Raw genomic sequence first — 144,179 nt, 5'->3', positions numbered from 1 at the left:
ACCTCTCAATGCAAGTGAATATCATAAATCACATCACACGTGTTACGATCCCTGCCTCCCGGCAACGGAGGAGGCAGAAGTAGGCGTAGCCCCTATCCAATCAGTTCACCTATTAGTTTTCCCATTCACCACCACACCCCCGTCTCATCCTACTTAAACACCTGTCCTTCCCTACCTCGTTGCTCAGTATTGGGTTTTTCCCTTCGAGCTTCCCGGTTGCGTTACTCCTACTTCTACCCTGTGTTCGTCTTGGCTTTCGGTTTGCGGCTTTTCCCTTTGGACTTCGGCTTTTCGGATCTCGGTTTGGCTTGGTTACTTTCGCTCTGTTTCGGATCACTGGCTACCCCTGGATTATCGGATTGCTCTACTGACTACGACTTCGGATCACGCTTCGGCTTCGGTACTCGTTCCCTTTCGGATATCTGGCTTCCCCTGGACTCTCGGCTCGTTTCTACGATTACGGCTTGCTTTCGGATTACGGCTTAGCTTTGTTCGCTCCTGCAAGTGGGTTCACTCACTGGTTCGGTCCCTCGTACCGAATCCCTAACAGAATACTGAGCCATTTAACATGGACCCAGCGGAGCAAGAGGAGATTCGCTCGGCTCTGGATCAGCACGGACAAGCCTTACTCCAGCTCCAGGCTTCTGTCCAACAGATCTCTGCGCACCTGTCTGCAATGCCGCCCATCGGCGATCAAGGAAGCAACGCTGGAGCTGCCGCTTCGGCTCCGCCCCCGCCAGCTGCTACACCTGCCCCTCGGCCTCTTCCACTAACTCCACCTGACAGGTTTGACGGCAACCCTACTAGATGTCGGGGCTTCTTAGCACAGTGTGCGCTGGTTTTCAGGCTCCATCCGGAAACTTTTTTTTCTCCTCAGGACAAGATCGCCTTCATAGTTTCACTGCTAACCGGCCGCGCTTTGGAATGGGCTACTGCTCTGCTTGATTGCGGGGCTCCTGAAATTCAGGATTATGATCTCTTTTTAGGAAAATTTAAGGGTTTTTTTTGTCATCCCGTAGTTGGTCAAGACTCTGCCTTCCGCCTCTCCTTCATCCACCAGGGCTGCCGGTCTGTACAAGACTATGCTATAGATTTTCAAGTAGCAGCAGCGGAGACTCACTGGAACGACGAGGTCCTTATTTTTCTTTTCCGTCAAGGACTCAGTGAAGAAATAAAGGACTGTCTGGTAAATATGCCGCAATGGGGCAGTACCTTGGAGGAAGTAATTTCACAAGTGTTGGAATTGGATATCAGAATTCGTCAAAGAAGTGCTGAAAGATCTCGGACCCCAATATTAAAGGCTCCTCGGCTATCTCCTATCAGATCTTTCGACTCAGATCAACCCATGGAAGTAGCCCGCACCCAGTTAACCCCTGAAGAACGAGAGAGGCGCCAACGAGAGGGTCGCTGCATGTACTGTGGGAAATTAGGACACTTTAAAGCGGCCTGCCCTGCCTCATACTCATCCTTGAGGCACAGCTCACCTTCAAGTTCCTACGGTGAGTGAGATTTCTCAATCCCCTCAGTTTTCCTCTGGATTTTTTATTCGTTCTACACTATTCTGGGGTAATGAAAGGAGACCTCTTCTAGCTTTTATAGACTCAGGGGCGGCAGGAAACTTTATTGATGCCTCCATCGCTCGAACTTGGAAATTACCCTTGACCCCGGTGACTACACCACTTCGTGTTCAATCGATCGACGGCTCCCCCGTATCTCCAGGACTTATTAGATGGCAAACTGAAATTATAAGCTTGCAGATTGGCGCCACCCATGTGGAAGACATCTGGTTTTATCTCCTTGAGACCCCAACACATCCTATGGTGTTAGGCTTTCCTTGGCTACAACAGCATGACCCTAACATTTCTTGGTCCCGAAAAGAAATTTTAGCTTGGGGACCCAGATGTATTAAAGATTGCTGTCGTCTACCAGTACGAATTGCACTCACGGCGACGTCCCCTTCAGGGGTTCCTACCATACCCCCTCAATATTCCGATCTACAGGAAGCCTTTAATGAGCAGGAGGCCTTGGCCCTCCCACCTCATCGACCTTATGATTGTGCCATTGAACTTTTGCCAGGTACTATCCCTCCTAAAGGTCGTATTTTTCCGCTCTCCAATTCTGAGTCTGAGGCCCTGAAAGTCTACATACAGGATTCTCTGAAGGCTGGACTTATACGTCCATCCACTTCACCAGCATGTGCCAGTTTTTTTTTCGTGGAAAAGAAGGATGGTGGGCTTCGTCCCTGCATCGACTATCGTGGCCTCAATGAGATCACAATCAAGAATCGGTACCCTTTGCCTCTAATTCCAGCAGCACTTGAGTCGGTGCCTGGAGCCAAAGTCTTCACCAAACTGGATTTACGAGGGGCCTATAATCTAATCCGCATTCGGGAAGGGGACGAGTGGAAGACGGCTTTCATGACAACCCATGGACATTACGAATATTTGGTCATGCCCTTTGGTTTGGTTAATGCCCCAGCGGTGTTTCAGTCTTTTATTAATGACATCTTTTGTGATCTCCTACAAAGATTTGTCTTGGTCTATCTAGATGACATTCTAATTTTTTCTGATTCCTTCCAGGATCATGTTCTCCATGTCAGAGAAGTACTCTCCCGGCTCATCAAGAATAAACTATATGTCAAACTGGAGAAGTGTACCTTCCATGCTTCGAGGATTCATTTTTTAGGTTACGTCATCTCTCCAGAGGGTGTGGAAATGGATTCGAGTAAAGTCTCGGCGATTACTGATTGGCCCACACCCAAGAACCTCAAACACATTCAACGATTTCTCGGCTTTGCTAATTTTTACAGGAAGTTTATTCGAAACTTCAGCTCGGTGGTCACTCCCATAACCTCCTTGACCCGTAAAGGACCAAGACAAGGCAAATGGACCCCTCAAGTCGAAGAAGCATTTCAGTGTCTGAAATACCTGTTCACAACAGCCCCCATCCTAAAACACCCTGATCCGACTTTGCCTTTTGTAGTCGAAGTGGATGCTTCTGGCCATGGTGTGGGGGCTGTTCTCTCTCAACGTCATGGAGAAAAACAGATTCTTCATCCCTGTGCCTTCTTCTCTAAGAAGTTATCCCCTGCCCAAATGAACTATGACGTGGGTAACCGTGAGCTCTTGGCCATTAAGCTGGCATTGGAGGAATGGAGGCACTGGTTAGAGGGTGCTCATCACCCTTTTTTGATTTACACAGATCACAAAAACCTGGAGTACCTGCAGTCGGCCAAACGTCTTTGTCCTCGCCAGGCTAGGTGGTCCCTTTTTTTTTCCAGGTTTAATTTCTTGATCACCTACACTCCAGGTTCTAAGAACGTCAAAGCAGACGCCCTCTCACGGATCCATGACCCCCCTGAGGCCGAATTGATTCCAGAACCCATCATTCCATCTGGTAAGTTCCTGGCTGCGGTAAGATGGGACATTGAGGTGATTGTCCGACGAGCCTTGGTTGGGCAGACGGTACCTCCTCAGTGTCCTCAGGACAAGTTATTTGTCTCTCATCCCGTCCGATCGGCAGTTTTACAATGGGGTCATGACTCCCGCTTCGCTGGACACCCTGGAGTCCACCGTACCTTGGATTTCATCTCCAGAGACTTCTGGTGGCCAACTATGGCTAAGGATATCAAGGAGTATGTCCAGGCCTGCTCTATCTGTTCCCAAATGAAGTCTTCCCGGATGAGGGCAGCGGGCCTACTTCAACCCTTACCCATCCCGGATCATCCTTGGACCCACCTCTCAGTAGATTTTGTTACTGACCTTCCACCCAGCCATGGACACACGACTATTATGGTAGTGGTAGACCGTTTCTCCAAATCTGTTCATTTTATTCCCCTACCATCTTTACCTACAGCTCGAGAACTAGCAGAATTGTTTGTACAGCATATCTTCCGACTGCATGGCATCCCTAAGGATATTGTTTCAGATAGGGGCCCTCAGTTTGTCTCCCGATTTTGGAGGGCCTTCTGTAAGTCACTGGGCGCTTCAGTCTCACTAACCTCAGCTTACCACCCTCAGGCCAACGGTCAGACAGAACGCATGAATCAGGAACTGCTGACCTATTTATGGACTTATATCTCCTCTACCCATGATAATTGGGTGTCCTTGCTCCCATGGGCAGAGTATGCACACAACTCATTGTATACTACATCTACTGGCATGTCTCCCTTTAAGTGTGCCTTAGGTTATCAGCCTCCTCTGATCCCTGACTCCCACCCCAACACAGAGGTACCTTCGGTTCAGGACTACATCTCTAACCTGAAGACCTTCTGGAGGAAGGCCACAGCCACCCTTCTTCGCACCTCAGCTCAGCAGAAGAAGGTAAGTGATTGGCGCCGTTGGATCCCACCCAGACTTCGACGTGGTCAGTTTGTTTGGTTATCTACTCGTAACCTTCCTCTTAGGCAACCTTCTGGCAAGCTTGCTCCCAGGTACATTGGTCCTTTTCGTGTCCTCGCCCAGATTACCCCAGTAACTTACCGGCTGGCCTTGCCTCCTACCCTTCTGATCCACCCTACTTTCCATGTTTCCCTCCTTAAACCCTTTCACAGATCCACCCTGTCTAAACCGCAACAAAAACCCCCACCGCCTCGAGTAATTGATGGACTCCCTGCTTACACGGTAAATAAAATCCTGGATTCCCGATGGTCTCGTGGATCCCTGCAATATTTCGTCGATTGGGAAGGCTACGGTCCGGAGGAGCGCTCATGGGTTTCGGAGAAGGATATTCTGGACCCCCAACCTCTTCCACCTTAACTTCCCGGATCGTCCCGTTAGGGCGTCAGGAGCCGCCCGTAGAGGGGGGGGTAATGTTACGATCCCTGCCTCCCGGCAACGGAGGAGGCAGAAGTAGGCGTAGCCCCTATCCAATCAGTTCACCTATTAGTTTTCCCATTCACCCCCACACCCCCGTCTCATCCTACTTAAATACCTTTCCTTCCCTACCTCGTTGCTCAGTATTGGTTTTTCCTTTCGAGCTTCCCGGTTGCGTTACTCCTACTTCTACCCTGTGTTCGTCTTGGCTTTCGGTTTGCGGCTTTTCCCTTTGGACTTCGGCTTTTCGGATCTCGGTTTGGCTTGGTTACTTTCGCTCTGTTTCGGATCACTGGCTACCCCTGGATTATCGGATTGCTCTACTGACTACGACTTCGGATCACGCTTCGGCTTCGGTACTCGTTCCCTTTCGGATATCTGGCTTCCCCTGGACTCTCGGCTCGTTTCTACGATTACGGCTTGCTTTCGGATTACGGCTTGGCTTTGTTCGCTCCTGCAAGTGGGTTCACTCACTGGTTCGGTCCCTCGTACCGAATCCCTAACAACAGGTAAAAGTTTTAGCTATGTAAATCTATGTAAATGAACAGACATACAGATATGTTAAGGTGACTATAATGTCATTAATTTTAGCTCTCAGCTAATTAATCAATTTACAATTCTAAATGTATTTAATTGTTTTTAATGTAATGTAGACTTAAAGCAGTGAATAAAATAATGACATAGTGGGTTAATTTACCATTTTCTGAGGTACTAGTTAATATTTGACTCGACGGGACACTGAAACAGTACTGAATTGGAATTATATTGGAATTATATCGGAATTATATCGCCAGTAGCTATATCACTCTGCAACTCACAACTGGCAGCCCACTGAAGCTCAGCAGGTGTGAGCCTGGTCAGTACCTGGATGGGAGACCTCCTGGGAAAAACTAAGGTTGCTGCTGGAACAGGTGTTAGTGGGGCCAGCAGGGGGTGCTCACCCTGTGGTCAATGTGGGTCCTAATGCCCCAGTATGCCCCCCTAATGCCCATCCTTTGGATGAGATGTAAAATCAAGGTCCTGATTCTCTGTGGTCATTACTCGAAAAGAGTAGGGGTGTAACCCTGGCGTCCTGGCCAAATTTCCCATTGACCTTACCAATCATGGCCTCCTAATAATCCCCCTCTATGAATTGGCTTCATTACTCTTCTCTCCTCCCCACTGATAGCTGATGTGTGGTGAGCGTTCTGGTGCACTGTAGCTGCTGTTGCATCATCCAGGTGGGTGCTGCACATTGGTGGTGGTGGAGGGGAGTCCCCATTACTTGTAAAGCGCTTTGAGTGGAGTGTCCAGAAAAGTGCTATATAAGTGTTATTATTATATTCTGCAAGCATTCTCACTGTTCCTTCTTTATGTAAATATGGGTTAGCGCAATGCTTAAAAAAGAAAAACCTTTCTGGAATTTCATAAGGGAGAACAAACACATCAGGACCCCAGATACTACTTCTCTACTTCAACAAAGAATCAGTCTTCACAAAATGAGGCCCTGTTTCCAAAAACGTGGAGTGCTTTAAATGGAGATACTGTACATCTCTGAATCCCCAGCAAAAAACCGAAGACCGCTGATGATATTTCCCTCCCAGAAGATCCAACGCTACATGTTTTCAGTTACACAATGCTCATGTGGCTTCTGTACAGCCCAGTACTGCTTGGAGTCTGCGATCAGTGGCAATAAAATCAGAACAAGATGCAGAAGGCAGTTTCCTTATCCCTCAACAGGAGGAAACCAATACTGAGGACCAGACAAGGCGATTTTGCAGTGCTGGGAAAACATACTAAACTGACCCAGGGTCTTCAAAAGAAGATGCACATCGCAGGCAACTGCTCCAGGATCCTCAAATTACATGTAAATTTAAAAGGTAAAAATGAACCCTATTTATATTAAACTTCATGATATGTTATGCATTTTAGACATGATGAAAGTTTAACACAGCAATAAAACTGCAAAGTGTGCCCCTTATCATAACTTGCCCAATGTGTGACAAGGGAAGTAGTTTTATCAGGAACATAATAAAGTACAGAGGTAGTGTAGTGCATTCAGTATAGTCATGTTGAGAAACATTCCTTTGCATTTGCTGTGGGGTACTTTAAAGCTCCAGATGTCAAATCTATTTCATTTCTGCTGCTGAGAGGAGGCTTGACAGAACAATAGGGAGTATTGTTTGCTCTTACTTGGAAAAGCAGAGACTTAAGTCCCTTTTTGTAATTTTGTTAATGGAAGTTTTAATTAAGGATTGAAAGGAATAAACATGCACTTAAGATCATGGACAAAGATGCTTTGCAAAACAGTATCACTTCAGACCAATCATATTGTGTGTACCAAAAATATGGGTCAAGATACTGCAGTAAAACAAAATTAAAGAAATCACTTGCAGATTCTGTTTTTTCCAGAACAATAACACATATCATTTTCCATAAATAATATGACAAAAATGACTTTATAAGGAGAGTTAATGCAGCCAGGATAAATAACTGAACAAACTTCATGTCCATACTATTGAAAGATTCCCTAAAAGGTCCTAAAAGAAAATCTATTTTAATAGGTGCTTAAAACCAGGGCATCTATATAATATATATTTCTTATATTCCATCAATATCATCTATAAACCATTAAACCATGTAATGCCTTTTACAAATTTAGGTAAAAAGTTAATTTCATGAGTAAATGTCTTTTTCCTCAACTGCATGTTCAGCATGAAGATTTTCTTTGGAAGTGCAAGTGAGGAGCTGTATCCGCATGTGAGGTTAATACCACACTTAAATGTACTGTATGAAGAAAAGTGCTATGCATTTGCATAGCCATACATCACACTGTGAGACGCGCTGAAGTAACTCTCACATCTGTCATAGCAGTCCTTAATGTACCTGTGGTCAAAGTTCACATGAGTGATTTATGCGAGAAACAAGGAAAGATTTAACGTCTATAATGTAATGTACATCTAAAAATGAAAGGCTGTCTTTTAGGCTACAGACGCTGGACCAGAAATTCAGTGGCCCAAATCTAGTGTAGAGCTCTGTGGTTGTACCTTTCAGCAAAGTATATGATTGAAATTGTATGAAAGGGCACTATCCAGGTCATCACTGTAAATGAGAAATTGTTCTCAATTGACTTATCTTTTTAATAAAGGATTAAAAAAAGAAGCCTGAAAGATTCACAATCGGTTCCCACACCAGCCTGGCGTAATATCAAGTAAAGTTAAAGAATTCTATTTATCCTGGTCTTTTAAAGTCTGCTATCCCACCCACACTCTCGTGCTTCAAAGATCTTAATAAGAGGCAAATCATTTGCAAACTCTCTTAACTCCATTAAAAACAAAGCCCTGTGACTGGACCAATCTCTCCTTGACACTATTTCAAGTCTGATCATTTCCAGTACCAGCTAAGAAAAACACTTTGCATAAACTGTTAAACAGAAACGTGGTCTTGTATTTCGACTTGAATCAGAGATGATGGAACTTGCAAGAGTCTGAAAAGAAGTAGACTAAAGTCATTAATTTATGTATACTTCTGCCTTCATTGCACTCTTATTTTAAAAGCCTCAGAATGTGGCTGATTTTCATGGGACTGCTTTTAAACTGAAACATCATGGTTTTGTAAAGTAATATCTGCAGTTGAATGTAATTAAAATAAACCCCATCAGCAGTTTGCCTTTTCCCCATTGTTTATATTCTAAAAAGAAGTATCTTAATATAATCTGTGGCTTTACATGGAGTGTACGAGTCTTGGTCAACACAAAGGATTTTTGTAAGGGGGTTTTCAGTGTATTAAGATAATTTATTTTCCCTGTCTTCTCAGCTTTATGTTTTGAATATTTATGCAACAGAATGGGAGAGTGTTGATGGAAAGAGATTTAATTAAGAAAAGAGCTTTGGGTGTTGTATGAAAATAGTGAGTTATTGCCAATTAGCTTTAATAGCATTTGAAGACCCCTATAAACCTTTAGTACCATGAATACTCATGATTGTGATGATATTTGTGATAGTGTACATAGCGGATGACATTATTGATCACAACATAGGACAGATGTTAAGTGTAAGTTACCAATATATTCTTAATGAAATGTGTAGAAGAGAAAAGTCATGCACACAAAAATCTTTCTTTTGCCATAGGTTTTTAATATGTAAATTAACAAAAATAAGATATTGAATGGGCGGACTATGCTCTTTTTCCATTGAAAAAACACAGAACCAGAATGTTTAAAAGCCAAATTATTACTGAATTAGGTAAGTTTTAGCATCTGCAATCTCAAAGATGAAAATGGTGAAATATTCCACCCATAACAGAATTAGCATATTGTAGCAGGCTGGCTGCCCTGTACTTTACGTTGCTGCTTTAAGTGGTGCAGGCAATAGGACAAGAATTCTTCATGCCCAGTTATGATTGCAGGGGATTCTGTGCTGTAGGAGGTGTCATCCTTTGGACTTTAAATCAAGATTGCATAGCACTCTTTAAAGAGCAGTGGAGTTAATCTCAGTGTCCTGGCTAAATTCCATTCTAGGCCTGTATAATCTGGCCCCCAAAAACAAACAAACAAACAAACAAACAAACAAACAAACACATTGAATTGTAATTCAATTGGTGAAACCTTTTCTCTTTCTTTTACCTGATCTACTATGTGGTGGGGCTACTGGTGCATAGTAATGGTAGCACATCACTCAGATGGGTATAGCTCTTCAGTGGTTGTATCCCATGTCCTTCTCAAATATTTCTTGTCCAACTGTATGAACATGGTAAAACATCATATTGATATGTCAGATTACATAAAACATACTCCTTTGGAATGCAGGGTTCATCTAACTATTTAAACTCCTTATAACAAACTCCTTTTTGAGGAAGCTGCCTATTTCTGGTAAGGTTTATGGAAACCCAGAGCCTATCCTGCTGTCCTGGAAGATTAGGAGCAAGACAGGACCGCACCTTGGATAGGAGGCCAGTTCAGCAAAGGATACACACGCAGTGACACAAATTCATACACACAAAAAAAAAACAGAGATCCCAATTAACCTGGCCCGCCAGTCTGGCAAAACATCACAACATGCTTGATAAAAATTAAGTTATAGTTTGTGTTCTCAGTGTGTTTGTCTAGGTTTTTGTTTTTGTTTTTTTGTTTCCCCTGAATGAGTAGTCATGAGAACTAAACCATTTAAAAAAGTAAAGTTTTTATTTGATCATTTAAGGTTTTTTTTAGCATCCTTTGGCGGGCTGCCCCAGAGACTCGTCATTCAGCAGGCTTATTCCAGAGGATGGTGCTGGAACACCTGTAGGGAGCAGCTGGATTTCATCCTCAGAAGGATTTTTAGTAGCATCAATGATCGATGTCCTGCGCTACTGTATAACTCAGCAAATATAGTCATGAATGTACTGTACAGTATTTTCAATTTCACAAGTTAATAAATTAACTCATACACTGGTGTGTAAACATCATTGATATCCTAGACACAATCAGAAAAAAATGACTCAGATCCTCTGCTATTGTTTTCTACTATAATTACAACCTATCTGTTATTAATACACACATTTAAGTTTTGATGAGAAAAACCAAAAATGTCATGGAATTGTGTTTCTACATAAAGAATCAAAAATTGAGTGAAAAGAATTGCAAGTGAAAACTGCACAATATGCAAAGCTAAATACAAAGACAAATAAAATGCTGAGTATATGTACTATATATAAAAACAATGTTTCCTTCACAACTTTTTCCAAATGAATTAGTTTTTAATAAATGTCAAGTACATTTAAAATGTAATGAGACAAAACTAAATGTTTATAAAGTTATTTTGACATATTAATAACAACAACAACAACAACAATAATAATAATAATAATAATACATTCTTACACTTCTATAGTGTTTTTCTGGACACTCCATTCAAAGCGCTTTACAGGTAATGGGGATCCCCTCCACCACCACCAATGTGCAGCCCCACCTGGATGATGTGACAGCAGCCATAGTGCGCCAGAACGCTCACCACACACCAGCTATCAGTGGGGAGAAGAGCAGAGTGACGAAGCCAATGTTTACTGTATGTGTTTCTCATTTTTAAATGTTAGAATTCCCTTGTGTGTTCTGTGTTCTATCATTAGTAAAAGTTTTCTTTTTAATTACATACTATAGCATACTTGTATTACACTTAACAATGGCAACAGCTTGTTAAATTTAGACATCAGAATATTTTACATGCATGCAGTCAATAAAGCGAGAAGGATGTATTTGAATTACCTCAGAAATATATTACATATACTTACCGTGTGCAGTTTTCTTTAAAGCTTGTGAAACAGAAACAAAGTCTCCTTAGTAATCTACTTAACGGATTGCTCTACTGAGCTGTGAAACTTCTAAATTAATATCCTTGCAGATGTACCATACCACAGTAATGAATTGCATCACAGAAGAATGAAAGAATATTTCTGCTCCTCTTGTCATCTAATAACTCATTTTGACACCACTAAAAAAACATTAATGTTCAATTAAAAAAAATGCATTTCATTTCAGAAATATTTATTTCTCAGCAAGAGCAGGACAACACATTTGCGGCATCTGCAGCACAGGGCTTGAAAACACGTTTTCAACATCTAATGTTAATTATTTAGTAATTACCGAGGCAAGGCTACTCCATGAATAATAATTTCAGGTCAGCTTTTTTGCAGCAACCTATGCAACTGAAAATAATTTTCATTTACAAGAGTACAGATTATTTTTGGGCCATAATAATCAGTTAATATTCCTTTCCATGTAGGTTTTCCTTTTGTGCTTCCATGTTAAAAAGAAAATATCATGCAATATCACCAGTATGATTAATTATTAAAAAATACATTCTCAAAAAGATTTTCAAATTGTTAAAATAAATAGGTACTGTATGTACTGTACAGTGTTTTTGTATGACATACTGTATCAGATGGTATTAAGCTACTTCTGGAAGAAAGAAGGCATGAGATAGTTTGAATATGCAACATATTAAAAAAAGCAGACAAAACACAGCTAGAGAATTATAGACAAATTAGCCTTACATCAATTTCTTTTAAACATATGGACTTATCTAAGTGATCTAAGTGAAAACTGCATTCTAGAAATAATGCCTGACAAATCTACAAGATTACTTTAAATTAGTAACTAACTTCACATTCATAAAATTATACAATGTGTCCATATTGCTCCTTTAAAACATCATTATAGATTTAGTACTTACTTAATAAAATCATCAGCAGGATAAACAATGTGACACCCATGTAATACCGACACATTAAAAGTGGGAAAAGTACTGACAAGTGCCAACTAACCAATAAAAGTCTGTACTGTATACATCTGACAACAAACCTGAGAATAGAAGTGTCCTGAGGTAGTGGCTTGTGAAATTCAAATATGTTAAAAAGGCAAAGAAAGTCAACATTCTACACTTAATAACTTATTCTAAGAAAGAAGCTCATGGAAAACACAAAAACATCTGTAAAAGAGAGAATTTAGTCCATGCAGGGATGATCACAACTGGACATTTTCACACAATTTGAAGAATGAAAGTGAAATTAACATTTAAATCAAGTTTCCATAATTATATTTGTTCACTGTAGCTGCTTTCGTTTTCATGTTTTGTATGGCATACACAGGTAGATAAAAGTATGCCATACACAGTCCAAAAAAGGTGTTTGAAGAAATTGGGACCTTAAAGAACATTACACCAGAACTTTACACCAGGAACATGATTGCTACATAATAAAGAAGCACAGCTGTTTTTCAGTTACGTTATTGTGTCATGCCGAAAACAATTGAATTGGTGTATTTTTCAACCATATACTGAAGTCAATGTTACTGTATGTAGAAAATCAGACTTGTAGAAAAAAAGTCTGAAAAAAATGTAGAAAAAAGAGTATTTCAATAAGAAAACAGTATTAGGTTGCGAATGAATAAAGTTAAGAAAAGGAAGCTGCGTCTGCATACAGTTGCTGTGAAAGAACAAGAAGAGAATAATTCCATAATTTGTTTAGAAAAGTGCCCCAAAATCTGAAAAGAAAGGAAACTTAAAGAAATATCATAACTGTTTTCATAAACAAATAATGGATACGAATAAGGAATTACAGAATTACAGAAATATGCCTGTGACTCTAATATTTCATAACTATATTTGGTATGATTCACACATACAATTTGGGGATCACCTCTGCAATTAAAATGGAAACTACAGAACAGTTTCAATTATTTATTGTTGGTAAAAGTGTTAATAATTTTCAAAATAAGTACTGTGTGACACTTTTGATGAAGAGTAAACAAAGGCAGTAATCTCCAGTAACAATTAAGGACTACATCAGTAAAATGATCAATATTAAGGAAAATATAAAATGTAACAATGTACAGTAACTGCCAAATCAATAGTGGATGGATAGATTGTGAAAAAACTCTATAACTGAAAGCAACAGAAGTGTATAATCTTCAATAAACATTGATAATAAGCTTATTCCAGAATGTAATCCCATTGATTTGTGTAATGATCCAAGAAAATAGCATGTTTTTGCAAACATACAAATTGCTCAGATTTGTCAACTCTATTTTTTACTCCATCCATTTCAAAGATTTAAGATTTAATGTTGTTTTGTCTGTTGAGCTAATGTTTTCATCTTCTTTCATTACCTAATAAAATAAAATACTTAAAAATAATTTGAATAAGAATGATTTGATTTTTTTTTCAGACAACAGCTGTAAATTATCTCAATTAAGATCATTTGTACAGACGTTACCATTAACTTGGTAGCTAGGTAAGGCAAAGCATGGTCACTATAGGGATGGCAGGCTTTCAAGGAAAAACAATTTTCTGCTATAAGCGGTGTTGGTGGACAAGTTGGTGGTACACTTCCCTTTGAACCAGAATTTCTGATCCTATTTCCATGGTCCTATGGTCACCAAGAACGCTGGGGGTGGTGCCCTTTTGGATGAGATTTTAAACTGAGGCCCTAACCACCTGGTCAATAAAGAGTAGGGATGTTAACTGTGGTGTCCTGGTTATGTTCCCCTCAAACTGTTCCACCTAAAAATGCTCCCCAATCCAATCAGTGGAGCAATTTCAGACTTCACTACTTGATCTGCCGGGAAGAGGGGCTTCACAGAAAGAATTTTAATTAAGGAAAGTGCATCGGACTCCTTTGGGATCAAATGAAAATTGTTCCCAGATTTTACTGCAATACGTCACTGACACAACAACACATATATACGATATATTAAATTAAACATTGACAGTATGTTAGATATTTGATCAAACAAATGTTAGTGAAAAAATATTTCATCCAACACCAACAGGTAAGTACATCACCAGCAGCCATATACTGTAACCCTTCAACTCACAACTGGCAACTCATCTGGTAATAAAATCTGGTATAAAATCTACATCGGTTTGCAGGCAATGGTGATGCAGTATTTGTACTAGCTAGCAGTCATATCACCCTGCAACTCACAACTGGTAGCTGACTGAAGCTCAGCAGGTGTGAGCCTGGTCAGTACCTGGATGGGAGACCTCCTGGGAAAAACTATGGTTGCTGCTGGAAGAGGTGTTAGTGGACCAGCAGGGGGCTCTCACCCTGTAGTCTGTGTGGGTTCTAATGCCCCAGTATAGTGACAGGGACACTATACTGTAAAAGGGGTGCCGTCCTTTGGATCAGACGTAAAACTGACGTCCTGACTCTCTGTGGTCATTAAAAATCCCTGGTTGTTTTTCAACAAAAGAGAAGAGGTGTTACCCCAGTAACCTGTCCAAATTTCCCATTAGACTCCTATCTATAAACTGACTTCATCACTCTGATCTCCTCCCCACCGATAGCTGGTGTGTGGTGAGTATACTGGTGCACTATGGCTGCCGTTGCATCATCCAGGTGGGGCTACACATTGGTGGTGGTGGAGGGGAGTCCCCATTACCTGTAAAGCATCTGTGTTTGCTGTCTGTGTTTAAAGGCATGAAGCTCACATTGCTTATGTGATGATTATTTCTTTGTGCTGATGTACCAGTACCGACGTTGGTGGATTAGTGTGGAAGTTTTCTTAGTTCTTAATTGCGTATTTTTAGCAATAAATCAATAAAATATTTTTCTTGACCTCTGTTTAAGAGTACTTTACCACCACATGTTCTCTTTCATTCTTTGTCTTATATCATACAATGGAGCAATAGGAGTGAAATCAAACTGCCACTGGAGAATTATTGTGGAATATTTTGTTTTGAGGGAGTTACATTACTGGGTAAAATTCTAGCAAACTGAACAATATATTTTTGTCTTTCCAAAATACTTTCCTTGTTCCTCTTCTCTGTAATCAAATTTCCTTTGACTGCAGTCAGGGGAGGTCAAAATCATGACTGAGGTAACAGACTGTTAATATTGTAGGATTTTATGTGAATCATGCTGTTTTCCAGAAATAAAACTTTAAAGGGGTAATTGAAGATAATTACTTCTTGAGGAGCACCTCTGAAATAAGAGATGGAGGAAATGCAGGGCCATAGATTTCCAATATTTAATTTTTTACAACAAAGCAGAAAGTAATATACTATACAGTATTTGACCTTTACATTTACATTACACTGTCTATTATTATCAAACAACTTCAGGTTTTTACACCAGCACACACTGATCCATTTACCAATATTCAATATGTAAAAATAATCTAAGTAAAATTTAAAATAAATGGTAAAGTATATAAGTTATTTTATGTTTATTTTCCTTACTCATGTAGTCCTTTAACAAACTTAAGATTTTGGCCTCTTAAGTTGGTTGATTATTTGATTACTGTAATACAGTAAATGCATTGGAATGGCATATTACCATGGCTACTTTTAACCCCAACATTAAAGGTTACTTACTTGCATTTAATCCATATATTTTCAAACCACTTTATTCAATACAGGGTAGCAGGGGAGCAGAAGTCTATACTGGCAAGCAACGGGCACAAGGCAGGGTGCACCCTGGATGGGATTCTAGTCCATCGAAGGACCCACACTGACACACAAACACAGACACACACAGACTCACACCAAGGCCCGTTCTCAGAAGCCAATTAACTTACCAGTACGTCTTTGGACTGTGGGAAGAAACCTAAACACCCAGAGGAAACCCATGTGAACACAGGGAGAATGTGCAACATGTAGACAGCACCACAAGCCCAGAATTGAACCCAGGGCCCCAGTGTTGTCACAAATCGCACACGGGCATGTAAGCGCTCCCACATTCCCACGAGCTCTTCTCTCCCTAAACGTCCACGCACCAATCTACTCAGCACTATTTAAACCCACACTAGTCTTCCCTTCCTCGCTCACGATTGAGGTCTCCTCCCTGAGCTGTGTATTCGTACGTTTCCTACCCTGCTTTACTTGTTAGACCCCCAGAATTCTGACTCAACGCCTTCCTTCGACTACGTCTTCGCCTCCCGATTTGGTACTTACAGTACGAACTCTCGACTCCTTCCCGGATTTTGGACCCCTGCTCTTGTACTCGACCACGTCTTCGCCTACCGAATCAACTTCTAACCTTTGGATTTGCATTGGATCCCTATCTACCGAGGTCCGGCTTTACCGGACAAGTGCTGTGAGGCAGCAATGGTAACCACTACAAAAGACTGGACAGTCCAAGCAACTTTGAGTGGTGGTGCCTGAATGGTCAGCTTCGCTTAAAGCCTCCATTTGTTGGCTGCGTGGCAATACCCAAGTGCCAATCCAACAGAAGGCAAAAGCCTGAAATGTGCTACAGAGTTTGAAACACTCTTTTCTTTTGGGCATGCTGAGAATGGTCTAACACAGTCTTGTTATGAAGAAGGGTGGAAGGAACCCAAGCAGGATCACTTCAGGGAGACATTCACTGCAAAAATCTGCAACGGAAGACGAGATCTCAAAAACACCAGGAGGTAGTCTCTTTTTGCAGGCATACAGTAGGTTCATTGTCAAAATGGATTAATTTGACACCTTTGTCACTGCTTATCATGCTGATACCCCATATGTAAATGCAGTATATCAAGGGTACTGGGAAAAGCACTGAGAACAAGAAAAATATGAGACTCATTAAATTTTTGTCATACAAAATATGACAGCTTGAGTCACAGATGCATCTTTCTTTACTTCACCTTAAACCACATCCAGGTACTAAAGCATTGTGACAGCCTAGTTTCTAGCAGAGGATTGCTTAGGTTCTATTTTGTGGTAATGAAACCAAATGATTTCATTAGAATTATAAGGAAGAGCTGTTTAAGATAACCCAACATGATTTTATTTAATCACATTGCTCAGCAGGACCCGCAAACCCATATTGTATCTTACATCTTACAGTAGATACTTCTGATATGAAAATCTGAATATTTAAAAATGGGCATTCAAGATGTTCAACAGAAAGGGAATACTACTATACTTTTTTAACAATTAGTCAGTAGACTGAATGTCTGCATTTTCAAGCCAGAACATTGCCTACTCCTGTTTTTAGAATGGGTGTGCATTAGTGGTTTGAGAAGTGCTTTTGCTAAAGAAGTGGTATCTGAACATTCATGATTTGGTAAAGAAATAACTTCACAATTAACACCAAGACCCAGTTCTTCTTTGGCTATTCCAAATGACTGATCTTCATCATTCACCTTATTGTCTGTTTCCCATTTCAGCCTTTAGGAAAACTGGTGAATTCATGGCTTTACCAACCCCAGATAATTGATACATACAGTATTTTAGGCCAAGTATATACAGTATGTTAATTTCCTTAGATATACAGTACGGCAACTATTTCATGCAAACAGATGAAAGCTTGTGTTACCGTGTATATAATAATTTAGGTTTATGAGAGCTATTCTATACAATGAAAGAAATACAAAATAACTATCTATTCTTTAGAATTTATTGCTTTATAAAGCATAGAAATCTCATTTTAATAACCAACTCAAAATGTCTGTGGTTCAAAAAGAAAATGATCATTTCTTTTAAAATAAATACCTTGAAAATAAAATTGGAAAATTCCTGCCAGTCTGTTTTGCTCAGCTTTGGTTTAAGAGACCTGGAAATCACACAGCTGTACACCTGGAGACATGCATTAACAAGCCATCAGCCTCTGTCTCCACTGTATGTCCAGAATGCTGGCAAAAAAACAGCAGGATTCTGCTTCCAACCAACTCTGGCACCACTTGTCCCTGCCATCTACAGTATATCATAGTCTGGTTTCATACTGGAAGCATCCAGGCAATAAAACTGCTTTGGCTCTCTGGTCAGGATGAGCCACTTGGAAGCAATCCTATCCTGTAAAGGACTGTAGACCAGATCTGCCCTGTGGTAAAAATAGATCTAAGTTAATTAATTGCAATTATTTGTGACTAGTTTTATTTAGTGGGTGCTGAAATGTTTCTTTAATTAAATTATTTGCATGCTTTAGGTAACTGATTTACTAATATGACAATGCCATTTCTCAGTATATGGTCTCCACAATACCCAGCAATATTTTCCAAAATGGGACCCCATATTCAATTCTGCTTTTATGCCTCCTGCATAAAAGCTGAATTATTGCTCTTAGCTACACTGTTAGAAGAGGAGAGCCTGGTGTTTGTATTAATTAATAAAAAAAAATTGTCTAAGATATAAAATTATTCATTTCAATTTATTATTATATACATCATACAGTATATACAAGTGTTGCAAAAGAGTTGCACATCCTAAATAATTTAAATGGAAAGAGTTCAGTAATGAGAACTAACAGAATGACAGAAAGAATGTTATTGACTTCTGTGTGGTGAAGAGAATGTTTTATAATAGAGACTGGCTTTATAATAGAGCTTTATAATAGAGGCTCTCCAGTTCTGTGGCATAGGATAATTTTGTCAGCCTCTTGATACAGTAATCCACAAACTTTGGCAGTGTTTCTAATGCACTGGAGATGTTCAACAGAGGCCACGGTAACCCAAAATTAATCAGAGCAATAGTGTTTTCCTCCCAGAAATGGAAGTAATCTGGGCAGCTACTGTGGTGATGCGTTGTGACCTCCTAACTGGTACTTTAACATGAATGAGAGATCATTCATAAAGCCAGTTCTGGACATTTCAGTGTAGCACACTTGGAAAAGGAGACAGTCATGAAAAGTAAGTGCAGATGGATTGAGGCCTGAGAGCAGTGTGGCCAAATTTTTACACAAGTCTTTGGAGATGTACAGAACACACTCAAGTCTTGTTGTGGATGCTGAGTCACTGAGGAAATAGGAGACATTCTTTAAAGGGGTTTAGTGGTCTTTAAGTTGCCGGCATTTGAGCAAGATAAGAAAAATGGCCTCAGCTCCTCTCTTTGTGGCTTATTGTACTCTCATGTTCTCATGCAAACAATCAGAAATTGGCTAAAGAAACTTGGATTTGATACGATACGGCTGAGTTGTTTCCCAGTCTCCTGGCTCTGTTTTTCCTCCAGCGTGGTTAGAATTTACACAGTGAGCAGGCTCACAGGGAATTGCTAAAGATTGTAATTCAAGTTCAAGTTAGCAGAAAAAAAGGCTTACAATTTTGCAGAGAACATATCCAGATTTTATCCTCTGGAGTTAACAATAAAATTAACCCTTAACATGTAGCTTTAAATATTCAGCCCACTACTGCAAACATTATACAGAATGTCACTCTCTAGGAACACTACAATATCTGTGCCACTGTACCCAAATGCTTTTATTAAATTGTACAAGTTTATTTTACAGAGCACATTAGTACTGAGGCAAACGCACTTCACAACGAAAGATATTTTTCTATGAATGACTTAAGGAGTCACAGCTAGAGCTAGAAAACAATAGCAATTGACAACCATTAAAATTTTGCTCGGATATACATTTTCACTGGGAAGCCTCTGTCTACCTTAAGCTCTTACATATGGATTTTCCTGATGATCAAACTGATTGAGCACACTAACAGTTGTATTCATACATTTATTTTGCACTTTTCAGCTCTATAGACCTGGCCTCCCCCCTGCCACATGTCCAACTGAGCCAGAATTAGGTTGTAGCTTAGTGGTCTGGAGAGGACATTATTCTCAACTGAACAGTACCACATATTGTATTCTATAGGGCAAGATAAACTGGAAGTGGTTGTGTAGAGATTTTTACATCTTTGCTCTGAAAGTGAAATATTTAACAAGCAATACACTAATCATACATGCACAGATAAATCAGAGAATAAAAACATTGCTTAATTAGCCCTAACAGATAAAAAACATTTTGTAGAAGTGTTTGAGCGCCAAGTATTTATACTGATTGTTTGAGAATCTACAGTATTTTCTCACACATACATTTTGTTCTGAAATCTTGTATAAACAATCCCTCTAAGCTTTTCTGTGCTCCTCTATAATAGTCCAAGTTTAAACTGGAACCATACTGTATATGAACTCGTTCCATAATTCTTTTTTAAATCACAGTTTGACGTCAGAAACAATTTCCTATTTTCTTTTCAGAGATTACATCATTTGATAAATATTTGGCATTTGTACTGAGAAAAGGGTGACCTCAGTTTGCTATGGGCACTTGATGTACTGAGTATTTCAAGATTAGCCTATGTGAATTGCTTGGTAATGCAAGCACTTGACTTAATTTCTATATACTAATACAGCTTCATACAATCTCAATATGTGATACTTCTGATAAGTTGCATTTCTTACATTTTCAGTATTATCCCTTAGGGTTTTGGGCTATAAGCATGCTATGCCTTTTTAAGAGAACCCAGTTGTACCAACCTAATGTATAGAATTATACTGGACGTTCAGATACGTACTTCAAATCAGTAGGCATAGCAAGGTTAATTGATGAATCCTGTGTTTCCTAGAAAACAAAAAGCTTAATCTTGAGTTAAAGCCAAGACTGAACTGTATGTGCTGCAAATACAATCATGTAGATTTAAACATTGATAGGCAGATCATATTTGAGCCACAACAGCTCAACAGGCAGCTATTTAATTCTGGTTTCAAGGTGTTTTAAACAAACAGAGCACACGAGTTCCCCCTTGAATGGAGACACTGGAGCAATCAAGGTAATTCAGTCAGGGAACAGCATCAGTGTCAGCAACAGGGAACCCACAACTTAACAGTTCCAGGAACCTGCAGGCTATGTAGGTACTGTGCTGCCTGCATTGCAAAATGGTGCAATAATGCAACATTTCTGCATAGCAAAAAAGCAAAAACAAACTCAAGTATGTTCTAATTTAAAGGTAAGAATCTAGACATAAAGTACAATATCATTTTTTATCAATATGGATAGAACGTGAAGGATGGGGCTGAAAGCCAATGACCTTATCCTAAAGAAACAGATTCTGTTAAATGTAACTCTTTCAAAGTCACAGTGGCATCCCTCCCCAGCTGCTCAGTCTGGAGGGACAGCCTGATCTAGACAATGTCTGGATTCCTTCCACTTCTTAAAGATTGACCTCACCATGTTCAAAGAGATACAAAGGGTCTTTGAAATGTTTTTTACCCCTTTCCTGATCTCCTGATCTGTGCCTTCATACAACTTTATCATTTTGACAGCTACTTGGTCTTCACTGTTGAATCTTTGCCAGAAATTCACTACCTTACTCAGGGAACTTATAGAAATAGATGGATTTATTCTAAAATCATAAGAACCTTAATTGATTTAATTAATTACCTCAATTTTGGTTTGCTACAGCAAAGAGTGGAAATATGCAATCATGACTTTTCCATTTTTCTTTCATACTAAGTATCTGTTTAGTTCAATATTTTTGTTTTTTTGCTTTGAATTTGTGGAGTAGATATTAGTTGCTACTTCAAAGTGTAATGGCTGCAAACACAAGAGCAGCAAACTGTGGAAATTGTGCAAATATCTGAATTGTTTTTAAAACACTGTATATGCTTTAAAAACATCCCCCAAGAATTAACAGATTGTGTTTTCCATTTCATTTTATAATAATAATAATAATAATAATAATAATAATTGCTTACACTTATATAGCGCTTTTTCTGGACACTCCACTCAAAGCGCTTTACAGGTAATGGGGACTCCCCTCCACCACCACCAATGTGCAGCATCCACCTGGATGATACTATATAGTATGATGATACAATGATACTGGATGATTTTACTAATGGAAGAAGGATGAAAAGGTAACACAGATCAGATACCGAATGCTTGAATTATCTGTGTGCATAAGTTTTGTAGCAGGTACCTCCTTACATTTATTAAATACATTTGTTTTCTTTCTGTTTCTATTTAAAGATGTAACAGGTTGGAGATATAGTTCTTTACAATGCTATTTCACGCAGTTAAAGTCAATTATGCAAACCTACACTGCTAATAAAGGATATGATTTTTGTAACTTTTTGTTTCCTTCCGTGGAAACTTTGTTACTCACTTTAATTGGCAAAGACCTTAGTCTTACTAACAGAAAACAATATCCCTTTTAGAAAATATATATAAAACTAAAAATGCTGTTGTGAGGAAGTGATTTCATAAAACAAATGAAATCCTAAAATTCTGCAGCTGCAAGTCCTGGGATCAAATGACTCAGTATTCCTAAGACATCCACCTCTCCTGCGTTTGGCTACAATCTGCCATGTCTATTTTTAGCTGATGAAATCTGTTGGTGTTAAAGTTAAAGGTGTTCATCCATCATGACATCATAAGTTTGGCTTCACTGGTAATACTGTACATACTGATAAAGTGAATAAAATCTCATACAAAATAGGTTAATTCTCTATGCATACAGTATATCAATATATCCATAGAGCAGAAAGCCACTTATCCTGTTAAGGGTAACCCAGAATCCATCTTGAAACTGTAGAGTCCAAGGCAGTATTACACTCTGGACAGCATACTTGTCACACCCTCTGCAGCCAGAGGGCGCTTCTTCTCTGTCATGTCTCATTTCCGGTTCTCTGCTGTCCTTCCGGTGTTTCTCTCTCTCTGGGGCTATATATTTCCAGGTCTTTGAGTCTGCCTTTGCTCAGCATTGACTTCGGATGTCCTGAAACCAGCCTAGCACCAGGTCGCCCCATGTCCGCTACCTGAGGGCATAGGTTTCTATACGGCATTCCCTGAACAGCTGAGTTCGGGCTAACCCCCCCGTAGTCTCGCCGCTATGCATAGGGTCTATTTGCTCTCCTGTCATTCCATGGTTCGTCCTTTCCGACATCCGTGACAATACTAGTCCATTTCAGAACACAAACATACAAGTACAGAGGGGCACCATGCTACATACTCATTTCTTCAGAGGTCTGGGAGCAAGCTGTACAGTAGCACTTGTCGAATCTGGGAATATGAAACTCCTCTTGGAATTTTGCCCTGAAGCTCTTACACATGGATTTTCTAGAGCTATGAGGCAGAAGTGCTAACCATTATGTTACCATACCACCCATTCTGGATGAAAGCACTACATTAAAAAACTTCAGTTAAGACTTTTGGTCCTGTCACAATGTCCATTCGCTAGCAGCATAGTAGACAAAACGTTTCCATTGCAAACTTCATATTGCTCATGTTTTAACATGAATGATATACACTGTACGTGTGGCTTGGTTAGCATTAAAGTTGTGGGGGTGCTAAATACACTTATGGCACAATTCTAATAAAAAAAAACACAACTTTGCCCAAAAACCAACAATGTATCAATTAAATACCTCTGCTACAAAACGTCAAAGAATACCCTCATATTATTATGTTTCTGGTATAGTGTGCTAGCACTAACATTTCCTGCTTTTCCATCCGTACCTAAAACAGCAGCACTGAAGTAAATCTCTCCAAAAGGCGTAATGATTTGGCTAAAGATGCCCCTGCTGAATAATTATGCGTATGAAGCTGTATCTTGGAATAAATGTGTTCTAATTATTGACTGTGGGGCAAATGCGGCCTAGTTTAGGAAGAAATACACGTCATTGCTAACAAATTCCATATGTCCAGAATGTGGTACTGTGTTTTTAGTTGCCGCTTGGTTTTAGTATGGAGTAACATCTGGGTTTTATTTATTGCTTATATTTATTCCTTGTTCTGTTCCCTGGTATTTTTAAGATTAAGTATTTTGGTTGCATGTCTAAATGTACACATACTGTAAGTATTCAAGAACTGAATAAAAATGTGTGTACACGTACATGTGGCTTTTCATACCACACAGAGGGCGCTGCTTGTTGCTAAGCAACACTTGCTGCAGGCAGGCCTCATTTCCAATAGATTGGAAAAAGTAGTAAATAGCAACATTATATCATTATCAGTGATCCTAGTTTTTCAAAATATTAAATTTTTCCTAGAAAACATGGAATTCCATGTTCTTCCACATTTAAAATAAGAACTGAGGTTAAACTAAACTAGTAATTATTATAGTCAGATGGGTGAAAATTAATGCTACTGTTTTGTTGCAAAATTGGATGTACTGTAAATGCATTTATACAAGCAACACTGGATTAAAACACATACTGTTGCAGTTGTAGACATTTTGAGTGGACTATACATTATGGCAATAGTGCAGTGAATTAAACAGTGACTACAAAAGACTTATAAAAACAACAAAGCAGAAGCACACAACTGTCTTGTAAAGATTGGCAAGAACTACACTTGTCTCATGCTCTCTTCTCTCACCTCTTAGGGACTTACCTCTGACGAACAATCCCTGTAAGCCTCTATCCACCTTTTCCTTCCTTCATTCTTAACCCCCTGACACCCTGCATCCTCTATCTTATCTGGAAGTTTTGTCTCATTTTTCTCCTCCAAAATCTCTGACATCTGCAAGTTCAGCAAAATTCTCAGCCATTACTCACAGGCCTGCTCATCCCCTACCTCCTTATACTTCTTCCTCTGGTTCTTCCTCATTCTGTACTTTCACAAACCAGTCAAACTGCCATCTCTGCTCCTTGCTCCAGGGCTGTAAACCTACTGTGAACCACCCAGGACCCTCTCTCTGCTCTTATCTCTTCTATGCTGGGGCTCCTGATCATCTTCCCTATGTTTTCTCTCTCCTTAACACTATTAAACTGCCATTTCCTTCTGCTGTTAAACATGCTGGCATTATACTTCTCCTACAGAAACGCACTTGATCTCTTTGTAGCTCTCTTTGTAGACATTCTGGCAAACTCTGCCCTTTAACTCCAACTTAATCCGATTCCTGCTTCTCCTCTCGTCTTTTCTTTTCCTTGCTGTTCTCCTGCTGCCCCACTGGCTCCCTATTGTTGTGCGCATCAAATTCAAAATCTGTGTTCTCTGGTTCTCAAACCACTGTGCTTCTGCCTTTCTTCACTCTTTCCTCTGTCCCTCCACTTTCCATTCTTCCTCTTCTGCCAGACTATCTCTACCCTTGTGCCTCCAGTGACGGTTCATTGTCAACATGTGCTACTCTGGAGTTTTTAATTCTCACTTTTGTATTATACTGTATTTTGTTTTAAATTTAATATATTTGAATGGCACTGTTTTCAAAACTCATGTCATGTATTTATCTGGCTTTTTCAGTTTCTTGTGATCTGTTTTTTTTTACCATACTTCCCTATGCATTACTATGGTTTTACCTTGATTTGCATATGCTTTCCGGTTTGTGTTATGATGAAAAGATTTTATGTTATTAAGCACCAGCATGGAATAGAAAGTCACGATTAATTTTGTCAGAATTAAATTGAGCTCTCGGGATATAGCCCTACACATGTTATCGCTTAGGTAAGATGAGAGAGTAATGTTTTTGGGGACAACAAAATACATTTATCCCTTTCCTGGCACTCTGTGTTCTTGTTCATTTAACAGACATTTCCTTCCTGCATGCAGGCTTCTGAGACCATTTTTTTTTAACTAGTAGAGTGTTAAGTTTTCTTCAGTTCCTTTTTAGAAGGAGAAAATAAACACAGAAAAAAAAACTAACTTAAAGCCTCTTATAGCTATTCAGCAGTAGGGCCTAGTGCTAGAAGCAGTCTTATAACAGTAGGACCTTGTATATTTTTAACTGAGCCCACATAACTGTAAGGTCACTTTTGTTTTAAGAACATATGCCAGTGATCTTGTACATTTCAAACTGTTTTTCAATACAAAATAATTTGGAGCTATATTATTATAGATCTTTGCTATTCTTTTTCATACTGTAGTTTCTGCCAAGACAGTGAGAAGCAGAAACCAGAATTACAGACATTATTTAAATAACTCACAGAAAACCAAATAATTGATGCACAATTACTTATGGCAACCATAGTAAAATGTCTTATACAAAAAGAATGGAAAACACCTAGAAAAGTAACAATTTAGAAATATATTTTTCTTCGAACTTAAATTTACAATACTTCAAAATGAAGGGTGGAACATTTAAATGGATTTTATTATGTGGTTAAGCATGTATCGTTTAAGTTTAAATATACTTTGTATTGCTTAAAGCAAAGTGCCCTATATAATGAGACATTTGGACGTATGTTTGCACAATACCTTTTATACACTACATGTTTTTTCCTGCCGATGTTTGTATCGAACACTTGAATCATGGTGAAAAACCACTAAGAAAATTGCCTCAATAAATATGCACAATCAATTAATTTCTTATGGCAGGATTTTCCAGTCTTGCAAGAACATTTTATGCTACGGTTCATATGCTATGCACTTAATCATTCTAAGTGTTCTAAAGCAACTCAGATTAATCATGGACACAACCCTCATCAAGAGTTAGTATTGATCTACAGTTGAATAAGTTATTCTTAAGTCCCCAGAGATTTTCTCCAATGCCTGGTCAGAAACTCACATATACAGTACTGTGCTTCTTTCTCTATAGCTGTGTACACTAAATATCTTTATTAAAAACTAAGTGTTATTCTTGTTTTAATGTCAAGCAATTTCTGTGTGTTCAGAATCTTATCATGAATGATAAGTAAAACAGAATACACATTTTAGTTTAGGGTAATTCCATGTATACAGTACATGTGATCATATTAGAACTAAACTACATTATACTGTACTTTGTGTTGAACATTGATTTCAAATGACCAAAAAGTATCAGGAAACTTTAACTTTAAATACTTTTCAGAGTGTAAAAGTCAGTATTTAGTTGTGTAATCCTGAAACAATACCTACATGAAGACTGTGACTTATTGAGCTTACCAAACTGCAATCATTTTGTGCAGATACTTTGAGTTCTTGCCTTTTCTTGGGCTGCTCTGACATTTTCTTCAGCATAATCAATTGGAACTGAATCTAAGTCTAAAGACTTATACTTTGCCAGTCTAAGATTTTTCCTCTTTTTTACTCCTGATGAACTCTTTGGTTGCTCCGGCTGTACGTTTTGGGATTTTGTCATGCTGCAAGAATGAAAGGGTTTTCTTTTGCCTAAGATGAAAACATGTTTCTGTTAAAACATCCAATAAGAATTTATTTCTAGTTACATCCTCAAGTGAGCAAGATCCAGAGGTGGCCATGCATGACATTTATAACCACCATGCTTCACAGATGAGGTTCTTCTCTTTGTAGCAACTGGAGTTCCTGTCTTTCTCCGCACTTCAGCCTTTCCATTAGTTTGGTAAATGGTGAAATAGGTCTCATCTGGTCAGGACTTTTTGTTACAAAATGCTCTTAACTCATTTTGTATTTTTGAAAATATTCTGAAGTGTGGTAAAGGCAATGTCATGACCTAGGCCAGCATGATCAAGTTGCAGAGGAGTGGGTATAATACGTACAGAGACTCAGGCACTCTTTTATCACAAGCACAATTATAGATGAAGAAAAATGTTGGGAACGTTTGATATATGTATACAGTATCTCATCAAAATTGAATCAGCCCAACAGCAAATCATGTGCAGAGACAACAGAGCTTTTGAAGACACACTTTCACCCAGTGTTGTTATGTATTACATAATGTACATTTTCATGACTACTCCCAGTCCATTAGACATGAACAATTTTCTACAGTCTTCAAGTGTGATGATGCATTACGATCCTAAACCAAGAACATTCCAGACAAGCCACTGTCTATGTCTCCAAAACTATGAAATGTGTTATTCCCAAATAAAGAGAGAAGGTCCCTCTGTTGTGTTTGTCATTAGAATAGAATACGATATTGGGATTTAACATCCTCACCTTGTGATTATGTGATTATGCTATATTCATGTTCCACCTGGGATCTGACATTGCCAATGCAGATGCACAAAGACATTACTACCCAGCACAGCTGTAAAAGTTCCAGTGCTTTCTGGTTTAGAAATGTTACTGAACTTCCTGGACTTGTACCCTGTGTGTGCCAAGGTTTAGACAGGTAAAAACTCACTCCCGTCTAAATTTAAAGGCTTCACGTTGCAGTAGAGTTTTGTCAGATGATTGCCTTCCTTTTTTACCACAGGAGCACAGAGCCAAGATGGATTTTAATTGTCCAGAGGTTTAATTCCACCCAAACGTCAAGAGACAATACTCGTGGAGTTAGTTAGTAGCACATTGTTATATCTGGTGGTGTAGTACCTTGAAAATAAACCTTTCCATAGCTGTCATATTTTATTGTTCTTTCTAGCCCTCTGTTGATCTTCTTATGTCTGTTTCACTTGATTGTCTCCTTGCTGTGGGAAGAGTTTTAGAATTATTTTCAATACCTCTTTCCCCAGCCAAGCTCCTGCCTTTTCTTCCTGAATAATATTTTCAGGATATGCTCTTTCCTAAGAACCTGGTCTCCTCTGCATACAGTATGTGCTTATATTTTCATTTTTCTTATCTTCATTAATAACAAATATCCCTAGCCGTGTTGAATTATGCCATGTGATGGATTCAAAGTGTTCTGCATTCTGCACAGGATGACTAGAAGTCTGCCTTAGTGAGATTGATCTGGACTACGGCAAAGGCATCAAACAAATGAGTGCAACACTTCATGATAGCATCACTCACAAATCTGCCCCCGCGGGTCTGTAAAGATATTGTAAGATACTGGAGGTCTCAGCAAAGGGGATTGGACCCTATGCGGTGCTTAGTACAAGATGTTTGAGAGAGAGATATTAAGGGGAGAGCGGAAGCCGGGTTTACTTAGCCAAGTCAAGTAGCTGATATTTGTGGTCAAGAGGAAGCATGGGTCTAGTAGCCAGGATATCTCAAGACGAAGCTTTTCTCAGGCGAAGAAGGTTAGCTTTGTGAGGATTAACTCAATACTGAGCGAGGAGGAGCAGGTGAGGAGCCCTTAAGTAGTGGGTTGCCTGGAGGTGCGGTGCAGGACGAGGGGCGTGGTTGAGTTATTAGGATGTGTGTCGGCGTTCATGGGAAGTAGCAGGGGCTTGTGTCTGATTAGTGGAGGCTGTGACAGATATCACTCTTGGCAATCTTGTCTTCTTGGCCCTATGTGTTATTTAAGTGTGAAGAAGAAGTAGGTGCAATGGTGGTCCAAAACTATATGCATATTAGGAGGTCAGCCAAAAAATCAACCACAGTCAGTAGAAAAAGCATAAGGAAGAAAGTAAAGAGAGTAGAAAGGGAGTATGAACTGGATTTTTACCTGAGCAGCCAAAGGTCAAAGATAGGGCGGAGTATTTAGAACTTGCTTCTCCTTTCAGGATCTGTGCGACCCACAATGAATGCAGCACTTTAACTTCAACAGACAGCTAATCATACACATCTGATAACTTCTTTACATTACTTTGGAAGGATACATGTAGATAGCACACTATTTCTTTGTGGCACTAAGTCTAGAGTGCAAATAACATTTAAGCCACAAGCTTGTTCCCATATACTGTGGGTTGTACTGCAGGTATGAGCCAGTCAACTGTATTATGTGAGTGCACAATGTAGCAGCTTTAGGTAAAAGTGATCAGGGGAATTACATTTTTCTGTCTCTCAGGAGCTGCAACAAAAGACAAAACAGGATTTGCTTGGCAGATATTAGTTTTCTAGTGCTCTGGGGCACATATTGAACATGTGCAGCTACATGCAACTCAACAAGAATTGAAGGTGACCTTCATTACTACATTATTCTGTAATGTGCAAGCAATATGTGATGCCATCTATTTGCTTTTTCAGATTTACAGGTGCTCTCAAAGGGAATGTTGAATCCTTATTGGTTCTAACCTTATTCCCCTACTGAGTTGTATCTAGCTTGATTTGATTTGATGTGTGTTTTCTGATCTCTTGTTTCTTAATAATATTATCATGCACAATGTCAGTTGTTTGCGAATGTTGCCCACTTGTGCTTTTGTGAGAGCTCCTATCCAAAAGAGGAGCTAAAAAGGGACCCTTTGTGTCTTTGCATTTCCCATACAATACACAGGCAAGAACAACAACAACAATAATACTAATAATAATAATAAAAATAATAATAATTCCTTATGCTTATATAGCTCTATGAACCTCTAGTGCTTCACTAAAACCACTTTACAGGTAATGTGCAGCTCCAACCTGGATGATGCAACAGCAGCCATAGTGCGCCAGTATGCTCCCCACACACCAGCTGTGAGTGGGCAGGAGAACAGGGTGATGAAGCCAGTTTATAGGTGGGGATTATTAGGAGGCCATGACTGGAAAAAGGCCAAAGGTAAACTCCCTTGGATTTTTAATGACCACAGAGAGTCAGGACCTCAGTTTTACATCACATCCAAAAGGAGGCACTTTTTTTTACAGTATAGTGTTTCCATCACTATACTGGGCCTTTAGGACCCACACAGACCACAGGGTGAGCACCCCCTGCTGGGTCCACTAACACCTCTTCCAGTAGCAACCATAGTTTTTCCCAGAAGGTCTCCCATCCAGGTACTAACCAGGCTCACACCAGCTGAGCTTCAGTTGGCTCCCAGTTGTGAGTTGGCGGTGATATGGCGGCTGGCAAGTCAGTTATCCCAGCAACTCGCCATGGACTACAGGTACTCTAGCCATGCAACAGCTTGTACCAGACATTGGATATTCAGGCAGAAGCAGCAGTGAGCACAGAAAAGTCAATCAGGGTAGTCACTCTGATAGGGGGCAGTGTTAAAATATACTTATCAGATTAAAAATTCAACTGCTGAATATGACAAAGAAATAAAATAAGTGTATTATACCAGCATACATTAGACAATAAGAAATTAATAGACTAATAAGAAAATTAGCAAAATTGAAAGAATGGCTGAGTTGCAGGAGCCAGGGTGCCTTGTGTCCTCTCAAGAATTGTTAATTGTTTTAGATAGCTCAGCTTGCTGTATAAATTTGACTATCAGTTTGGCACATGTTCCATTTACTTCAATAACATGCCACTCCACAGGCCCCAGTGTATTTTGCCACTGGAACTCTTTCTTTCGTCAATCCCTCTTGTACAGAATGGAATTAAAGTATTCTTGTGCACTGTTGCTAAGTATTGAACAAAACATTTACATTTTTAAGCAAAAACACCTCAAGACCAGAAGATGCAAAAATATTGATCTGAAACTGTTACAAAGTAAGCCATGCTTAACTGCATAAGTGAGAATTATTGATTTACTGTATATTATGAAGTCATTTGTCTGATAACAATTTACATGAATTGCTGAGATCCAGCATTATTTCACTGTAGCTATAGATTCTCTCTTATAAAGAACACAGACTAATATAGTGACAATTTTTTAAAACATTGCTTGCTGTTAGAAATCTCATTGACAAAGCAGATTGATTCAACAGTGTTTTGCATTGCTTTTGGAAACTGCAACTTAAAATGCTGTAATGCCACCCAAGGCAAAAATGCCTTTAAATAATAATAATAATAATAATAATAATAATAATAACAACAATAATAATAATAATAATATAATTCAAAGAAACTACATAAATGTAAACTTCAGATTTATAGGTATTCTATTGTTCTATTGTTCTATATACAGGCTATGATAGGTGACTGTCTCCCTAACAATCTGTTACCATTCCACCATCTGGCCAACAGAGGGCACCCCAAGCTCTGGTTCCTGCTCCAGCTGCGCAGGAGAGGCGCAGACCAAGCAGACATGCAGTCATCTATAGCCAATCCCTGATTGCCCAGTATACAGTACCTAGGCCTCCACACCTCCCTCCTCAGACCTATATAAACTCTGCTGTCTGAGTTGAAACTGCTCTGTATTGTTTACCTCTGTGTTGAGTTCCAGATCCCAATTCTTGAGTTTTTTTCCCTGTTTTATTTTCCTCCTTATCCTGATTCCTTTACATGATAGCTTACTCCTTGTCTTTGTTCTTGTTATTTCTTACATTACTGCTTCTTTGGTTTCCCCTGTACAGTATATTGTTCCCTGCTTCTGGTGTTCGGTTTATCCTCCCAGGATCACTTACCTGGTTTTGGACTTTGGCGTGTTTCAAGACTTTGTTTGTGGATTGTGTTTTATTGTTCTCATTTGGGTTGGAAGTTTGACTGTTGAACACACACAGGACCCACTCTTTGTTATTCTGAAATATCACTGAGCACCAATATGGACCCCACAGAAACCACCTAAATCCAGGGAGTGCTAGCTCAGCACTTGCTCTTCTTGACTCAGCTCCAGACCAATATCTACCAACTCTCTGATCACCTATCCTAGTTAGCAGTAACCAACTGTGCACCTCAAGTTCCTCAGCCACCCACACCTCCTTCAGCTGCACACAGATCACCACCTCTAATTACTCCAGAGAGGTTTGATGCCACCCCGTCCAAATGTCATAGTGTTTTGCCTCAGTGTTCACTGGTTTTGAACCATGCTAATTATCCTACACTTCAAGAGAAGATTGCTTTCATTATCACCCCATTATCCAGACAAGCCCTTGAGTGGGCTACTGTGCTGTTTAGAGAGGTCTCCAACTTTGAAGTCTTTCAGGAACATATCTAGACGGTATTTTATAACTCAGTCCTTGGTCAAGATGCATACTATCGAGTTTCCCACCCTGACGGCAGAGGCTGCATAGACTGATGAAGCATTCGTTTCCATTTTAGCTCCCAGAAGACATAAAGGACCACTTATTAGTACACCCATTGAAAGGAACATCCTTTGAGGAGGTCACAAATCTCAGCAAAGTCGATAATGGGATCCGAGAATGACGCAATGAATGTACCCGGAGATCTCTCCCCCACCTACAGTATCTCTTCTGGGAGGCTGAACGAATCATCTTCTTCATCCTCTGAACAACCTATGCAACTTGTATACACACACTATCTGCTGGGGAAAAGAAGATAGAGAAGATAGGGCTGTTTACTGTACTGTGGTGTCCTGGGCCACTTTTGTGATAAATGACCAAATAGGTTGAAAAGACACAAGCTAAAAAGAACAGAACAGTGGTACCCCTTTTCCCAATGACTCCACTGAGGATCTCTTTGTTCTCTCCACCATATCATGGAATAAGCAAAACCTTCCTCTTGCTTTCAGTTCCAGCAAATTCATAGACTCCACACTAGCACATACCTGGGACATCTCTTTGCTGCTTGTAGACCCTCCTCTATGTGTTCAAGCTTTAGACAGGCCCCTATTGCTTCTGGCTTTGTTAACTGGTGTACTGCTCTACTCATCATTCTTGGCGCCACCCATATGGAAAATATACGTTTACTTCTGTTGGACACCCCTTTCCATCCCATTTTTACTAGGTTTCCCATGGCTGAGTCAGTGTGATCCACACATTTCTTGGGCTCGAGGAGAGTTACTTGCTTGGGGTCCCCAATACTTTTCTTCCTCTTGTCATCTACCATTGAAATTTGTCAGACTTCTCTTCAACAAACCATTATCCCATAGATTCCATCACAATATTCAGATTTAGCAGAAGCTTTCAATGAACAGGAAGCCTTAACTCTGCCTCCCCATTGGTCGTATGATTGCGCTATTGATCTCCTAACCGGAACTTTCCAAGGGTTGGGTTTACCCACTCTCCCAACCATAAACTGTAGCTATGGAACAATACATCTTTCAAAGCTGGAACAATCCAACCATCTACTTCTTCTGCATAATCACCTTTTTTTCATGGGAAAAAAGATGGAGGTCTTTGTATTGAATTGATTACCAAGGACTAAATGAAATCATCACCAAGAATCACTATCCCCTCCCATTGATCCCAGCTGCCTTAGAGTATAGAGCAACTATATTTACCAAACTGGATCTCAGGGGTGCTAACAACTTGATCCGTATTCGTGAAGGTGATGAATGGAAGACAGCTTTCATGACTACCCATAGCCACTATGAAAACTTCATGATGCCCTTTGGTCTAGCCAATGCTTCAGGTGTTTTTCAAGCTTTTGTTAATGACATCTTTAAGGATATGATTCAGAGTTTTGTGCTGGTTTATCTGGATGATACATTGATTTCCTCATCTTCTCTTCAGGAATATATCTACTATGTTTGACAGGTCCTTCAACACCTCTTAGAACACCATCTGTGTGCTAAACTAGAGACACACCTCACCATCACAATGTCTTCCTGATCATTTGTTATTCCCCATCTCAGTTTGAACCCCAGTTCACCAGTGAGAACAGGATTCGCATTTCTCCAGTTGCCCTGAAGTGCACTATACTTTTGAGTTGTTCTCCTGGGATTTTTGGTGACCCACCATGAAAGAAGAAGTCACTGATTATATGCTAGCCTGTAAAACATGCGCTAGGATCAAGTCACCTTGACAGAGATCAGATGGTCCACTCCAACCCCTGTCAGTACCTGAATGCCCCTGGTCCCACATATCAGCTGATTTTATTACAGACTTGCCTGAAATTCAAGGCAACACCATGATTATAGTCATATTTCAAAATTTTTCTAAGGTTGTGCATTTCATTTCTTTGCCTGGTTTACCCACCACTCAAGAAATCGCTCAAGTTTTTGCCGACTATGATCCCCAAAGACGTGAATTCAGATTTAGATTATGGAAGACTTTCTGCACCTCCTTGGGAGCTACAGCCTCTTTGAATTTTGCTGATCATCATCAGTCCAACAGGCAAGTGGAACAATGTAACCAAGACCTTCAGACTTACCTATGGGCCTAGATTTCTTCTACTTTTGACCACAGAATACACCCATAACACCCTGACTTCTTCATCCATAGGCATGTTACCCTTCGAATGTTTCTTGGACTATCAGCCACCATTCTTCCATGGTTCTGGACTTAAGCCTGTTTCCAGACTGTTTTTATTGTCATTTAAACTTCTTTGGATCTCACTCCCTGTTATCCTGAGCTGTCAAGACAGCTATTACAGAATCTAAAGACAACGGGTAACACCTAGCTAGTGTCAACATTTCCACTACCCAGAGCTTCAGACGAAAGGATATTTACTTAGTTTTGCTGGGTGTGAGAAATACTAATCAAAAGAAAATTCTGGCTTAATGTTAATGTAGTTCTTGGTAAATTATTAAGAATGTCAAAAGTGTAGGATAAAAACACACAGAGATCAGGTCCAGGATAGAATAGAGAGAAGTGAGGAGACAGGAGGGCAATACATAAAGCATGTGCCAGGTGAGAGGTCCTTGTTCAGATCATCCATAAAGACCTGACTGGAGCTAAGTAAATACATATTTGAACCTTGCTAAGAGAGCTTGCTATCCTGTTTTTTTAGGGAACTCTGATTTCCTGAGTGATGAATAGGGAGATAGGTTCTTCCCATTTATTTTTTTCCATCTGGGTTTGCAGACAGAGACAGATTTAACTAAAGTTTTTATTCTATTTACTTTCAAAGGCAGCTATATCTTTGAAGGCATTATGAGTTTGAATGCTCGGTTAATACTCTGGGGTTTTTGTGGGGGGTTAGGAAGTTAGGCCTCTGGAATGCCATGTCTGTAAATGTGTACATAGGGTATGTTTATGTTGTATGTAGTTTAGTGTGTCACTGTCACTGTAAATGAATAAACTGTTAATAAAATGTTAAGTGTGCCTGAATTATTATTATTTTCAGCAAAGCTTTTGCTCAGAGAACAAAGAATTCACATGCCTCTTACTACTGTATATCAGGTACTTGGGTATATTCTTGACAAAATCCTTACGAGTCGGGGTTCATGAGTATTTAATTTATTTAGCAATTCATCCGCTTGGTCAATTTCCTGCTTTTTCTCCATTTTCATAACCCCACTCCACTTTGTAACATTGGAAATGACATGGCAGACCATTTTTAAAATGGAAAACAGTAATGCCAGTGAAAGAACAAAGCACCACCTTCTGCATGTTTAACTTAAAATGTTTGTGGAAAATAATTTAAAGAAAAAAGACTATGTCAAGCTAATGCTTTTAAGCACAGTTTACGCCAGGAAGGCACAGTAAATATATTTTAATACAAATAATTTTTTAATGGAAAACCGTATTAATTTCAGACAAGGGAAGGTAGAATAAATATCTGTACATATTTTGTTGCTTTTCTGCCTTTTGCATTTTGAAAAAAAAATGGTTATTTTTGAAAATGTGATTATATATATATACTGTACAGTATCAGCATTTAAAGTGAAACATGGTACTGAGATTCAGTGGAATCATACACTGGTGCCAAGGAAATATTCCCTCATCTCTGAAACTGAGTTTTGTGGAGCATTAATAGACACTTCCGGACATAAAGAATGAGATAAACACAGCATGACCATTTGGGACTGCACCTAAAAAAAATCTTCCTTTTCTTCAAATTCGTATCCATAATCTCCTTAATTGTAGGCTGACAGAAACCTTAACCTCTTACAAAACATTTTTAAATACAGCATAAACAAGGAGAGAGGAGGGAAAACACCAACAACCAAAAATGTAATTTATGTTTCCGAAATTATGCAGGAAAGACTGTTTGCAATTGTCTCTCTCAGCAATATATTCATAACCATGGCAACTGATTGCTATGATCAAGCTTGAGCTTTCTGCATGTTATTTATTAAACTTGATATATTTTCCCTGTCTTTCAGTAAGGCCTCTTGATTGGAACAGTGGAAACAGTGTAATTAAATAAAATAAAATAAATGTGAAAAACACAATTAATTTCTGTCATATATTTTGTTTTCTTTTTTCTTTATATATCTTTAAGTTTGGTGCTTTAAGAAATGTATGTTTAAATTTGGTCATAAGACGCTTAAAGCATGCCTTATATGAAGATCATATAAAGAAGAATTATTTTTTGTTTATCATGATCAATAATGATCAATACTGTAATAGTCTATTTGATTATAAAATGTTATGTATTTCTAATATATTATTCATGATGAAATGTATACATACAAATAAAAAATTCAGTGGTTTAGGCAACACTAGGCTAATTCCTTGTGGTTTTTGTATCACTTGGCAAAAAAAATATCTTTGTTTTCTAAAATGTTAAAATAAAAGATATCTTATGTCAATCTAAAATCATTTATAAAAAAAATTAGAATTCATTCACTTCCAGCAATAGATCATTTTTTTTACATTTTGCTTTTCCAACTATTGTGTGATAGAAATCTTGAAATTGAATTGAATTAATTAGACTTTTCTGAAATATATTTGACAATTCTGGCAATTTTGCATAATGTGACACTCTATAATAATCTATTTTCTTCCAAATTAGGGATTTGATTTCTAGAATGTATTACTAACTACTGCATGCTTTGAACCACACATTATCAACAGCAGATAACAAAAGAATGACTGTTACCATTTACGATCTTTAGGAGGCTTAACGTCTTCTGCTGTTGCTAAGCAATGGCAAAATTGGATGCAAACCTGATTTATAGTTCTCAGAGAAAAAAAAGTCTTCCGTTTTCATTATAATACTAATCTATACTAATGATATAAGTAAACAAAGATCTTATAGTAATAGAATTTCAATAGAATTCTATAATGTCAATTCTAGAATTTAAATGTTAGTCATTCCTGACACCATCTTGAAAAACATGCAATTGATCAAAATTAAATCACAGATACTCCCCATAGCATAGAAATATTGAGTGAAGTTACATGGCTTCTTTAATATTTAGTGAACAATATGATTGCTAAGAAATAACACAATATCTTAAAAGCAGGGATTTTTAAACAAAGCCTCGGCACGTTTTCAAGAAATGGCTGGATGAGATTAGCTGCTACCTAACCAATGGGCTAGAGAACCTCAATGGAATGCCTGAAACATACACCTATTCTCATCAAAAAGGTAAGATCACACCCCAGATTTACTTTAAACTCTAGAAGGACTTTTAAAGACAAAGCCGTCAGCTGTTAGTCTGTGTTCAAAACAAACACAGTTTAATACAATGCAATGTTACAGATTTGGACTGGTGGGTTTTAAAGGACAAAATAGTGTTTTTTTCCTTCAGAAAGAATAATTTTCCTAACCCAAAGAATCGTAGAAATCTGGAATAGGCTGCACAGCCCTATGGCCCTATGGAGCCAAAGAGGTGAATATTGTCAGCAATGCTGGATTCCCTCTTGCTCTAATATTAAACCACTTCTGCGGTCTTTGCTCTCTCCTGCTATATATTTTTCTAATATGCCTTTTTTACTAAATCTTTTTCTGACCAGGCCTGCAATCTACCATATTCATCACAGGGGCTGACCAATAAGCCCCCTTCTCCAGACTCAAATTAAGGAAACATCTGGTAGTTTCCCCCTGATTGGGAGCAGTTTATCTCTTCAGATAGCCCTGATCTGTAAGGGCTGTCTGTAGATTTTATTTCCCTTTCTTTAGGTAGTTGGGATTATAACCAGTGCCAGAGCATGTTTTGTACATGTTAATGCACATCTGATCAAAGCTTCTATTATTCTTATTGTTTTTGGTTATCCTCACTTATTCATTCATCCAGGTGGGGCTGCACATTGGTGGTGGTGGTGGAGGAGAGTCCCCATTACCTATAAAGCGCTTTGAGTGGAGTGTCCAGAAAAGCGCTATATAAGTGTAAGCAATTATTATATTTCTTATTAATTATTATTCTTCTGTTGCCTTAAATGAAGGGGTCTGCTGCTGCCACTTCACAGCAGCTCCACAGCTGCCACAGAAACCTTTCCAGTCATATCCTAAAGACACTAGGCTTTTTAAATGCACAGTGATTGTGATAGAAGTGGATTTCCAACAGCCAAACAAGCTGATCTGTTGGTGTACTCTTGCTGTGAAGTGCTTTTCCACTGAGAAAAGAGATAGTTGCTGAATAGACATTTTTTCTTCTTTATCTCACTGGAACTGCTTTTTTATGGAAAGGGAAAAAAGTTTTCTGTTATCATAAGTAATTTTTGTAACATTAGTACAATCGTGCTATAACACTGTACTATATACAGTGTGAGTTAATGTACCTTAACACTTCTGCTTATCCTCTGTGTCCCCTTGTATTACTGTAGATTGATTTTGTTAAGGACCAGATTAGATAAATCTTCTAGGAAACATTCTTGTCGGAATCTTTTTGATACTGCATTCTATAGAAAGTATTTTGGCACGTTATAAAGCAATCAATGATACTGTAATTTCTGACTGCAGAAATCTAGAATTTAATCATCTGCTGTAAAGTTATGAAACCCCTATGAATTTAAGTCATGCAATCACTGCTTAACCCCACATGTTAAAGAAAACAAGATGTTAAACAAATAAGAGAGTATAGAGAAAACAAAGAAAAAAGCAATACCATTCTTTGTTTATCTGACATGGACAGTCCGAAGCAATGTCTCTCTAAAATAAATCTCAAATCTATATGTTTAAGCCCACACTTTAGAAAATACAGTATGTTGATATTTATTACTGTAAATGCTCAGTGCATTTCATTCTTTTTTCCTTTTACTTTTTAGGAATTTCAACATAGTTTGAAAGCTACTTAACTCTTCAGGAGTCTTGTTTTTATTACTTGCTAAAATAATAAAGATCAGTACTGAGGCCAGAATAATCCATAGAAACAAACAGTTTAAGAAATTAATGAGTCCATTTTATGTATAACATACTTAGGAGGAGTGTGTTTATGACTCCCAGATTATGACAGTAATAAAATGTTTCACTTTTTATAGGATTATACAACGCCATTAGGGTTACAGTTGCTGTATTTGTGTTTTTAAAAAGGCAGTATAAGGACTTCTCAACAAATCAAAACACAAGTGGTCCATAGAGATGTTAATTACCACTCAAATGAGCAGAAGAGAATATCACTTTAAAAAATGTCAGGACTTGAATTAAAGCCAAAATAAAGGGAAGCATTTCCTTAATTCAGGGTGTAATTATCAATTAAAAATAGGTTGTCATACTGTTTAGTGCTTCCTTATCCGAGGTCGTACTGTATGTGTTTTAACTATGCGGGGCATAGTGGAGTTAGCCAGAAATATCTGGGGCCTCAGACACTGTTGTTTAATTTGATGTATTATGCTTTCATAGGTCAGTCTACATCTGGTTTGCATTCAGTTCAATAAATCACTCTAGTGTCACTCTTAAGAGCTATTTAATCCAGCTTGCCGCGTAATGTTGTTTATAAATGCAAAATCCAGTATGATGTAATGTGAACTGATCTTTTGGAAAGTAAGCAGACTGTTAAATCCATATGTATACAACAGAACTGCCTTCAAGGGGCAGTGGTGTAGAATAATGGCTAGTTTGCTGTTGCATCCAGACCAGAGGGGCCAGGGCTCAGATTCCAGGTGGAGTGATTTTGTTTGACTCTTCATCAAGATAGCTCATTTAAAGTACTCCACTGAATGGCCTGCTGTGTTAATGGGTACTCTCCTAGTCATTTTTGTAAATGAGAATCTGTTCTCAATTGACATATCAGGTTAAAAAAAGGATTTAAATCTCATTTACTCCAATACAATTTATTTTAGTTTGAAACTGTTAACAAAAAACGCATTAGTAGCTGGAGGGAAAGAGTACTGAAAGAAGTCCAATGTGTCAATTCAGTACTTTAATTTGTTTCTCTTAAATTATTTTTTTACACTTTCTACATTTCTACTACTATCACTGAAAATTCCAGCAATATAATTTAAAAAAATAAATTGTAATTAATTCTTCACATTATTGTTGTTCATACACAGAGCATTATAATGCACAGCATAGAGTTTTATGACTGCAGGCATATGCAAAAACATTTTAAACGATTAAAGTGAGAAAGAAAGAAAGAAAGAAAGCCCTCCAGGCTGAATTCTACTGGTGTTTGTGCAGGCCTGTGCTCAAATACAACAAATAGAATGGGACTCAATGAAAAGTAAAACAGCAAAACAATGTTAAAATTAATTGTCCATGCTTTCTTTCATTTTTAAGCTAAAACAATTGAAGCAATATGGCTAACCCTGCTGGCTAGGAAGCTTTTTAATATTAACAAGTAGTTTTTGTTGTGTTGTGGTAAAAATATATGTAGAGCAGCCAAAAATGCTATGAAATAACCACTTGCACCACAGCAAGGTTATTCCACTGATGAATTTACAGTATATCTGTAAGTGTATACACGTCTACTTAGCGTTATATCTGAAAGTATTTAATAAGCATGTTATATTTGGAAGCATTATACCATCTATCCTGTGCCATTTCAAATTAATTGACCAAAATCTTTGTGCACAAGAAGATATTAGTAGATGGACAGTGATGTGTCTTTCCAGGTACTCAAAATTCTATTGCCACTTGAGCACACTATTGGAAAAAAAACATGCAATCCATCAGGGAAGATCCTGTTAAAAAAGACCGCTCCAAACAAGAAGCCCTGTAGTATCTATGCCTGAGTTTCAATTACTATCTAAACAAATAAACCATACCCACACAAACACCATGTCCAGCAACAGAGACAACTGGGAGAATTCACTAACATGTTGTGTGCATTATGTAGTGGCATTAGTAACAATAATAGCCACAGTTATAGCTTGGGCTGTAAATGAAGTTATTAAGTCTAGAAGGGGGAGAGTATGAGGAAATATGCTCCAAATGTCTATTCTGAAAAGCATTGACTGCATCTGCCCAATGGATGATCTTATACTCGTAGCAAAATAAGAACACTAGAGTGCATCTTCAAGTTACAAGGAAATGTACTGTATTTACCACTTAGGAGGGGGGACATTTTGGCACAAAGTGTAATGGGTGTTTGGAACAATCTTGGAACCATCACAAAACAGTGGGGTGAGATCCTTTGGTCAAGAAGGTACTAAGATAAGTAAATCACAGTATGAATGGCTTCTGCTCATGACAAGAAATGCCAGACTTTTAAAGTTAGTGATAGATTCTTCATCAATTTTTTTTTTATTTCAGTGGAAATGTATACTTATATGTAACAAAATTCTGTTTTGGCAGTATTTGCTGTCCATGTGTTAAGAAGAAACTTAATCTCTAAATTCGGTGGCAGAAGTCAGGGATCAAGATTCTTAAAAGAGAAATGGCTTTTATTACTCACAGCCTTTCAAAAGTAATTGGCAGTATCTGTAATGTTATTGGTATAAAATAATATTCCATTGCTGGATCTTACCAAGCAGTTTTCAAAGTAAAAGTATTATATCAGTAAACAGAAATCTGTAGACATACTGGAGCAACCTTTTAGCTTGTTGAAAGATTTTGTACAAAATCATTATTTTTCTTGTTTTGAGTAAATAAGAAGTGGCATAAGCCAACACTATACAGCAATTGTAATTTAAAGTAATAAACCTCTTACCTTGTCAGGAAGGAAAATATCTTTTACAAAGCCTGTCAACATTTTAAAAAGTAGTACCACTTCTACATGACTAGCTGCCCCAACAACACGGAACTACATGGTTAATCCTGTGCATTGAAGACTGTATTTTTGCGAACCTATCATTCAATTAACTAAAGCACTGGAACTACAGTGTGTGACTGAGAGGCACAGGCGTCCAGGATGATATACAGTTCCACCTTGTGCACTGTTCTTCCAGGATAGGATTTTGCTTGCTGTGACCTTTATCAGGAATAAACTGCATATCTGGAAAAGGGCTTTAGCTCATTTTACCTCCATCATAACGTATTTGATTGCATATTTATTGTGCAAACCAAGCAGCTTTGATTCTGTTTACAGCGGCTCAGGTTTTCAGTCATGATGCATATGTCAATGCTGTAAACTCAACATTGGCAGAAATCCTAGCCTGGCTGCTGACAGATGAATCTCTCTTGAAGTGTTATTTGTGGGACAGCAAAGCAGAGCTTAGCACCACTGTTGTAACTAGTGAAAGCAAATCATTACAATCCTGGTGCATCTACATATTTGTTCTGCATATGTACATCAAAGGGAGGATGAAAGGACAATGGACTTATCAGTTCATTAAAGAGTAATTTAAAGCATGCTTCATGAATAGAGTCAAGCTTGCAAATATTACAAACTCAGGCTCTTTGAACTTACCATTTAGACTGATCATTCCTCAGCATGTCATATCAGTATATTGCCTCTTGTTCCCTGAAAAAGGTACTTGGTCTTTGATTTACATGATTTGTATTGATTGTTTATACTGCTTTGAACTGTAGCATTTAAAAATGGTTAAGGTTGAGGTACTGTATATGAATAAATACTTCACTTTAGGAAAATAGAATGGGATTTATGTCTACAGAGAAACATAGTAAAGTAATATAATTACTTTACTAGTAAATAAATAATAGCAAGCATAGTAAATATAGTAAACATAGTAAATAATATCATTATTTAATAGTTCCTTGCCAAAGTATTCAGACCCTTCTTCTGGTGTTCCATTATGTGAAATTACAGAATGCTGTATACACATTTTTAAAAATTTTTAAACTTTTTAAAAACAGTATTCAGACTCCAGAACGCAAGATTTGGTTTAAGCACCTTTGGCAGCAATTACAGTCAAAGGTGTTCTTAGGTTAGTCTCTACAAACTTTGCATAATTTTTGGTCTTTTTTTTTTGGCAGATTTGCTCAAGCTTTTTTAAGTTTCTTCGGGATTGCTTTAGAATACAAGTCATGATGCTGACAGGACCGCGCAAGGACATTCACTATCTTATTCTTAAACCACTCCAAGCTTTGGCCTTGTGCTCACCTGATGAAAGGTGAAATTCTTATCGGTCTTATGACTAAAGCAAGTTTTCCTCTAAGATTCTCAAGTACTTTGCTCCATCTGAGTTAACATCAATCTTGACAAGCTGATGAGAAGTTTAACCATGTACCTCCACCATCACATTTGACATTAAGGATGGTGTTGACTGAGTGATGCAGTATGTTGGATTTGCATCAGATGTAATGCTTTGCATATAGAATAAAAAGAAACTGCATTTTATTTTCTGACTACAAAAAAATATCACGTTTGCATAATTTACAGTAGGTGCTTTGTTGAATTCTGGAGACAGACTCTCTCTGTGCTCCACTCACCAAAGGGAGAATAACTGACCAAAGAGAATTGGAAGGTGCCTGCATTCTCCACCATACAGTATGTGAGAGCCTTTTGGGCATTCTGTAATAGCATCTTTAAAATACTGTAGGTGGATCCAGAACAAAAGATAATTGTACACAACTGCAAAGTTAAAAAAACACCAACGCTCTTTATTTGTAGTGCCATGAACAAAATAAACATAAACCAAACACTAAACAAATTGCTAGGCTCCTTTTGAGTTCCTGCTAAACTTCTTTACATACTGTAGTTCCCTATAATCATAGCTAAGCTGCTTACTGGCTTTAAAACAAACAATTCACACAGTTCTTCCCTGAGACCCTTTTCAAACCTTCCAAAACTTCACAACTCACAGTTCAGTTTCACTAAAACCCAAAGATTCCTTCAGTCTTTGACCAATTGCTGTCCCTCTGGTAAGTGGAGCAAACATCATTCTAGCTGACTAACACAGGAATCTTTTGCTTCCTGATTTCTAAACAGTCGCCTGACTAATTGTCTTCCAGCAAGTGGTCAGGTGACTGAGAGCAGTAGCTCATTCTTCCAGAGGTTTCTGGGAAATGTGGTTCCAGTGGGGCTGTGCTTTTACAGCACTGACACAATGACTTGTACTATACAGTAAATTGATTTGAGTGATGTAACCCAATGCCAAATTTCATGCAATTTGCTTGGAATACTCATCATTTATCAATGTTTGTATAGTTAATATTATAGTTTAAGTTAGTGCAGTCAAAAAAAACTCGTCTAAAAAGCAGTGATGAAGGCTAATTTAAAACATTTCAAAGCACTTAACACTGATAGTTTCAAAGTCTGAATTTAGATTTTGGCATATATAGTAGCTTGATGTTTCATTTTTACAATTACTTTGAAATTGAATGACTAAAATAATCTGTTGAACAAAACACTGAAATATTATGTGATTTGGCAATCAAAGAAATTATCAAGTTTGCCTTGTTATGTGAGTTAATATTGTTGTATTTTGGAGGGAAGATATCTGCTGGATTGTTGTCCAGGGACCAAGTAATTTCTCATGCCTTTCTGCCAAAGCTGAGTACCACAAATACTTCACTTTCAGTAAGATAATACTGCAGAAATATTTTCCTTCTGCTCCATGAAATAAGTCCAGTTTAACTACAATTTATAAATCCAAATGTTGTTTCAATTCAAAGGATTTATCTGTAGAACTTCCAAAGTGGCCAATTACAGTATGAAACCTAAATCTACTTCAAATGCACGTGGACTAGAAACATTCCATAAACCAAATCCTGGATGATTGTAAATTGTATTTATTCATTTGTTTTTAACTCTGAAATACTCTTCACAAGGTTAAAAAAAAACCTAAACACCATTTTCAAAAATATTGGGAGCTGTCGGTATTCCTTTTGAGTTTTAGCATGCAAATATTAAATGCAAAGCTGGGTTCCATTTATGTGTCTTAAGAACTGATCAAACAGAAAGGTAGTATATCTAGTTTTTAAAATTGTATTAAAAGGTCTGGCAGAAGCATTGGTATCACAAAATACTCTTTCACATGTGTTTTTAAGAGGAGTGAGGAATCTTTGTGGTCTTTAAGCAGGAATCCTGGTCCACTGCCATGTTTAAAACAAGCTGAACTAGATTTTCTCATCTTTCTCTCCATATTACACAGCTGTCTTCTTCTGCAATGCATATAATTCCTTTAGCAATTGTTTTCGCATAACTCAAAATCGCTAAATATGTAACTTAGAAAGTAGTATTAAGGAATGGAAATACGTATAATATTTGCATTTACATAGAAATGAAAATCACAAATATTTTTTCCAGTACTAGGAACATGCCCCACAAGGCCCAATCAATGCTTAACTTGATGCATGTTAAGTTAGCACAAGACAAATTATAATGGCCATTCAGTCCATCTAGACTTATTTATTCAAAGATCTCATCTAGCTATTTCTTGAAAGAAGCCAGGATAAATGTTATAACAACATGTCTGGCTAGCTTGTTCTGTAGCCTATAATCAGAAAGAAGAACAACATATGTAGCTCCCTGGCCTTCTGTATGACTTTAAGAGTTACTTTCCCTACACACCCAGTTTGTTCACTTTAATTCCACTGGTATAGGCTTCTCAACATTCCAATGACTTCACAGTGTTCATTAGGAGACTGGTTCAGTTCAGGGTAGCTCCTCACCTTTGGAATACTGTAACCATATAAAAAAGCATCCAATAAAAACCAAATATTTAAATCTCGCCTTGAGTCTTAATCTATTTCTATCTTTAATTTCACATGTATAAATGGTTTTATTTAACATTAACAGTTTACTGTAGTTTTTTAGTAGGGTCTGAACATCGTGACTAGCCAAATTCACATATTACCTAACCCACCCCTATACCATTGTATAATGTACTACAACATATAGTATGTGTAATCTAAAATTAATCTGAAAGGATCTAGACTAGGATGATGTGGTGGCACAATAGTTAACACTGCTGCCTTACAGCACCTCTGGGTGCTCTGGTTTCCCACTGTCCAAAGACAAACTGGTAGGTTAATTAGCTTCTGGGAAAATTGGCCCTGGTGTGAGGTTGTGCATGTGTTTGTGTCTCTGTGTACCCTGTGATGGACTGGTGTCCCGTCTAAGGTGTATTGTGTCTTGCACCTGTTGCTTGCTGGGGTAAACTATGGCTGCCCCACGACCCCCTATTATATAAAGTAGTTCGAAAGAAGATGGATGGATCTAGACTTGTATTTATTTAAAAAAAAATGGTAGTTGGGAATGTGGGATCAGGGGAATACTAATGTTATACTTTACATTAGTAGTTTTTGCAATTATGTATGTAAAAAAAAATAAAAAAAGTTTTATCTGTCATCTTCATATGGTGTTGAGGAGGCCACTCATCCTATCTTACGGCAGTATTTTGGTTGCTTAGTTTCCCAATAATTCCTTCAACTCAGTATTTGGAAGACTTCATAATGTCAATTATGACAATGCACTTTGGGGCTTTTCTCTAGGTTTCAACACTCTCTGCATAAAAATTTGCCTACTGTGTTTATTTTATCCAAGTTTTTAAACTTGATGAACATTTGTGTTCCCTGGTCCTTGAGTTGCTCTTGATCTTGAAGATATCACCTGAACTGGCTTGGCCAGCAACTTTCAGGATTTTGCTACTTGGGCATCTGAATATAGTCCTCATGTACTTTTCCTTTTCCAGGATATTTAAGGTCTCTTCTCTTTACTGAAAAAGGATGACATTCTCTTCAGACTAAGACATCTTGTCTGGGTGCTTTCCTTTGTGCTGCCTATAGAGTAGCGCTATTATTTTGTAACTAAACCAAAGCTGAGCACACAATTACTGTCAGGTTTCAACTGAATTGTTATACAACCTTAATTTTAATTCACATCATTCGAATTCTGCAGTTTAAACTTCAAATCCAAGCATTTTGTTGCTCTTTCTTTGCTGCTTCCCCACACTATCAGGAATGTGATGAGTCAAAGTGAACTCCTACATCTTTCTCATACATTCCTTCTGCTAGTTTGATACCACCCATTTAACATTCTTTCTTGCTGCCTGCATATACAGTAACACCTTTCACTTATGCATGGATGTGAAATGAAATTTCGTAGATGTCTGTCCAAATGTATATAGTACAGTATATTGTCTGAATGCTGTTGTGGTGCTTATGCACCTATGCACCTGAAACTATGATTATAACTCCACTTTCTTTTCTGTCTTCAGCATACATGACATGTTTATAAACCAAAGTCTAGATTATCAAAAGACATTAGGAAATGTCCAGCATACAGTATATTAGTGTTCTTATTTTGTGTTCTGGACTGAGAGCACAACTACTGAGATGATTGTATCTGAACCTGTCTATTTTTTCTCCTCAACTCATTTCCTCCACTGTTTGGGTAAGAGGTTTGGGGTTTGAGTAAAGGTTTGGGCTGAACTTAATTTTTTTTTTAAAATAGACCACCAATAGAGTTATCAACATTTCTCTATGGCTGCAGTGCAAACTCGAATTCAGAATAGTATTTCAAGAAACATCAGTGATGTGTAAATAAGCAACAACTGTGATAGGATTGCTGAATTGAACTCCCATCTCCTCTGAGTGCACGTCCAAAAAACCTAGGGAAAATCTGCCAAAAGACCAGTCCTCTGATGCCCTTGAGAAACCGATGTGACTCTGTTCAGATCTAATGCTCTAATCTCCAGCATTTGAATTGTATCAATCTGTTTTATCTGAGTCACTGCATATACTGTACTGTACTGTGGTCAAACCCCAGGTAACAGCTGCCATCTAGACACTTTGAATGTTCAAATAAGTGTCAATCAGTGTCACATTCACCAAAAGACTAGGCATTTCAAGTGCGCATTCCTATTCAGGAGAATTTTAATAATTTCCCAATAATTCCTTCAACCCAGTATTTAACAGACTCCACAAATGCACTTTGGGGATTTGCTCTAGGCTTCAACGACACTCTGCACAAATATTTGCCTACTGTTTTTTTTTTGTCCAAGAGTGTTTTTGAACTTGATGAACACCTATGTTCCCCAGTCTTTGTATTTGTTCCTTTTACATTGCATCCAGATATCAACTGCAGATTCCACAGTACCTCTTATTTTTCCAGACAACTTTAGAATTATTGAAATAGTACTTTTAGGCATGCCACGTGTCAGGGGTGGCCAGCCTTGCTCCTGGAAAACTGCAGTCCCTCAGGTATTATACAGTAGGACACCCTTTAATCGTTAATCTGAAAAATAATGTTTTGATTCATTGGGTAAGTGGACTGCTTTTATGTAGTCAGGAATGGCCAGCTATGTAACTTCTGTAAATGTTTATCTTTTAACAATTGGTACAAAGATACCAAAATATTTATCTATGTCTGTGACCCAGTATACCTTACTCTTATCTGAACAATAATCCCCATAACCCTCAAAATCCTATAGAACAGAACTCACTGTATATGAATGTTGAGCTATTGAGTGTCTTACAGAAGAAGAGCTTACTTACTGTAGCTTAGATCCTAATAAAAAATGAAACAACACATTAATAGACATAGAACCATATTTTCACCACTTTCATTTACCTTACTGCTAATCAAAATAGTACTTAGTAGTTTTACAGTGGTGCATATTTGTACCTCTTAAAAAATGTATATAGGACTACAAATATTATAAAGTTATAAACCTATTTTCATCCTTTCCAATTCCAATTTTCCATTTTACGTAGCCAAACAACAAAAATTAAAATGTTGTACTCACAACCACATTTTATAATTTTTCTATAAAATCACTTTAATAATTTTATAAAATTATTTTTTATTTAAAATAAATTATTTGTATTTATAAAATATCACATTTTAATTTTTTATTGATAAAATATCACTTTAATAATTTCCTTGGTGTCATATGTAACCACATTTTTTTCAGAGGGGGAGGGAGGTACTGGCACCTTACTGATAAATTAGAGAAAAGGCAAAAACTGAAACAAATGTGCTGTAAGCATTTGAAATAAAATATAGCTGTGGGACTGGGGTATGTCTTTCAACTGTGGCACCCAGAGAAAACCCACGCAAACACGAGGTAAACATACAGTACAAAGTACACGCAGGTACTGTACCACTCCAGGAGTTCAAAGCAGATTCTGAGCGCTGCGAGACAGCAATGCCTTTCACGTTTCCATTCTTTACTATTACAAGACTTTAGACATTTCAATAGTTTATCTCTTCTAATCAAACTTCTTTAATTAACCCAGGTGCTTAAGATCACTTAAGATCACTGAAAATTAAGGATTAACTGCAGCATATGGGATGATAAAAAAAATGCCAGTGATCACTGGTGTAGTGGATTCTTAAAAAAAACTTAGAAAGCTTTGAGGTCAGTAGCAGGGATGTCCAGTCCTGGTCCTGGAGGGCAAGTGTATCTGTAGGTTTTCTACATCTGTAGGACCAGCACATAAAGAACTGGGAGTAGCTATTAAATGAAATAGCTCCAATAAAACCAATAATGGCCTTATTTACAGCACATTGTTAAAAGCTGAGTGGGGATGCAAACCTACAGATATACAGGACTTCCAGAACCAGGATTGGACAAGCTTGGGTTCTGCTTATGAACATTGCATTAATCGATTACATATTACACAGCATATGCATTTACTGTTAGGTAGGGTCTGGCAAAAAAGGATTAGTTTAATAAAAAAAAAACGTTAAATCGCTACTACCTAAACCAATTAGTTTTAAAGATTCGTCTGGCTGTTGAAATAAGAACTCGGCCCCTTTAAAACAAATTGGGACTAATCATTTTTGGTTTGTAGGGAAGACCGGCTTCAATAGCACGCGCAATTGCATATAGGGCTTCTAAATTAAAAGACGGAAAACTGTGGCATGCAATATACAGTAAAAATATACAAGTTCTTTAACATATTTTAGTATCACGTTGATATTTAATAAAACGATCAAGACTCATTTGAAAGCGTTTCCCCTTTGTCCTCATAAATCTTAGGAGCAGATCCTGACGGTACAGATTGAATTAGTCCTCCGCAATTTGAGAGATAGCAGCACAGAAGTAGACAACGTAGTGTTTTGTAAGCGCATCGTATTGCTTCTGTGCGTTATAATCACAAGGTTAATAAGGTAAGCCAATATACCCAGTTTATATCATTTAATATTTTGCAAAAACACAATGCCACGAGTACATCACGCTCGACATTGATAAAATTAGCTTATGAGATCATATTCACTCTTGCTTTTGTTGAATGTTGCTGTTTGCCATAGAGAAGTGGTTTAATGAGAATTGTAGCAGCACTCATTTCATTTAAAAAAAAAGTTTATTTGATTCCGAATTTGTCAGATTGGCATTTTCTTGCATGATCTGTTACTGGGTTTCCATAGAACATATTCCCTACTATCAACCTCACAATTTTTATTTTTTAAAATTTATTATAAGTGGATGTTAATTTTTAATGACAAAATGTTAAATACGGTTGTAATCTACGTTGTAACACGCTCTACCGCACACACCGAATTTCTGTAATGTATTGTGCCTACTTTGCTACATGTAGCATCGAGCTGATAACGATAGGTTGCTATATTTGTAAATTATTGTTTTGAGTAGCAAATGCCAACTGTTATTTCAGACGAAGATAGAAATTCGGTCTTAACTGAGGGTGGTTCTTCAAAGTCGAATCAATGTGGCATAAAGCTAACAATGCAAGGAAGTTTGGTTTAGTGTTCCTGTCAGCAGTATTTCGCGGTCTGTGTTGTAAATGGCTTAGCCTCATCTCTGAAAACGTACTGTAGATGTTCTGGCAGGGCAGACGAGCTAAGCGATAATTTTCGGTAAAAGAGAGAAGACAAGCAAATTTAGGTGAAGACGGTTATTATTAAAAAAAGTCTGAGAGATGACATCCGTTATGAAAAATCAAATTTACTTTTTATAAAAGGCGTTAAATCTTGAATCTAAACGTTCTTGAAATTATGAATGTAGTGTTTTTTTAGGACTTTCCTTTCTAAATAGTTAACTGGTACTGTGTAGGTAATCTATTAAGAACAGTTAGAAATGAGAGGAGTCCATTCGGTTCATCTAGCCCCTTTAGTAATTACTGTAGTAGCTAATTGGCCCAAGGATGTTTCTTGAAAAAAACTGGTTCCTGAAGTCCTCTGCACTGACATTGCTGAATAGCTTGTTGCTTACTCCCACAACCCTTTGCATAAAGAAGTGCCTGCAGTTCTTGTTTTTAAATGTGCTTCCGCATAGCTTTTACTTTTCTCCTCTGGGTCACGTTTCAGTGTTCATTCTGAGGAAGTCCACTGTGTTGACTATGTCAGTGGTTTTGAGAATTTTGAATGTTGTGAAGTCCCTTTGTTCAAGACTAAAAGGTTCAGTTCTTTTAACCTTAGTATAAGAAATTTCTTTTAGTCCTGGGATGTATCTGGTTGTTCTCTGACTGATTCCAGAATAGCAAAATCTTGATGCAACATGGCGACCAAAATTGTACACAATATTCTAAAACGTCTGCTATAATCTAGTGCATTGTGTGCAGTTTTAATGTTGATTTACATTAGGATGAGCAGTGAACCTAGTATAGATCCCTGATATACTCCGTTAATTACATTTCCCATTCATTCCTAATCTAAATCTGAATTAATTTTCTCCAAATGCCTGTTGTCTGACACTTTATCTTTTATGAGTAACTTTCAGAAGCCTCTGACCATGTAAATAAAATGTATTGTAAGCTCTTTGAGTTTTTAGAACTGTTGTTACGTGATGCAAGAGCTCTTAACAGGTAGTTAAGCAAGACCTAAGTTTTGTAAGTCAGTGTTGGCTATTTCCTAGGATATTATTTTTATTTAGGTGATCCTCTGGTTTAGTATTGTTTCCATAACCCTGGATGTAATGGATGCTGGACTTATTGGTCTACAATTACTTGGTGCAATTTTGTTACCATTATTATGGGTGGCCACTATGTTAGTAATTCTCCAGTCTGTGAGTATTACCCCTGTCTTATTGATGATATCACATGCAATGCATTTTATGCACTGGACCTTATGATCTTGGGCCATTAAGTGATGTAATTTCACTTTTTGGGGTCACTCAAGGTTACTGCACAGCTGCAGTGACCAGGCCAGGCTGGGCCCCTTACTGAAAACAGGACCGAACTGGTTTGTTCAGAATCATGTACCTGGTATCACTAATTGAGGAGTGGGAAGGTGTGTTTGCAGAGAAGAACCATGACCAACTGAGAGTCATCTAATATACAGAACTTGAAACACTCTTCTTCTGCTATGATGAGGGTTTCATGTAAGAAATGTGGTGAAGTAAAGCTTCAAATACGGAATATGTCACATTAAGCCACTATGAGCTAGAGATCTAGGATAAAAGAAAGATAAAGCTAATTATGCATTTTACTCCTTATTTGAGTTGTATGTTTGGAAGGTAACAGGCGTTCAAAGAGCTTTGGGTTTTGAGGATATACACTGGCATTCAACTACTGTACATCTATCCCTGTGGCGCACAGACATGGTAAAAATGTTTGAAATTACTTGGGGGAAAAAATGTCAGAGCAACATTACAATGTTAATTTAACAAGAGGTCAAAATAAATGTGCTTAATTAATTTGGCACCAGATGACAAATTGTACTCATTTTGGCAGTTGTGTACATGTTGACTAATTTATTTTTTCCTTCACATTTCCTGGTAAAAAACAATGTATATTATAATCTCGCTTTCATGGAGTAAATTATTGGAGTGATATAATGGGTCCCTTTCTTTTGTCAGTGATGCTGAACTAGGACACCTTTCCTTCTGGGAGATTAATCTGTTGACATTATTGGCAAAGCTCTCAGACTTCAGCCATTCCTTATTTCTCAATCTTGGCTCACTGTGTGTAGATGTTATACTGTAGCAATGACCTGAAAAAATAGTGAAAGACCATTTCATATTCTGGGACTAACATTGGCAAGTAGAATATCTGATTGCTTTAAGAAAAATGAAATCTTTTTAGAAATATGTGCTGGTTAGTGAGGTAGAGTTATCAACACTACAGTGTGTGCTAGCATTTGTCCAGTTCTGAACTTTTTAGGAAAGACTTTCTAGACGAGAGTCATTAAAGCATTGTGAGTTTAATAATTACAAACCCAACCAACAGGTGTTTATTTTAAACCTAATTGGTCCAAGAGTCATTGCTGGGGCCCTGGATTCAGTTTCAGACCTCGTGTGTTATCTGCGTGGAGTTTGTATGTTCTTTCTGTGCTCACATGGGTTTCCTCCTGGTGCTCCGGTTTCCTCCCACACTCCAAAGGCATCCTTGAAGGCTCCACAGCCAAAATGTTGTGTCTCTTTTCTCTTCCTTTCAGCATGGAATAAACCTAAAGCTGTGCCTTTGCAGTCCACACATGCTGATGCAGCTACTGTACCTGCTCGAAATCCTTGAAGGTAAACAGCTCCTGGGAAAATTGGCCCTGGTGTGAGTGTGTGTATGTCTGTGTGCCCATGGATGGACTGTGTCTCATCCAGGTTGTATCCTGGATAGGCTCTGGCTCCCTCACACCCTGGATTAGATGAAGCAATTAGAAAATGGACTGATATATAGCTGGCCCAAGAGTACAATAAAGTCCTGTTGGCTTTCTGAGACGGCACCCTTTGATTTTTCACAATGACAGAGCCAGAAAAAAATGAATTGTGGTTGAAATCATAATTATGGAGATTTCTATGTAGTAAAAGCTGTTTGTACAGTGAATATGAGTTAACCACAGGTTGACTTGCCTGTCTGTTGAGCAGACACTTTGGCCAGACATGACAGAAATGCATTGCCAGAATTTTTACACAGCAAATACTGTTAAAACTATGAACATGAATAAAACAGGAGAGTTCTTGCATTTTTATGAAGCGGGACATTTTTAAATTTGTCATGAATAAGACTAGATCTTGTGATACTGAAATGATTTGAAGAAGCTCGAGATAAGTCTCACTCAAATACTGTGTGAAACTGTGTTGTACACTGCCTGTTTTAATTAAATGGCTTTATCAACAGTAAAGTAGATGGCATACATGCAAATTGAAAGAAATAACTAATTCATCTGATTATACAAGGATTCACTGCACAAGAAACAAAATCTTTGTTAAGCTTAACATTGATACAGGATTCAGTACAAAGACTGATTTGTTTGATCAGATATAACTTAATTAAAGGGAAAAGTAAGTCTAAGAAAATCCCTGCATTTTTTACATTCTTAGGATATGAGAAGCCGAAACACATGGCAAAGCATGATTGTAATTAAAAGCGGTTAAATAAATTTAGTTTATGCTAGCCATTCATTCAGTAGCAGTATCTGAATCAGTTTCATGCAATTATACGAGTGAAAGGCTTTCAAGAAAGTGGTGAGCTTCAGTCCTTTACACCATACTGAAAAGTAGTCTGATCAGAACGTGTTGTCCTTTGCGTTAATTAACTACTTGATATACTGTACCTGACATCACAACAGTATGGAAGCAGCAAAAGATTTCAGTGCCATTTGCTTATTAGAATCTTTTACAATGGACAAAGTCATATTTAAGGTAAATACTACAAAGGTCTTTAATTCCAAAAATATAAGGCCTTCCTAGAGAAAGGCATTGTTGTGATTTTAAGTGATGTTTTTCAACATTCATTTTTGTGCAACATTTTTAAGTACTCAAGCCAGTGATAGTGCTCCCTGGTATGCTATTATTTGACTGAAGGATTGAAAAAAAGAAGAATTAAGTTGTAAGGATGAAAATCGCCTTCTAGCTTAGAGGAAAAAATGCAATTATTACTATTTCCCTACTTCTTTTCTTTTTTGGGGTTGCTTGACGGGCCTGAATTGTAGATTTGAGAATGCTATCATTTTTATTGCCTAGAATCCTTGTGAATGAGGAAATCAGTTCCAGATGTAGCAATTAAAGTTGCTGGCATGTTCCACAGGCAGTGTTTTAGACGAGCTTCGTATCCCTTGGCAGAAGTGATCCAGCTAGATCAGTGACTCTTAGTCCTTTTCCTGAGGGACTGCCATGTGGTTGTGCTTCTCCTCAGTTCTTGAGCACAGGTCTGTTTTTAATCCTTCTTTCAGCTCTTGCAAAGTTTTATTGGGATTGTAATTGGCATATCAACGCTGTGCCCGTTCCTGGGTTTCAGAACAACCTTAACTCAAGCTAAAAGTTAACCCACAGAAGAAAATAAATTTTAATTGCAGGAGCGTCTTATATTGATCATTTCCACCTGTGTCCTTTCATCATGAATTCATTGCCTGTTATGAGCTTTTTAGTTGGAAATAAGGGAGCAAATACACACCGTAACTAGCAAGCTGAGGTGAGACTCTGTTAAGTTCTTTGTGATGAGGTTATTAGTTGGAACTAATACACTTTAGGGTATTATTACTGTGTGCATGGTTAATTGAACACCAGTGATTAAGGGCCGAGTTGGAATAAAAACCAGCTGACATGATTTTCCCTCGGAATCAGAATTGAGAACTACTGTTTCAGGTGGTGTGTAATACCATGCTCTCCTCACAGTGCTTCTTATTTTTCGTCATTTTGAGCTGTTAAATGCAGTAAGTGCTGCAGTGGGAAAGGTGTGTCACCCATAACTGTCACCAGAAAGTTAACATCTTTGTGGGTCAGGCTTGTGAGGGTAGAAAGCAGAGCTATTTCTCTGCAACTCTGCTGCTTTAAATGCAAAATCTCACAAAAAAGAGCATACTGTCAGCATCAGCTTACTTGATGCGTTGTTGTCTTTCTGTGAATATTAATTATCTGACATTCTAATCAGTAGCCCCAGTTCGTCTTCTCTACATCACGGATAGATATGTCATGTACCTACTGTACGTCATTGACTCTATTTTTTTTCCAATACTGGCTCCATATGTTGGATTCTTGCACAGAGTGGCATTTAAATAGTGGAAATTGTAGCCTGTACCTACTTCAGCACCCTCTGTGTGTGCGGTAAGACATTACACAAATTTAATACAGCTTAAAGATAGTATTACATTAAATGTGGTATTGCAATTATTCTAGTGCTTCTACCTTCTGTCTTGCAGATCTTGGGTCATGGGTTGAGCTCTGGACTGGGCCACCTTTGATGTGGAGTTTGCGTGCTTTGGCTGTGTTTGGTTGGGTGTTTGCTGGATACTCCGGTGTCCTCTGTCCTTACATGGTGACATGCTGACCAAGAAAAGTGGTGTCTCGAAATGGTCTGGCTTCTGTGACAGACAGAGGTTTGCCTTGAACTTAACAGTCGTTAGTGATTGCACCCATCCATCTTTATCAGGCAATTCTGGTTTTCTGTACAGAAGCTTAGCACAATTGTACAATAAAACTGTGTGTTGCAGCAGAGCAATTGAATAACAATAAACACTGAAAATAAAACTGTTTATCCTGGCCAGAGTGAAAAGACATTCTTCAGCCATTCCCAAGGTTTCAGGTTTTGTTTTCTGTACTAAATCGGACAGTAATTGACATATTAATAGCTAATAACATGGGGGGGGTATCCAAACTTGCCCTTAATATTTTTAAAAACTCTGGTAAACTAGAAGTGAATGAGCCTCAGGATATATTGTAAGAAAGATTACAAACACAGAGGTGTATCAAAATGGGCCATGTGGCTCATGTTTAGGATTTGATATATCTTCCCTTAGATACTTCTTTACTTGTTTTTTTAACTGTACTGTTTTTGTACTGTAATTTTTAGATGACACAATTACAGTATGTATCACTGTCAGTGCTTGTAACTTTCAAAGCACAGGGTGCTGCAGTGCCTTTTAATTTTTGAAGAACAGTCTTGTTAAAATCAAATAACTTGAGCATGTACAGCAGTAACAATTTTTATATTTACATTGCGAGATTCCACTTAAAACCTTCCATGATCTGAATGATTAATGGCGATGTAAAAGAGTTTGTTTTATTTCAAGAGGGATTGCCAGGCATACAGTTTTTTTTTTCTTGTGAAAGCCGGGGGAGGGGTATCACTGGTTGTGCATGTCAGATTTTAGTTTCAGCCCTCTCTTGCCGTCATTGGATTTAAAGTAGAACAGCAAGCTGGTATTATAAAGCAGTTTGGCACAGCAGGGCAGTGGATAATTATGAGGAAAACCATTCCTATAGGGATAATACTCTGAATGTCCCCTGTCCCTCAGGGCTGTGAATGTCAACACCAATCTCTTTAGGGACAGGAGATCTAGAACTAATACAAGCAAAGCAGAAGGTCAGCTCTGTGCATTCTTTGCACATATTTCACAAGTTGACATTGTTTTTTGTATTGACAAACTTATTAAAATATTCCTACATTTTAAAAAGTACTTAAAGTACAACCTGTTGAGCTAAAGTAATTCGGTTTCTTATCCTGTTCTTTTCCTCTGTTTTTAGAAGATTGTAAGAGTATAATAGGGTTGACCTTTACAGTATATTGCAGATTTTCTTGAAGTGACGCCTTATCAGAATCTAATGATGCCTTTTTTGTTACAGAAAATTGCTATGAATTACTGTGATACCTTTTTTATGTAGTCATTTTTAGCATTAGTTAAAAAGGGTTGAGGGGAAGTTTAGTGTATAACAGGTCAGCCAGTTTCAGTCAGTGCTGTCATACCTAGTTTATCTGGGTTACACTCAGTATAAACTCTGGGGGAACTTTTATTTCTGGTAATGTTTTCACACAGCAAAATGAACCTCAGATCTCCTACACATTATTTCTACAACCCCCCTGAGCGGGACTCCTTGATTTACGTTTGGAAAACTGCATTGTAACAGCAGTTATGGTCTTCGCATGTAGTGTCAAGACGTGAACAGTAGTGAGTTTGTAAAAGGAAAAAAGGCTTGACAGCTGGGTTTATTCTGTAAGGATTTGCATGAGTTTTACAGAATGCATTTTTCCATCTACAAACAGACATTAGAAATCAATGCAAACTCTCCACAAGGGGGTTTGTGTGATAAACCTGTGCATACCTAGAGTATGGCTTGAAATGTAAACCAGACATATGCATGGTCATTGCAATACTGTTCTTATATTTGCGTTAGCTTTTGATATCAGGGAGAGAGGTTGTTTTTTGTCTTATTTTTTAACTATAGAGCATTGCCTGTTAATGTTTTCTTCTGATTACATTATTACTGTATTCTCTTCCAAATCTGTACATACTGTACATTTGTAAATACTGATATAATGGTCAGGATACATACAGTATACATTCCGTTCAACTTCCAGTTGATTAACTGTCCAGTCATTTGTTAACATGAATACATTTCGTTAACATTACAATTCAATTCTGTATATTGCATGTTTGTGAAGCTGCAGTGATATAGAGTATATATTTCTTTTTAAAATATAGTCATCTGTTGAAAATCGTTAGCCCAATAGTACAATCTAAATTTGTAAGCGATCATTGCTTTAAAATTAGTAACCGAATTTATAACACTTATTGTCCTCTTTTGTGTTTTCTTTTTTTTTTTCCCAATGTGGATTCCCTGGTGGGATTTTGAGGCCATCTGTCTCATTCTTCAAATAATTAGGAACTAGACCTCTTACAGCTTGAAAAATAAGATCTGACCCTCAGGAGGCCAGACAGCAGCATCTGCAGAGATATAATACGACCACATCAGTCAATTTCCCTTATAAAGCTATAAATCCTATAAATACTGGCCTTATTTACAAGTATGTTCTGAAACATTTGTGATGTGTGATGCCTTTTTTAGAAAGGGTAATTTTGTCTGGTGTCCCATCCTTTAAAATATTTAAATTCAGAAATCAGCATTTGAAATGAATAATAATAAGAAGCAAAAACTGTTGTTCTTCTCATATGCCCATCAAAATATAAAATGTAGTCTTGTAGTTTTAGCCACATGTTGAGACAGAGATGCAGAAATGCAGCATCAGCATTGTTCTTGTAAATAGACAAGCAGGGATCCCGATGGTTTTTTTTTCTTGTTGCTTTGCTTTCTTTTCATTGAGCTATTGCCATTTTTAATCAGATGAAGTCACGTTTTCAGACTTACAACATCTTGGATGAATCGGTTTTGCTGTAATGGTTGGTCAGTTTGATTTGAATGCAAAAAATACTTCTTGACATCTCCGTGGGTTAAATAATAAACCCAAGGCAGCAGCAGTGTTTACAAAAAAATTTAAAAAACTGCAAAAAGTGTGGCTGAAGCTTCTTTTAGTATGCAAATGAACTAGCAGTCAGGCACTATAAGTTCTTAAGAAAAAATACCTCTGAGCAGTTGAACCCAAAGGTACTGTAACACAAAGGAGGGTGTTGTATTAATGTACAACTAAGAAGGTAAAACCTGACACCGAATTAAAGTAGGAGGTAAAACTCCCCCATAGTTAGGAATGAAAACTAACCAAGCTGTGCAAAGCTTCTTTGTTTCTCTGGCACAATGAGATAGAGGAGCAATCAAACTGCTGTTAAACAGCACTGTGATTCAGTGGGTATCATTGCTGTGATGCAGCACTGGGGCCAGGAGTTCAGTTATTGGGGTGCTATCTGTGTGGAGTTTGGATGTTCTCCCCATGTTTGTGTGGGTTTCCTCCAGGTGCTCCACTTTCCTCCTGCAGTCCAAAAAATGCTGGGGCCCTGCTGTTAGTCCATGTGTGTGTTTTGTGTCTGTGTGTGCCCTGTGATGGACTGCCATCCTGTCTAGGGTATCCTGCCTTGCATCTTTGCCAGGATAGGCTCCAGCTCCCCCATGACCCTGTATTGTATAAAGCAGTTAGAAGTTGGATGGGTGGACAAACTGCTGTTTAGAAATTCTTTCCAGTCACTGAGAGACCTGGAGTCTGGCCTTCTAAAGCTCATCTCATTCAAACCCTCAAATATGGGCCTGTTTTGATGCACACAAACAAACAAAATAAAGTATTTACAGCAATCATGTCGTGCAATTTCCAGTATTTTAATTTCTTATGTCACTATACATTATATTTTTTATATTTCCCAGTAAGTCCCCATTTTACCTCTCCAGGCTGTAGTTATACTGAACATTGTGTCTGTGTTCATTCAAAGAGCAAAGAAAAAATGTTAGTCTTATTCTGGTGCACTCAAACAACAGCTTTGGACTTTCTTACTCCTTTGGACCTGTATTCAGTCCTGAGATTTGATCCCGTTAGCACAGCACAGCCACACTGAGTTATATTGTGTATATTTTATAGTGTCAACCAATAACTTTTTTATTTTTTTTTAAATCATGCACTTGTACCTAAATGAAAAGCCTAACTTACCTAAATTATATGACCAGGTTTGTTGTATTGTAGAAACCATGGACGTTTTCTTCTGGACTCCACTGCCACTGTATTTATCCCACATTCCTTTGCGGATATCACCCAGGATATGTGCAGCCACACAGTTTGGGTTCTCACAAGCTAAGCAAGGCTGACTGGCCAGTAGTAGGACCTCTCAGGAAAATCCGGTGGTGTATTAGTGGGCCAGTAATTGGCGCTCTTCCATCTGGACAAGAATTTCCAAACCAGTGTCCCAGTGAGTACAATCGTACAGTATATATACAGAGATCTGAGGTCTTTTAGGGCAAAAAAGCTTTCTGTAAAAGAATGATTAAATTGGTGTGTTAAAGAACGAGAGACCATTTGTCGAATGGTGTATTAGGCTTTCATGGAGGTGAAAATAGAGCACAGTTCCAATGGCTGACAATTATTCTGTGCAGCACCAATGTATTATTAGACACATGTATTTTAAAATACTAATATATCCAAGGTTACTTTAAAGAGCGATTTATATGGTAACTGTTAGAATTTTGTAGTTGCGGCCACACCCTGTGAGGCAGCTCTTGAGACCGTTATTTTAGGTTTTAAGAAGAATGGTCTTCTAACAGGGTGCGCTGTAGAAAAGGATACAGTGCTCCGTGTTGAACACACCCCTGTTCATGTGCTGTGACTCATTTTGTTCTTAGCCAGACTTCACACGATGCGCTATGTTTTGCTGGTGCTTATTGTGCTTGGTGAAACCAGGAACTTGTAAAAGGGTGAAGGCTACTCTATTAATGTTTTACAATTTAATCTCTGGTTAAAAACTGATGACATGGAGCGTACGCTTTTGGGTGGATGATAAATCGGAGAATACACCCTGAGTGCAGGAGAAATCAGGCACCAAACTACTGAAAATTCTGAAAACTACTGAAAAAAGGACATTGATTTCTTTCCAAACCTCTCTGTTCGGCACAATGATTAGTGGAAAATGGCGTTCTCAATACATGTCATACAGTGATGAAACTGTTTTGGAAAAGAAATGGAAGTGAATATAAAAATGCTGATTTCCAGTCCCTACAATAAAAATCACACCACAAGTTGATCATGTCTTATCTTCTGTAGTTGTAAGAAAACAAATCAAGGAGCAGTTACAGTACTTCTGTTTATTGGATTGTATTATGATTCACTGGTTTCCGTAAGTATTCGTAATCCGGTCTGTGATCCATCGAAAAATTAAAACGTCACTGTGATAAACCCTTGTAATAACTTTTATGCTGAGCTCTTGGGCATAATTAACCTGGATCACAGAAAACCAACTAAGTAACTTCAGCAGTAATAAGTGACACTATTAAGTCAATCTGTCTGTGCTGTCTCCATCCCATGCTAATTGGAGACTGTAGACTGCAGTTCCTAGGCTGGTTTATGTCAGACCAAGATGATTACATACAAAACTTGTTTGACTGGCATAATCGGTATCAGGACTGCTACAATATTTACTGTTTTTCTCACCAAATAATGCCCATTTTATATCATAGGTTAAGAAAGTATCACTAAACAGAAGGCAGCCTGTTAAGGCAGTTGGTTTTCTAGAACTTGGTTTACAAAGGTGAGGTCTGCTAATTCATTTTGAATTTCTACTCATTTCCAGTGATGTCCTTTTTCTGTGAAATACACTACATGGATTGTCTGTGCATTAGGCTTAGGGTTCTTTGTTGACGTTGGCTAGATTTTTTTAATTCCCCAAAATTAGTGGAATGAATCAAGCCGCGTGCTTTTAGTAAAAAAAGTCATAATCCTGTTCTGTGCAATTAAATAGGAAAGTAAAGCCTGTTGAGATCGGGTAGTTGTTTTGTTATCTGACCAGAAGGTGGTCTTTGAGCTTTTTATCATTTTACGCTTTTTAGATTTTTATTCTGTTTTCTAAAAACATCCAGACCAGCAGGTGCTATTTCCTGCATGTCAGTATGATATATTTTTCCTGCAATTTATAGTGCCCAGAATTTCAGTGGAAAATATAGGATGAGTGTTCCCTATAACCTGCTCTCAGAAAACCGTCTGCTGGTGCTGAGTTCTTTTTTCCGAGGAAGAATTGATGTTGTTTCAGTTGCACATTTCTGCTCAGCAGCACATCATTTGGTGATGTTTCTTAAACCTCTGTTTGCTTTGGCTTTTTTTTGCTACAGCAGAAGCCTAGCCATGCATTTGCTTTTGACTGCAGAGGATAAATTTATGTTTTAAAATGTTTCCTATTTCACTTTGGTTGTTAGTTAAAGGGAAGATCCAGTGCAGAAGAAAAATTAAACTCACTGTAGCCAACTGCAGTTAAAAGAATTCGACCATCTGAGAAGTTTATATTTGGTATGCAGAGGCAACTTGGGTGGGGGGAGATGTTGAAAAGGACAGTGCAGACCTATGAACTTCCAAGAATGGCCTTAAACAGTGTTTCTCAAGCTGTTTTTAGTACCAGGAATCAGCTCTCTAAGGTGCTCTTCCTTGGAGAACTGCTTTGGATAAAATGTGGTCCATAGCAACAAGTAACGTTGCCGACATACTTTTATTAAGGTGACAGCAGAACATGGAGATGGTCCAGGGATATGTTTCTCAACCACTGGGAGACACATTTCTCGGTCATAAGCATCTGCATCCGTTTTTACTTGTAAAACTGCATTTCATGTAAAAATGAGATTCTGCTAAGACAGCTTCGGGGGCAAGAGTGGGAGGGATCTGACTCAGATCCTGACAGTCCTACATCTGCGTCGGTTTTCAGCCTCAGTGATCTGTGTAGCTGGGTTTGGCAGTTTCATTTCATAGCTCCGGGTTAAATGTCTATAATCAAACAGGCCGTGGAATTAATTAAGAGATTATTCACTTCTGATATATATGACACCCCGCAAATGACATTTAGAAGCTAGTTTGGACAGATGCAGTAAAACACATTTTAAATAACCAGGCACAACAGATTTTCAATTCTGTTTATTACACCCACCAAACCGTGACAGTAAAATGTTAAACTGTTTATCTAAAGCAGGGTGCCTCTTGACAGGGTAAGAATTTCTAGACGAAAACAGCAAGAGAACACATAGGTAAGATTTACATCAACCACCACTTTTCCTCATTTTTTATATAGCGTTGGGGTGGAAAGTCGGATTAAAAATGAAAATCAACAAAACCTAATTTGGCCAGGGGTGCCCAAACCTTTGCATAAAACGGTACCTTTATTACTGAATCCTGCTGTAATAAGTCTCCATTTTTGAAAAATCAATACAAGGGGGCCTTTTATATTCTAAAAACAAAAAAAAAACAACCAGATCCATGTAAATGTACCTAGGGCAGTGTTTGTTTGCATTTCTCATCGGTCAGCGAAGAGTTTTGCTGGTCACTTGCTTCCATTCAGCAGTGTTCATTGTTGCTTGTGTTGGCCAGTTATAAGAAGTGAATGAAAAAGCCCTGTAATGACTGGTATGTGGCCTTGTAGTGGAACTGATTAGCAAATGTAGCAAAAGTGCCAAGAAAATGTTTGAGTGTAATTAAAACTATTTTAAATGAAGCAATGAAAGTGAATCTACAGCTACAGAAACTGCTTTTAAGTTAACATAGGCAAAGTATAGCTAAATTGGGGAAAACAAGTTGTACATGTGGGCAAATGGCTTTAGTTATTGTTGTTTGGACATTTTAACTGATAATATACCCTTTTGATTGAATGACAATACAATTTATCAGTCAATATCCGGAAATGTGATTTCTGTGGTGTTCCAGTAGTTGGCTTTTAGCATCCCTGTTAATTATCTTGGTTTGAGATACTGCATTGAATCATGAACATAAATGAAACATAACAGTTTAATTTCTACTATTCCACCAGCCAGTTTCCACTGCCAAGGTCTAGTCTGTCCAGATCCCGACCCCCGTCCTTCCATTACCAGGCTCCACCACCGTGGGCTGAGCCGGCCCGGGATATTTGGTTGGCCAAGCTTCTCGTTGCTTGCCATTGAATGGATGTGTTCTGGTGTCCATAATCCTGGCAGAGTTCTCTGGGTTTTTAAGGGAACGATCATGGGCATCTAGTTTGGATCATTCTTTGTTTGGTTACTCACCTTTGACCAATTGGCCAGGGGCAACCACAAAACTCCTGACAGCCTAGCTCTAAGGCTCCATCGTCAGGAACTCGAGCACCTCCATCACGACAAGGGTAAAAGTGACGGAAATTAGGTTTTCCGTAGAGCTATAATAATAATAATAATTGCTTACACTTATATAGCGCTTTTCTGGACCCTTCACTCAAAGCGCTTTACAGGTAATGGGGTCTCCCCTCCACCACCACCACCAATGTGCAGCACCCACCTGGATGATGCGACGGCAGCCATAGTGCGCCAGAATGCTCCCCACACATCAGCTGTCAGTGGGGAGGAGAGCAGAGAGTAATGAAGCCAATTCATAGATGGGGATTATTAGGAGGCCATGATTGGTAAGGGCCAATGGGAAATTTGGCCAGGACGCCAGGGTTAAACCCCTACTCTTTTCGAGAAACGCCCTGGGATTTTTAATGACCACAGAGAGTCAGGACCTCGGTTTTACGTCTCATCCGAAGGACGGCACCTGTTTTACAGTATAGTGTCCCTATCGCTATACTGGGGCATTAGGACCCACGTGGACCACAGGGTGAGTGCCCCCTGCTGGCCCCACTAACACCTCTTCCAGCAGCAACCTTAGTTTTTCCCAGGAGGTCTCCCATCCAGGTACTGACCAGGCTCACACCTGCTTAGCTTCAGTGGGTTGCCAGTTGTGAGTTGCAGGGTGATATGGCTGCTGGGCTTTCTCTCCATGACGGAGTGAGGAGCTCGGCAAACGCAGGAGGTCCTTGAAGTAGAGTCACTTCTCCTCCTGGTCACGTGGAGGGGTGATTTTGCCTCCTGGGTGTCTCCTGCGTGTCTCCTGCTGGAGGTGAACCAGGCATGGCCAACTGGGAAGAGGCTCTGGGGCAGTCCCAGGGTATGCTGGAAAAATTATATCTCTTAGCATGGGAGCACCTGGGAGTCCCTCGGGGGGAGCCGGAGACTTGCTGGGCGAAGGGAAATGTGGTCTTCTCTTCTCCGCTCAGCCTGTTACCACCACAACCCTCACCAGGGGTAAGCAGTTAGGAAATGAGATGATTTAACTCTATTTAAATCATCTATTTAACTGTGTATGCTTAATTATGCACAGAAAACATTAGGCGCCTGCAGCAGTTTGGACTAAAACTGGTGATGAGCCATTTTTTTGTCGGATTTAATGGCCAGGAAAGACAATGTTTTCAGACGGGGAGTTTAACTGCCTGTGAAGGACAACTTTCTCAATGTCTACAGTATGCAGTGGCAGGGCAGCACATACAGTATCCTTGGCATAAAGTCATACTGCAAGATTTTCCAGAAACAGCTCATTGACACCAGAATTTTGCAGTGATGAAGCTGTTCCTAAGACTGAAAAGGTTTGGTTACTTGTGTGACACACCCAACATGCCTTCTATTAGTATGTCCCAACCTCGTGTCTTTCTCCAGGACAGAAAGAGTCAGGACAAGTTGTTGTCCTATCCACTCTTCACATTGCTGGGTAAGGGATCAGTTCTTGTTTCTTCCTTCCTTTTTTAAATCTGTGACTATCCGGAATGGAACTTTTCTTGCAAAAAGCTTTCTTGCAGGCATTTCAAAGTATGGCTTCTTTAGATATGAGTTATTTGAGTTATATACTATACAGTAGGAAGAAATACGTGAGCATCCCAATTTTGGGGAAAAAAAAAAAGATTTTTAGTGTCTTGGATACATTTATCTTAATTCATGTATCTGTTCAAATGAAACCATAAGCTTGTGGAAGGTAACAAAGAGACAGAAATATCTACAAGCAGCAGTCTTTGCATGTCTAAGTGCCTCAGTCCTTTTGCTCAGGGTTTTTGCATGTCAATGAGAGAACTGAGTATGAGGGGCTTTGATTTACAGATGGTTGCTACTAATTGAATCATAAGATTATTTAGACATTATGCAGAATGAAGGAGGCTTAAAAACTCGTTAGCTATGGCAGTGAATGTATTGACAGAAGAGATTAATAAGAAGCTGTGTTAAAAGAAGTGGGAACAGATGGCACACCCTAAAGTTTTCTATGTGAACAGTAGAAGGTTTCTGGTTGTAAACACATTTATTTTTCTAAAATTAATACGATTAAGGCATTGGACATATGTTTGCTAGCTGTATGATGACTAGAGATATTTTAATAAAAATGCCGCTACTATGTCTGAAGTCCTGAATCTAAATAATCCAAGTTATATGTGAGTCTCTTGACATACTGTAATACAGGGCATTCATAAATTAAGGACTAGAGCACTATGAAGTTTTAAGCATTGGAACATTGTAGAAATGTAGTTTTTGTCAAACAACTTATTTACATTTTCACTATTATTTAGCCACAACAAATGTAGAAAAGATTTCAACTTAAAGCCTAAACATTTTAAAGTTGTCTTAAGCCAAGAATCTTGCAAAGATAAAACATATTGAATGTTGAATGTTGTAAAGAAAGCTGCTGGCGTTAGAAAAACATTGGATGGAACACAGGAGTGAAAAACAAGCTCAAGTTGTTATGTAAGGCTTTTAAATTATAGCACACACTACTTTATAATATACTTTGTAGTTTACTGTATTTATAAATAAGGAGGTTAAGGTTAGTCTCATATATTTATTACTTAATGGTTGCACATCACTTGTTTGTTTAGGAACTAATGGAGCTGGATGAATGCTTGACCTCATTTTAGAAAAAAAAACCTACTAATTATCTTTCTCTGACTAACCAAGAAATATCGGTGTTGTCACCACAAAAGGATTAAGGAAAGTTTTCCCAAGGCAGTGAGATGAAAATGCAAGCACATCATAAGAAGGCCTTCTTTATATTTATAAAGGACTCTCTGTATAAACTCACCACAAAACCAAAAGTGATGACAACATCAAAAGCTGCCCAGTGACGTAATTGTGTGGTTATAATTTGGCACTGTAGTTAGTACAGGATGCACTTAAGTCTGCTTGGAATAAAATTGACCATTCAGGAGGGTGTGAATAGAAATACAGTATTTCTTTCAACAGACACCTGTTTTCTACTCTTCTTGAGCTATTATATGTATATTATTTTTACCAGAGGTTTTCTGGAAAGTATGGTTTGCCCAGAATTTCTCTTTTAATGTATGTTTCTGTCATTACTGCAAGTAGTTTAAAGTTAGCTTTGTATATCTTAGTCCCTATTTTGTGAAGTGTATAGGCTTTTATTTTTCATAGAATAGAGGTTTACCTACCCACATGTATTTATGTGAGGGGTCATACAGTGTTAGATGGTAAATTGTTTGGGGTGTTTACCTAAAAATTAATAGTAGTTGGCAGAACAACTTACTGTCTTTCGCTGAATTTCAACTTAAAGTTTACTGTGTGTTTTACCTAATTTATCTTCAATTTAAGACCTGAACCAGCCTCTGTTATGTTCTGCTGCAGAGATATAACAAAATGTTTAAGGGGTGAAAATTCCAGACAGAAATTGGCTCTGGGGGCCAAAATCAGAATAGGGTTAGAACATATCGTTATTGTCACTAAAGTGATCAAATATTAACACAGTTACAGATGTAATTACTTTAAAGTACTTTATAAAGATTTATTTTGTGAATTGCCAGAATATTTACTAACATGCCAAAATTAAAATTATCTTTTATAATCAGTAAAACTAAAATGATATTTGAGTTTAAATTCTGAAATGGATGTTTTTATCTACATTTTTTATGTAAATACAGCATTTGGAGTATTAAGAAAACTACTCTTTTCATATTGTAGCAAATTGATTTTTATATATGTGTAGTTACTAGCTAATTGCCCAAGAATCTTGTCCATCTCCATCTCTGATGCAGCACGGATCCCATAGCATGATGCTGCCACCACCATGCTTCATGGTAGGGATGGTATCCTCAGGATGATGTGTGGTATTACTCTTGCACCAAAAGTAGTTGTTACGTCCCAGTGTGTGGTCTGTGTGTTTTTGTTGTTATGTTCCACACTGCTGACCTTTGATTGTTCTCCCTTCCCCATTGGTCCTCCATTACACCACTGTTCCATATGACATCATCATCAATCAGCTTCCCAGCCAATCAGAGTGCATCTTATTCAGTATAAAACATGGGGGCTTTCAGAAGGAAGAGGCCTTTCGTTTGACTTTGGTCCTGCTTTTCTTTGGTTATTGCTTCGCTTCGCTTCGCTTCTGATTTTGCTTCGGCTTTTTTTGTTTGTTGTTTTGCTTTGTGTGTGTGTGTATTTTTGTATAGCTTCAGTTTTGTTGTTTTGTTGGTTTCTGTTCGTCTCTTTGTACTTTTGTTTCGGGTTTTCTTTTGTAGTCAGGTTAGCTTTCCCTCACTTCCTTAGCCAGCTCCATTTTTGTTTATTTTCTTTTCTTTGGCACCACTCTCCCTTACCCTGTGTGTTATTGTGTCTTACCAGTCACTTATTCAACTTAAAATTATCACTTTTTGCCCCAACATTTATCACGCTTCCTTGTCCCTCACCAGAACCCATCTGCATCCAAAAATTATCCTAAATGTTACACCCCTTTACCTCTAGACACGTGGGGGCGTAACAGTAGTGCTTAGCTTTGAGGTCAAAAGGGTCAGTTTTGTCACCATGTTTATACTATTCAATAGAACTTTGTTCTTCCACTGCTTGAGGCATGTTGTTAACTTTTTCCTTAGTGACTACCCGATTGAAAGAGCTACATTTTAGCATCCATTGTAATATTCCCTTTTCTTTTAGCCTTTAAAATAGCCTTTCTTACCAGTGCTTGCAATTCATTGTTCTCCTTTTCTTTACCGGGATCCTGTCGGTTTGTTCTAATTTTAAGCCCTTTCTTTTCCCTTACATTTTTCTGAATTCATGTTTTGAACCGTTTGAGATATCTTTTTTTAGCTTTTAAATGACTTGTGGAAAAGATCTGTTGAAACTCTTGCCATCCTTTCTCCACTGGTTTCATATCTTATCTCAATTCATTTCTCTTAAACTCTCTCATTCCTTTAATGTCTGCTTCCTTGAATTCCGAAACATTTGCTTTGGATTCGGCCTGTACAGTTATAAAATATACTTCAAAGCATACTGTATTGTGAACTCAAACATCATAAATTACATTATAATCCTAAAAAATGTTTTAATTATAATATTTCATTAATTGCTTACACTTACATAGCGCTTTTCTGGACATTCCTTTCAAAGCACTTTACAGGTAATGGGGACTCCCATCCACCACCTACTGTATGTGCAGCCCCCACCTGAATGATGCAACTGCAGCCATAGTGCGCCAGAACGCTCACCACACCTCAGCTATCAGTGGGGAGGAGAACAGAGTGATGAAGCCAATTCATAAACGGGGATTATTAGTAGGCCGTGATTGGTAAAGGCCAATGGGAAATTTGACCAGGGCACCAGGGTTACACCCCTACTCTTTTTGAGAAACACCCTTGGATTTTTAATGACCACAGAGAGTCAGGACCTCGGTTTTATGTCTCATCTGAAGGATGGTGCCTTTTTACAGTATAGTGTCCCCGTCACTATACTGGGGCATTAGAACCAACACAGACCTCAGGGGGAGTGCCCCCTGCTGGTCCCACTAACACCTCTTCCAGCAGCAACCTTAGTTTTTCCCAGGAGTTTCCCCTCTAGGTACTTGCCAGACTCACACCTGCTGAGCTTCAGTGGGCTACCAGTTGTTAGTTGCAGGGTGATATGGGTTCTGGCTAAAACTGGGATGTTTTCAAACTTGCATGTTTAATTTTGATGAAGGAGCTCAAAAAAGGAAAAATGGCATGTGTCATTTCTAGATTCTAGCAATGGATCATTCTGTGACAAAGTAGCCTAATCAACTAGCCTACCCAACCGTCTCAGATTTACATGCACCTGGGTTGGGGGATAAAAATATTAACCCGTATTCTTAAAAGGTCAAGGGCTCAGACATTATAAGGAGGTGAGGTCCACGCAGAAAATCACTGGGACTGAGCTGCCCTCCATCGACCGGATATATCTTAATCGCTGCCACAACCGGGCTCGAGCTATACTTCGGGACCCAATTCACCCTGGCCATGATCTGTTTTCACCCCTGGGTTCTGGTAGGAGATATCGCAGTATTGGAACACTGACAAATAGTTTCAAAAACAGTTTCTTCCCCCAAGCAGTCCGCATCATAAACCGCTCAGATTAGCACCTGCACTGTTTGCACTATATCCTGTCTTGGCTGTATTATAATGTCTATTGTCTGAATTTATTGTCCATGTCTGTTTGTCGTTTGTGCATTTTTTTTCTTTCTCTAATGTTACTGAGTACAGCTGAACGAGTAAGCATTCCAATACATGTGTTGCATAAAAAATAAAATCTTGAATCTTGAGATTTTTGCTTATGGGTTCAAGCCTAGGTCATGTCATTAGCTGCCTGTGACCAGATTCCCCTACAGGCTTAATGCCGTGGAGGATCAGGTGGAATCAGGCAGCCATAGCTCTCGGGTATTGGCGAGTCTCTCTTCTAGGTTCTGCTGAACCTCCAAGTCTTAAGACAAGCGGCTCAAGGGTGTGCAGGTTGGATAGATTCTGCCTGTACTGTACATTCTCATTCTTCACCTGTGTGCGGTCAAAGGGTTTGCAGCCTCGTCTAGGAGATATTTTATTTGGAAAGTGAGGGTGTGCGAGGAATAACATCTGTCATTTTTATCCTTGAGTTCCTTTACACCCCCAATTAAACCCAACAGTTTCAAAACATCACCAAGAAGAGGTACAGTACAGAAGAGTATTAGCTCTGTCAGTGTAAAAAAAAAAAATCATGGGTAAAAGTTTTGATTTGTGTATAGAAAAAAAATGTTTTTCAGTTTAACTCTGTGCAGTTGTTAAATTAGTATTCCAATTTTTCATTGTTGTGAATCACGAAGACCTCCAGACTGGTGCCCCACTTCACTTACAAAGCACTGTCCCACAAGGTTAGTTTCTTTCTAGACCTCAGTAGCTTCTGGTATATGGAACATCACCACACAACACTAGCTGCAGCTCTGATGCATTTTCCCCTGATGAAAATTAATTTATCATAAATGTTTGTGCTGTTTTGGTACTGCATCATCCAAACATTACCACAGTACTGGCCTAGAAAAAAAAAAGTCAGGAGAAAAATAAGTAGACCGTTTTGGTTTTGAACATGGCTTTCCGTGATCATTGCAGTGAGACCGGGATGATACTATTACTGTAATCGTCTCGGAGAGCTGGCATGGAGCTGCAGAATTGACTGAGTTATTTCTTCACATGCAACCCTTACTTCCTGAGCAAATGCATTTGATGAGATTTAATTAAAAAGTGTTTTTGCCCCTGTTAAATATTGTTTTTGCCCCTGTTAACATTTTTAAAATAAAATCTTGATTTGGAAAATGTTATTGTTAATATGATGTCTTGCAGTGGTTAAAGCACCGTCACCCAGTATTAGAGTAATGGAGCCTGACATAAGGAACATCAGCTGTTCATCTGTGTATTGGTGACCGGGAGATGTGGGCATTCGAAAGGAATAGACTTGAATTTCTTTGGACATGCTGTGAGATGAAGGATTTGGACAATGTGTACAGTGGTTCTTTGCTTTTTGTTTCGACAGATCTGGAAATGTTATGTCAGAGTAGGTTCTTCTGGAGATACCAAAGGCAGTAAGTTCTTTTTTTTGGTTTCTTATTTTACATGAATTTGTTTGATAGAGTTGATGATGATAAGCCAGTTTGAATATACAAATTGTCTGCTTCTAGAGTAGTACTTGCTCTTCTTTTCCAGTACCAAAATATAAAGGAATAAATTTGTTCTTGGTTAGATTTATTTTTTAACTTAGTTTTAACTTTGTGCTTGTACTTTACCACGCATCAGCTCAGTTTAAAAAGCAGAATTATTTTTGGACCTGCGTATTAAAGCATTTTTGTCCTGTTTTTGGATTTCAGTTGGTTCATTGTAAGGACAGTTACAGATCATAAGTTATAATTGTAAAAGTGGAAACATGAAAAGTCAGATATTGATCAATAAATGGATAGTCATACAAAAAAGTCATACAAATTAATTTTAATAACAGGAGGAGGAGCAGCAAGCATTCTATTGCTGAAAAATATTTTACAGAAGGCAGGAAACTTGCACACATTACATTGTATCTTTACAATATATGATATTCAATTAAAGAAAACACTTTAAATTCAGTGTGCAATAACAAATTGTTCATAACTATTTTTATCTGGTTTAAAGTGCTTTTGTGAGTGCTTTCTTTTTTGCTGTTGTGTTTTCCAAATTCTTTCCAAATTTTCTATTTTCAGTAGTGTCTCTTGTATAAATAAAATATCATTGTGATTAAGAATGCTCTCAAGCCTTCATACGATTTTAAACAAGAAAAAAAAGAGTCAAACATGACAAATGGAATAATTCATGTCCTGCATTCCAAATCTGATTTTGACAGTCTGCAATTCTAAATATAGCTGAATATTTCACAGTAGCATGGAGGTTTAGGAGATATGTTTTTATCAGGAACCCAAAATACATTTTAGTATTCATGTCTGTATTTTTTTCGATCTGTTTTGACCTTTATTGGTCACACAACTGGTGTCAATTTTAAATCGCAACTTCAAAAAATCCAATTAGATTTTGGGTTTTCTTAAAACTCTGAATATTTGTTTTTGTTTATGCATTTTTGCATTGCATAAATTCAATCATTTATGCATTTTTAGTTTTTCCTGTATCTTTTTATAGGTTAACTGCTATTTTAGATGTCTAAAGAAATTATTTTAAACCTAATAGAATAACTAGCAAATTATTTAGATACATTCAGAAGCATACTATTTTATAACCAACACTCTGATCTGTTTTATTTATCCCTTGTTCTGTCAAAAGGATAAAATAGATTTTAAAAAAATATATAACTTTGTTTGAGTACCAAAACCTTACTACTTGATTGTGTTTCCTGGACAAATAAAGGATTTGTTCTGCAGTGTAATTGTTTTTTAGCAGAATGTATACTCATCTTTCTTCACTTCCTTTATTGTACTTTTGTATTGTATTTTATTGTTTATTGTAACTTATCGTAAACGTATGTAAGTGTTAGGTTATATACAAGTGTATATATGTGTTTGTGATCACTGAAATATGTTTCCCTTGCCTGACCACTGGCTTTTCTCAAGAATTTACATTTTAAGGATATCTACCTGTTTAGTTTTCAATTCCTTTTTAATAATGCTAATTTTCTCAAATACTCTTCAAAACCCTTAGTATATAATACGATTAAGAATCTTACAGTAAATTTACAGCAGACATGAGGCTACTCTGTGGGTCAAGTGATGTTCAGAATGGACAGTGCCACTGTTGCCAGTTCAGATTAATTAGTATTCCAGCTATTACAGTTATGTACTGCTATAAGAAGTGAGAAATGTCCAGTGTGCCCCTTTTTCAGAGTAGCAAAGGAATTTTCCCTCTGTTTGCCATTGGATTACTTTCTGTCTCCCTATTTATTGACCTTTTAGTTGGAATATCTGTGGTCTGTTTCCTTACTGAAATTATGGCTCACTGGCCTCATTGCTATCGGGTCCTGTGCCTGATTCCAAGCTGGATTATGCCTGGCTGGAATCGCTGTGAGTTCTTCCGAGTTCTCCATTGGATCCCACCTTGCTGAGATATCCAGGTTAGAGATGATTGGCTACTCAGAGTTTACTCCCTAATTTCCATTATCCAACCACACATTATCTCTCCAATTTCCCAGTGCTGTAAGAGCTTTGAGGTCCTGACTACTTGGTCATTAAAAATCCTATGGCACTTTTTGTAAGAATAAGAGTTTCTGCTATCTGAAGTCCACTCTGTTTTTGTACATCTGACCTACCTTAACTTCCCCATTAATTTGTGATCCCATTAATTTCCCATTAAAGTGATCTTTCATTTTTCTACCTGATCTTGTGTGTGGTGGGACAGAATGGCTGTATTTCAGTGATGGAGGAGAAGGGTTGTCTGCTAAATAAGAGTCTCCCTGTATATTTAGGGATGGAAATGTACAGTAGGCTTTAATCATTTTAATCGTGAAAGCCAGTGTTGGTCTTTCAGATGGTGAGTCCTTCTAGCAGCTATATTGACAACAACAAAATTGATTAATACAAAGAACAAAGTGAGAATATTACCTTGCAAGATCTTATTTTAATAAGTCTTACAAGTATGTTGCAAACATACTGTACATTACCAAAATAGTTAAGTATTACTGCTTTAAAATTGTTGTGAACTAAGAAACAATGTGACAATTAATAAATTAAGTGTTATTTTGCCCATCAAGCTATTTTTGTACATCTCAATCACATTTTTGGAACTCTAAATATCAGACAATTATCATTATATCTCAGTTTGTTTAAATCTGAATTTTCCATATGGCAGAATTTTGATGAGCTGATGAGTGTACTACCGTATTCAGATAACATAACATTCAATAACATACTAATACTAATAACAGGGGTGTTCACTCTCTATGAATGTGCAAATCTCTAGGAGCTCATGTGACAGTATAAAAATAATTTGAATAAACAGTTTAGTACTACTAATGTATACATTATACACTGAAAAACAGCTCAAACAGTTTTAAAGCTGAGAACAGGCTTCTTTCCACAGTGTTGTCAGAGTCTAAACAAGCTACTTTGCGTAGTTGTTGAAGCAGATACTTTAGCTTTTTTCATTAAATGGCTGAAGGACATTCTTGAATCAGTTAGCTTTTATCACTCAAATGAGCTCAATTGGCCAAATCACTTACTCTTGTCTGCAGACTTTGTCCATTTTCATAATTCCTTTAAATATGATGTAGAATCAGACACGGATACTCACGTTATGCCAAAGAAAATGGAATGCACAGTACACTATTAATTACTGTATTGAACGCACCACAAATGTAATCCACTGTACTCTAGTGTCCTGTACAGATGAGGTTTGCTAAAAGCTTTGTCACTGCAATGGCAAAATATTTTTACAGTAAATTGGAACAAGTAAAGTTTTGTTCTATGCTGACAAAAAAAGAAAAGAAACGCAACGTTTTGTTTGTGGAGCCTTCTTCGGGTGCCTTCTTCACACCTGAAGAAGGCTCCACAGCCGAAACCTTTTTTTCTTTGTTTTTCAGCATGGAATAAGCCTTTACTTGTTCCTTTGGAGCCTATGCATGCTGACGCAACTACCTACTTGAACTATGTTTTTACATTGCCTACTAGCTGAGATATTGAACTTGAAAACAGCTCTGCATGGGAGGCTTAAAAATGGCACAACTGGATCTTCCATCAAGACAATGAATCCAGGCACACATCACAAAGAAGTGGTTAAAATTGGCATTTTGCCTTCTCAGACCTGCTTACTTTGGTGTTCAATGTCCTCAACTGAGGGCAGGACATAATCCCAGACCGAAGGATATATAAGATCTAGAAATATTCTGTATGGGAAAGGCCTCAGTGCTGTTGTCCTTGCAAGGCAAGCTTGCACAAAGTACGGAGCACAGGGGATAACTGTGGCACTTAATTTTTTGAGAAATTTAATAATTTGAGAAAAGCGATTTTGGTTGTGAAAATGTTATCATAACAATCATTTTTATTCAAGATAATTGAATCGTTAATAAAGCACAATATATTACCCATGGTGGGGAAAATAACAGTGTAACTTCTTACCTGTGTTGTTAATTTTATGCTTAAGTTTTCTCATCTTTATCAAGGCTGCTAAGAATTTTGTTTAAAGGTGATTGTACAGTAGATGCAGCAAGACATCAGGATCCCACACTCCTTGGAAGTGGTTTTGTGCTAGGGTGTTGTAATGTGTTCACTACCCTTCGAGGCTCAAATGATTTTATGGCTAATTTGCGTCTTTGGATGATTATGCTCCTTAGTGAATCTGCGAATGAGGATAAATATGTGAACTCAACACAGCCGGCACCCCTGTCTGGGATCAAACCCAGCACCAAGAGCAGTGCGCTACCTACCACACCAGTGTGTAGACAGGCTTTTATCCCTTGCTCTCCATGAAAAAGACCAGGCACCAATAGATACTAGAATGTTCTAGTGTTTTTGTGTCTATGCACTGTGGACTTACTTTCTGTTTTTATAATGTAATAGAAAAAAAGTTTCCATGAAACACCTCGTCCTTCAAATAGTTTCAAGTACAATTCAAAAGTTGACTTTTTTACAATTCTCAGCTGCACAGGCTTTCCAAGGAAAGTTATATTTTAGGAAGCATACCGGTTGTTCCTTTTTTATTTGCTAAATTAAGGACTTGAATTTCATTATAAAACCTGCTGACTAAGACCTACAGAGGCATCAAGCTGCATTCCTAATGTACTTCTCTTACAGAGTGCCAGAAGTTGTGCTGTAATATAGGAAGTGATGAACACAATCCTGGTGAAAAATGATGTTTTGCGTATACAGTATCTACCATCTTAAAATACATGTACAGTTTGGCTGTTGCCTCCCTTAGAATGTAGGTTATAGAATATAAAATGCATGAAATTCATTCAAACCAGAGACCAGGTAATGCTGAGAAATCTATGCAGTTAACACTATTATCTGTTTGATGTCTCTTTAACATTGACAAAGTTATAAGAGCTGCATGACCTTCGCACTGTCATTCTGCACAGGGATGTGAGTATTTGGCATTTTAGCTCAAAACCTGCCCTTGACAAAGCCTGACTGCGATATTGAAGGACAGGCATTGCTATGTGGTAACATTTCTTTACCACAGTGTACTAATATGTAATTTTACAGTTGAGAAAAAGTTGTGTTTAAAAAGTCTAAAAATTTTCTATTTAAAATTATGAACATAAAACAGTTCTTACATTCAAGAAAGGTGCTAGTGCTGTATAACATTTTTAATAACTGCAGTGTTTGTAGTAGTTACAAGCATTCACCATCAGAACGGAATAATCCCGTAATTTTGGAAGCAATCATGGAAACTGAGGTTATTAATAGACATGTCCTGTCTGGTGCGCCATGTAGTGCACCTACTCTAAACGCCTCAAAGTACTGATCTGCCAAGAGTGGTTTCCTGACAGTTGATAATGGAATAGCATTTTGAATTCAATCTGCTAAAATTCCTGAGAAATAATCTATTTATAGATGTATATTTCATGTGATCACGGTAAAGACAAGCAGACCATTTGCTTAGTCTACATAAATATTTAAGAAATACCATCCTTGCTTCTTTACTTGTATGTAGCCAGCTGAGATGTCTTTCCAGGGAGATATTTTTTTACAGCAGGCCTCTTTTAGGGCACTGGACAGAAGTGAAGTGCAGCAGACATTTGCCTGTCTGTTGACAAGCAAAAAGTGCACTTTATGTACGGTATATGTGAAACGTTTTTTTTCCCATATCAAATACAGTAATTACATTCAGATGTACTACATGAGTGAAAGAATTCCACAAAAGCTTAGCTATCATAACTGAGTTTTTGCCTTTATCAACCACACTAAAAAGGTTTGCATCACTCCAGTGCAAATACAGTAGGTGTACCTGCGGTGTAGTCTGGTATTTTTTTTAACGTCTCACAATATTGTAACAGTCTATGAAGAGGTCATATATAGAAAGGAGGTTTATCTATTCTTTTTTTTTTATGTGACAAACATACAACTGTCTTAAAGCAATGAAGAATGTGTTGTTATTGAAAGCAAGGAAGGGAGCAAAATCTCTACAGTTGCATCAGTGAGAGAGAAAGAGAGACACTTTTGTGTTTCTGCAACTTCAAAATACATGCAGGCTTTGACGAGACTTTTTCCTTTCATTAATTTAAGATTTTTGTAGTGTCATGTTGATTTTGGTCATGTCGCTGGCTGAATCATAGTCTTTACCTTAGTGCGACTGCATTTTGTATCTCAACATACACAAGAAATGAGAAAGAAGCCCTCTTGTGTACTGCCTTCACTGAAGGCTGGATTGAATTAACTGCTTTTCCCCATGAACAGGGAAGGAGGAGTTATTAAAAGAATGTCTGGATCATGTTGTCTCTAAAGAATTTCATTTATTAAAATTTAATTTTGCTGATACCCTGTGCTGCCATTACAACCCCTCCTCCACGCTGTGCTGGCGAATGGCTGTAATTAGATTAGCAGCCAGCAGAGAAATGAATGGCAGCGTCTGGGCCACAACGAGCATGTGCAGAATACTGCAGGTGTCTGTCTTCCACATGGCGCTGACGTCAGTACTTGACAAGTTGGTGATCCACCACAGTAATCCTCAGCGCTGCATAGGAGACAACAGGGAAGCCAGTCTGTGGTACCTTTTGCTGGGGGGAAGCAGTGAGTCAGTGAAATTGTAGACTGTTCAGGCAGAAGGTGACAAGGGGGGGGGGGGGGACCGACTGCTTTGTTTGCACCAATACCTAAAGGTCAGCACGTCCAGCAGTGCCTGCGAAAGGAGAAGCAGTCCGTGGTAATTACTTTAAGGCCTTTTATCTGTTTCGATAAAATGCAGTGATGCACAAAATGAATCCTGTTGATTATGCCTATTAATTTGATTGTGCGGTGTGTGAAAAGCTGTAAATTATATTCAAGTTCCAGGGAAGCAGCAGCAGCAGAGAGCTCTGTGGCTGAGGAGCTTACTGCAGGAAAATGATGAGGTGGAATGTCTTGTTTATGATCCGCGGACCTTTATTCAAAAAGCTACTCAGAGCACAGAAACCAATCTTTAACACGTTGCTGCATGAGTATTGATTTCCTTTTACTTGGATGTTTTTTTTTTGTTAATAATTGTCACATGAGGAGGATAATTGTGAGGTAAATCTCCTTTTCTCCTTTATTTCTCGTCAGTATCATAATTGTGATACAATTCTGTATATATTTGTTCTTTAAATGGTCATTACATTAGTGTGGAACATGTCTAACATTATTGTGTGGTTGTGTTTTCGATGCATTTATTAATATGTACCCTACTGTGTTTTGGAAACCTCATGTTGAGTGTAGCCCAGAAGGGGCTATTGTTATTCAGTGTTTACAGCATTTTTTTTGTGGGTGGGTGGTTTATTTCTTTTCTTGAATTTCCTTTAAGAGGGCTCTTATATTTGGGCAATTTGGCATATCCTTTCCAAGACAATTGGTCATTGTTCCAAAAGATGGTATTTGGCCCTGTGCCTTGTTTATTGTAGGTACAGTTCAGTATTGTGGCTTCCAAAAGCTTTTTGTTCTGCAAGGATTACTTTCTTGGTTTAGTTTTTAGTTCTTTCAGATTAATTTGATGACTTTCAGATTAGGGCCTGTATTTAGACTTGCAAATGCTACAGAATTACAAATATGCATATATTTGGGCTTGAACTGTTCAAATACTGTATATCTGCTCAGTAGTTGCTGGGAAGCGTAAAGGAATATTGAGTATACCTGCATATTTAAGTTAAAGTGCATTATGTCATATGTATTTGTGCTCTGTTTCTGCATACTGTACTACCTTGTTGGATCAGTATCAAAACACCTAGTGTTTTTCATACCTGTATTTTTAGTTTTCCATTAAACCATCCTCTTTACTGTAGCTGTTATTTCAAATACTTCTTTCGGAGAGGACAGCTTTCATGATGTTAAGTTGAAAGAGATTCATGATGTTTGTAGCGAGTTAAAGGATTCAGAACTTCGTTGTCTTAAAATCGCCATAGATTGGTATTATTTAAATAGAGGCATTTGGTTTTGAATAAGCAGAAAGTAACACGGACCGGTAACTGCACTTAAATCAGGTGAATTTATTTGGAGCCCAAGCTGAGTCATAAGGAAAAAGAGAAAATTAATTGAACTAATGAAGGTAATTGCTACATTCTTGTATTAAATGTTTAAGACTGAAATTTGGTCCAGTTATGGTAGTGCTTTCTTATATTCTTATAATCTTAACATCCAGTTATTTTTTTATGAGACATAGTGTATCGAATTAATCTATTGGCATCAAGTGGAAACAGCCCATACAAATACAGCTTATTTATTAAATATTCATAATATGTTCATCTCAAGTTGAAATTGTCTACTGAATTTTAATAGACTTTTTTAAACAAATGTAAAATGTATTTTTTCCTCCTTTGGGCTATACTGTCCAGCAAAGCAAATAATACTGATTACATGGTGCATTTCTTTGGATGCTGAAGCAGAGCACCACTGCAGTTCTTAGTCAGCATATTCAGTTCACTGCTCTCCTTTTTCTCACTTGTAGAAATTATGCTGTATACATTGCTGTTTCATGAATGCTCTGAATGGCCAGTTTTCTGACTGTCTGGGAGTCTGATATGCTTTCATGGACAATTTAATGGAGCAGCTTTGATAATAAAAAGAAGACTAGTGTTTTCTATCATCGGCTTCTTCTGAGATATCAGACAACAGGAAAGAGCACTGTTTTGTTCTGTTTTGCAACTATCAGTTTAATCTTCATTACTATGGATTAAAAAGTTCAGGAAAAATTCAGTTTCATGACTGACCAACAGTGGTGCTGCAATAAATGTTTAAATGTTATGACCAGATAAGTTAACTCTCTGTATATACAGTATAGATTTTGTGGGGTTTCCAATGAAATAGAAGAAAAGATCCAAAATCTGCTGAGATTTTCATAACAATGTACCGCTTATACAGTACTAGTCAGTGGCTGTTGCCAAATAACAATGGCAGGTGTCCAACATTTTTTTTCCAGCTGTTCATTGAAGTTCTTCTTTCCTCATCTCATTATCGTTCTGTAACACCTCTGGTACACATCCGAGTCATAAAAAGGAATACCGACTACTGTTTTAGGAACTGTATTCAAAGAATACCTCCTAACAATCAAAGTGTCTACAGTAGATAACTGAAACAGACTTTCGCCATTAATTGCAAATGCTTAGTTGTGTGAAACCTACAGTTTAAATACACCCAAGTAGTGAACAAGGGCTTTTCACAGGATGTGGTTTTGTTTTCTCATTTATAGCTAATTTACTTTATTTTTTTCTACACTGCAGTTTGTCCTTTGCTTTTGTTCTTTGACTTCAACTTGTGCTGACACAGGTTTTGGCCAGCCATATTGACTCCTTCAAGTGACCACACACTAGCGGGACTCTTTAAACAGGACTGTAAATGCCTAATCTGTCTAATCAACACTGTTTACGCAGACAAATTTATAGCTGAATTCCGCTCAATAAAGGAAGTTTGTAGTTTTAGTTATGTCTGCTTCTTTTGATTATGTGGAGAAATAATCAATGAGTGCATATGGTTTGGAATTTTATTTATTATCATTTGTAATTTTAAAATCAGTCATCTCTCATGTTTCAGTGACAGCTTAATTTTGCATGTAGAATTTGTTTGAATTATACAGGTATCTCTTCCATAACTTTGTAAAAATAAATATGTTTTCTCTCATGGTATATCTAAGTCCTGTTCTTTCTGAGTATCCTGTAGAAGTAGTGACATTTATTTAACACTGTTTAGAGTAAGCTCATCATAAGCTAAGATTTAAGGATAGAAGATTCAAGAATTAAAAAAAAACTAAACTATTTTTCTAAGTGCACACTTTCAGAGATGACTTGGTGTCAACCTTAGTCAGCTTGAATCACTTAAAGATTACATAAATGGAAACTTAGTTACTTTAATGCATTTCTTTGTTTATTTGGGGTGCTTACATTATTATTGACCTGTAGAGATCAAGTGTTTGATAGTCATTGGACTTTGAACAGGTAGATTTTTGTGCCATAAACAAAGCAAAGAAATGGATCCTGAGGTAGTGTCTTAGTCTTTCATACAGATAAAATAATGGGTTGCATATAAATGGCTCAGAGAAAACCATCAAAGATTTATTATGACTTAATTATTCATACAGTATTTTGCAAACTTGGGAAAACAGGAACATCAGTTAAAAGTTATAAAAAGTATAAAGTGAGTTTTCCTGATTCAAGAGTCACTGTTGAATGTTGTTTTTTAATGTGGTCCTAATGATTTCTTGTGATGTTAATTAATCAGATTGAATTGTTAGGAGCATCATTTGATCATCTTTATCTCACCCAGTGTTTACTTGCCTCCTAGCTCCAGGACAGCTATGGAAAACAAAGCACATCATTCTAAACCATTTGAATAAGGCAAACCAGCTGGGAACTGTAAATGTTGCTAAACTTTGCTACTCCCCAGTCATAACAGTATTAACTACTTAAATTTAAAACACAGATGTTTTTTTATATAATTTTCTGCTAATGTTATATGCAGTTTATAGCATTATAGAATTATCTGATGTGGGAAATTGTCATTTTTAACAGTTGCACTATCACAAACTATATATCATAAAGGAACAAGTAATAGGTTTATTCCATGCTGAAAAAAAGAAGAAAGAGAACACAACGTTTCGGCCGTGGAGCCTTCTTCACCTGAAGAAGGCTCCACGGCCGAAACGTTGTGTTCTCTTTCTTCTTTTTTTCAGCATGGAATAAACCTATTACTTGTTCCTTTGCAGCCTACGCATGCTGACGCAGCTACCCACCTGAACTATATATCATAAACTATATTATCACAAACTATAACTTAAGCAGTGTCACAAACTATAGCCATCAGCCATATCACCCTGCAATTCACAGCTGGCAACCCAATGAAGCTCAGCAGGTGTGAGCCTGGTCAGTACCTGGATGGGAGACTTCCTGGGAAACACTAAGGTTGCTGCTGGAAGAGGTGTTAGTGGGGCCAGCAGGGGGCGCTCACCCTGCAGTCTTTTTGGGTCCCAATGCCTCAGTATAGTGATGGGGACACTATATTGTGAAAAGGTGCCTTCCTTCAGATTAGACATAAAACCGTGGTCCTGACTCTCTGTGGTCATTAAAATCCCAGGGTGTTTCTTAAAATGAGCAGGGGTGTTACCCTGGTGTCCTGGCCAAATTTTCCCATTGGCCTTTACCAGTCATGGCCTCCTAATCATCCCCATCTATGAATTGGTTTCATCACTCTGTTCTCCTCCCCACTGATAGCTGATGTGTGGTGGGCATTCTGGCACTATGGCTGCCATCACATCATCCAGGTGGAGGCTGCTGGTATGGTGGAGGGGAGTCCCCATTACCTGTAAAGCGCTTTGAGTGGAGTGTCCAGAAAAGCGCTATATAAGTATAAGCAATTATTATTATAATTAGTTTTATATTTTATTTATCATATTACTAGATGTACAGTGCTTAGCTGATTAATAATGGTCTTAATCATTTTAATAACTGATAGGTAGTATGGCATTATTGTTTTTAACACTTGAGAAATGCATGTTATTTTTATGCTTAATTTCTAAAGGCTTTATGGGAAATAACAGAAGACTCTGATAAATATTTTTCTTCCCTGAATAAATAAAACTTTCATCCAACATAACACAATTTGCTGCATTGCTGAAGTCTTTTGTAAAAAAAGTCAATTGAATAAATTATGCTTGGAGCTCCATTTTATCTGTCACAGATTCATGAGGAATTAGATATGAGCAACAGACTGAAATATGAATGTGGGCCTCACTGGACAACTGCTGTTTGCTGTTTAACAAACCTTTGGGATTCCCATTTCAGGACCTGAGCCTTTCAGAATTTTTTTTCCAGAAAAGCTGAGAAATACACAGCAAAAATAGGCCAAACCAGAGTAAACAATATATTACTGCCCAGTACCTATTGGGGTGCTATTACAACCATTTTCACTTCAGTTATAGTCATAAAATATGTGTGTATTGTACGTATACTGTATGTAACTGCTGTTAAAAATAGGATTTAAAAAATCCTTTTAAATTGCAGAACACACAATGGAGAGCTGTAAATTTTACCCAGTGTGGGGGAAAAAAAGAGAGGCTCCACACCTTTAAAATGTTATAAAGACAATTACAATCAAATCGCACAATACAACCACAATGAGGTTTTTCCTCACCTCCTTGTATCCTTCAACCTGCACTGACCAGTCTGTGAGGTTTGTTTATAAGTACTGGACTTTCATCCTGTCCAGGGTGTATACCACCTTGAGCCTGTGTTTGCCAGGATAGCCTTCGTCTAGCTGCAACCCTGATTTGGATGAAGGAGTTAGAAAATGGATAGATGGAATTAAGAGCCGAGCTGGAATGACAACCTGCAGATACGCTGTCAGTAAAACTAGTCAGTAAAACAGTAAAAGATTCTAAGTCAGTAAAACTTGCTATCACTGCATTTTTGTTTACCTGTTGGCTTCTCTTTTGACATCAAAAGAATCAAACCATGCATCTAAATTTGATATGATGTATTTCCTTTCAGTCCAGTTCCAAAGTGATACTTTGCAAACTTTCCAGGCCAGTATAAAATTGGGTGTCTTTATTTGTATCAAAGTTTTCAAGTCACACCCTTTAAAGTCAAGTCACACCCTTTTTTCAAAAGTAACACGTTTTGTGACTTAACAGCTTGAAATCAAGACATGTTAAATTAGAATTTTATTTGGACCTTTTTGTACATTGTAACACGACCCCCAAGTGCAAAACAAATGGTCAGACATGAAAAGTACAATGAAAACCTGGAAAAATGGGTTGGATACACATATATGCCCAAAGGTTAGGACCTGGTGGAAGCAACTTTTGCTTGAATTACAGTCAGAATTCTGTTTGGATAAGTCTCTACCAACTCAGTATCTTAGTATCTACCACTTGGCAAGGTTTGCCCTTTCCTACCATTGGAGCTCAGTCAAATTGTGGGGGAACAGTTGATAGCCTGCAAACGCCATGTCATTCCACAGAATTTGCAGTTGGATTGAGGTCAGGTCTGACTTGGCCACTTGAGGATGTTTACATTTTTGTTCTTTTAGCAACTCCATTGCTGCTCTGGATCCTTATACTGAAAAGTGTACTTCTGACCTATTGTAGTTTCAGCTTTCGTGTAGAAGGCAGCAGGATTCCCTTAAGGGTTTTTGTTTTGGTCTTTGATCCATTCATTTCCCATTCTGTCCTGACAAGTGTCCCAGTCCTGGCTACTGAGAAACATCCCAGTGACTTGATGCTGACACTTCCATCCTTCACAGTAAAGATGATATTCTTTGGATAACAGGCTATGTTGGGTGCGTGCCGAACCCAATACTTGCAAAAAGTTTCATTTTAGTTTGGTCAGGCCACCAAACATTTTGTCACGTGTTTGCAGTGTCACTTTAATGCTTTGTTGCCATTTTATTCAGTAATGGCTTCTTTCTTGTCCAGTTGCTATACAGGCCAGATCTGTGGAATGCTTGGGATATTGTTGTCACATGCACACTGACCAGTCTTGGCCATTGTCTTTTAAAGTTGTCATTGGCTTTTTGGTAGCCTGTCCAATCAGCCTCCTTTTTGCTTGGTCATCCAGTTTAGATGGACAGCCTAATCTAGACACGGTCTTGGTAGTGCCATATACCCTCCAGTTATTAATAATCATCTTGACTTAGCTCCAATGGATACTGTATGTAAGGCTTTTGAAATCTCTATATCCGTCTCCTGCTCTGTACCTTTTCACAACTTTATGCTGGAGGATTTTTGATAGCTCCAATGATTTAATTTGAGATGTACTACCTAGCAGAGGAGATCTATAGGAACAGCTGATTTTAATCTGAAATCATTAGAATCACTACATTTGAACACAGGTGGAAGCTGATTGGGTTGTGGTATGATTTGGAAGGCAACTGGTTACACCAGAGCCGGTTTACAATAGCTGTTACCAAGGAGTGTTTACACTTATCCAACCAATTTTTCTAGTTTTTCATTTGTAATTATATTTCGGACTTTTGGAGCTTTGTTTTTCACCTGGAGGTTGTGTTACAATGTGTAAATAAATGTATAATCTGATTTAATGGGTCTTAAGTTCAAGCAGTTAGGCCACACATTCTGCAGCTTTGGAGTGTACTGTGTGCTTTCCATAGGTAGTCTATATAGAATGCACTCTGCGCAGCATGATGGAAATAAGTTTCACGCAGTCATCTCAGTTGAAGGGCAGGTGAAAGTGATGTCTGCAGTGAGGTAACATGTTCACATGAAACCCATGTGGAAGCAAACAGCTGCTGACATTTGAGTCGAGCCAGCTGCACTTTCTTATTCTAAAAAAGCACTTCACAAGGTTTTCACAAGGTTCTTAAAAATGACCAGTCTAAACAATGTAAGGGGTGAGGGTTTGGTGTGCTAATATACACAATATGTATACTAAACCCAATAATATATTGCAGTGTTCATCGGTCCTTTTTTTACTAGCAATAAAGAAATGCCTTTGCATCCTGTTTGCTAATTTATCAAAATTATTAATTTCTTCTAGTGAAGAAATACATTAGCTATTTTAGAATACAGGAGTATGTACAAGGTTCACCCATAAAGAAATGTCCCATTTTATGTTGAAGAAGAGTGAATTTTTCGCAGTTTTTAATCTAATCCTTAAATGAAACTTTAGCTGGGCAGAGAATTAGCATGTTTATTGGTTAAATGCACACTTTCTAAGTTAGATCTTATACTGTATGCTTCTACACTAAACTCTACCTACTTTTGTATTAAGAAACATTTACAGCAACTAGCATTATATTAATGTCAGTGAGATGAAATGGTGCAGTTAATTGTCTGTCCAATAACAATCAAGCAATAGTCGGAATTAAATCCCTGTATTAAAAATAATAATGACTTAGTTATATAATGTGTATGTTATTAGTGTGATGCACCTTATTTTGTAAATTTCAATTTAAGGCTTAGTTTAAAAGTGCGTCACAAGAGGTTTCTAAAGAATGTTTGAACTTTTACGGTGTTCTGTTTTAATTTGTGGTTAATGTAAGCGCTTGTCAGGGAAAATAAACTTATCAGCACTGAAATCTGCGGGCTCTGATCCACACATGGGGCTTAGCACAGTGTGGGCAACCACAGTGGAGACTCCTTAATGGTGAGAGCTTTGGGGGAGGGGATTGGGATACCACCCTCAACACAGTCCAATGGGAAACAAAAGCCTGGCAGGAAAAATGGAGCTGTTTATTTATCGTGATTGCAGTTGCTGTGTGGGAATATCAGCAGGAAAGAAAATGGGAACAGACAGTGTGGTAGACAGGAGACCTATAAAAGAAGTGATGCCCCTGGGCCGAATATCCCTTCAGTATTGCAGTCCCGCAGATTGCCTGCCTTATTAATGTGTTCCATCCCTCAGGCTTTGCCATGCGCTCTAGAAACCGTGATTGTGCTGGCCCTCGTTTTTCATGGCCACTTAAAGAAGCTCAGACAAAGGCTTCCTCTATGGTGTTACTTGAGTGTGGTTATACTGTATGAATCTTTTAAGTCACATTGTGTAGGCACTTGTAATCAAGGCTACTGTTTAGGCTGGATTCTTTTTTTTATATGCCAGGAAACTTGTGAACAAAGTTGACTAACCTACAAAAACAGATTTACTGTGGTTACTGTGGGAACAGGGCTTCGGGACACTTGAAAACCTAACCTGATACACCTGATTTTTTTTCTTCCCAGTTTTCCGTCTTAAAGACTGGACAGTAGATGCTCCAGAGATTCTGTTGCAGATCTCCTACAACTTCATGATGATTGACGAAATAGACTCTAAACTATACCTGGAGGTGCATACACTGTATATTCTTCTGTATGTGAATGATGAAAAAGACTTAAGATAGATAAAATTGTATGCTGAATATAGAAATGGAAAAAAATAATTAAAAATAACATTAACTTGTTTTTTTATTCATTTATTTGAAATTATTGGACTGCGAGAGTGACCTTTGTCAGTTTAAAGATTTTTTGTTTTCAGCGTTTTTGGAAGATGCATGAAATTAAAACCCATTTGCACATGCAAAAGAGAACCATGCCTGGTTCTTGTCTCATCCTTTTACAGACATTTTATAGCATGCTAAATTTAGCAGGACATTTCATATAGTTCTGAAGAGCCGGTGTGTTCTTTTTGTTGTTAAAAATGGCATCTGATAATGACATTTTGAAGACGCACTCGGTACCTTGCTCAGCTAAGTTACTTTTTATACTGACTGCTTGTGGAGCAAATGATCTGTTTTTTCTGAGGTGAATATCTGATTGTTTGAGTCAGGCTAGATACTGTAGTTTAGCCTAGGTTAGCACGAAATTTAAAGTTAGAGCAAATCATCAAAAAATCAAATGTTGTGCAGAAGGTCAATGAATGATTAATTATTAGAATGCAGCAATCTCTGTGAAACTAGATTTCACCCCATACTGTATACTGAATTAGCAAAAGTCAGTCACCAATGGAAATGTCTCACTTAGATCCCTCACCATTATGTTTTAATTCTCAGACTTTATCAAACAATGATATTATTGTACATTGTTTTGCTTTATTTTTAATTGATATCTAATTGTTATGTAGGGTTTTGGGGAAATCACTTAGTTGATCACTTCGTATGATTTATTAGACTTTACGTCTTTATTCAGTTGTATTCTCTATTATTGCCGCTTTTGTGAATCTCGCCTTCAGCATTTCATTGTTTTACAGAAGGGAGGGGAATTTCCAAGGTACCATGTGTAAACTCAGAATAATCGTCATATGGGCAATTGGGATCAGCAAGTGGTTGAACTGCATCTCTTAATGAAAAGAGAAACAATTCTAAAATACCCAATATAATTTTTAAAGCACATGTGGCTGAAGCTGCGATTTACATTTTTATACTAGGTTTTTTTTTAGCGCGAAAAAAGATCTCGCAAACCAAGTCGAAGCGCTCTTTTTCCATACACAACACGAAGACTATTGACACTTCAAGCTGACATTTGAAAATTCACTTTCTCTATGGTCTGTTAACTGTGCATTAATAAATGGTCTGTAACCGAATAGTAGGAATCTCCTTATGATTAATTGGATGTTTACTTACAAATTGAAAATTGTTCTTCTACGAAGACGTCATTCATAATTGAGTGTTTATATCTTGTTTTAAAGGGATTTGTAAATCAGTTTTATCCCAGAAACATTTTTGTTCTGTCGTGTTTTTTTTAAACCCCTTGTTTTCAGTGCCATCAGCTAAACTTGATTTAATGCATAGGTTTGCTTGTTCCAACACCAATAACAGCCATATTCTCCTGTTGTGAGAAAGTACTGGTGCTTTCGTCGAAATGGGAGCATTGAATTGGTGGTTCAAGCACTCCACAGTGCCTTGTAACTGTTCAGAAAAGAAGAGATCCATCACCCCCTGTGTTTTTCGGGGACTGCCGCAGTGTATAGATTGTCTTTTCTGAGAATCCACAGGTTTTACTGGCATTGATTTGTATACTCCTGCAGCTCAAGTGCCGAGAACTTTTTGTTCTCAAGAAAACAACGCAAGAAAAATTGAACATTTACAGGTTCACAATGAATTTGCTGGACTTCGATAGGTGGCATCCACTAATTATGTTCACAGGGCAAGTATACAGTAATTCACCACACAAATGATGTGGGTATTGCACTGGTCAAGTGGACAACATAAGATGATGGCGACTGTTTTCTGCCGTTCCTCTTTTTTGTGTACTCTTTGTAATTTATTTAATGCACATATCTATCATCAAAGTTTAAGCCTTTCAACCATTTTTTTTGCCTTTCTGACTGGTACAAAATCTGTATTCACTGTAATTGGACATTAGGGAAAGTATGTAGATACAGTATTAGAATTAATGTTTTTTTAACCTATATACCCACACAAAAACTGAATGTTTTTATCTTCATAAAAATGTAATTTAAAAGGGTGCTACAAATCCGGTTCTGTTGGTGCTCTGTTCCAACTTATCTGTTTTCGTGACCTTTTCAGTCAAGCCAACTTTTCAGTCTGGCTGACGAGTTCAGGTAGACACAGGTACAGTACCAAGAAGACCTGTACCTAATTGTCATAATAGTTTTTTTTTTACTTTTATACACTAATGAATACAATTCTTTTGATATTTCATAAACAAGCATGTTTGCATAAAGTATTGGTACATAATCTGTATTAATGCAACAGCTATCCCCCATGATTAAAAAGTCATTGTGCTTAGGATGAGATGCTGGTGGTGATTGCTTTTCTCTTGTCTGATTTATGAACTTTTGGGATGTAGTTGACATTAATCACTGTGGTAAATGTGAGACACAGCTCAGATCACACAGGGATTAAGAGGCTTTTCCAGTCTTTATATTTATGTTTTGGATAGCGTTTACTGATTAATACTGTATTTTTAAGAGGTATGAAAAGAATACAGTGATTTTACAGCAGAGTAATGTAGGTTCAGCTAAGGACAAAAGTTAGTGCTAAGGATCAACTGAAAGTGACTGCAAATTTCCAAGCCTAGCAGAGATTAAACACACGACAGTACAGTCCAAACCCATCAACACAGTATTGTTGTAGTATTTATCTGAATATAAAAGTTGGTATTTGATTAAAATGTCTTGTAATACTATTAAATGGTTCATTTACAGTCATGAACATCAGCATTGGCCCATTCCATTTGCAAACAGCTGAATTTCTTAAGTACAACAAATAGGGTTAAACTTTACAGTATGCATCTGATGTCTACTCTGTGTTTTGAACTTTTACCCAAAAAGTGGTAATTAAGGTTTCAAATCGGTTAGCTGTTTCAAGACATGCATGAACAGTTGTATTTGAAAATGTATGTTAGTCCACACAGTAGATTAAATTAGTATTTGCATCCTGTATCTTATATTAAGTACTTATCTTAAATTAAGTAAAATACTGGATTAAACATTCACTACCCCTTGGTTGTGTTAGTAAGTATTTTTTAGGCATTTGTGAACAAGTAGTACAGTACAGTATGTGTTTAAATTAACAGATAAAGTGAAAGATCATTGGAGTCTCTCAGTACCGAAGTCTGTCTGCAAACGTTTCAAGGTTTTCTGAGGGAATGCTAAGAACCCCCTCCATATATGCACACTGCCTACAGTCAGCTTTATATTAGGTGTAGAAATTTTACATTTTTCAGTTTTGGTTGGAAAAAAATCTGATTTTGACATGACACATTTGACAAGTGTTTAGTATGTTTTCCAACACTGTGAGCCCTGCCCAAGTGGGCCTGTTCAGTTACTGCAGAGGGAGTGTGTTGTGAAACAGCAGACCCTGAAATCCCAGACAGGCTCCAGACTTCCTGTGTCACCTTGGAGACAGAGGAGCCCTGCACTCCTGCCTCCACCATGCACCTCAGGAGAGCACAGCTGCGGGACTAGTTAATAAGCCAGATTAAACATCTCACATGAGCAGCAATAAATAACAGCGTTTTCCTATAAACCTCTCATTTGTACACAGGTTGGCAATTGAGTCCCAAATGTGTGGCATCTCTAGCTCAGTTTCACTACCTTTTATCAAACGCAGTACATTGCCACACAGGATCTCCGTACCTGCAGGTCTTTTTGCATACTGATTGTTTTTTCTTTGAGGACTTGATACCTGTACGTCTTTCCAAGGTTTTTAATTCTAGCTTTCTTTACCATGACATAACACATTTCTTCTTGATTCGTCCTGCTCCAGCTTTGAGTTGTTTCTGACTTGCCAAATTATTTGTTGTAAACTCTCATTCATTGTTTTTTTAGGACACCATTCTGTTACGATAATGAAACGGAAATGCCATTTGTTCTAAGTGATTCAGTCCATTAATTGCTTTGTTCCCTGTGCATTTCTTGAATACCAAAAAATGTATTCTTTGCTCATTGCAATGTTCAGAAATTATTGGTCTTATACCTTTCTTAAATATGAAGCTGTTTGTTTTATGTCAAACGTCCTTTCTATTGCACATTGAAACAAGTTGCCTTTTGTAAACACAATAATAACAGTTTGATGTCAAGAGCAGATAGTTTTTGCTTTTGAAGAATTCCCTTGAAAGATTACCCCTCAATTGTCTTTTGATTAATATTTATCTGCAGTGGATGCTTTACAATTTCATTTCATTTCTCATTACAGACTCTAATACTTGTTTGACTCAGCCCTGTGCAGAGAGAAGTCCAGGTGGCTGAACTGGTGGTGGTGAACTCACTGGTGTTGACGTTTTTGTTTGGCAGGTATCTGGCCCTCTGAAAGTCCTCAGCCACTGAATGAGAAAGAGGGGCCAGAGAGCAGCCACTCCCAGCCTGCAGAGATCTCAGGCTCCCCCAGGTGAGTTGCACTGCTCTGCCTTTCCATCCTCTGTAAACAGAAGCACTACAGTAATTGCACCTTTCAGCTGTTCTGAGCCCCTACCATGAGCTGGTGCCGTGAGAATATCTGCAGATAGTAATTAATATCACAGCAGTATAGCCTTGGACCTTTGTCATTTCATTTTCATTTGTATTTATTGTAAATAAACGACTGCTGAATGTGCAGTTGTCCAGCATAATTTAAAACTGAGGTTTTAAAAAATGGAAGTGATTTTTGCGCTGCTAGAACAATTGTAAAACAAACAATTGCATTTAACTTTTTGGTGATGTACTGCTAGTCCAACATGGGTTAACCACAATATTCCCTTACCACAATTAATAATTCTGAGAGTCTGCCATTTTCACTGGTACGGTCCCTGCTGTAAGTGAGTTGCTGTGTACCTCAAGGCTGAAGACCTCTTGTATTTTGATCCTGTAGCTGAGGTAAACTGTTGCTTATCGATGGTATCAATATCATCATAAAGTGATTTTGGTCTGTTTCATTCCCCTTGCTGTAGAGCACTTGACGTGAACCATACATCATTAAATAATCTTTCACTACATAGATATCCTGATATGAAACAGATTTATCATGAGAGAGAGACGCTTCCTGTCTGTGTTTCCTTTTGCAATTAAAAGGAAGTAGAACTGGCAATTTTGTGTCAGTAGCTCTTTAATTAACAAGCACAAGCACATCCGGTCTTCTTTGGTTGTGATATCTCATCTAATGTGAAGTTGATTCAGTGATCTTAGACACAATAACAGTTGTTTTAGTTTACCTAATTAGTTTTCCTTTCCTGCATATTTCTGCACATTGAGGTAACGTTTGGATGTAAGAACAGATCACAAGTAGATGTGTGAAAGCTATTTCAGTTTTTTAATATTTCCATAGGTTTTATATTTCATGACTTTGTGGTTAAATTATTCATCCTCATCTTTCACTTACTCTTTTAATGACGATTCCCTGTTAGTTCCTTATTAGTAAAAGAACAGTCCGTCTCTGAACTCACTTCACTTCACTTCACAATGATAGGAAGAAGTACTGTAAATGTACAGAATAGAGGAATGCATTTTGTATGCTGCTTTGAGCATCTACAGTATGTATAATATAACACTGCAATGTGCAGGAGAAGAATCACTGTTGCTGATTAGCTTCTGGAGTGTTGTATTCATTTGTTTTAACAAGATTTGAGCAAGTAATCTGGATTTAAATAACCAAGTGTTTAGTGTAAAAAGTCTGACATCCATTTTGCCTATAATGAAAAATTAGCTCCAGGAATTACAATAGCTTTTATGACGCTGATACCCACTGCTGATGCCTGCCATGGTATATTTTCAGGTAGTGCAGTTCATCTACCTGTTAGGTTTGAAAAAGTTACTCTACAAGACTAGGTGGCATTCAGTACTCTAGATCAGTTGTTCTCAACCTTTTGTCAGCCAAGCAGCACCTTACGTCCTGAAGTGTTCCTTTACTGACCATGTACCACACAACAGCAAAAAGCAATGGCTGAGGTCCAAGGGACTTTACCTAATTTTGCAATTTGCATACTCCCTAAACACGAAGCTTTTCATTCTAAGATCCAACCTACAAAATATTTTTTTTCTCTAATGTTATTTTTTTCACTCCGAGTTTTTGTTTCTAAACGGCTATACAAATTTGCAGGTTTTAAGCTTTCATTTGCAAAAAACATCCATACAAAACACATTGGGGTTTAGGTTCACTTTCAGATCCATTCCATGTAAAGCCTAATTTTAAATGCTCGTCATCATACTTACCTGTCTTCTTCTTCTTCACTGTATTTGCTCTTTTTAGTAGGTCTTTCCATTTCAACATCACTGATTTTGTTACTAAAATTCACTTCTGTTTCAAAGATCCAGTTTGAAGCCACTTATCCATATTGATCAATGTCAGAGTTAATTTTAAATTCCTAAAATAAACTGATTGATACATGCTATACTTACCAAGAGAATGTAAAAATGACTCCACTAATAGACAGCTAGACATTGAGTTGCATTGTGTAATTCCATACAGTGCTCACTAAGAATCGAGAGAGACTGAGGTGGGAGTAATGGCTATTGTAACTGCAAATACAATTTTTTGCGGACAACGCAGCGTTCAGACACCACTTTAAGTCACGATGGCAGAGAAAGTCATCCATAAACTTTAGTTACATTATCTTTTTATTATAAATTAATGTACATTAAGTGAAGAATTTCTGTATATATCATAGACCAAATTTACTTTAATTTGGTCTTGTTTATTATATCGCTAATCATTAATATTTGTATGCTGGTGGTCTGTGGACCATCTATAACAAACCCACAGTCCACCAGCAGTCCCCTGGACTAATCTAGACTTAAGTTTCCACAACAACGTGTAGTAATGTGCATGCAAATTACAGAGTTGTTTGTGGGGGAAAGAAAAAGAATGATATTTCTATGTACAGTAACAGTATGATTCACACATTTCTCTTCCCCTTTCAGTGATCTTGAGCTCTGTACCCATTTCCTTCAGGCTTACATTCTTCATTTTACCCTGTTATCTAAACAGTGTTTTTTAAAAGTGTTTTATTTTTGTGGAATTTAAGTTATCTGCATTTTTTTTTCATTCTCTTTGTTGTGTCCCAGAGCTCACTAAGAAATGTTAGGTGCACTAGTTCCTAGCATGTTTATAAAGTGCAAGGAGACACATTAAGAGAAAAGTTAGTGAAAGATAACTATTTGTTCACTATTCTAAAATTCGCTGCCACTGCTGTCCGATTTGATACATTTTCAGTCATTTGAAAATTAAAAAGTCAAAAGATAAGGTACCTACAAACATCCCTCTTCAGTTCCAGTGCCTCTGTACCAAACAACTGATTTCTTTATTTGCTTGAAGATGTCCACAATGTTAAATTTATTGTTTTTTCATCATCATGAAGTAGATGTTTTTAATAAGGTCTGAAACCAATTAGAATTCTTGAGATAGTTTTAACAAAGAATTTCTTTGATTTCTCTATAGCTGTTATCTTTTTCATGTCATTTTAAAGGTGACCAATTTGAAAAAAAAAGATGTTTTGTTTTAATGGCAGTGAAAAACAGAATCAATTAATGTTGTATTAATTTTGGGAGAGCAGCTGATATTTTCTGTACTCAATTGCCCCAGTGGAAAGACACAATGTAGCAAGATGGAAATCTGGACAACAGGAAGTGTATGATTACATTCTTGCATACAGTAATATGTTCCAATGTGAAGGTCATACAACACAGAAATTTTCTAATTTGAATGTTTGCATTTCAAACCTCACAAAACAATTACTTATTTTGAAAACAATTAAATAATTTCTGAACATTGTTGCATTTGGTTCCTTCAGCAACAATGCTGAACAAGATTTTCTTTTGCCATGTATTGTATGACTACAGTACAGTATATATAAATGGTTCATATTCTAAAGTGTGGAAAATACAAATACTAAAAAGTACAAGTACTGTAAATGTACAAGATAAATAACTGAGATACCTTGAAGTGGTCTATTTTGTATAGAACCTGCTGTAATTTTTCTCTTGTTTGAGAGGCACAAAGCTCTGTCAGTGCATTCACATTGTGAGATAAAGGGACCTTGAAATAGGCCTTTAAAGTGCCCAACTAATGTGGATTGAAATCATTGCAAACATGACAGTGTTAAGTGCATTTTTTGCAGAATATTTCAGTAATCCTGATTACCGAAAAAAAGAATACTTGTGTACTGCAACCAGATTGAAAATTCAGCGCACGTCACAATTTAATATTTTTAAGTGGGCTGTATTTGTTAGACAAATCTTGTAAACTGTAAAATGGTTATTGTATTTCATGAATATGAAGACTTGGTTTGTAACGGCAGTGTGTTACTCTGCTGTATATTCACTATACCTTGGTTATCCAAGTGAAGCTACAATGTGCACTTAACTGACACTGTCAGTTGTACTGGAATTGCCAAACAAAGAGGACCTGCTGGCAAATGTGTACCCAAGGTATGCCTGTGAATCTTGAATCTGAAAATAGATTTCGTTGCAATCCCATTTGTAATGGCTGTCAAGTAATGCCAGCCTTTCTTGATCATGTGATCACATTCTGAATGCTTCTCCTTTTTGGAGAAAGAGGAAAAAAGCAATGCAAAATCCATGAGCACTGCTTTAAAATAGCTGTGTGGTTCAAAGGATATACAGTCTGCTTAAGATTCTTTAATAGGCTGAAAAGCTAGTGCTGTCCTCTGAAGAGATTATTATGTTATAAAAAGACAGAAGAGCCAATGGAAGGGTATGTACTCTTTTGTTTTGTATGTTTTTGTATTAATTAGCTTCCATAGATAATCATTTCATCATGGGTAGTTCCATTAAGGGAATGCATACCTCTAAACAGTCTTAAATAGCACAAGAGAGGAAAAAGTGTATGCAATCTTTGGTGCACGAAAACAAAAAGAGCAGTTTTGGAAAATTAGCGGGTCAGTAGGCTGTCTGTGGCAAACGCATGAAATGATCGTGCATTGTTAATAAGGCCTGTTGTCATGGCAACCCTCTTGCTAGTTTACAAAACCCTTGGGCTAGTTTCAGGAACATTAACTCTCTGTAGCCATACAGACAACACGTAATGACCCCGTGGTGGAATAACAGTTTACTTTAGTAATATCAGATGTAGGAGTTTCAGATGTGGAATGTATATTCTTTGTGTACTTCTCATTGCTATATTCTCCTGCTCTGTGGTGGCGTAGCAAGCTGTACATCAGAGAATACTGTATCTGCCTAAAGATTCCGATGGGATTTGGCTATTTTCAACTGATAGTGGGTCAGACACAGCTTTGTAATATGCTGAAGCCTGCCATAGGAAAGCTTATTCAAAAGCATTGAACTCACTAATACATATTGGCAATTTTGTCAAGTGTAAACATTCTGTAAATCATTTCATTAATGAAAATGTGACCACTGTTACATCAGTCATTTCATGCTGGGATAGGCGATGCATTTAAAATGCTTCTCATTCCAAGAACTACATCCACAGAGCCAAAATGAATTCATGCAATCAAGTTTTCATAAACACTTTGGAGCATTGGCAGAATACGCACACTGCTTTAAGACATATTATTCTGCTGTATTCTAAATCTATCTTTCATATGTTCTGACAATATCGATAACTGTGAAATACCATTGTGAGGAACCCTCCCAGATGCACTCGCTTCCAATAAAGTGGGTCACTGTGTCTGCAATGCTTCTCATGAGAAGCCGAGTATGATATAGTACAATTATAGCCTTAGAAAAACAACACTTTGTTAGTCCTTTCCTATAAGCCTATCATGCATGATGCAATCTGCTTTCGTTTTACTCTGCAGCAGAAGGGAATGTTTAATTTAAAACTTATCTACTCTTTTATTTAAGTACAGGTAATACACTGTGTTTTTGTTTTCCAGAACTAATTACACAAAAAGGTTATTCATTTTGTGTTTCTGGAAATTTTTAAAATTTCAGTTAGGGTGCAATTGTTTTTTTCTTTAGCACTGTAAAATCCATTTATTTCTGCAGACTAAAGGCTGCTAAAAATAGCACATGGCCCTTTTAGTTAAAACAGCTGTTCTCGGTTGCATAAGATTCATCTGAAATTAAAATCCTGTTTTGAATCCTAGATTTGTCAATAGCCCCACCTATTTATGCAGCTGAATGATTGTGACCTATTTTTATCCAGGATTCATGTGTACATGTAGTACACATAGAATATTAAATATATGCATGTGTAGAAGCATCATTTTATTTCAAATACTTAAGATATGAACTGGTTCCCTCTGAAACTTAGTGAACTTTTCAAAGAGTAATTTTCAGTAAACTATGACACTATGTGGTATTTGAGTATCGTATTACTATACGAGTATTTTGCAGTTTCATATTCAACATCCAATTAAAAGGTTGAGCTCTAAAAAGGAATAGTTCAGACAGATGTTTTTCTTGACTGAGACTTGCATATTTAGTTATGTGGTTTTAAAGGTTTAGATCTTGTGATTTAGAACATGTATTACCCTGAAGCTCCATCTGTGAATCAAATTGTGTTTCATGATAAATAAGAAATGTAGTCTTATTGTCATTTGGCTTATACATGAAACAGAGAATTACTTGGGATCAGCCTACACTAACATTAAACATCTCTGAAAACTCCTGGTAATGATATGATATACCACAAATTCGGAGGTGAACATACCTGAGCGCTCTTTCCTTTTAAATGCGTAAATTCATACCAGTTTCTTGAAGATCATATTGACATACTGTAATTTGTTTATGTGACTTGCTGACTTCTGCATTGAGGAGCACAGGAAATACCTGTACCTGGAGACACTACAGTATAAGGTGTTTTGTGGTAAAGATCCAGGTGTTGCCAGTTATGCACTTTCAGGAAAGCTTTTATTTTATTGTGCTGTTAATAAAAGTCATGTATAAGATCAAGGTGTCAAGGTGACAGGCCAGATGGATCACTCTGTTCTCCAGGTCTGCTGAGTACTTAAAACAACTTTATACAGCAGTTCTAGAAGGTCTTTCAGCTTTTGCTAAGAAAATAAAGTCATTGATTCCGTCTGTGTTCCTTCTCTTTACAGCCTTAGGATGTAGTCATGGAAAGTTAACATTATTATGTTTACTACCCTTTTTTTAAAAGTAGAGGAACAACATTACAACGTTGCAAAGTCAAAAAGAAAGAAGGGTTTATGTGGCATTTTTCATAACTTCTAGGTGTATTTTTCACTAGAAAAAAAAACGGGTAGTATCATAATAATGACAAATGGCCCAATATTTCAACTCTTAAGTTCCAATGGACCAGGAGAGAGGGAAAATAAAAAGCTGTCTTTCCATAATCCAGCAGGGCATTGCTTGGGCTCCATTTAGAAAGGAGGTATTTTGGGACAATGGCAGATTTGCTGAACAAATTCTGGGAAGGAGAGGCTTAAAACATTCCACATAGTAATAAAAGCAAAAATCCTTGGGAGATTAAGTAACAACATGATTCTGACAGGGCTAGATTACAATATGCTCTGGTTATAAGTAACCTCAAAAATATAGAATTACAAGAAATTTTACTGTGTTAAAATGAATCATATAGACTTAGAAAAACTAAATAATGTAGAGGCATCCAAAGTCATTTTGATCATCTTTCTCTAAGTGTCACAAATGTAGGTAAATTCTATTGTTGGGTACCTTAAGACTTAAGATAACACAATAGACAAGTGTTTTAAAAAAGAAATGTCAGTCTAGATCATTGATGTTGCTATTTGCATATGTCCATGTTTCATTACTTTTTATATGAAGAGTATCAGTATGTTCTTTCACTAAAGTAATACTTTCGTTAATATAAAATGATAAAAGGTATTTCATGTGAACATGGGGTGTTAACACGACCCAGTTATGGTGCAGTTATGTTATGATCTGGACAGGCTGAATGAGCTCCTCTCATTTGTGACTGTTATAACATAAAAAAGGTCACAAATGGGAGCAGGCCATCCAGTTATTAGTTATTAGTTTATTAATCTAAGTGTCTCATCCAGCTATTTCCGAAAGACAGCCAGTATCAGTTTCATCTCCGTGATTGGGTAGCTTGTTCCATGCTCCGTAAAAAGTGAAGGTGTTACTCTGTTTATTTTGTTTTTGTAGTAAAGTTGGAGTATGATCACGGTTGAATCATGCATTGCTTGCATAAAGAGCAAAAAAACATATTGTAAAATAGATTCTAAGCTTTTGTGAATTCATTTACAAGGCGCCCCTGGTGCAGATGTATCTAACAGTTTTAAAGTTTTGCTGCAGAAAACATTTCACAGACAGGTACACACACCTTTCTAAATTCCTGAAATATTAGAAGGTTTAGTGTTTGTCTTCATCTTCCTCATACAGTAAAAGCCTACAGAGGAGTCGGCTCCTACTGTACATACTCCTTTTCCAAAGCTCAAGAGAAGCTGATTTTGGTGTCTGCTCTTCATTTTGGAGATGAGCAACTGTCACAGATTACTGTGGCCTTTTTACAGTGAAATCTAAAAGATGTACCCACATTTCTAATGCTTAGGAGGTTTCCTCGGTGGTATCCACTCTGTTTATCATGCTGTGGTAAATATGAGAACTGACTGTAGTAGTGAGTCCCAAGGGACAAGACCACATCTGTGTTTTTAACCCAGAGGGGTTCTGTGCTGTGTTCTGGATCTTACCTTGACTTCTCATGTAGTGCGGTATGTGCAGCAGACCCTGGAAAGGATAAGGATTTTAAAAAGAAGAAACAAAAACAGCAATATGTTGTACTGTGCCTGTTTAAAATGATATTGCCAGTTGACCTTTTTACATGTACAGTAAGAGGTAAGTGTGTAATGGGAAAAAGAACTGTTAAATGTTTCTAAGGTCATATTTGTCATATAAAAAGACATGATTGTTTGCTTTGTTTCATGTGCAGTGTCTTGTTGATCATTTAATATGCTATTGTTTATTTTGTATAAACATGAGTACAGTTATCCACCTTTATTACATGCTTTGGTTTATAAGCTTTTTGAAGACAAAATCAGGGCTTGCTGACCTTACAAACATCTGTTGTTCTGTCCACAGTAAGCGTTGTGTTGTATTTTCTACAAGGCCTCAAAATTGAATAATGAAGCACAGTACATTGGACTAGTTTGAGGGCATGCAGATTACACAATAAATAAGTGATAAAAGTTTTAAACTAGGTTATTGTTTAGGATTTTTTTGTCTGTTAGACATTGCAAAGCCTGACCTTTCTGTGATGTTATGGGAAAAGTTGCAGTTTTAGAAGACATTCATGGGCATATATTTGCCGAAGCAAATAGGTACGCTGGAACTGGGCCAGTGTTACTGCCCTGGATTATAGACATAGCTGTTATTCCACTGGGGAGGAGGATAATGAACAGAGGAGGCTGGAATTCATTTAGCTTTCTTAGTCTCTGCTGAAACCATTTCCTGATTTTAACTGTGCAGCCCATAAGTCAAATTAGGGGAAATCATATCTCTGCTTTGTTTACTGCACACCAATGTGAGTTAATATACCTTATGGGAGCAGGTTACTTCTAAATTGTGTATATTCAGTAAAAGAGAATATTAACTTACAGTTCGTTTTGGTTCCATGGATTCATCTAAATACTGATACAGAAGCTCAATTTGACATTGAAATGGGCAGCTTCACATTGCAAAGTATTTGCAAACCATGAGGACTCATGATAACTTCATTAAAATACAAACATGAAAGAAATTGTTTAATAATGCATCTGTAGTAATGCATACTTCATATAATTCAAAATGTGATTGATTACAAGTTTATGAAGGTACACTATGAGTAAGGTGTGATGTTTCCTAATGAAATCTGACACTATAATTAGCCACTAACTATAATTGTCACTAATTATACGCAGACAGCCTAAGATTTAATATCTGTCCCAAATAGACTGCTATTTCATTGCTATTTATGACCATAGTAAAAATAGTCACTGAAAAACACAAATTATAGAAATGGATAATGATGATAAAGTATCCACAGTTATTAAAACTTAGCTTACCATTAATAAACAATAGCACATCATAGCTTTTTATAAATAGGGTTTGAGTCCTAAAAGCCTGAGGGTGATGTTTAAATATTATCTGTTATAACTGTAGAGTTTGTCAGCGTTAGAATTTTTGAAAGATAATGCATACTCATATATGATATACTGTAGGTTCTGAAATGAGAGAACAAATGTTTTATGATGTCGAAAAACAGAAATAACTCGCCAAAGAATGTTAGTCAGAAGCTCCTTAAAACAGTAAAAAACAGCAAAACATCATCACTGTTAATCACTTCAGGTTTCTTAAGTCGTTTCATAAAATCTTAAAAGAGATTGTAGCCAAACATTTAAGACTTTTGTGTAGAATATGTGTCTTTTTTTAAAAGGTTATCTTCATTTCTTCACTGTTTAACATTTAAAGACCGTGTGTGTTAATGTACAATGTAAGTATGCATTAAAAAGATTTGATATTAGCATTGACATTTTCTTCAGTAATGCTTTTTGATGCTAGAAAATGCATCAAATATGCATTCATTTCTACATAAAAAAATTCAAGATGTCTTCTGCTTAGTTTTAAGTTCCTGCTGATCTCCCTTAAGACAGATCTGACAAAGTCTCACAGCATCTCAAGATTGAAATCATTTCCAGTTGAGTGAGAAAAGATGGAGGTGGTGAATTCAAACAAGTTTTAGACCAGTTCAGTAACTCTTCCCACACTGCTGGTCTGTAAACATGTTTGAAATATTGCAGATTTTGAAAAACAAAGATTATTATTTCTTAAAGTTATTGGGATTTTTTTCTTAAAAGTTTATGTTTTTAGTTTTAGAAATACACATTCTGAATAATTAAACTGTTTTGTTAGTGCTTCATTTTGATAGAAGGTAATGAAACGGGTGGTGTTCTTCCTCGTATAAAAAGGAGCCATGTCAGCCCTGAAGACACAGCAAGCACAACATTCCCTTTGTGTTGATCAACTGTCCTGCATTTGTCCTGCATTTACGTGCATTTGTTTATGCATGTAAGTAATGCGTAGCAAATACAAAAAGTGTTAACAATTGGAGAAAGAAAACCCAATTTTGAAAGAGCCCAAGGTTTGTGAGTGTAAGTGTAAACAAAACAGATTGTTTCACTATCCACTCAAGAAAAAATACTCTTTGAAAAGCCTCTTGACAATCCAATTAAAGGAAGCACGGAACAAAAGAATGAGGGATTTAACAACAGTGGTAATGGAGTTCAGAATAAAACGCCTGCACAATTTGAGTTAAATATCACCATGTTGTATGTATCTTAATGAAATTTGCACACTTGAAAGCATACATTAATGTTGCCAATTAGAATGCTTACATATGCTCGTTTTCTCATGGAGAGTGTTTAAATTCCTGTGACCTTAGTCTGTGGGATCTGTCTTTTTTTTTCTTTAGGAAAAAGAACTTAATGACATCCAGATGCTGCTCATACATGTAGCTTCCTCTTTTTTTTTCTTCCTGGACCCCCAGCTGTCTGCCCTCACCAGTCACCCTACCTTGTAAAAAAATGTTAAAGGCCCAATTACAAGGCTGCAAAACGCTGGGAAGGAAGGGGCATCTAGCTGTAGAAGCAAGGGGGTGTTGTTCACAGGCTGCAAGGGCATTTATTCTCAGTCTTTGCAAAACAAAGCAAAACACAAAAGCAAACTGATCAAGCAAAGTCAGTTCATGGAGGCATCAGTGGAAAGTCTTCAAACGGTACTGAAAATCTGATGGGTACCTACTATCTACTGTTTTTTCCCTTGTCTTTGCTGAAATGAAAGCAGTTTGGGGGAAGAGGGGATGTTGAAGACAATAGCTTACAGTTGGGGAGCCGAGTTGCTCAAGCTGTGTGGGTGAGCATAATTTCATTTATTCTCGGTGCTGTGTTTTAGTGCTTTGGCCTAAATAATGTTTGATGGCACTAGCCATTTAAAAGCTCATTATTCGTTTGCATCTCTAGAACCTGATTTATCACTGAAATTGAAGGAAAAAAATAAATATCTGTGCAGTTGCTGTTTAAAAGCCTTATTGGTTAAAAAGATTCCAATTGATTTTCACATAAAAACAGAAAAAAATAAATGTACACACCAAAATAGTCCTTAAAGCAAATTAAGGGGTATAATATTTATATATTACATATACATATAACACAACTATATTGTCATATAGTTCACTTTTGTGGAGGTGCCCAGGGCAGCTTTGTTTTGCAACAAATGTTCTATCAGTACAACATCATTTCATCATTCTTCCTAGGCTCCTTCACTCTGATTGTTAAGACTGCTATACATTGAATATGAATGGAATGAATAATAAAGCAACAATTTCCTACTTGAAGTGACTTAATGTTTTTCATTTTATCGTCCATTACCTGTACGTTGCATTTAAGTGCCTGGGTGTGTCTTACTCTCTTTTTTTCTGAAATTTTTCATAGTCTTGAAAAGAAAGTCTGCCACATTCCCTCAAATCCAAAATCCTGTATTTTTATTTTTACAATTTTTAGAATGTCATGCTGCACCACCTGTGGAATAGAACATTTCTTACTGGGTGAATGGTGCGTGATGTCACAAGATGACTAAGGAGCATTCCCTAAGAAAGGTTCACTGCTATGGTGTTGAGTCTGAGTTCACAGCAACGCCTGACATTTTTAAAGAATACCATTGATACAGTATCAGACAGACTTGTGCAAATTTACTTGATCAATGTTCCAATAAAACCTTATGCAACATCATGCCTTCTAAAGCATTGGTTTTCATCCAAAAATCACTGCTCATGGCCAATGAAATGGATGTCATAAATCACATGTAGATCTAAACTGCTTTGAACTCCTTATCTGTCAGATTGCATCCTTGCATTTCATAATTTCTGTAAGCTTTGCACTGCTTTGTGTCAGATGAGAATCCTCTAGACAGAGGTTTAAGAATAGATCAGAATCCCCTTTTTCTAAACAAGCAAGTTGGGGTTTCAAGACATGAAATTAGATTAGTCAAATCCCTTTGTGTTTCCTGAATTGGCCAGTTTTTTTGGAAAGAAAATGTTAATATTTAAATCAATTTCAAATATTTGAATTTCTCTTTTAACGGGGTTGTCATATTTGTGTCACAGTCTGTAGTTCAAATGATGACAGCTGAGCCGTTTGTCTCTCATGTTTTTGTTCCAGTTTTCTTTAGCTCCATTTGACTGTATCTTACTGATCTTTTTAAATGTCTCTTCCGTATTGGAAATTCCCTAGGGAGAGAAGTAGTTGTTGATTTCGGAGCCTCTTGATCATCCAGTTTGACATCTAGATATTTGTATTGAGGCAGTGTAGAACATCCAGCTGCATCTCCAATGTCACACATGCTCGCAGTAAGCAAGTGATGGGTGCAGCTCTGTATATCAAGAGCTCAGAGCAGATACAGCAACACGTCCTGTGGTCTTCTGACAAAGGAGAATTCTACAATGTCTTAGGTTTTTGACATTTCAGTGTTGCTTCTACCTGTTACATTCTCCATTCTAAATTTCTCTTCCTTCTCTGTAAAACCTCAATAAAAAGGAATAAATGCAGCCCAGTTTCTCAGTTTGGGTATTGTAATTGATATTGCAACATTTTATAAAATTGTCTGCGAACAATAATAATAATAATCCCTTTTTGTCTTTTTGTACTTGCGTGTATATTTTGAACAAAGCATTTGGCTGTTCAGTACATTGTGGTCGCTCAGAAAACAAACAATCAGATCAGCAGAAAGCAAAACTGTTCAAACAGTAAGATCAAACTCTGTCCTTTTCCAGGGGTTTCAAATAAATACAGGCACTAATGTTGGTCCCATTCACAAGTTTCTTAATGAGGTTTAGAGTAATATACGATTGAATAAGTACAGGTGTGCAGCAGACATTTCACCCCTAGAAATGTTTTAACATGATCTGCATGCTGAGATAAGAAGCACTATAGTCTCGTCTGCAAAACTGTTGCAAAGTCAATATGTTGAATTTAGTTCAATTGCACTCATTCAAATCAGCTGTGCAGGTGACAGTATGGGCTATGGCACAGCAAGTCCTCCCAAAATATAAGTCCTGCGAGAATTTTTTTTATTAGATGTGATTTACCATAAAATAACCACCAATGTAAATGATAGAGTAGTTTTGAAAAACCTGAAAATGAAAGTGAGTGCATTTTAATTGGTTGACATGTTGCTAATTTTTGCAATATTTAAAAAAGCATGTTCCCTTATGTCAGTTTCATGATTTTTTTAAATTATAGTAGAAAAATCTCATGTAGATCTACACTGGTCTAACACGTTTATAATATAATAGGGGCACTTATGCCTTATTGCAAGTTTTGTTGCCTTGTTCTGAATTGCAGACAGTAATGGCAATATGGTGCTACAGTACATACAGTACCTTGAAATTTCCTTTCTTTTGTGATGTAAATTGGAAGTTGTAAACATTACAGTGTGTACTTGGTAGTTTCATTGTGGTTTGAAATACACTCATCATTGACGATTCATTATAACCCTTAAAATGTGTTGCAGTTCCCCTTAACCAACAAAATACTTGTGTACAGTTTTGGTCACCGTAGAGAAGATGTTGCTGCCGAGAACAGGAAGCACTTCTTTACCCAGAAGGATGTGGGAGTATGGGTCAAGCTACCTAGCCATGTTGTTGAAGCCGATTTCTTTCAAATGTCTTTCAAAAAACAGCTGGGTAAGATCTTTGGATCTGTTAGCTACTCATTACCGAGGATACCAAGCTACAGTAGATGGGCTGAATGGCCTCCTCTCATTTGTAACCTTTCTTATGACTGTGTAATCCGAGTCTTGGCAGCAATATAATTGATGCAGCTCTGCTCTGCCCTTGCTGGGATTCAGTTAAGGTCGCACAAGGGCTCAGAGCATACACAGAACTGCACAGCGAAGAACTCTGCCAAAAGACCTGGATCTCTGAGACCTACACTGCCTGTTTTTCAAGGGGTTGACATCACTTCCTGTAATGTGTTCAGTGCTGTGCTGCCCTGTTGCAGTTTCAAATTAGTTTGTTGAAGTTAATTTGTTCAACAAATCTTACAGTACTTTCAAACCTCTAGTAGTTTCTTAGTATGCATTTAAAAAAAAAACATAAGAACAGTATTAATACTTAGGTCTTAACCTTTATATATCATTGAGAAGCCTTTTGCTAACCTTTCTTGCAAAGATGTTAGAATGTGCTGTTGCAATGCGGCTAAATAGATATTTCTTGCTAAACTTTTGAAACCCTTACAATCTGTCTTTAGAATTGCAAAACACTAGAAACTTCACTGAACAGTGAAGGTAATGATGCACCCTAAGCATCTGAAATGAGCTCATCTGAAACTTAATTCTCTTAGATCTCAGCACCATGTTTAATACTGTAAACCATGCTATTCCACTTTATTTATTGGAAAAATTGAGTGACATTTCTGGTACTGTCCTTAAATGGTCTTACTAAGGTTGGGTTTGTTAGATTCGTTGTTGAATATTAGACACACTGCAATTTAGTATTTATAGGTTTCCTCTTGATCAAATAGTGTCTTTACATTGGTCTGAATGATCATTTCTATGCAGATGATACTTAAATTGATGTCCAGCTAAATCTGACTCTGAGTAAGCTTTTCAGTACACTTCTTTTACATTTCTGCTAAATTGTTGCATGCCACATGTTTTGCATTTTAATTGTGATGACTGAGAAAGTGTTATTGGGTTCCTCACATCTGTTAAGTAAAACCAATGCTGTTTTGGGTTTCAATCCAAAATAAAGAATTTGAGGGTAATGTTTGATTCTTGATTGCCTTTTGATCTGTGTGGCAAGAAAAAGGGTCTGTTTTTTTTTCCTTCTGAGAAATATTGCTAGGCTGCTGTCCTTCTATAGGCGTAGAACGGATTTGTTTTTTGAAAACCTTGTTGTAAATTCCTACTCGCCATGGTTTCTGAAATTAGAATTACTTATTTGCAGGCCACATGCAAGTGATTACATCACTCCTATCTTGGGTTTCGAGTCAGTTTTCAAATCCTTCTGCTTGAATTAAAGGCTCTGCATAGCATTACCCCCCTGTACTTAGCCAGTAACATTATCTGGTTGCTCATCTCCACATGACCTGTGCTCAGCTGACCCTGTTTTGCTTTTGGTCTGAGGTGTTTCAAGCACACTGTGGGCAACAGGGCTTTCTGTTGCTATGTCACAAATCTTTGGAATACAGTACCACCCCAGAAGAAATCAGGCACGCGACCACATTGGATGCCCTTAAGTTTAGTCTAAAAATTTACTTTTTCAGAAAAACTTATGTGATTACTTTTAATGTGAGTTTGTGCAATGTCCTTTATATGTATTGAAAAGTAGTTTGAGAGGATTGCTTTAATTAAGCTATATAAAATAAAGTTTATTTAATACTCTAGAAGGTGTTTCACCACGGTGTCTTTAAAAGTTTCAGATTTACTTCAGCTCTGTAAATATGGCTGAATTTCTATTAGGTGTGTCTTTTCATAACACTTTTTATATTAATTTGTGGTGGCCAGGTATGTAGAACGAAGCTGTTTTGAGTTTCCTGCTTGTGTTGAATGTTTACTTTGAGTGATAACCTCTAACCCCCACATTATAAGTGGTTTTAGGATTTTAAACTACTAGATGTCACACTCTGTAATATTCTCTTCTCATGCATTACAGCTTACAGAACACCGTATGGAATAATAAAAACAAAACAAGGTGGTCTTGTATATTTCAAATATGGAAGATGAAATACTTTAAAATGACATAATTATATGTGTAGCATCTGTAAGTCAGAAGTTAAAATTTCTTCAAGAATGACTGTGCATGTTCAAAAATGACTATATATCATTAGTGTGAGCTTTTGACTCGCAGCAAAACGTAAACTTGTGTGCCGAAAATCAGGAAATTTTATGTGGTCATATCTAAATCAGGTTGATTTCACATGAAATGATCCATAACCATTTATTCTGATCATGCAGGGTTCCAAAGTGAAAACTTATTTGTAGCCTGTTGAAAAAGGTGGCATTTGGTAATTATCAGTAACAAATAGATTAACTATCAGTTTGAAAAAAAAACTTCAGAGATATGGCCCAACTTTAAATTGCAAACTGATCCATAGCTTGAAAAAATATGACAAAGCATGCTTAGAAGAATCGTGTCTAATCTTTTCTTGATGCTGGAGTAATGCTTCTTTATTTCACTCAGTACTGTGTTTTAAAGAGTGGCATACATCTGAAAAAACCAGAGATTATAGTAATAGCAGTTACCTCGCATTACAGCGCATTTCTGGTACCTTCAGTGTTTGTGCTAAAATTGAGAGTTTTATCTTTTATTTGATCTTTTTTTGTTCTTTACTCAAGTAAACATGGACATCATTTATCTGTGGTCCTTGCAACAGCCAGTGGCCAGTGCAGTATACAGTGTTTGTTTTAGGTATTCTTTGAGACAGCAGTTCACTGAGGTTAAACTGAGTATCGCCATGAACAGTTGAAGTCCACTCAAGTAACTGTGATTCTAGTACTTTGCACTATCTTGAGACAGTGGAGCTTACCTTAGGTAATTTGACACTCAAGAAGACTTACATTTTGAGATAGTGTGGATAATGCTTTGTCGTCATACAATATACATTGTCAAGGAATTTACACCAACTGTGTTGTAAGTAGAATGAAATCCTTTATAATTATTATAATTTAAAAGTACTGTATGCAATCTTTGGTGCCAATAACTTGATTTCCTTGTCTTGTTTGATTGTGTAAAAGTCCCCTAATTAATATTTTTCTTTTACAATTTCTCAAATGTAAAATGACCACTTGCAGTTGCTCAGTTTGTTAAAGCTAGGCCAAAGCAGTTTTTTCACCTCCAATGTGCAATAAAATTACTGTAAGATGCGTGAAAATGCACATTCCAGTCAATTCAAATTCCATCGTCTTGTTTCATGTATTTGTAATTCTGTAAGTTTTACAGAATTAAAAGAAGTATTACTTTATTAATATATTTAAACTTTGTGTTAGCAGGTTTGGCTGTATTAAGGGCAGTTACTGTGAAGGCAATAGCAATTAAATGAAAGTCAAGTGAAGGCCAAGTTTAATCGGTTCTCTCTGAATTATAGCTCCATAAAACATTTTAATAGCTCCGCCATAAAAGATGATAAGGAATTAAGATTATCAGAGTTTATTTTACTGAAAGCTTTGTATGAAGCTTAGTTTAATGGGCATTTGTTTAACTTTTATTTTGTAGATACATTTACATCCAGCATAGTTAACAACTAAAAAAAATATTGTAAAGATATAAACTAACTATGAATTACTACATGTCAAAAGTACTGTCCTTCAGTGAAGAGAAAATGTTTTCATAACAGAGAAGTAGTCATGGATTCGGCTGATTTTCAGATTGCATCCCAGAAGAAAACCACTCTCGATGTTAACCTTTATATAGCAGCTTCTAGGTGTGTTTCACACATCAGTCATAACACCACCAGCCAACTGCATTCATTTGTCTGTATTCCTTCTTGTTGCTATACATGTGATGTCACTTCGCTGCTAACACATGGTTGGTTTTTCTGTGTTTCAGATAGCTGCCTGTGTTGAACACAAAGGAAGAGACAGGAATCCTACATCTTTCACTCGGCTTTAAGAAATCACCCGAGCAGATTAATACGGACTTGTGTCTGGTGCCCCTTTTTTTGTACAAAGCCTGCCTTGAAAGAGAACGCATTGGTATTTAATGAGCTGTGAGATGAGGCCTTGCTGCTAACAGTCAGTGGAGAAAGGATTCATCGTCCATTCATCGGGCTTGATGTACATGTTTCTAAGCAGTACTCTGAGGAGAGCCTACAACGGAATCCAAAACGGCTGCTGGGGAAAGACCATTAAACATGCCTACAGAAACACTACAGACAGATAGCATGGTCAAGCCTGTCGGCCAAGCAACTACATTTACTTCTGCTGTACCTCTCCGCATTCTCAACAAAGGGCCGGATTATTTCCGCAGGCAGGCAGAACCCAACCCTAAAAGACTGAGCGCGGTTGAGAGGCTGGAAGCGGACAAGGCAAAATATGTGAAAAGTCAAGAAGTGATAAATGCGAAGCAGGAGCCTGTGAAGCCAGCAGTGTTAGCCAAGCCCCCTGTATGCCCTGTCACAAAAAGGGCAGGAAGTAGCCCAGCCCTGAAAGCTTCCAACAATAACTCCAAGTCGGACAGCAGTGTGAAAAGAGAGAACCTGAACCTGGAAATCCTGAAAAATATCATCAACAGTTCAGAGGGATCTTCCTCCGGGACGGCGCATAAACATAGTGCCAGAAGCTGGGCTCCTCATAGGTCGGAATCGACAGAGCTTAACCGACGGTCGTTTGCGGAGTCGCTGAAAGTGTTCCCCACTCAAGGTCACTCAAGCCCCCAGGGAAGTAACCTAAATATCAGTAAACGCCTGTTTGAAGAGCAGTCTAGTGATTCATCACTGCATGTTTCCCATAGTTCTTCGGATATTAGAAGAATATGTAATGGCAAGCCATTCAAAGCGACACCCAGCAGTAGTTCTGCACCACCCTTGCCGCCTAAGCCCAACATCACCGCCTCCAGTACGCTTAAATCGCCGGAAAATGATGCTGGAGAGCCAGACAGTGGTGTAAGCAGGAGACCCTCTCTCCACAGATCGAAGTCTGATCTAAGTGACAGATATGCTCGTGCTAGTGCAGATGTTGAACGTTTTTTTAATTACTGTGGACTGGATCCTGAAGAACTTGAAAATTTTGGTGTGGAGAACTTCACCCGGGCAAACTCGGATATAATTTCTCTCAACTTTCGCAGCGCAAGCATGATCAGTTCAGACTGTGAACAATCAAGACATAGCAATGATGACCTAACAGATGATGAGGACGCCAATGAACGAGTACCATACGGCATCTCTGCAGTTGAACGAAATGCCAGAGTCATCAAATGGCTCTATAGCATCAAGCAAGCCCGTGAATCGCAGAAAGTGTCTCACGTTTGAGAAAGGACCCAGAGGTTTTTTTTCTTTGCTTTTTGATTTTGAAAAATATAGTCTGTGAATCTTATATTGGTGGTTAAGTCTGACTTTCACAGCCTCTCAATTGCTTTGCGTTAAATGTGCAATGTCTTGAGATTCTGCATGCTTGTCGACATGCAATGTAACTTGGCCTCCAGCTAAAGAAACAAACTTAAGTAAATCAGTATATTGAAGATGGGTGCCATTCAAGGCCCCATGTCTTAAGAGTACAGTATTTTGCTTATATCAATCGAACATATAGGCGTCATTTCTTTTAGGTGCATTTTTTTCATGTTATGCCATTTCATAAAACATTTGACATTGACATTTAATCTTGCAGCCATATCAGTATGACTTCAAAGATGCAAAGAATTACAATCATTAGGAAAGCTTTGTAATGTGTGTGGATGCAGTCATACTGTTTGTATATAGATTCATGGGCTGTGGAAGCATGTTACAGTCCACAGTAGGTGTATTCTCAATGACATGTAGCTTTTCCATTGAGCTGTCCAGTTTTGCACTGGTAATGTGGTGCAAACAGTACATCATCTGCATTCTGTGGTTCGTTTTCATCTATATCAACATATATACTGTTTATATTGACAGCTAATAGTGTGGTACAATGGAATGAAAGTTCTGTGAGTATGACCTCATAAGTTGTAGTATTTATATGTCATGTGCATTACAGTATATGGCAGTCTACACTTCATTGTCAAATAGAAACTTTTATTTTTATTGTGTAAATTCTGTAAGGATATGTACATACCTTCTAAGTCATTACCAAATCTGTAAAGAGGAGTCTGTTATGCTAATAAATAGCTCTGGGTTCATTTATTCTTCTCATGGTTCTTGCATTGCAAGAGTGTTCATAAAGCCTATAAAAAGCATATGTCTCATTTCAAAGACGTTTGTGTTGACTGTTCGCAGAAAATCCCATTGAAAGTATCTTTGCAGACTGGTGTCGGCTTAACATTTTTTTGTCCTCAGTTAATTTTGCAACACTGTAAAATAATACAAAAACTTTCATTTGTTTCGATCTTTTCTTAACCCCTAAATTGATCTGAAAAGAGATGTTACCGCTCCACAATATTAGTAAAGCTTCAGTGAGCAAAATTACTACTCGGTTTTGTCTGTGAAATGTTGTTGGGTCAAAGTATAAGCTTGGGATATGTTACATTTATATGAGGAAAATTATGCGAATACCTAGAAGGTGGCTTAAATGGGAAATGCATTGCAAACCCAAAAGTACATTTATTGTATATGGTGAGCATAAATGTCAAAGAACATTAAACTTTGCTGTGAGAGGGTTGCTATGGGAAATTCTGGAGTTTGCGGAGGTCACATATAGGTTATGTTTCAAGTTCTATGTAACTTATGTTCTTCATGTAATTCTCCGCAGGCTGCTGAGGTTTAATATAGCGGTTGCTTCAAAACGATTTTGAAGATCAGCTCCTAATCATAGCATTAGTTCCACCCACCAAGAATTAGAAAAAGAAGTGCTGTTGTTGTTAGAAATGTAGTGTGTACTATCTATTTCTACTTTGCTTTGTTACAGTTAGAAATTGCACACTTGAATTTGAATAAATCACCTCTGAACTCTTAAATGATGTGTGGTTTACATATGTAATCTCTTCTTTTTTTTTCTGTTAAATCTTTTTGAGACCCGGTGTGAAATATGCAAGAGCCCATTTACAACAGCGTATACTATATGTCCAGTCGAATGCTGTAGATAGAACCTAGGTGTACAAAATATCTAATAAAACATAGACATTAAAGTTGTTCCTAACGTATAGTTGAAGTGGTCCCTGTTATGTGTAATCCTGCTATAATATGCATCATTTTGCATTTACGTTGTTGATGATTTGAGGAACTTGACATAAAGTTCCCTGCAATTATGACATTTAAGGCTTGAGCGTTCCCAACGAATTTTCAACTTGCATAACAGAATTCTCAGTGCAGTTTTTAGGTCCTTTGTGTTCTCTTATGTTGTTATGGTGTAAGGCTCTGCCCTGCCTGTTCAAGTTTAACATACTTTAACCATAGTACTGGTGCAGTAGGTACTGTACATTAAACTAAAAAATGTTAGCAGTATCAAGCTGGCTGTTAAATTAGACATGGATGTGACTGTGCTCTCAATTTGCTACCGGTGTCTGTACATGCAGTAGTTAAAAGCTCCTGTTGAAATAAATGTAAAGCTAGGAATACTTTCAAAGCATTCAGAAGTAAAAATAATGTGGCAAAGGAGTCAGATAATGTAAAAAATTGAGCGATTGCTAGCATTGCAAGATGAAGATCACAAAACTAAAACATGTAAAGGTTTATTCCATGCTGAAAAGAAACCCAACATTTTGGCTGTGGGGCCTTCTTCAGGTGTGTACACAACTAAAACACTCCAATTAGCTTAGCCCTCATCCAGAAGAAAGCTTGTATAAAAACTTTAAAGTGGATTTGAGAGAGGTATGTTAAATATCTCCACCTATTCTTTTGGGAGAAATAAGGTTTGGCAGACTCTAACCCCTGGTGTTTTCTTGTCTTCTTATAGGGGAAAACTACGCTCTACAGTACATCGTTTCTCTTTAAGTCACTACTTTTTTAAGTCCGTAATCCCAATGTATAATGAGGACTTATCTCTACTGCAGAGGCAATGTGTGTATTCATGTGAAAAAAAATTCATTTTGGAATGTAGTTGTTTTTATAACTATAGTGTTGCCTGCTGTTAATATTCTCGCTGTCTGATGGCTTCCACAGGTCAGAATGTAGAGAATACACCAAATCTTCTGGAGGCTGAAGAAGGGTCTATTCTATGATTCTTCACTGTGTGGCTTGTCTTCGGCATTTCAGAATGGCTTTTGCTATTCATTCCCCCAGCAACAGATCTAATTTGTACTAAAATATTTTGTTGCTTGCCAAACAGATATTGGCTTTGATGTACTGTCAAGAGGAAAATAATCTTGGGTCACCAAGTGATCTTTTCTTTAAAAAAAAAACATTTGTTATTTCAGGATGTGATTAATAATGATAAACACAAGACTGCAAAACACCGGTACCATCTTTCTTCCGACTTCGTCGGCAACTGTAATTAGAATGCCCCCCATCCCCCCTGCCCTCCCCATCCAAAAGGAAACACACGTGGAAAAAAACTAGACCATGTTAAGGAAGGAAGATTTTCTCTAGGGGTTTCTGGTGGAAAGGGTGTCATTAGAAGCCTCAGAAGCTGGAAGCTGAGATGGTCTTCGCTATTAATCGGAAGGTTTCTGAAAAGATCATCGTGCAGTGAGGTAAACAGCATTCCACGCCTGGGTAAAAGAGTGGGGAATCATGGGAGAAAGGCTTTTCCTAAACAAGTATCAGTGGCTAAACTGTTGCCTGAAGCTTTCTGTAATCTGATGGTTTCAGTAATTGAATAATGTTGAGTGGGGAACTATATCACCGTGCAAGCTGAAAAGACATACAGTAAGTAGAGGTTATTTGCATGCAAGTCGAAAGAAAAATATTTTGGCTGTGGAGCCATCTTCTGGTGGAAGAGGAGCAAAGGAATGGTGGCATTTTTATATTTATTTTCTATCTGTATTGAATTTTTGTACAAAAAATGGTGACTTTTTAAATGTAACAAAATAATTAGGCTTCGGCTAAAATTATTAAAACCTAGCCATTTTATTTCTTGGAATACTGCAAGGCTAAACTTCTGTAAGCCTCCTTATTCAAGTATGTCAAATCATTCTTGTTCTATGCTGGTGTCTTGGACTCGATTCACATTTTTAACTCCTACCATATGTCTTCTCCTGGATTCAGATCAGGTAATTACAGGAGCCAATGACATTTCCTCTGCGTTCCAGGTGGGGGAGAAACAAAAGCAGAGCTTTAATAGCATGTGTGATAATCGGTTTGACATACCCATCCACAGCAATGCAGTTCCTTAACACAGTGTCTTTTCTGCTCCCATTATTTGTCCTGTGACATTTCTGTAAGCAGTAATATTATCACAGAGACTAGTATGCTATTATCTAAGACTTTACAAAAGTGATAAGGAGCTCCACTATTATGTTGCACCATACGGTACCTTTTAACATTCGAGTTAGTGGCTCGAAAGAGTTTACTGACCTGTGTGTTCAATGTCAGAGCATCTGTGTGCTTCCCCTGCCACCAGCATGGTACTATTTCAACACCTGCGAGTTGCACATTTTGTTTCAATGCCAGCTTTCACAACTCTGGGCTCTTTTTATCGAAGTGGAAGACTGCTATTACTCAGACACTCATTTGGGCATTGAGGCAGTATTCTATACTCTGTACTTCCAATTTTTTTTCTGCTTTGATGATCCACAATAAAGGTGCTTCACTTTATAGCAACATTTATTGCAGTATTTAAATGACATTTTCTGTACCCTGTTCATTAAAACCTATTTATAAATGGCGAATCTGTCTCTTATAATTTAATGGTTGTACATTCTTTACATTTTATCTATACAGTATAGCCCGTTTCATGACACTGTGTTTTAACATTTTTATGCAACAAGGTCACAAAGTACACTTGCAGAGTTTAATTATTTATTGAATAGTAGACGGGTACAGTACATTTATTTCCAGATATAAAATCCAACTTACAATATGCAATATAAATTATAAAGATGTTACACTACTACAGTGGTGTGAAAAAGTGTTTGCCCCCTTCCTGATTTCTTATTTTTTTGCATGTTTGTCACACTGAAATGTTTCAGATCATCAAACAAATTGAAATATTAGACAAAGATAACACAAGTAAACACAAAATGCAGTTTTTAAATGAAGGTTTTTATTATTAAGGGGAAAAAAAATCCAAACCTACATGGCCCTGTGTGAAAAAGTGATTGTCCCCCCTGTTAAAACATAAATCAACTGGTTTATCACATCTTTGGAAAGCTGAGTTCAATTTCTCTAGCCACACCCAGGCCTGATTACTGCCACACCTGTTGTCAATCAAGAAATCACTTAAATAGGACCTGCCTGACAAAGTGAAGTAGACCAAAAGATCCTCAAAAGCTAGACATCATGCTGCGATCCAAACAAATTCAGGAACAAATGAGAAACAGAGTAATTGAGATTTATCAGTCTGGAAAAGGTTATAAAGCCATTTCTAAAGCTTTGGGACTCCAGCGAACCACAGTGAGAGCCATTATCCACAAATGGCAAAAACATGGAACAGTGGTGAACCTTCCCAGGAGTGGCCAGCCGACCAAAATTAATATAGGTCAGAAAAAACCCCACAACAACATCCAAAGAACTGCAGGCTTCACTTGCCTCAGTTAAGGTCAGTGTTCATGACTCCACCATAAGAAAGAGACTGGGCAAAAATGGCCTGCATGGCAGAGTTCCAAGACGAAAACCACTGCTAAGCAAAAAGAACATAAAGGCTCGTCTCAGTTTTGCCAGAAAACATCTTGATGATCCCCAAGACTTTTGGGAAAATACTCTGTGGACTGACGAGACAAAAGTTAAACTTTTTGGAAGGTGTGTGTCCCATTACATCTGGCGTAAAAGTAACACAGCATTTTGAAAAGGAACATCATACCAACAGTAAAATATGGTGGTGGTAGTGTGATGGTCTGGGGCTGTTTTGCTGCTTCAGGACCTGGAAGACTTGCTGTGGTAAATGGAACCATGAATTCTGCTGTCTACTAAAAAATCCTGAAGGAGAATGTCCGGCCATCTGTTCGTGACCTCAAGCTGAAGCGCACTTGGGTTCTGCAGCAGGACAATGATCCAAAACACACCAGCAAGTCCACCTCTGAATGGCTTAAGAAAAACAAAATGAAGACTTTGGAGTGGCCTAGTCAAAGTCCTGACCTGAATCCGATTGAGATGTTGTGGCATGACCTTAAAAAAGTGGTTAAGGCTCGAAAACCCTCAAATGTGGCTGAATTACAACAATTCTGCAAAGATGAGTGGGACAAAATTCCTCCACAGCGCTGTAAAAGACTCATTGTCAGTTATCGCAAACGCTTGATTGCAGTTGTTGCTGCTAAGGGTGGCCCAACCAGTTATTAGGTTTAGGGGGCAATCACTTTTTCATACAGGGCCATGTAGGTTTGGATTTTTTTTCCCTTAATAATAAAAACCTTCATTTAAAAACTGCATTTTGTGTTTACTTGTGTTATCTTTGTCTAATATTTCAATTTGTTTGATGATCTGAAACATTTCAGTGTGACAAACATGCAAAAAAATAAGAAATCAGGAAGGGGGCAAACACTTTTTCACACCACTGTATGTTATAATTCTATAATAAGAATGACAGCTGTTGTGTAAATGTAAAAAGCTATACAATTATTGTTTCTCATTTAAGATATTAATGTTTGATCTACTTTTGGAGTTCTGTGTTTTAAACTTTTACAATGAAGGTATAAACTTGAAGTCTGAAGCTCACTTTGTGAGCTCCGACTAGATTTCCATTTAATAGAAAAAAAACATACCCCCCAAATTTTCCTTATTAGTGCAGTAATGAACCTGTGCTTTATCATTTGATTAGTTTTAACGTTCAGCAGCTGAAACATTTAATGTGTGTTCATTGTCATTTGCATATCGCAAACCCCCAGCTCTCTTCCTCCCCCTCAAGTCTTGCATGTCTGTCTTATTTATCCTGAAGTCATTAAAGGCAGTCCATGACTTATGGAAGGGGAAAATGTAGCTCTCTGGCAGAAACAGTCATTCAGGTTCCTCAGAATACAGGTAAAATGAAAAGTGTGTTTTATATTGGTTTATACAACAGTGTAGAGTGCCTCACATACAGTATAGTGTATGGTGACAAAACTATCTAAGTCAAGCTGTACGAAGTGTTCCAAATAATATATTTGCCTCAACCACACATCTGGATTATGCAAACACTGATCTAATAATGGGGGGACATCTGGTATATTGGTAATGAAGTTCTTCTGAAGCAGTCGCTTCTGCACCAATGAAGGAAATGACCTAATTTGTTTAAAAATGTTAGTAGCTCAAGAAAAAGCACAGGCCCACTTCTTTCTGATAGAATTTAATTTAACTCGATAGCCAAGATTTCCAGGTGCTCAGGGTAAATGTTTAGCTATTGTTACCTTTTAGCAGTTTTTCTTCCAGTTGTCTTTTAGTGACTATTAAGACAGCAAGCAGCGCCGTGATCCAGCTTGATCTCATTAGAGCTTTAGCAGCTCAGCTAGGATGGAGCTGCCCAGTACTGCCTGCAGCTGTATCACTCTGCAACTCACAACAGGCAACCCACTGAAGCTAAGCAGGTATGAGCCTGGTTAGTACCTGGATGAGAGACCTCCTGGGGAAAAACTAAGGTTGCTTCTGGAAGAGGTTTTAGTGGGGCCAGCAGGGGGCACTCACCCTGCAGTCAATGTGGGTCCTAATGCCCCAGTATAGTAATGGGGACACTATACTGTAAACGTAAGTTGCAGCAGAAGGCTCTAGTAAAACGAAGGAATACCTTGTACAAACTATGGATAGTATAGATCAGGCCTAGAATACACAGAAGTGTCTCTCCACTTTAAAAAAGAGAGGAATACTTCTGTGTTTAGTGATATTTCTTAGATGATATTTAAATTTCAGTTCTTATCTGCAACTCAAAAGAGAGGTCTGGTTGCACCTACATTTCTCATTTCAGCTTTGGGTGCAAGAGAAAAGACAGCAAGGGAATGCTCACATACAGTAAATGTAATATCACAGTGTTTTATTAATTCTAAAGGTTGTGGATTATTTAATCTGTCAGTCTAGTTTATAGGGATGGATATGCATTTCATTAATGTTAGATACTGTATGTCTGGCTTTTAAATGTATTGTACTTTAAATGTATATGTATATATTAAATGAGATTTGAGACTTCTTTGATTTTGTAAAAATGTGGTTTGTGAAATTCAATGTATTATAGGATTGTTTGACATAATCAAATATTAAAAGTATATTATAAAGCCTTAACCTATCTACTGTACTTGTCTCTCTACTTACCTAGCTATCTGCTGATTTAGCTACAGGATCTTATTTACTATCCTGAAAAGAGATGGTGAAACAGCGCCTGACTTTTTCAGCTCCAAGAGAAAACAGCATGTAAAAAACAAAAACCAGTAAGAGAGAAAATAAAATCAGCTATACCACGTTTCAGTTTAATGCAAAGACACTCATTCACCTTGTGCGTGAATGGATTTTCAGTAGTGTTATGATCACCTCACACTCTATCAGGCCTCAGTTCTTTTTCATGATCAAATTTTAAAATCATTTAGTTTTCTTCTTAATGTTTTATTAATTTCTGATTAAAAAAATAAATAAAGTACAATGTCACTGCAGTAGGCAGTAGGCCAGGAGACAACATGAGAGCCTTATCATGTAGCTCTGTAAGCAGGCCTGGGTACCTCCTGACATTCAGTCTTGGGATTCTGCCAAGCACAATGCCTTGTGCCAGACTGCATGGAGTTTCTGGTGCTCTGAACTAATAACTGGTGAGCACTGATGTCTTCCAGCTCATGTCCCTTGTGACCTGTGTTGAATTCCAGAGACGAGAGTCTTTCCACATTAATGCAGCACAAACTGAAGAAGTACAGTACCTACTGTACGAAAGACCTCAGCTAATTGATTCAGAATAATTCAGACCACAATTAGAGAAGAGAAGCTGGTCATTTTTATTAGTACAGCTTCCTTTGGCTATCTACATCTCTTGCATAAGGAAAATGTACTGTACTGTTTTCTTAATAGATTGTGGTTATAGTGATTTTAATTTCAGCTGTGCATTTTTAGGCTGAGGTTAGACTAAACCTCCAAATTCATGAAATAGAATCAGCCAGACTTATCTCACCCAGGAAGATTCTTTTAGTTTGCTAAGTGGCAAAAAGTGTTTGTTGCACAGAATTACAGTATGATAAAGCATTGATTTCCTCAGGACCTACAGAAACCATCTTGTTCTTTGTACAAAAGACTTGCCTTTTTCATTCATGGTTTTAATTTAAAAGCAATCATAATTTCGAACATCTCATTTTCTTTTAGTTTTTTCTTTGCTTATTTAAAAGAAACTGTTCACAGCTCAATCTTTTGTTGTTCAGTAACTAGTTCTCAATGACTCCTTACATTACGTAAAAGCGGTTATTAGGTAACATTTCTCTCTCCCTTTCATTCCAAGCACAGGAATTATAACTTCAATCTCTGCGAAAATATCAAGACAAAAAAGACACTTATTTTTAAATTTTAGTGTTCACCCGTCCATATAATTACATAGTATTTTTCACTCTTTTGAAACTTAATCTTTGGATAAAATAGTAGGACATTTATAGGCTTTAACCTGATTAGAATTTTTGACAGGAAAACTACATTCAAAAGTATTTTGCTAACAGTATCAATGGTAACAGACATTTCAGATATAAAAGCTGGAAACCACCATCTTATTTTTTAAGATCATGTAATTTGTATAGTTAACCAACTTCAAATTTGATAGCCTGGTATTGGTTTTCATAGAAAGAGAGAGGAGTAACCTGATATCATGATGTAATAAAGTTTTTGCTCTCTTATGATTATATTATGCAAAACACAATACACAATTCTCTTCACCCAAAGATACTGAAAGCAGAGCTGTGAGTACAATTTTCATTTTAAAAATATATATTAAACCTAATCTTTCATCTACTTAAGCTTGCGGTTTGAACAAAGAGCTGATGAATTAGGCCCACAAAAATAGCATTCGAAATCATGCGAGCTCTTTTTTCCATTATCGTTTGGAAAGTCCACCCATCCCCTTTTGTCAATGCTTTCCATTCATTTAGAGTAATTTATTCTGTGAAAAGACCAAAGATGATTACTTTCAAGAAGTGTCTTTGTGGCCTTAGATTTAAGAGGTCTGTTTAAAACTTTATAAGGTACAGTACGTGCTTGAAAGTTTATTTGAATAAAAATCAACATTCCTGGAAGTTTAAACTACAGATTTGAGAGATGATTCTAACTTAAAATTATGGAATGGAAATATGAATTCTTTTCTAAGGGATCTTTCTCTTAAAATATTTATTTTTACAAAATGCATCTTTTGAAAACTGTCTTGGTACAAGTACCATGGACAGATTTTGTTAATAATCATGCTGAGAAGGAATAATGTACAGTGTGTACTGTATGCCATTTCCAAATGGAAATTTCACAGAATATTAGCAATAAAAAATCAAATGTACTGTATTTTGGGATTTGATTCACAAAAGATACTGGGTGATAAGAATCTGAAAGCCTTTCAAAATCCACAAGTACTCTATTGACCAGAGATAATGTGTTACTTAGGCCTAATATTCTAAACCAAGAGCTTGGGGCTGTTGGCTTCACTCCAGTCTTCCAGCTGACCCTGCGCTCTGTCACCAAGCTTCTCTCCCTGTCTGTGTGTCTCACGGAGAGCACGGTGGGGTACTGTATGTGAAACGACAAATTCCTGATACAAGAAATTTTACAGTATATGGCCAATAAAGTGATCTTAAACACATACTAATAATCAGGAAAGAGAGAAATAATGAGGATATTGCATTTTATAAAATGAATTCTAAGAAAACTTAACATGAGAATCACAGCACAGATGAAAAGGATTAGTAATGACTTGAGATCCTTCATATAAAAAGCCACAGTATGAGTGTTAGGATAATTCTATTAGCATTAGGAGTGTGCTATACAGTAGATCACTAAAGGTAAATGTAGATGTAGTCAATACTGAAGTTTTGTTGACATCTGTTTGATTTTTCTGTAAAAGAAGAAGTAGGTTTTATGTGAGATTTCAACTTTCTCAACATAGAATGGGAAAAACCTATTGGAATATCAGCAGTAGAAACTGAAATGTTAGAAATGATTACTAACAGCTTTTTTTACCCAGTTTGTCAGAGCACCTCCAAGAGGAAATGGTTGTACAGATCTTGTTTTTGCAAACAATCATGACAGAGTGAAGGAAGAAGTAGTGAAAAAATACTTATGGAACTTTGTTGTGCTTTGTACTTTACGTATTATGACACAGTACAGATTGAGTCTGAAGCTCAAGGTTACAAACTGCAGAAAGCAGACGCTGAGAAGAGAGAGAAGTAGAACAGGGTAAATTGGACATGAAATCGATGGAAAATGGATGACATCAATTTAAACAGATTCTAATAGCAAAGATAAAAAGATCTCAAAAGTGAATAAAACAGAATAACTAGAAAAAGAATCCCAAATTGTCCAACAAATCAATAGGGCAAAAATATATGGGAAAAGAGAGAATTACAGAAAATGAATAAAAAACAACAGGATCTGGTTAAAGAAAAAGAATACAATGAGTTGCAAGCAAAAGAAAAAAAGAATATACTTTATGAATGGGAAAACAATTGAGCTCATTGACAAACACTCTTGCAACTGAATATAAATGCTTGGTTACAAATTTTGATCCGACCGATTCAGTTTTGGGATACAATTACTGAGCGGTGCACTTCGCCATCCAGGCCCCTGAGAGTTTCAGAAAAAAAAATTCAGATAAGAGCAAAAAATCACTCTTCCTAAACTTGACTTGGGACCAAAGATCCAGTGCTGAGCTTAAATAATGTCTAAATAGTGTGTGAACGCTAACCCTTACCCTACCTGGGGCGTCAACTAAGCATTTCTGCAATCTATATCTAAACCTCTCTGGGCATTGCATTTTGACGTGTTCCCCAAACCAAAAAGTATGAGTGGGAAACAATCGAGACCATTGACAAAAGCTCTTGCAACTGAATCTGATTCAAGAATGCTTGTTTACAAATTTTGATCCGACCAACTCAGTTTTGGGATACAACTACCGAGCTGTGCACTCCGCCATCCAGGCCCCTGAGAGTTTCAGAAAAAAAAAATTCAGATAAGAGCAAAAAAATCACTCTTCCTAAACTTGACTTGGGACCAAAAATGCAGTGCTGATCTTACATACTGTCTAAGTAGTGTGTGAATGCTAACCCTAACCCTACCTGGGGCATCGACTGAGCATTTCTGCAATCTACTGTACAGTATATCTAAACCTCCCTGGGCATCAGATTTTGACATGTTCCCCAATCCAAAAAGTATGAGTGGGAAACAATCGAGACCATTGACAATTAACTATTATCTAATTAGTGTGTGAATGCTAACCCTAACCCTATCTGGGGCTTCAACTGAGCATTTCTGCAATCTACTGTAGCTATACTTTATTTACAAAGGTTCTGTATAATAATCATAACACTTATACTAATAATAAGCTTGGCAATTTACATTGAACTTGACAATTGGCAATTTTTCCAGTTCAGACTGAAATAAATTGTTATTCCTCAAGATGTATTTGACTCTTCTAGCCCTTTTGAAACACCACAGCATTGCCAGCAAAGCACGAAAAGAAAAGAAGTGAGTACAGTCCAATTTAGACTTTTGCAAGCAACTAGCTTTCTAAAGTTCTTTTTCAAACAGTATTAGACAGCACAGTGGTGTGATAGTTAACACTGTTGTCTTACAGTTTCTGACTTCAGTTGTAGCCTTGGGGCCCTCTCTGTGTAGAATTTGTGTGTTCTTTTTGGGTTGTCCCTGAATTTTGTCCCACCTCATAAAGACTGGATAAGTCTGACTGGCTGTTTGTCACAATTGAGCTTTTCTGTTTGGCCCTGTGTTGGGCTGATTCGCCTTTCACAGAGAGGGCAGTTGTGCTCTTTCATTCATGTCTTTTGCTTTATGCTTTCAGCATGATGGGCTCTGGTCAGCTTCCACCATCCCCAGGATAAATGGATTTTGGATAATGGATTGATGAGATAGAGGCTGTTTTTTTCCTCTCAATCAATTACAGCTGAATAGTTTTCATGATTGTTAGAGGGAACAAAACAATCATTACATGAAAGCCTTTGTTCTTCTTTTAGGGGTTGTAGTGTGTATCTCAAACTACTGTATGCATACAAGATAGATAATCTGTTTTTACACCTTGTGATGAAAGAAGACAGCTGAGGAATTTAATGTCCAAGAATACAGTCAAATCTCCTTAATAGTTCCAAATAGATTTATATGTGAAAAATAAAATGGTCACCATGGGGTGTTGTGCAGGTGCCCTTAAACTAGTATTGTGAAGTTCTAGATACCACACATATGAAAGCCATGTCACTGGGTACCTACATCCTATTTGGTCCAAACTGAAAAAGATCTGGGGAACTGGGCCAACCTTAGAGTAAAAACCTCACCAGATTCCCTTGTAAATCTAATATTAAATGAGGAGAGAGCTGCATGTCTCCTTTTTCAACCTAACCTGTATGAGAAAGTGATACTTGCTTTTTTTCCCTTTTTAACCATGAACCACAAGGGAAAACTAACCCACTTTTTCTTTTTGACCTACTTGAGAGCCAAACCGTTTCTCCTTACAGCACTATAGGAATTTCTAACTTTTTCTAACATTGGCACTAGCCAATTAAACTATTAGAACTGTGTTCTGAGCACTTTAATAAAGCCCTGATCGACAGCAGCTGGAGTGGATCTTCCTCAGTCCACCTAGTGCTCGCGAAAGCCTATGTTTTTTTTTTCTCTCAGACTAGTGTCTAAGCTGTACACCCGCAGCGCAAACCCACACAACCTGCTTTGAGAAATAGTTGCTCTGTTATGGGTATAAAATCAGTTTCTCTAAAGAAGATTGACAATACAAGGTACAGATAAACATTTTTCAGTGCTGTGAAAGTCTTGGCCACATATCGACGGAGAAGCTACAGTATATTCTCTTTATAGCTTTAATGGAAAGCATTCACCCTTTAACTTCAGTCTACATCGAAATTTCTTCTCACTACACGTGTGTAATAAGAGAAAAAGATAGACATTATATTTTGAATGTAAAGTGACACATAACCAGTGTCGGAGTATCCTAAGCATTGTAACATAATTAGAATTTTTCATTCTCTCAGAATCAGACCTGTATATGGGATGAGTTTGGCAACTGATCTGACCTTCTGCATTTTCTACAGGGGTACCATATGTGATTAAAGGACAGGTGGAAATGCTGAGAGAAGTTTCTTTCTTGTTAAGTAATGAATGTCTTCTTGCTTTGTGTGCATTTTTTCAGAAGATTCATTTTATAAAAGCACAAACATTAAACTAAATGTGTCTACAGGCTGCACTTACCTGTGCTTGCACTTTCTTTTTTCAGTTCTAATTGATTGCTTTTTTATGCAATGTAATTATGTGATGTAATTTCTTGCTACTGTCACATTGATATATTCTATTTACTTTTGAAACAGAAATAGCAATATACTTTATGAGTACTTAAATTATACTGTTGCATTATTGCACTTTATTATCTTAAGCTGTGTAAACTTCCCTGAAAAAGATACTGTATGGATGTCTACCTAGCAAATAAATAATAATGAAATGAGAAAAGAATTATCCTAAGTTCATACTGTACCATACAGTATGTCATGGCATCTGACTTTCAGATTTGTAAAGGAAAATAAATGTTAACCCAATGAAATTTGCAAACCTGTAGTTCAATGCAGGTCCATGTAAAGAATTATCTACAATTATCTACTAAGAACATACTGTAAGAACAATTACAACCGAGAGGCCATTCTACCCAAATTGCCCATTAAGTAGCTTGTAACTTACTGATACAACGTTATCATTTCTGTTGTTTCTCGAAGGAAACAGGGATCAACAACATGGCTAAAAACATGGCAATAGTAAATAAGGGAGAAGAAGACACAAGGCAACCTCCTATAGTACATTTTGCTGTGACAGAAATTCTAAATCCGATGTAATTATATCGAAACTATTCTATATCTTATATATATTATGAACAATTGTATTTTTATTTTTCTTCAGCACTTTGTACTTTGCAGATAAATACAGAATTATTATTGTGTACAGCCAAACACTCTTTGTAAGAAACAAACCCAGTTCCTTTGTTAACCCCCTATAAAAAATGAAATCCTTCAGAATTTTGTTCCATTACTGTATCTTACATTTGATATTATTTTCTTCTATATATTCATATAAAATGTGTTTTGTTTGAACAATTGCACAGATACCAACTGCAGGGATCACAGAGCTCTTTCTGCTTCTCCGCTTGAACAATGAGTTTTAAGTTATTTAAGTCAGTCATTTTTTAAATGATTCTTGAAAATAAACATTTCACTGAAAACAAGCAGGATCCTTGGTGTGAAATGGGTTGATCTCATCACTGACATTAGGAACTGCTCATACACTTCAGCCGTAGGGTTTAGAACGACTGTTCGGGGAAACTAGAGGCAGTTGGGCTGCACTAAAATAGAGGTGAAGCGAATGAAAATGAACAGGCTGCACAGCTTCACACTTTGGTGTTCTGTACACACTGCCATTGTGGACTGAAGTGTTGACTATAATGGGCGTAGAACAGAAGAGGCAGACAGTCGTCAGACGCGTATAATAACATATGTCAAAGACGCAGCTAGTTTGGTTAACCTTTAAAGTACTTTGACCCTAATCTTATTCACATCCAAGCCACCAAAATCCGGTCAGTATAATCCTACTGCAAATGCAAATGCATAAAAGGCTGTATCTTCCCAGAGATTACTGCCATGTTGTAGAATGCAATGTTTGACACCTCTCTGTTTTTTTTAACTGCTTTTTAACTTATTGTTTTAAATTTGTGAATACTCTCCTTAAACTACAATGCTGCAGACATGATGCTAAAATTTTTAGATTTTACTACTGGTATTTCCCAGAAATAACTTCTTAAGACACTACATACCTTTTATAAATAATGAGAACAATATCATTCCAGTGTCAAAAATGTAAATGCCACAGATACTGTATACAGCAGGGTGACCACCATGACTTCATAATTATAGTTTTTTTCATCTTCTAACAACTACAATCAGTTATCACTCTCTATACCACAAAACATAATTTTAAAAAGTAGGGACACACACAAAAACAAATTAAATTTTATAAAAATATTTAATATGCCAACAACAAGGTCCCCACCACATAATAATCTGCTAATGTGCTGGAAATAACAGTGGATTTTGAGGGTGTACAGTGAACCCATGTGCTGGGCAAGAAGCAGATGAGACAGGAAAAGCTGCAAGCAGGACACAAACAGGGGAACTGGATAGACAGCACTTACAAAGGGGACATAAAAAGGGACTAAACATGCAGGCAGTGTGGTGCTGTTGCAAGCTGGGAAACCAGGATGTAAGCAGTCCAAGTACATGGTGGCTGGGTCGAAGACAGTGAATCACAAAGCTAAAGCACAGAGGAGATATCTCGAGAGTGGTCAGGGTCAGCAAAGCAAGGGTCAGATCCAGAAAGACACAGTAGCGCAGCACAAAGAGTGTCTGGGAGATGAGGTCAAAACAAGCCAGGGTCCAAGCTGAGATAATCACTGTAGCAATAACAAGCCAGCACATGATCCGCGCAGGAGCAAGGTAGTAATAAAGCAGAGGTCAGGATTTTTACAAAACATGGCAGAGAAACAAAGTTAGGGTCTCAAGGGAATATAACACTTCCATAAACTCAGAGACATCTGGGCTTCCTGAGCTCTTCCAGTTCAGAGTTTTTATATCATGTATCACCTGAAGGTGGTGTGATTGTTAATTGTCTCCAGGTGGTCCAGGGCTCCTGTCAATTGGTTTATCCACGGCAAGCGGCATTGACTGACAGTTTGGAAGGTGATGTAGCCAGTTGCCCCTAGCTCAGCTCACTGCTCATCAGCGGAACTATTGGTGTGATCACAAGGAGTAGGCAGACATAACTAGTGAGGGCTAATTAAGGAACTAACTGACTGCAGTTAACCAGGTGTCATGGTTGAGTGACTTCATTTCTATGTTGGGCTTCCTCTATGTACCACTGTTACAGTTCAGTCTGGTATTTTGAGTACACCCCACATACACTAATATGGCACCACTGACCATGTGGTGATTGACGGGTGTCTAGGCAAGCAGTATGTCATCAATCTTTGTTGACTGTCTCCTTCACTAGGAAGACCTGGAGACCTTGATCATAGGAAAAAAAGCAGACAGAAACAAAACCAAACCATGATGGTCATGAAATGGATATTATATTAATATATGCACTTTTGTCACCCCGTAACATGAACACAAGAAAACGTTCGTAATATTTCATCACTTACTACTGAGAAAAGCCAAAGTTGGTGCATTACATATACTGTAGGAGCTCCCCAGAAATATTGCATTTCAGAAGTTTGTATTGCACATATGATTTCTGAGAAGACAAAATTGTTCGGTGTATTTTACATTACGTCACTTCATTTACCTGTAGTCATTGTCTTTAGGCCTTCAAAATTTGTAGTTTAAATACCCCAGAAGTATTATGTATTTTAAACATAATTCAGGGGTGACATTTGAGAAATGGTATAACAAGAATCTTGAAAATAAATGTTTGCTCATAATTGAAATTTTATTAAGTCCTTTTTTAATGACTGCTTGCTTAAAATTCCTTTTCATTTCAATTGAGATTTTGCCCTTTGTTACGAGGTTATGGGAAACATCTTTTATCCTACTGTACATACTGTTTGAGCAAAGCTATTTTTTTTATTTGAGTTACCCCCGTTACAGGAATCTAGGTCATATGCGTGGTTTGGCTTCGAGATTATTTCACTGAACTTTGATTGAACTCTGTGAAACATCAGAGTTTCTCTTTTGGATATTTTAACTATCACCTTGCTTTACTGTTTAACACAAAATTTATGAATATTTGACACTTAGACACACTCATATATACAATAGTGTTATATTGTAAACAGTACTTGCTATTTAATTGTTACTGTGTATAAACAATGGATTTTCAATAATGTAATTTTGTATTTACATCATATATCAATTATAATTCATCTGTGATTACTGAACAAGCATTATACAGTACATAGTATGTAAGGGTTAATATGTATGAATCATTTATGAATGTGTTCTTGAACATGAAGCTGTGTCATGAACATGGGCACTGTGCCAGAAAACAACCTTTTGGAAATTATTCAGTGTCAGACATTTACACCAGCCCCTTAATAAAGTAGTTAGAGCAGACACAATTAACCAGGGAAGTGTCACTCAGACATTCTAAAATAAATTGCTTCTTTCTGTTGCTTATCAACCATGGTGTCATGTCTGAACTCCAATCTGGAATTCCACCTTAACTCAACTGGTGAAGTAATTTCATGCGTCTCCACCTGATCAGCTGTGTAAAGTAGTGTAGGATGCATGTCAGTGATAGAATGCTCTCCCATATTCCCTCTATATGAAAATGATGCTGTCTAAGAGCAATTATTTTAATAGCATCACTAAATTAAATGCAAACTACAACACAGCTTATTACCATCAGCCATATTACCCTGCAACTCAAACTGACAACCTACTGAAGCTACAGTAAGCAGGTGTGAGTTTGGTCAGTACCTGGATTGGAGACCTCCTGGGAAAAACTAAGGTTGCTGCTGGAAGAGGTATTAGTGGGGCCAGTAAAGGGCACTCACCCTGTGGTCTGCTTGGGTCTTAATGCCCCAGTATAGTGATGGGGACACTATACTATAAAAAGGTGCTGTTCTTCAGATGAGATGTAAAACTGAGGTCCTGACTCTCTGTGGTCATTAAAAACTCCAGTGCATTTCTTAAAAAGAGTGGGGGTGTTACACCAAATTTCCCATTGGCCTTTACCAATCATGCCCTCCTAATAATCCCCATCTCTGAACTGGCTCCATCACTCTGTTCTCCTCTACACTGAGAGCTGGTGTGTGGTGAGGTACTGGCGCACTATGGCTGCCGTTGCATCATCCAGGTGGGGGCTGCACATTGATGGTGGAGGTGAGTCCCCTGTAAAGTGCTTTGAGTGGAGCGTCCAGAAAAGTGCTACAGTATATACGTTTAAGGAAATATTATTATTATTACCTTTCATCAGTGGAATATATAAAAGTGCATTTTAAAGACTAAACTCCTTGATTTCACCAACTCCTTTGGACCACCACAAAATGGGGGCTTACAGGCTACCTCTTTGGTTTTACATACTGTATGTGCAGATCTACAATGTTTTTAAAAATCCTAGAGGAATACTGCGAAGATAAAATAAATACTGTAAAAAGTTCAAGAAATACTCTGTATAACTACACATTTTTGGATATCCATAAAACACGTTAGTTATTTGTGTTCACACATCAATCATATCATCTACATAAAATATGAAAAAGCAAACAGAAATCTGTATTATTATTTTTTTTTTTTCTGATTGCACCTTTGCAGATTCCACAGTGACAAAACTCACAGTTCTTTCCCAAAATGGAATATTAAGATATATTTAAAACTTTGGAGTTTAAAACAGGGAATGTTAAAACTGTACACTCACAGGTAAAAAAAACATTTTCAATATTGTACATAATTTTGGTCACTATGTTGCAAAAGCACATTGCTGCTCTGGAATTACTCTCTAGAAAAAGAGCCAGAAACGTTCTGGGGCTCAAAGTAATGACATCATATGGCAGGCTTAGAACTAAATCTTTTTAGTCTTGAACAATGTTCTGTAGGCTACAAGCAGACATGATTCAAGCATTCAAATGCTGAATGCATTGTCAAAGTCCAGTGGTCTTCTTCAGAGCAACATACAGTTACACACAAACCTGAATGCACAAGTGGAAACTACAGAGTCAGATTTAAAACTGAGACAAGGAAATTTTTTTACAAATTGGATTCTAAGAGTCAGGAACAAGCTGTCCTGCTATGTTAAAGATAACAGATACTTCCACTTTTTTATTTAATGGCTGGATGAGATCTTTGAGTCAATTAGGTACTGCAGCCAACCAAGCTTATTCAGCTTAATTACCTCCTCTCATTTTTAAACATGTTATTTTCCTACGGTAAAAGATCCCTGCCTGTAGTGGCACAGGGGGCCTTACACATAAACCACTGCAAAGTTAAAACATAAAACAACATAAATAGACTTCTACCAAACAACATTTTATACACCATAATTATTCCCATATGAAAATACACACAAATCAAACCATTATGCAGTTAGTGACTGATACACTGTTGTTAGTGAAAACGTGATGCAAGTCTTCAAAGCACTTTTTGAGGGGGCTTCTATTGACAGGCCCTTGATTATGACAGACCTTACATGAGATAACCTTCCACATATTCTGCTCACCAGCTCAATCCAATGAGGTAAACATCTGCCTGCTGTGAAGCAAAACACAGGCAGGAGAGCAAAAAGCCCAAACAGCTGTCCTGGATTGAGTGCCCTTCACCACAATATCTTTCTGCCCTTTAGCTGGTGACTTCATGGCATGTTTCTTTGATGACCAGGCAGTGTCCACACCCTCAACTGGAGACATTGGGATAGATGCTGCCCATGACCAGATGGGTGTCTCCATCCTCGCCCTTGGATGGAGACTGCAGGTAGGCAGCCGTAGATGCACCATCGTCCTCTCCATCTTTTGTGGTGTTGAGAACACAGACCCTACTACTGTACATTCCTGGTGATGGTGGGGCAGACATCACAGATCTCTCAACACCCTCCTCTCACATTACTACTTTGGGAAATGTAGGAGTCGGTACCCAAGACCTCCTCTTCTACTTCATCAGGGAATGCAGAGCCAGACATCCAAAACCTCATGACACCCTCTCTCATTATTTCTTTGGGGAATGGAAGAGACTTATTCAGGGAACTTGTGTCTGGTTGGCAACAGTGGTCTCCCATCTCCCTCCTCAGCAGGTCCGAGACCAGGGTCATGACTAATTCACACCAGGAAAAACTTTGTTGCATATCTTGGAGGTTCTATTTTAGGCAGCTTCCAGTGGCGGACCCATAGTTACGATAGTCCTTCCTTGGGTCAACCTGACAAACTATGCTCTTTCTACAGACATGTGACCCAAGCAGTGGTAAACAAGAATTCAAAACTACAGAGTTTCATCTTAGGAGAGAAATTAGTGTGAGTAAAGAGATGAGTGTACTTTTAAGGAAAAAGCAATTCAAAGGTCCAGCTCACAATCTCCTTGCATAATTTGCATAGACAATGAATATAAGTCAATTCAAGAATATAATATTATAGCTGTGAAGTGGTAACAGACCCTGCTACATAAAATTTAGATGTTAATCAAAAAGAATAATTGGGGTTGTTCTTGAGTGGTGCCTTACTGACACCTTTTGGCTTTAGAATGACATTTTCTAACAGAAATGTTTTTGGGTTATGTTCAGAAAGCATTACTGCTGGCTGGATATTTTCAGGCTTTGTTTGTATAATAAGTACTTTGAACAGTCCCTGTTAAAACATGTTATCCTTTAGTTCCTTTAGTATTGATACACAGAAATGAAAGGACTGTTAGCACCAGGAATGTGTCTGGGAATTAAGTCAGGCAGGCAGAGCAGTGTAAGATCAGTGTATTCTTGAAGCATTCTACAGTAGGAATTCTCTCTGTGATTTACATTTTAAGTAAATACATTTCTACTTTTTGTCTATTTAGTTTAACAGAAAATGCATACCATTTCAATAAATATAGAGTTCTATTAATTGCATTGTTTGGTCTGTTTTGGAAAATAAAAACAAGTCATACTACAGTATATTTGCTGCTTTTCCCTTACCCCTGATAACTCACCCCTCTCTCTGCCTCTCTCCTCTCTCTATGTGTATAGCTGTGTAAAGAGACATACAGTATCATTCAAGTTTACAATGCAGCAAAAACACCTCTATTGTAACACACGCAAATCAGGTCTCTGGCCAAGTTTGCTCTTCATCAGTGGGCTGTCACTTCTATTACTGGTTAGCAGGCGAGAACACCATCTCGATCTACCATCACATATAGCAACAATGTAACAAGGTCACTTACAGCCCGCAATTCATGGTTACCTGACATGAATCTGTGTGCTGTTTTAGATGTCCCGTGATCAGATTTTTAAAATTAAGGCCACATTCTCACACAAAGCACCAGGATGTTCCCCAAGGAACAATTCCCTGTTTCCCAAGGAATTGTTCTTGCCCTCTCAAGGAAATTTCCTTGTAGTGGCTCCTACTAGAACTTAACTGGGCGAACTTTTCAATCTTTCTGCAATCTGTGCCTTAGTCAAGTCCCGATAAACCTAAATTTAATGTGAGCTTATATATATACAGTAAAATATACTATAGTTCACAGCCCAAAATGCAAAGTAAATGCAAATTTAAAATGATACTTGATGAGTTCTACATTCATTATATATTTATTCTATAATTAATTCTACAGTCATCATATAATCGTATATTTTATTGATTAAATCTCATGGGTCTATCATACTGAACATATAATAAGATAGGCCCACAAAACTGAATACATTAAAGGCTGTTTCTTTTTATTAACATTCTGGAAGATGGTCAGGGCTCACAGGTGATGATGAATGAATTTATAGCTTTCAATAAAACATTCCAGAATATCCTCTACAAAAATATAACCATTCTGTTCTTATCTTGATAACAGTCAGCAAATGCTTCCTTTACAAAATTCAGTATCTTAGAACAATTAAGCATGTTTTTTGTTTTTTGTTTAATCAACATTTTATTCAGATACTTCAGAAAATTGTCTGTGATTATTAATCAAATGAATGCACACTTGGATCCTTGGAAATAGTTTGTGTTTTCTATTCAGACGTTTCATTTGTACATTTCCTTAACCTCCTGGCTGGTGCATTAAATGGTGTATTCTAGAAATGCACTCAGACATGAAACAGTCTGCTAATGTCTGGTAAACACTCTAGCAATGCATCTCAGGCCACAGAATTCAGGGCAGGCAGTCAGGCAGGACCATAATTGACCTAAAACATTCAAGAGAGAAGAGGGTGAAAAGCAATATGATAGGGAAACCTTTCCCTCAGGAAAATAAGCTTTTTTTTTCACCAAAACCTAATGTTTTCAGTTAATCAGTGTGGCATAGAAGCAAAACATCCAAATACTTCAACTTATACTGTAGAGTGTTTTCTGTAAATTTCTAATCTAGGACAGTGTCTATCTCGGATAATGGTGTTATTACAGCTGTGTATGTTTTTTCATCTTCTTTATCTGCGTGGAGTTGTAGGGCGGGTGAGTTGCAGTTTACAGTATATGTTTTTTGGGGAAATACTGTAAACCCTGTGTTGGTATAAATTGTTACTTTAGTTTGACAAAGTGGTATTAAATAACAAGCAGCCTACAGGGACTGACACTTCTGCCAGTATGGGGAAAGTGAGAGCTTTGGGGTAAAGTGCTGGAAAGAACTGTTTCTCAAAGTTGGGTGCACACTGAACGAAGGAGAATGCATTAACAGCAGGACTGAAAGGCGCATTACAGCACTGACCAACTTACAGCATGACCAGTAGTATACAGTACAATAATGTTTCTGCACTCCAGGTCTGGGGTAATGTTATTAAATGGAATTACATTTTTTGCTTCATGCAAGGTAAACACTCCACTGTTCTGCATCATTGCATCATAATCCCTATGACAGTGCTCTATGAACACATACAGTACACAGTATTAGAAATGACAGAAAAATACCACTTTACAGCATTTCTAAATCAACTGAATATGAAATACTGTAGTGGAGTTCACAAGAAAGTAAAAAGATTTTCTATAATTCTGTAGGAACCATTCACCCTTCCCAAGTTACTGATCACAAATGTACAGAATTTCAGCTAATCATCAATCATCATTAACCATTCTTCATCTTCTCTAGAACCCTGTTTTCAGATGTCCACTTTTCCCCAGTGAGAAGAACAACAAGGCTTTAATCAGGTGATAATGATAGTTGTTCAGCTGTTCAGATACAGTAGGTGTTGTACTGTTTTTAGTAGTTTACATAGGAAAAGAGCTACCATTCTCTAGATTTCTCTTCGTTAATATGTTATAATGCTAGAGTATTGATCGTGCTTACCACTTGCCAATCACGTGACCGAGTTCCACATTGATTAACCACGTGTTACAAAACCTTCACCAACTGAGTCTAAGACCATCTACCGCGTCGAATGCGTAACTAAATGATAATGAAATTTAATACTGCTGGATAGAGCTGCAGACTCGGTACTGTGATCAATATTAATAAGCCACCTGTTCAAAATAGTTGCAACAACTTTATTTTTAATTATTGAGAATGTATTTTCTAGCTGATAAATGTACTGTATAAGTGATTTATTTTAAAATATACAGTATACTGTATAAAACGTGTATATAAAAAATATATAAAATAACTACATTTTGTACATCCAGGAATCAAAGCTTTGTAAATAAATGTCTACATACATCTTCTTTATATAAAAAAAATAACTTGGAATCGTTTTTATATATACAGTACTGTACCCAAAAGTTTTTAATGTCTCGGTTCAGTGCTGTATACATGAGGAAGTGTAGGCACCGACCCACCTACTGTACCTTCAAGCCATTAGACAGAGGCACCACAGACTGATACCGGTCTTTTTTTCTGCCAATTGGAGGAGAGGTGCATATCTCGCAGCACCGCGAAACCGCAAGCGACGGGAGTCGCTGTGTCACCGGGTGCTGAGAGGAAACCAATCCAACCCTTTTATTGCAGATTATCAATTGTGAACAACCTGGGGAAGGTTACCGTCGGCTAGTGGAGGACAGGCTCGCACACGCAATTCCTGATCCTAGCTCATACAGGTCACAGCCAGCGCTCGGGCCAACGGCTTCACAAACTGAGCTATCCCATTTAAATTACCACGTCAGTCCATTTTAAGTTGAAAAAGCCGCGTGCTTTTGGCTTTAAACAAAAATGAACGTTGTTTAAAATGATGGCTTAATTATGCATCCTGCTTCTCGCACAAATAAAATTTCATATTTTAAGATACGATAAATGCTGTATCTGTAATGTGCTCATACGGTACTAGATCAATGGAGGTTCTGTCCGGGAAGATTGTTTTCTGTGCACTGTGAATACTGTTCAAATTCAGCAGCCGAGTTTGCTGTGCTTATTTCATACTTTTACTGCTAACTCAATATAAACTACTCCACACCAATTCCATTCTACATCTCTGCTAGAAAATACATTTTGTGGGACTACAAAAGCAGCATAATACAGTATGTTGCATAAATAAATTAAAAAAAACTTTCTTCTGCTGCAGATTACGATGAAGTTGATGATGGTGTTAAACGCATAAAAAATCATCTGGAAAAGACTATACTCAGAGAAAATTGGTAATAATCAGATAAGCACAGAGTCATGTGACTCAAACTGGATACCTGATAAATATTCCTTCCATACGTGGGACTCACTTAGATAACATTTTAAACTTGTACAGTAGTTGTTTCATATCATATGCAGCTCTGCAATGTATGCTTCCTTTTGTAATTTAACTGGAGAAAGTGTGTAGCCTAGTGGTAAACAGCGATTACTACAAAAGAAAACAAGGTAAACGAAAAAAATATGGCTTTATACTAAAGACAAAAACATTTTCTGTAGAGGATACAACTGAATAAAATTGCTTTATTAAAATGTCCCAGTTCTGGAAAAGGTGTTTAATTGAGGTTAAACACTCAAATAGAATAATGGAATATTGTTTATGTATAAGGTTTATGCATGACTTTGATTTTCTGTTCTTTGTTCAACAAGTAAATCAAGATCAGCGAAGCAGGATCCAAATGCTGAAAAGATACACTAAATGGAGGCCAGGGCCTTTGCAATAAGAAAGAATTCACTAGAACTACAATTATGAGGGCATGGTTAGTCAGAGCTACTGTGTACAGATGCATAAGACTTTTTATAACCAGGTACTGTATTACTACTGTTGATGCTTCCTCATGGTGGTAGCACAAACACAACTTCAGGATGTATTATAAATTGGTGAAAATCATTCTCAGATGCTCACACCTCCTCCTATATTTCACCCAGCTTTGTAGACATTTTCTCCAGGATATACGCTTGTTATCTTAAGCCTATCAAATACTGATCACCCTTCCACACTTCCTTTTCTTCCTCTCTTTTCCTCTTCACTCTACCACCAACCTCTCCCCCTTCTTTTCAACCAAGAATCTGTGTTGCTCTTGAACCCTTGCTCTCCTATGCCAGGACTTTTCTTCTATGGCACAGTCTTGCCACTCCTTGAATCTACACCTCCCTTACCAGCTTACCAGCTCCAGCCAAAACTAAACTGCTTCTCGGCTGACCTCCCTGCCAGTACAATATACCCACTCCAGCTCAACTTACAGTACCTTATCTTTTGCACTTTTTTTCCACACTACTTCATGCCATCTGCTGACTCCCTATAATACTCATACCACACATTCAATTCAAAACCTCTTTGCCAACCTCTGTCTCAAACTCTCTGTTCCTGATATTAGTCTCTTATCTCACCCTACTGTAAATGCCCTCTTGCTCTCTCTCAGCTTCCCCTCTTCTGTCAGACATTCTGTACTGCCTGTGTTGAACTTCTTATGCCTGTTCGTTCTCCTTGCTCGGTAGTAAAATGTTGTAAAATGAGCAACTGGCAGTAATAAGAACTGCTCAGTCTTTTACTGATTTTTCTGTACATGCCAAAGTTTTATACTTGTTTAGTCTACTGCATCTCTCAGCTCTTAGCAATGTCTTTCTCTAATTTCTATCTTGTACGTTGTAAAAGGTTTTTAACTTTTGAACTGGTCATGTAGTTTGCTATTTGCGCTTATTAATCAGAAGCACTCAATATATTCTAATAGGATGTTAATATTACAGCACAACTACAATATTTACATTCTTGAGTAGATCTTACTATTTCATTTTACAGACGTTATTTGCATTCCCAACTACAGTATGTGCTAGTCTTATTGTCATTTTACTCACTTAATTTAGTTTATTGTATTTGCATAACTATTTTACTATATACTTACACATAATATAAACTTTTTACATATTTTATTCCACTGTAGATAAGGATCTTCTCAGTAAAAAGAAACAACCATTTCCTTTGTCTTTGTTCCTTTTTCTTTTTTCTTAATTTGTTCCATATTTGATCAATTAAAATTAATAAACATCTACTCATAAAATGTTCAAAAGAATGCTTTATTAACTTGTCAGTGTTATTGTAAACAAATGTACAGGTGTATTTAGAAATAGGTACATTGATATTATTGTTGCATTCTTTCATCTTTGAAACAATTCCTCTGGTCTCCTCTGATGATCACCTTGGTTAATCTGGGAGAAGAGATCCTTCTCTGGGAGATTTTGGCATCTGGATAACATGACCAACCCAAGCCAAGTGGCTTGAGAGATATACTGTAACAGCTTTAATGCTTTTAGTGCCTGCTTGGGATAGCACACTGATAGACGTACTGTATCTGTCCACCTGCTTGATACATCAAATCTTCTGCTCACTGCATTGATGATGCAACTACTGTACAGTCCCTTAAAGTGTTCACTGCATGTTGTCCATGTTTCAGTTCCATACTGTAAAGTGGGAATCTGACTGCATCATTTTGGTTTAAGTTTTGACCTCTATTTTGATGTAGTTTTGAACATCCCCTTCACCAGGTGGCTGAAGTCTGCACTTGCAGATTTGAGGTGATTCTAGATTTCTTTGTCACTTTCAGCCTTCTGTGAAAGATAGCTCATAGGGCCTTGGTGTTACGAGTGTAGCCGGCATCAATTAACCCTCACTATCCAATTTCCATTCCACACCCCTTTCTTCATTAAACCCTCCGTTCACACCGAATCATCGCTCGGTATGAGGAATCTATCCGTCTCCTGAGCTCGCATCATCCTCAAACCTTGATATCCAAAATATCTCTCCCGGTTCTCCATTACGAAAACTCTTCTAGCCTTGGACCTCTCGACAAATCTTTTGTCTCGCCTCTCTCAGATTTGTTTGCCTTGTTACTCTCCCTCTCTCTATCCAGATTCAACCTCGCCTGGAACTACTGACTACTCTGCTGCCTCGCCCCTCTCGGACTCATAAGCCATCGGACTCTCTTGGAGACCTGCACAGGGTTCTTAAAAACTCGCTGTAACACTTGAAGGTCCTCGATGTTCTTCAGACACTCACTATGAATCAGATTCCTTGGTGCTGGGCATACATGTTTGGAGTTTGTTTATGGAGATTTTTGATATTTTGAATGTGTAAGTTTTATCTTCTTATATGCCTCAGTAAATGGTTTTTAACTGTCAGAAGATCCATTTTTATCAAAGCACTGTAACATTTGAACCCAATAACCAGATTTGATTAACAGCAGAAGTAGGTAACTTGTTAAAACTTTAAAATTCCAGCTATTTTTTTTAGGTGGATGGAAGAAATAAAATTAGGAAAAGGAAACTAAGAAAGTAAAACAGAAAAAAACATTCTTTTCCTCCAACCAAAAGACAATAAATATTTGTGGAAAGAAAAATGTTATAAGAGTAGACATTTCCATGTTTTATTCCAGAGCCTGGAATCTCTTTTAACTTTTGCATTGAATTCTCCAAGAGATTCTTCAAAGAAGTGGATCATGTTTAGCATAGACAGCTTCTTTGTTTCATAGTTTAAATCTAGAGTAAGGGCGTAAGTAAGTGGAAAACACATATGCACACTGGTTCCTTGTTAATTTGAGTTGAAGAATCATAAAGTGCTCATTCCAACAGGTACATCATGAAGGTAGGTAAATGCTCTTTTTCTGATTTCCCATATCCATGTTCCTTGAGTTTTCTTTCTCCATCTAGTTGGTGGCAGTTGATATCTTAGGTGGTGAAATTTTTTCTGACTGTTGTGCTGTTGAGGACTTTGAGTATGGAATTATGAAGTTTTTGAGCATGGAAGATGCAGGAATATTATCATGTCTTCATGGTAACTAAATCTGTCAATGCTAGCCTTACATTAATAGTTATTGCCTGGGTCCCATTGAGAGAATGAAATTTGAAACCTTGCAAATTTAGTATATGAAAAATGTACTAAATATCACAATATAACAATACAGATTAGTTATTTGGTCTTACAACAATCACAATATTAAGTTATGGAAAAAGGTATAAAAGCTAAATTAGAAGAGCATGTATATGAAAACTGCATGGTAGGAGGTGTTCATCATGGATTTAAAAAGATTATACCATGCCTGACTAAGCTGCTAGATTTCTCTGAACAAGTGGCTAGGGCAATACTTAAGCCTGGGTATGTGACCTAATGTACTTTGGAATTAAGAAAGCCTTTGATAAACTAGAGCCCCAGGAATCCAAAATTTTCACATGGATGAAAAACAAAAATTGTTAAAATGCATGAAACAAATGAGAGATACTATGGTTTTAAGACTGCTCTTCCTAATCTATATCAATGATCAATATACAGTATGAGTAAACTTGTAGAACAGCCAGATAATTCAAAGACAAAGTTAGGAGTGGACAAATACCTGATGATCAAACTTGAATGTACAATAGATAAATGTGAGATAATGTGTAGAGGAATCAATAACATTTCAAACAGCAGATGGGTGATGTCAGACTGGAAGAGTATATACTGTAAGACAAATCTAGAGTTTTATGTAGATTCCAAATAAATATTGTGACAATAAATAAAGCAATTAAAAGACAAACAAAATGCTTGAATATACATGTATTGTTTAACGCATAGAATTTAAAGTCAAGCTGAAAGTCATGTTAAAATTATGTAATACATTAGTTAGGCATCGTATTAAGTTTTTGGCCATATGATGCAAGAAAGATGATTTAGAGGCAGTATACGGAATAGGAGAGCAACTAGATGTATTTGTTTCCTAAAGGAAAAGTCATACTTGGGAAGACAAACTAAATAGATTATGTTTAGCTTGGAACCAATAAAATAACTTGATTCAGGTATTCAAAACCCCAGAAAGCATTGATGAAGTCTGGGAACTCCTTCCAAATTAACAGCAACACAGGAAGAAGTCAAAATTAGGTTGGGATATGCATTTTTAAGGATGTCTGGAACAATTTTGTATCATAAGAAATGAAGATGATTCTATGGGATCCTTTGAAAAAGAGATATCTTAAATTTTCAGAACATTAAGGCAAGTAAGTGGCAAAAGTAGACGAATGTCCCCCTTCTCTTTTGTATCTATTCGTATGTGCTTTAAAAATCAGGAGAAATGTCTGAATGTGAACAAACTTTCTAGGACTTCTCTCTTGTGCAGTGCAGCCTTTTTAAAAAAATATTTTTGACTTTTGTTTTTCAGAACAGGGGAGGGAGGTTAATTTTGGCAGAGTAATAATTTTAAAATCGATTGACATTCCAGCGCAGCATGGTGGTGCAGTGGTCAGCATTGCTGCCTTGCAGTGCTGGGTCCCTGGGTCCAATCCCAGACCTGGGGTGCTGTCTGTGTGGAGTTTGTATGTTCTCCCCATGTTTGTGTGGGTTTCCTCCCGCAATCCAAAAACATACTGGTACGTTGATTAGCTTTTGAAAACATTTGCCCTAGTTGTGGGTATGTATGGCTAGGTATGATGGACTGGCATCCCTCCTTATGCCTGTTGCTAGCTGGGATAGGCTCTGACTCCTGCAAGCCTGGATGGATTGATATTAATTATGTCTTGAAACACATATTGGAAATTAAACGAATTTAGATTCGTTTCCTAAATACTGTACATTTCCATCTGATTAGGAGTAGCCATAATACAGTATATACCTGTCTTTAAAGACATTCATAATTTACACATAAACATCTTTTAAATCATAGATCACTGTACTAACTATAAATGATGTCCAGCTTGATAATAACAGCTACATTAAATTGCAGTATTATTTGCTTTGTTTTGATGAAACTATACCGCTAGCAGCTTTTTTTTAGCTCCTTATCTTTAAAATTATTCAAACAGATAAATGAACTATTAAAGACATTACATTATTGTTGTTTAATGTCTGCACCAAAACATCTTTCCAGATATATGATTCTGAAAATGTCATAGTTTTTCAAGAATGTGATGAATGACCCACATGTAATGTGTGATAATAGGCTTAGATTTAAATTAATTGTCTCTTTTTTTAAGCAGGAAGAATTAATGGCAGCAAATGGAAGCTTCAGGCTTCCTCATCACTAATCACAAAATCAGGTCTGTTCGCTGATCTATACATACCAAAGGAAATAAACATTTTCTTACACCCTTATTCAACCTACTTAGTCATGTTTTGGACAAAGTATGCTGCCCTGACATGCAAATCCAATGTACCAATGACAATTTGATACGACAAAAAAAATAAATAAAAATGATTTGCTAGTTCAGATTCTGTGTGTATTTTATGTGGTTGCTTTTTAAATATTTTTAAATGTTGTTTTAAGCTATCATTTAGCATGTGCAATGACTTCTGTAGGAGTTCAAAGAACACCACTGGTAAATTCACCTGCCAAGGTCCTGTAGTGCTAACTTTTCTGAGAAAACCTGCTACGACTGTACTTTAGCACAGGACTGACAAACCCTCCACAATATTGCTATAGTCCTCTTCAAGTATTGATTTATTACATGAGCCAACAGAGTGGATCAGGTTTGTTTCCAAAACGGTCAGACATTAGAGATAAGATTTCTGCTAAATCATCCCTTACTGATCAAACCAATCACAGCTTCCCCCTCTCTTTCCTTTTACACCATGCTTCATCCCTAATATGCTCCTGTAGACTCTTTATAAATAACTTGTATAGAATCCTTACTTTTTCTTCACTCTGCTCCTGGGTTAAGAGTGTATTCTCTCTAGAGAGGATTACTGCCTGGACCCTCTCTCCAACTCATCCAAACCTCCACCTCTGCCTCACTTTTTTCCACTTATGTTTCTGCTCTGATTTAAGATCTTTGTTCTTCTCTACCACTTTTCTTCTGTCATCTCTTCATCCTTTCTTAGTTTACTCTTCTGAGTTACTTTGACTCTTTTTCATCTCTTCACTGCCATGCCTGTCTTTGTCACTCACTCTGCCCCCTCATCTATGTGGTGGAACACTTACAGTATCTCTGACCACTATTCAATCATATTCATATTGTGTGAATTATAAGAACTTAAGAAATGGTTCAAAAAAAGAGGAAGTCATTCTGACCATCTGGCTCATAGTTAAGTTGAGAAGTAGCTAAGCAATCTGAGGATCTTATCGAGCTGTTTCTCAAAAGAAGCTGGGGTATCACAAAATTGCTGGGTAACTTGTATAAGTCTTTCACAGCTTACTTATTATTGTAAATTATGTGTCTTGTTTTGCAATTGTTTTATTCTACTTGCTGTAGATTGTATGTTTGAAGTCCTGTATTTAAATAGATTTTAATTTGTTTTGCATAATTTG

The 144,179-nt window shown here is 37.5% G+C and overlaps 1 protein-coding gene across 10 annotated transcripts; it reads left to right on the top strand.

The window, feature by feature from the left end:
* Positions 1 to 50,356: 50,356 nt before the first annotated feature.
* Positions 50,357 to 113,673, top strand: fam110b (family with sequence similarity 110 member B). 10 transcript variants are annotated; one of them, XM_088919413.1, is made up of 6 exons: positions 50,372 to 50,458; positions 53,681 to 53,759; positions 72,177 to 72,225; positions 92,451 to 92,544; positions 103,875 to 103,943; positions 110,635 to 113,673. In XM_088919413.1, exon 6 carries the CDS (start codon positions 110,939 to 110,941, stop codon positions 112,052 to 112,054), a length of 1,116 nt encoding a protein of 371 aa, XP_088775539.1. In that variant the 5' UTR covers positions 50,372 to 50,458; positions 53,681 to 53,759; positions 72,177 to 72,225; positions 92,451 to 92,544; positions 103,875 to 103,943; positions 110,635 to 110,938; the 3' UTR covers positions 112,055 to 113,673. The 10 variants fall into 10 exon arrangements, with proteins under 10 accessions (XP_088775532.1, XP_088775530.1, XP_088775539.1 ...); XM_088919409.1 differs by lacking the exon at positions 103,875 to 103,943 and adding an exon at positions 87,938 to 88,041; XM_088919404.1 differs by lacking the exon at positions 103,875 to 103,943 and having other exon boundaries at positions 50,371 to 50,458.
* Positions 113,674 to 144,179: the final 30,506 nt, after the last annotated feature.

This window comes from Atractosteus spatula, chromosome 6 (genome assembly GCF_055471065.1).
Source record: "Atractosteus spatula isolate fAtrSpa1 chromosome 6, fAtrSpa1.hap1, whole genome shotgun sequence".
NCBI classification, from domain to species: Eukaryota; Metazoa; Chordata; class Actinopteri; order Semionotiformes; family Lepisosteidae; genus Atractosteus; species Atractosteus spatula.
Note: the sequence above shows the minus strand (reverse complement) of the source record. Positions and strands in the feature narration are given on the sequence as shown.

What these genes read in the sequence shown, in the direction of transcription:
- fam110b (XM_088919406.1), top strand. Translation starts at nt 110,939, where the DNA reads ATGCCTACAGAAACACTACAGACAGATAGCATGGTCAAGCCTGTCGGC.